General features: G+C 40.5%; 2 protein-coding genes across 8 annotated transcripts in view; both read right to left on the bottom strand.

The window, feature by feature from the left end:
* LOC140196039 (dicarboxylate carrier UCP2-like) overlaps window positions 1-9,283 on the bottom strand; it is an 11,419-nt gene extending 2,136 nt beyond the window's left edge. Inside the window, exons 1-6 of one of the 4 annotated variants that reach the window (XM_072254745.1) lie at window positions 8,982-9,283; window positions 5,978-6,132; window positions 5,548-5,755; window positions 2,741-2,938; window positions 2,550-2,651; window positions 1,386-1,566 (exon numbers count right to left, since the gene is read on the bottom strand). In XM_072254745.1, coding sequence (XP_072110846.1) covers window positions 1,386-1,566; window positions 2,550-2,651; window positions 2,741-2,938; window positions 5,548-5,755; window positions 5,978-6,103 — 815 coding nt within the window. In that variant the 5' untranslated portion in view covers window positions 6,104-6,132; window positions 8,982-9,283. Of the gene's footprint in view, window positions 1-1,385; window positions 1,567-2,549; window positions 2,652-2,740; window positions 2,939-5,547; window positions 5,756-5,977; window positions 6,133-6,264; window positions 6,409-7,754; window positions 7,782-8,981 lie in introns of those variants that run through there. The other 3 variants (XM_072254746.1, XM_072254748.1, XM_072254747.1) reach the window with 3 other exon arrangements.
* Window positions 9,284-82,932: 73,649 nt separating this feature from the next.
* On the bottom strand, window positions 82,933-143,715 carry tbc1d9 (TBC1 domain family, member 9 (with GRAM domain)). Of its 4 annotated transcripts, none has more exons than XM_072256191.1 (21): window positions 143,125-143,715; window positions 128,604-128,714; window positions 125,615-125,733; window positions 125,078-125,306; window positions 123,382-123,643; window positions 123,016-123,223; window positions 121,095-121,298; window positions 119,258-119,434; window positions 117,141-117,291; window positions 115,885-116,099; window positions 112,531-112,648; window positions 110,240-110,525; window positions 109,416-109,545; window positions 105,241-105,339; window positions 105,067-105,135; window positions 96,507-96,747; window positions 94,960-95,025; window positions 88,781-88,870; window positions 84,525-84,599; window positions 84,238-84,344; window positions 82,933-84,147 (listed from the first exon to the last, which is right to left on the bottom strand). In XM_072256191.1, exons 1-21 carry the CDS (start codon window positions 143,243-143,245, stop codon window positions 83,458-83,460), a joined length of 3,768 nt encoding a protein of 1,255 aa, XP_072112292.1. In that variant the 5' UTR covers window positions 143,246-143,715; the 3' UTR covers window positions 82,933-83,457. The 4 variants fall into 4 exon arrangements, with proteins under 4 accessions (XP_072112292.1, XP_072112293.1, XP_072112294.1 ...); XM_072256192.1 differs by lacking the exon at window positions 143,125-143,715 and adding an exon at window positions 143,027-143,105; XM_072256193.1 differs by having other exon boundaries at window positions 82,934-84,147; window positions 143,505-143,714.
* Window positions 143,716-144,179: the final 464 nt, after the last annotated feature.

Raw genomic sequence — 144,179 nt, 5'->3', positions numbered from 1 at the left:
TGCACATCAGTACATTATTATTGTGTTTATTATTATTCTATATTTTATTATTAAGTCTGTACATTGCTAAGTGTGTTTTTAAATGTGTGTTTTTGCTGCTGTAGTGTAAGAATTTCCCACTTGGGATCAATAAATGCTTATTATTTTTGTTATTATTATTATTATGATCCACTTAAGACTCTTCCCATGTTAGTTCATTTCCTGTCAACAAATCTTTCTATTCCTTTCTCCTTCAAACTTATCTAATGTTGCCTTAAATGCAGTGTGCACTTTGCATTAAGTGCTCCAAGTAACAGCAAGTGTCATATCTAATTTCAAAATTCTCCAACTCCTATTAAGTTGACCCGAAACTATCATATACTTATTGCCCCAAGTACTTAGTCTTATATTTTCTACAGAAAAATAGCCCAATTTGTTCAGATGTTTTATTTCTTGACGGTTACAGCTATTGTTTCTTGCATCATCGCAATTTTACCTTTGCATGGGCAAGGACATTGGGGTGTGGAATTAAGCTGAATAATGGAACTGGCCCAAGGAACTCTTAATGGAGAAGGTCACTTAAAGAAAAAAGTGGCAGTTAAGATATGAGTAATAAACACAAAATTTTGGAGGATCTCAGCAGGCCAGTCAGCATGTATGGGAGTAAATGATTGACGTTTCAAGCTGAGACCCTTCAAGACGAAGGGTCCTGATGCTGCCTGGCCTGCCGAGTTCTTCCAGCATTTTGTGTGTATTACTTTGATTTACAGCATCTGCAGATTTTCTTTAGTTAAAATATGAGTTGACATAGGTCAATGGGACCACTGGAATAAAGTTTTGGCACAGACTAGAAGGGCCGAATGGCCTGTTTTCTGTGCTGTAATGTTCTATGGTTCTGTGGCTCTGTATAAATTAATAACAAAATATTGGATGGATAGTTTGTTTTACCAAGATGTTATCTATTATTGTACGACAAACTTGAATAGCAGAGTGTTTCAAGTCAAGCAAATCCTCCTTGCCAAATAGTACATGTCTGAAGGTACTGAAGGTAAGAAATAGATCTTGGTCATGTGGGAGAACTGCAGATCACTTGAAAGAATCTGCAGCATTAGAAGCAGACAATGCACTGCTGTTTTAAGAGTTCAACAGATATGGAAAAACACATAATCAACAAAAATTGCAATTGTTCACTAATTTGTAAGATCTAACTGCTGGAAACCTAGATGGATTCTGGTATGAGAAAGTTAAAGTTCAGTTGTATACACCCTGCATTTAAATTGCCTATAAGGCTTCTGGGTCCCTATACAAATATTATCAGGAAAAGAAAGGAAAATAAAGAAAGAAAAAATAAAACAAAAGTAGGAAGATATGCCCTACTGCTAATTAAGTGAATCAAATGTATTTACCCTTTGTAAAAGGCTGTTGGTCCTTCTTTAAACAGCATAGTCTGGGCACAATGGAGCGCACTTCTGTATTGTCCAGGAACAGAGTTCATGTATCTTGTCTTTACTACATCAACAGGAGAAGCCACCACTGTCGTACAAAATCCTGCACCAAAGGCCGAGATGAAGTGGCATGGAAAGTTATCTATAAATTGAGAAAAATATTTTTCAATTTCAGAATCAGATGAAGACATTAAATTAGTTCCAGCTTATACTTTCCAATGTAAAGAATCTGAAGGGTTGTAGTAATGTCTGTGGTACAGTATATCAAGGTTTCTTGATTTTGAAATGTAGAAAATTAGTAGCTCCGTAAAATCATATCAAAAAAATAAAGTGGAATTATAATCATAATTTTTTATGCAAGAGTTCCTGAAGTTAAGATTTGAATCATTTGATAGGTGGATAATTTTACTTACTGATAATAAGGTCTATCAACATATTAATGCTGTAAGAGACTTTATATTCATATTCATATTTTGCGGTCTTATCATTAAAGATTTGTATTGATCCAAATCATACAAATAGTTTATCTTCGAAATAGTTACAACCTATAGACATTTAAACACAGACTCTCTGAAATAACTAAGTAACACAGGAAGCATTAAAATTGGAAAGGATGATTGTTCCTGTTAATACTTATGATAACCTTCTCATTCATTATTACATTAAATCAATGTGGGATTGATTGATTATTCATTTAATATTCATTTATTTAATATTAAATACACTACAATTCCAATGATGCTTACAGATTTTTCCCTTCTTTAAATACAATCCAAAACATAAAGTACTTGTTTTTGCTCTAACTGGTATTGAGAGAAGAGTTAATGCAGATTTTTCTCCCCTCATGGATTTCTTCTGGAATGGCTATATTTCTATAAAAGTAGCAGAAAGGACATGCTACCCACTACAAACATGGCGTTTACATGTTTTCTAAAATTAGTCAACATCCCAAAATGTAATCCACACACTCACCTTGACCAGTTTGTTTATGAAGCATGCAAGTACACTTTGTACAATGTGATGCACTGTATGCACCTCTTTGCACTGGTTTGAGAAATGCACAAGCACAGGCGAAAGGGAAAAAAAACATTAATTTTGCCAAAAAGATCAAGGCTGTAAGCCCACCTGTCAACAGTTTGTTCCTCAGAATTGTCTGTTTAATGATGTCATAGGTTACAAGCTCTGAACAGTTGACAATAGCATTTCGAGCAATGTTAGGGAAAGTTCCTAAGGGAAGGCAAACAAGATATGAGTATAACTGAAATACCATCAAATCCATGATAAGGCAGCTAGATGAATTTTGCTGTCATGCTCACCTTTCCAAAGTCCTTGAACTCCCTCCTCTTTGACTATTGATTTATATGCCTGAAGGGTTCCATTGTAACGTCTCTGAACACCCTGAATGTTCCCCTGTGCCTGAAAACGAACTTTAACCACATCCATTGGTTGAGCCAATGCCACAGCAAGCCCTCCTGTAGTGCAAGCTGCCAGTGTGGAGGTACCTATACTGGTATCTGTAGAGAAAGAGGGGATTAATCAGTATTTCACACATCACGCTAGGACCAAGCTATACATACACATGTTTTCTTTTTAACAAACTGTTTCACAGTAAAAAATCTTCGTGTTTATTCTGTACCAGATATAATTATAATTGCTTATATTTCATGCATACATTTTATGTTAATCTTTACAAAGGCCAACATCTGTTACATACAAGATGATATAGAGCACCGCCTATTTCAATCATTAAGTATTTTGTACCCTCTAGATATCTGCACATTCACTACTTATGGTTAAATTTTACTGATATTTATGTTCAAATAAATATTATTTAATAAATATTATATATTATACTTATGTACAAATAAATAAGTAAGATCTTTAATGTTTAGCAGGCTTCACTGGAAGATATTTGTGTCAACTATCTTCCAGCACAGCTATGTCTATATATACATATGTTCAGTTAACTCTCTTCCACCTGACGTGTTTTTTTTTACTTTAAATGAGTAAAAGAGAGGCAAGCATGGACATCAAACCACTGGAAATTGATGCTGCTGAGATAGTAATGGGTGACAAAGAAATGACAGACGAGCTGAATAAGTATTTTTTGTCAATCTTCACTGTGGAAGACACCAGCAGCAGGCTGGATATTTGAGTGAGGGCCAAAAGTGAATATATTCATGATTACCTGGACTAGATGGACAACATCCCAGGCTTCTGAAAGAAGTAGCTGAAGAGATGGTGGAGGCATTAGTAGTGAAGTTTTACAAGTATCACTAGATTTTGGAATGGTTTGAGAGTACTGAAAACTGCAAATGGCACTCTACTCATTAAGAAAGGAGGGAAGCAAAAGACAGGAAATTATAAGCAAATTAGCCTGATGAAATTATAGTTGTTAGGAAGATATTGGCAAAGATGTTGTATCCACTCAACATACAAGTTAACCTTTACCGAATCTGACTTCAGCCTATTTTATCGTGTGCTCCCATGCACCCATAATTGGAAGCACATGATAAAATAGACTGAAGTCAGATTCGTAAAGGTTAACTTGCATGTTGAGTCAGTAGTCAGGAAGGCAAAGGCAGTGTTAGCATTTATTTTAAGAGGACTAGAATATAAAAGCAAGAATGTAATTCTGAAGCTTTATAAGGTATGGGTCAGACCACATTTGGAGTATTGTGAGCGGTTTTGGGCTCCATATCTAAAAAGGATATGCTGGCATTGGAGAAGGTCCAGAGAAGGTTTACGAGAATGATCTCAAATGAAAGGGTTAACATATGAAGAGCAGTTGATAGTTATGGGCCTGTACTCACTAGAGTTTAAAAGAATGAGAAGAGATCACATTGAAAACTGCCAAATATTGAAAAGCTTAGATAGAGTAGATTTAGACGCCATGTTTTCAATAGTGAGAGTCTAGATCCAGAGGACACAGCCTCAGAATAGAAGGATGTCCCTTTAGAACAAAGCTGTGGAGAAATTCCTTTAACCTGGGCCCGGTGAATGTGGATGTCATTGTCACAGTCAGTTGTGTGAAGGCCAACTCATTGGGAAGTTAATGAGTTCTTGATTAATAAGGGTGTCAAATGTTACAGGAAAATTAATAAATTATGATCGAATGGTGGAGCAGACTCGATGGGCTTGAGGCCTAATTTGCTCCTATGTCTTGTGGTCTAATTTGGACGGCTGCAAGCAAGGAGTAAGAGAATATGATATTATTCTGCAGAGAGCTGCTATAGATTTGATGTAATGACCTCCTCGAGTGTCATGGTAATTCTGTGATTATGTGTGCTGTCAGTCGTTTTACTGAGATATTTGTACATGGGTTGTTAATTTTATATTAAAACGTTTAAATATTCAGCATTAACCATATTAGTATTAACCATACTACAGTAGTTATCTTCTATCAGTTATGTGATATATTCACTAGGGTTTAAGTAGCTTTTGCCGCTGACATTTTTTTTGCGCTCATTAAAGAGAAAGATTAGCTTAATTTGCCACACGTACATCGAAACCTGCTGTGAAATGCGTCGTTGCGCATATGGACGATCGTGCTGGGCAGCCCGCAATTGTCACCACGCATCTGTCGCCAACACGGCTTGTCCTCAATTTATTAACCCCAACCGTGGGAGGAAGCCAGATTAAAGCCCACTCAGTCACGGGGAAACGTTCAAACTCCCTACAGACGGTAATAGGAATTGAACCCAATTCTCCAAGCTGCGGCAGTAAACGCGTTAAGCTCGCTGCTGCGCTAACATGCCGACCCATGCCTTTATGCCACAAGATATTGATACTCAATTATTGTTTCAACCATAATAGAAAAGGTAATTTGTTTTCACCCCTTCACTCTTACCTAGCTTCTGCCTTTGATATTCGTGCGGGTACTCGCTGATTTATTTTCGACTCGCCATGCTATTGATGTAGAGTTCTGAACACGCATTCAGTGCTGACCTCACCCTCGTGATTTGTGCCCATTCAGTCATTGCGTTAACTACTTTGTACCATAATGCTTATTTAATATAACAATAATATCTTATATGCGCATAGTTTCTACATAGTACATCTAGAGTTATTTTTCAATACTGTATAAATATTTATTTAATAGTTCCTCCTCCCTACTGCTTACGTTCATTCCCTCTGCTGTAAACCTGTTTGACAGAATCATACAGTCCGATCCTTATTGAAGCGAAACTCATCTGTCTTTGAAGTCCAGCGACCAATCCACTGTATAAACTCCTCGGTCCTTCTGTTTTGATCATTGTAAGCACTGTCCCAAAAACCCCGCGGTATCTGATACTTCTCCGTCCTTGGCACTTTCTAGCTTCTCCTTGAATCTAAACCAGATACGTGAGTTACTCATGGATAAGAAGAACAAGTTTCAGGCGGATACAACTCTAAAGCTCTATTTTTTGACAAAATCTTTAATTTTAGTTTCCCTCTAAAACCAAGAATTTCATTTCTTTATCCAGACATACACAATTCGTTGAAAAATTAGTTTCCAAATGCATTTCAGAGGGAACGTAAATTAGCATTGTTTCGTTTCCTCTACTCGTTACCTGTAATCTAACTTTCGCCGTGTCTAGGGGGAACGTGATGAGATCGGCGATGCAGGCTGCCGTACCAGCACTCACGAACTGCACACCAGGAGTTGGAGGAACGACGGACGGTTTAAGCCCCACCATCCTGACTGCAAAACTTTGCAAAGTCCGACCTAGAGAGAAATAATGAAGTCACGCTGTTAACTACTCAGGTTACAATCTTCCTGATGTGGGTGATGCATTGTCTTGTTTTCTTTTGTTTTTGCATTCATTATAGTTAAAACCGAACAAAAAACTGTTCTGACCTACATATTATACATGTCACTTTATCAACAGAATTTGATCAACACAAACAACAGGAATTCTGCAGATGCTGGAAATTCAAGCAACACACATCAAAGTTGCTGGTGAACGCAGCAGGCCAGGCAGCATCTGTAGGAAGAGGCACAGTCGACGTTACAGGCCGAGACCCTTTGTCAGACCCTGTTCACCAGCAACTTTGATGTGTGTTGCTTGATCAACACAAGTTGTAATCAATTTTCCATAAGTCCGTGGAAATTTCCTGCAGCATATTCTCTCTTAAATCCACCCACCCCATAACTCCACCAATCCATCTCCATACACTTCCTGAAGACCAGAGCTTAAGACAGTAGTCTCTGGGAGGCCTTTAGACGTTGATACATTTCCTAATGGAAATGCCAAATCCCAACAATTAGTCAAGTGACATTTCTTATATTTCAAAATTAAACTTCATGCATAAAATATTTGCAAGAATTAAAACAGAACATGGTTTTCCTTACACTCACAGTATTGTCAAAACTACACAATTCATTGTGTCATCAAGTTAATATATCCTATGAGCAAATTACCAACACCACACATACAGCGTCTTTGAACAATAAACCTTCAGGTATTTGCAAGGTGTATCATAGGACACAGCCCCTCAGTACCCAGTGACAACAGGACCTAAGAGTATGGTGCTTCTGTACAAAGCCTTTGTATTAGAGGCATAGAGTGGATACAAGCCCTTCAACCCAACAAGTCAATGCTGACCGTGGTTCCCACCCATCCGATCCAATTTCCCAATTTTGTCCCATATCCCTCTATGCCTCACCCTCCAAGTGCATCTTAAATTATACTATATTACCTGCCTCAACCACTTCCTATTGCAGCTCATTCCATACACTCACCACCCTCTATGTAAAGAAGCTGCCCTTCTAAATCTTTCCCTTCTTGCCCTAAATCTATGCCCCCTTGGGTTTGGACTCCCCTACTCTGGGGTTAGGAATGCTACCATCCATCCCTATCTATGCCCTTCATGATTTTATAAACCTCGATAAGGTCACCTTTCATTCTCCTACCTCCAAAGAATAAACGTTATTATTTTTAATCTAATGAAAATACTATTTTTCAAAGCACATTCTATCAGTAGCAAGGGAAACTGCAGTTTTGTAGTAATAAGTTGCTGTCAACTACAAAGTGTATTATTTTATTTGTTCTAATAGGTCATCAAAATGATGTGAATAAACCTTTACATACAGGGAGCATTTGTCAAGAGTTTAAGTCACAATGTTTGCTGTTTACGGAGTCATTTGGCATCCTAGACTGATTTGATGGACGATTGTGATTGTGTTTGTTCTTTTATTAACCTTCCAGTGATGGTGAGAGTTGCAGCAGAGATTCTCTTTCATTAAAGTCAAAATTTTATGATAAAAAAGCGTTTATAGGCAGCACACAAGTAAACCTCCATCATGATGCTAAAAACTTCTTAAAAACAATTGCTTTTAAAATTTACCCTCTATTCATGTAATTGCCCATTTGTAAACCAACTAACAAGAAAAGTAGAGCAAGGTTTTAAAATGAAATAGATAATCTTTTCACTTAAGTTCTGACTTAATTGTTAAAATGTAAAACATGCTCAGGACTTCATCAGTTTAGCTGTTTGGAGCTTTACTGTCCCTGAGCTTCAGTTTTGATCGTCCTATGGTGATACCAGCCCCATCTTCAGAGCACCAGGGAGATGCCAGAATCCTGGTGAGGTGACTAAATATTCTCCCAATCTGGGGGGGGGGGGTGTCAGTTAAAGATCTGAGCTAGGGGTTTGGAACTAAGGGCAGAAAGAAGAGTGTTCAGCACTTTGATGTAGCCCAGAGTGGTGAGCAGTGGTCTTCATCTAGGAGAGAGACAGCAGGTGAGCATGGGGGGAGGCTGGAATGGGAAGAGAGATGGTAGCAGGAGAATAGGGAAATGGAGAGGGAAATGATAAGAGGAGGAACTAAGAAGAAAGGGAGTCACAGAAGGAATAGGGAGCTGGGGGATGCTAGAGCAGGGGCGAAACTGAAGGTGGAAATTGGGGTGATGAGGTGGGGAGAATGAGAGGGGTTACTGAACAGTAAGGAGCAGATGAACATGGGTTGAGGCAAGAAAGAATTTTGGGCTCTAAGGTGATAGTTTGTCTTTCAGCAGAGCCAATAGTATTGGACCTCAATGCCACTGGACCAAGATCTTGCTCTGTCAAGTCCCCCTAGTAGCTGGAGTATACTGCCACCCCACATTGAATGTATCAGTGGAAATACAAGCTTCCAGTCCTTGGAGCTGGAATAATCGCAGGTCCTCCTTCACGCAGAGGGAAGGGCTTGATAAGAAGAAGAAAATGGCAAGGTACCTAAAGAAAGCCCATTTCAGTCCTTGCTAATATTCTTACCAAATCCTGCCTCATTGACGTTGTTGGTCTGAAAGTGTTCAAGAAGCACGACTCTCTACAATGCCCGAAATATAGTATGGTCTGCGATCCGTGCAGAACCCAGCCTTGCGGAATCCATCCACCTCATCTGCTCACTAACCAATATCGACGTTATCATAGAGTATTTTAAAGCAGAGCATCTTGCATACCATCTTTAAAAAAACTGGCATCAGCATAGTCAACAGTAAAGTAAAATACTAAAAATAATTGCAATGAAGAAATGTTACTCTTGCATTCCAATATAAAATAATAATGTTTTAAATACAGTATATGACATACCTTTAAGTATTTCAGAATTACCTTGAGAGGGGATTACTGTTCTGAAAGTAGCAAATCTCGGAAGAGTTCCTCCCTCTGCTGTCTGCAGGTACTGCCGCTGACCTGGGTTTTGTGCAGTTGCTTAACCCTTAGTAGCTCAGATGCTGGGCCAAAGTACAACCACAATTGGCCGCTCCTACAGGGGTCGAGTGCTTAGATAACATGATTGCCGTTGCCATTTCTGCTTACTTTAGCCTTGGAGTTTCGTCACGATTACACCAGAGGCCGAGAAGAAGCATGGCTTACGGCTTGCAATGTTAACCTTCACCGTGCAGCCAAGTTACCAGAATGTCCCAGGACATTCGTCCTAGACCGAACAAACATCTCTCGGGAAAAGCAGGCGGGGCAGACAACAGAAGTTATTTCAAAGTTCTTTCCTGAGGTGTAGAGGTCATCATTTTGCGTAGTAAAAATAAAGCTGCATCTGAAGACCTCATAAGCATTTTAATTGTTTATTCATCAAAAAAGTGATATGTTATCTCAGAACAAGTTTATAGTCTGCTTGTTACAAATTATATCGCCTGCGTGGGAGTTCGTCAAAGTCCATAGATTTCTCCAACTAAAATAGTTTCCTCGACACAATTAAGCTACAAAAAGATATACGTATGAAGACCCAGGCACAAAGAAACTGACATTTCATTGAATGGCACATAAGCAAACAAAAAGCAATGCAGGTAATCTGCACTAAGATCAGAAAATGTTGGAAAAGTTCAGCAGGTCAGGCAACATCTGGTTGAGGAAAGGTTGTCAAAACCGAAACATTAACATCGTTTTCCTTTTCGCTGGCTCCTGGCTTTCAGAATCAGAATCAGGTTTATTAACACCGGCATGAGTCGTGAAATTTGTTAACTTAGCAGCTGCAGTACAATGCAATACATGATAATATAGAAAGAAACACAATTCCCACATGTTCTGGGTAAATTCCATCATATTAAATTTTGTGCACTTGGGAATAGTTGTTAAATTAACACAAAGACCACTTTTGAGTGGCGTGTGCACCAGCATGGTGGCAATGACCGAGGGAAACCCCTCCGATGAGTTCTGCTTACTCGCAGCGCCTGCTCATGGGCGTGTGATTTGTGGGTGCGACCTGACGGACCAATGCCTCGGAGAGTTCCGACGGGCCTGGTCCAGAGCAGCCAACGGACAGTGGAAGCTCTTGACGTTCAGAATAGACGAGAGCCTTGCCCCTGCTGCGTCATCGCATGTTGCGGTCGCTTGGCTTGAAGTTTGGATGCATGCGCGCAATACACTAGAAGCCCTTGACCGCAGCTTCGTTGAACATTGTCTGCGTTTACAATAGAATAACACTACAACAAACTGTTCCTGTCCTGTCTCCGAGTACCCCAGCTTAAAACTGTGGGCAGCATGCTTCAATTTTTTTTTAAACTGGCAGCTAAGGGAGCTAGGTCTTAACTCTTCGGAGAGGAGGATGAGAGGAGACAGGATAGAGGTGTACAAGATATTAAGAGGAATAGATAGAGTGGATAGCCAGCGCCTCTTCCCCAGGGCACCACTGCTCAATACAAGGGGATATGGCTTTAAGGTAAGGGGTGGGAAGTTCAAGGCGGATATTAAAGGAAGATTTTTCACTCAGAGAGTGGTTGGCGCGTGGAATGCACTGCCTGAGTCAGTGGTGGAGGCAGATACGCTAGTGAAGTTTAGGAGACTACTAGACAGGTGTATGGAGGAATTTAAGGTGGGGGGTTATATGGGAGGCAGGGTTTGAGGGTCGGCACAACAATGTGGGCCGAAGGGCCGCTACTATGCTGTACTATTCAATGTTCTACGTTTTATGTTCAAATTCTGCTACAGAATGCCGATGACATTTTTTAATTTGCAATGTCAAAGTCGCAAGTAAACGTGGAATTGCAGAATGTACGAGCCTTAACAATTTTCAGAGATCTTTTCTACAGCCATCTGCAGCATAATTACAGACAAAAGGTTTAATTTCATTAGGGAGAGTGAACACGAGACCTCTCATTATTCATGAACTGAGATCATCACAAAGAATCTTGTTTCTGTGTTACACAACGAGGAGTAGAGATAGGTTTGATTGAAAACAAAATACATCAGGCGGCATCGCCACAGGAAAAAAGTTCAAACTAAGCATTGTAAATTAAAAGCACATAGGTCATTCATTTTTATAAGAGTTGCCTAAAGTATTAGAAATACTCGGAGTTTGGCTAAAACGTTAAACCTTCATTAGAATTTTATCCAAATATGTCCACATGTTCTTGACGATTATATCAAGTTCTCTGTGGCCATATTACCATAATTGGGATCGATTTAAATGACACTTTTTCTGATTTCAAATAAATATTATTAGTCCTCCCGATTGAGCGGAAGGGATGGGAGACTGGGTTGAAAAGGTCGGGAATTCTGGGGTTGTCATGCACATAAGGGATTTATTGAACATTGGATTTCATTTACAAATTCTGCCTTGATTCTAGTAAGATGGCAGCGCGTTCAGTTGCAGCGGCTTCTACGGGGACGACAAAAGGTGCTACTGTCATATTTAAATGTATTTTAATGATAGCAAGATCCTGCTATATGTTAAGAACTTAAAGTACTACAGTTTTACCCCATTCTTGGCGGGGAAAATGAAGGAGCTGCGCAAAGTGCATCGACGCACACAAAGTGCTGGTGGAACGCCAGCCTGAAACGTCGACTGTACCTCTTCCTACAGATGCTGCCTGGCCTGCTGCATTCACCAGCAACTGTAATGTGTGTTGCTTGAATTTCCAGCATCTGCAGAATTCCTGTTGTTTGCTGCCTTAATCATTCAGTTTAATTGCGAGTGACTGTCGCTTTCCTTATGGTCCTAAGACCCTTTTGGACATTGTTAACGTGGAATGCTGGAATAAACTACTTATTTATTAGCGGCGAGCAGGGATGGGTGATGGGAGGTGTGTAGTGAGGAGTAGGCCTCAAGTCATGAGAGAGGGGTCGGAGCTGGTACGCTCCACCGGGGACGGTGTGGTGAGCCGTCCAGGCTGGAGTTGGTGCTGTCCTCTCCCCAGTGTTCGCTTAGCAGTGGACTCAGAGTCTGGACTATATGTATGTATGTTGCGCAGTTGTGTTTTACTGATATCTTGTATGTGCGAGGACTAGGCCTTGAGCCACAGTGTCGCCTATTTACAGCTACCAGGTGGGGGGAATTGGAGCCAGTGCTCTCTACCGGGGGTGGTGTGGCACACTGTTCAGGCTGGAGTCGGTGCTGTGCCCCAGAGTTTGCTCAGCAGAAGACAAGCGCTGTTGTGGTTGCCTGCAGATTTCTGCGGCGTTGGATGACTTGAGTTTGGACTTTTATATTGAATGGCTGTATCTTTCTATCATATAGTGCTACCTGTGACTGTTGGTACTGTGTTTTGTACCTTGGCCCCAGAATAACACTATCTCGTTTGACTGTATTCATGAGTTTTCATGTATGTTAGAATGACAATTAAACTTGAATTAAATTGATGTTTCAAACACCCAAAGCCACTTCACAGAAATGCAAATTGTTATAGTAATTGCCATCTTGAAATACGGCTTTTTTTGGCCATTCTTTCTCAGTTGACCAAGAGGTACCTAGTATCAGGGTCATTTGTTTCCTCGTACTTACCTCTGAGCTTATCCCTGCTCTTGTGTTCTGACGTAAGTTTATAAAATTATGAGAAATATAAGTGGACAGTTGGTATCTTTTTCTCAGGGTCAAAATGTCTGATACTGGAGGGTATGTAACTTGGGTGTGAGAGAAAGGATGTCTAAAGAAAATGTGTGAGACAAGTTTCTTACACAGAGATTGATATGTTACTGGACTGGTACTGGTAGGGGCAAATTTGAAAGAGGCATTTAAGATGTTCCTAGGCACATGAATATGCAGAAAATGGAGGTACTGTATATAGATCATGTGAAGGTAGATGTATTATTGGGTGTGATTAATTTTATTTATTTTGGCACAGTGCTATGTAGGGCCTGTTTCTATGCTCTACTATGTTCTCCTTCTTTGCAAAGTGAGAGATGTATGAGGCTTCCTGGCACATATTGTAAAACAAGGCAAATCTACTGGTATTTTTTTTTCAAGAATGAGATCTTATTAAGGCATATAAGATTTAAGAGGTAAACTTTAGGAGCATATTTCTCCTGGTGGTGAAAGTCTGATCTTGAGGGTAGAGGGGTGGCCATTTTGAGATGAGGAGGACTCTCTTCACCCTTAATAATTAAGAATCCACAGGATTCTACTAAGATGTATGGATTAAGAATGATGATATGTATTGAAATCTGGGACGTTTATAGAACATAGAACAACACAGCATAGGAAGAGGCTTTTGGCTTACAATTTAAATTATTAACATAGAATCAAGTGAATGGAGTTTAGGCAGGGATGTAAAGTTGAGGCTAATAATAAAATCATGATTGGGTGGTAGTCCAGGTTTAAAGGGCCGTAGAGCTTCCTCCTGCTCTTGTGTGTTATGCCCTTATAATCTTTTAAAGTCTTGATACACAACTACTGTATATTGGGAGTGGAAATATCCTGTAAGATGTTTTTGTTGTGAAAACAAATTAAAACTTCAGACTTCAAAGCAGGTGCTATTATCATATGCAGTTATCTAGCTGGTCTGTATTTTTAATCAATCAATCTGCATAACACAAAACAAAGCTTCGGAATCCATATTTTCCATTTGCCAAGAGCAGTTTAATACTAATGATGGTTTCATATTCATTTGTTACCTTATAAATTAAGGATAAATTTGTATAAAAATGCTCTTTACTGGAGATATAACATCAGTCCACAGAGTAGTCCACAGTCTATAACAAAACAAATGTAATAACATCACTTAGAAAATAGTAATAGAACTGAACAGAGGAGCAGGGATTCATGAAAGGAAAATTATGTTTGATCAGTTGACTGAAGTTCTTTGAGGTGTGTACTCTGAAGATGTTGACTAATAGTGAAGATTAGGAGGAACTAATTGATGATGCATTTGGATTTTAAAGAAGCATTCATGAAGGTCACACATAGGAGATTGATAAAGAATAATTGGAGTCGGAAGTAATGCATTGACATGGATTAAGAATTAGTTATTGTGCAGAAAACAAAGGGTGAGAATAAATGCATCTTTCTCGGGTCGGTGGACCTTACTTTGTGGGGATGAGTGACTGCCCTGCTTTCATGCCTGACATCAACAGTTTGACTGGGGGAGGCGAACTAAATTTTCAATTTTGTTGATTATACAAAAGCATTATGGTTTTGGATGAGAATGTGAAGAGGATTCAAAGAGAAATAAATGAATGGACAAGAGTAAGGCAGAGGAAATATATATTCAATATCCTAGTGCCTAGAGGCAATTCATACCCTCAGTTCATCTGCCTTACCTGTTTAACTACAGGCATTGAAATAGATACAGTTTAAAGCAGGGTTCCTATCTGCTCTTTTACTGAAAACATCCCAATCCTGGTTGCTAGGTTTAAACACTCTGGGTGCTGCACTGTTCTTCTCACTGACTTCACTCTCTCTAGTGTTTAATGGCTGCAAATGACTCAGCTCCCTGCCAATCTACTTTAAACCCTGCCTGGTGGCAAAAGCAGCTTTCCCCGCTCTGATATTGGTTGCCCCTGGTTCAAATGCAGCCCATCCCTCTTGTACGGGTCACCTCTACACCAGAAATCCCAGTGCTCCATGAACCTGAATCCCTGTCTCCTGCACCAGCCCTTCAGCCACTCATTCATCTGGCCTATCTTTCTGTTCCTGGACTCACCAGATCGCTGCTGCTGAGGTCCTGCATTTTAAATTTTTTACCTGACTCCCTATAATCATTCTGCAGTATCTCATCCCTCATTTTGCCTGTGTCATTTGTTACCAATGGGAACAACAACCTCTAGCTGTTAGCCCTCTGTTCTCATGTTTTCCCAACTTAATGCATTCTAAAACAATTTCAAATGTATAGCTCAGTCATATGAGTGAGCTAAGTAGTAAGAGCTAGATCTTAATGCAATTAAATATAAAGTGGTGTACTTGAATGCAGCAAACACGAGCAAAAGGTGAGTTTCAAAAGCTACAAAATATGGATTGTGTTGTCATAATAATATAAATTAATTTGCAGCCCATAGACACGAAGATGTTTTAGTCAGTTGTTGGAAGGTCAGTGCATATTCCAATGCACTGCCTTTTGTTGGTTCTCAGATATGTTTCAAAAATTGTGAAGAGGCAAAGTTCAAAATAAATTTATTATCGGAGTATATACAACCCTGAGAGATTCATTGTCTTGTAGGCATTCACAATAGAATAAATAAAAAACTACATACAAAGACTGAGAAACAATTGATATGCAATAATATAAAGATTCAAAGCACACTATCAAAGTATGTATATAGAATACAACTCTGAGATTTGTCCTTCCACAGGCAGCACGAAACACCATGGGAACTATTGAAGAAAACATCAAATACCCATTACATGAAAAAAGAACAAATTATTCAGACGGCGGAAAGCAAGCGAACAACACATAGATTATCATACATCAAACCAGACCAGTAGAATTCAGTTTAGTTTAGTTCAGTTCAGGGCCATGCTGCTAGCTGACTGCAAGCTGCAGAGTCATTCTTCGCCACGGTGCCTCAGTCCACTTCGAATGCCCCGAACAAACTGCTGCGAAAAAAGAGTAACCAAAATCCAGAAGCATATGCAACATGAACCTCAAAGTCCCCCAAAATGAGTCCCCAGCCTCACCAATCAATCCTTGCAACGTGGATCCCAAGACTCTTGCAATTTCCTCCAACAGTAGTTAGTGAGAAGGAGAGGAAGACTGGTCAAAAACAGATAGACAGTATCCTCTGCTCTCATCCTTGTCAACTTCAGCCTTCTTCAACACCTCAATCAGAGAGAAGCAATGAAGTCAATCAAGGGCTTGTACCTTGCCTCTAAATCTCCAGGCTGCAAACTCCACTCCCTACCTCACCGAACTTCCTTGCTAGATCACTCAATCAGCCCAAAAACAAACTACCAAAATGCATGTCAAAGGTTCCAATCACACTCAGTATTAGAATCTTATTTGAAAGAAGAAAAAAATAAAAGAAATGGTTTCATGAACTGACTGCTAGACATCACCATTGGTCACTGTTGGTCACATTGTTCGCTGGAATCATCTTGAATAATAATAAATAAATAAATAATACAAGAACATGAGTTGTAAAGTCCTTGAAAGTGATCCACAGGTTATAGAATCAGTTCAGTATCGATGTGAATGAAGTTATCCATGCTGGTTCAAGAGCCTGATGGTTGAATTGTTCCTGAACCTGATGATTTGGGACTTGAGGCTCCTGTTCCTGCTTCCTGATGGCATCAATGAAAAGAGACCATGGTCCAGATGGTGGGGGTCCTTGATGATGGATGCTGCTTTCTTGTGGTAGTGCCTGTTGTAGATGTGCTCAATGGTTGGGAGGGCTTTTCTTGTGTTGGGCTGCGTTCACCACTTTTTGCACAATATCTCAAACATTAACTTCAGAGAGTAATGACTATGAACACAGATGCTTTCACCATAATTATGACAACAAATTGCAAACTAATGTATTTGTTCACCTTATCTATTTAATGCCTTATTCTTACCTTATCTGTCCAAATACAAATTATTATTATTAGGAAATTATTAGGGATTATACAGCTTTGTGGAGATGGGCTTGTGATGAAGTGAGTAGGAAGCTGAGGTTTTTAGTGATAAGATTGGAAGTGAGACCCAGAATTCAGTTCTTCCAAATGGAGTCAATATGATAAGGAGATTCATGATAGGGTGTGCTGGGAATGCAGATGGTTGTGGGGTCCAGGGGTTGATTTTTGGGAGAATAAAATGGATTGTGTTCAGCTGGTAGTAAGAAGATGCCCAGTGTAATAGCCATAAGGCCAGATGGTGCCAAGAAGGAAAATTCCACAGTTTTGTCAGTCTGTCTGTCTGTTTGTCTCTCTTGACATTGGACACAACTCATGATCTCACACTGGGGAAGTAAGAACAGAATCTTATTAAATGCAACCAGGAAATGTTCACTTTATTTTTCTTGGACAGTGAGGGAGTTATAAGTGGATCCTGAACTCCACTGTGACAAGTTCAAGGGAGAATCATGGGGCATTCTGGGACAGTCTGAGAACTTGCAGCAATTTCCATCCACAGTTAGCTTGGTCAATAAACATTCTTGCTCGGAAAGGGTGATGGTGATGCAGACACTGAAAGGTGGACATCTTCCGAGTGCAGGGACAATTCTGGGTGAGAAAAGCTCAGGCGCAGAAAGCTGAACAGAGAACTGGGGAGATACTGGAAATGGAGGGAAGGATGCAGATAGGATATAAAGGAGGCAAAAGAACATGAAAGGGATGGGGAGGCTAGCAGAATAAAGAAATTTAATGCAATAGCCCATGCAAATTTGGAACATATAGGATGCTGGCAAAGTTGCAATTAATTAGGAAAAATAACTAAGTGGACTTAAATGTGATTAATTGATCCTGCGTTTATGTTTGAAAAACAAAGTCTGTAGACTGTTGTGGAAAGTATATGCACAGGAAGGTAAAAGTCCTCACACTTTTGAGGAGCTTGGAGAGTACGAGTCATAGTGGATAGTGGAGAGAGCTAAGTTCAATAGCCTTTAATACAGTTGAGGCATCAGGAGGTGTGTTTAACCTGAACTGATTGCAATGCAGATAGCATTAAGCTATCTGCACAATAAACTGGTGTCAGCACCTAGTCAGCAATAACCAGGCTGGATAAAAATTTCTATGTCACTTTGATTGTTGGATTTGGCAAGGAGCCCAGTACTACATTGCTACATTACTGAATCCCACAGGTGTCCTGGTATTATTTAACTTTTACTTTTCTGTCAGGGCTCCAGAACACAAAGTACAAAAAAATGGGCAAGGGAGTCAAGTACAAAAAGCAGACTGCTGAAGCGCCTCAGTGGGTTAAGTAGCCTCTGTGACGGCCAAGGAATGTCTGATGTTTGAGTTTTCTTTGAATCAGGTAGATGATCCTGTGACTCAGTTACAGGCTGGCAGGTATGAGGTTGTGGGCATCACTGAGACATGGCAGAAAGAAGATCACGGCTGGGGGCATAACATGCAAAGTACACCTTGTAGTGGAAGGACAGGCAGATAGGCAGAGGGGATGGGGTGGCTTTGTTGGTTGAAAAATTAAATCAAATCCTTTGAAAGAGGTGACATAGGATCAGAAAATGTAGAACCCTTGTGGGAAAAATTAAGAAACTGCAAGGATAAAAGGACCCTAATGGGACTTACAGTTGAAGTCAGAAGTTTACGTACACCTTAGCCAAATACATTTAAACTCAGTTTTTCACAATTCCTGACATTTAATCCTAGAAAACATTCCCTATCTTGGGTCAATTAGGATCACTACTTTATTTTAAGAATGTGAAATGTCAGAATAATAGTAGAGAGAATAATTTATTTCAGCTTTTATTTCTTTCATCACTTTTCCAGTGGGTCAGAAGTTTACATACACTCTGTTAGCATTGCCTTTAAATTGTTTAACTTGGGTCAAGCGTTTTGGGTCGCCTTCCACAAGCTTCTCATAGTAAGTTGCTGGAATTTTGTTCCATTCCTCCAGACAGAACTGGTGTAACTGAGTCAGGTTTGTAGGCCTCCTTGCTCGCACATGCTTTTTCAGCTCTGCCCACAAATTTTCTATCAGATTGAGGTCAGGGCTTTGTGATGGCCACTCCAATACCTTGACTTTGTTGTCCTTAAGCAATTTTGCCATACCTTTGGAGCAATGCTTAGGGTCATTGTCTATTTGGAAGACCCATTTGCGACCGAGCTTTAACTTCCTGGCTGATGTCTTGAGATGTTGCTTCAATATATCCACATAATTTTCCTTCCTCATGATGCATCTATTTTGTGAAGTGCACCAGTCCCTCCTGCAACAAAGCACCCTCACAGCATGATGCTGCCACCCCCATGCTTCACGGTTGGGATGGTGTTCTTCAGCTTGCAAGCCTCACCCTTTTTCCTCCAAACATAACGATGGTCATTACGGCCAAACAGTTCAATTTTTGTTTCATCAGACCAGAGGACATTTCTCCAAAAAGTAAGATCTTTGTCCCGATGTGCACTTGCAAACTGTAGTCTGGCTTTTTCATGGCAATTTTGCAGCAGTGGCTTCTTCCTTGCTGAGGAGCCTTTCAGGTTATGTCGATATAGGACTCGTTTTACTGTGGATATAGATACTTGTCTACCTGTTTCCTCCAGCATCTTCACAAGGTCCTTTACTGTTGTTCTGGGATTGATTTGCACTTTTTGCGCCAAAGTACATTCATCTCGAGGAGACAGAATGCATCTCCTTCCTGAGCGGTATGACGGCTGCATGGTCCCATAGTGTTTATACTTGCGTACTGTTGTTTGTACAGATGAACGTGGTACCTTCAGGTGTTTGGAAATTGCTCTCAAGGATGAACCAGACTTGTGGAGGTCCACAATTTTTTTTTCTGAGGTCTTGGTGGATTTCTTTTGCTTTGTTGCTCCCCTGGTAGCAGCAGAGACACAGAGGAGCAGATTGGGAGGCAGATTTTGGAAAGGTGCTAAAATAACAGGGTTGTTATCATGGGTGACTTTAACTTCCCTAATATTGATTGGCACCAGATTAGTTCCAAGGGTTTAGATGGGGCAGAGTTTGTTAAGTGTGTCCAGGACGGATTCCTGTCACAGAATGTGGACAGGCCGACCAGGGAGAATGCCATACTAGATCTAGTACTAGGTAATGAACCGGGTCAGGTCACAGATCTCTCAGTGGATGAGCATCTGAGGGACAGTGATCACCGCTCCCTGGCCTTTAGCATTATCATGGAAAAGGATAGAATCAGAGAGGACAGGAAAATTTTTAATTGGGGAAGGACAAATTATGAGGCTATAAGGCTAGAACTTGCGGGTGTGAATTGGGATGATATTTTTGCAGGGAAATGCACTATGGACATGTGGTCGATGTTTAGAGATCTCTTGCGGGATGTTAGGGATAAATTTATCCCGGTGAGGAAGATAAAGAATGGTAGGGTGAAGGAACCATGGGTGACAAGTGAGGTGGAAAATCTAGTCAGGTGGAAGAAGGCAGCATACATGAGGTTTAGGAAGCAAGGATCAGATGGGTCTATTGAGAAATATAGGGAAGCAAAAAAGGACTTAAGAAGGGGCTGAGAAGAGCAAGAAGGGGGCATGAGAAGGCCTTGGCGAGTAGGGTAAAGGAAAACTCCAAGGCATTCTTCAATTATGTGAAGAAAAAAAGGATGACAGGAGTGAAGGCAGGGCCAATTAGAGATAAAGATGGGAAGATCTGCCTGGAGGCTGTGGAAGTGAATGAGGTCCTCAATGAATACTTCTCTTCGGTATTCACCAATGAGAGGGAACTTGACGATGGTGAGGACAATATGAGTGAAGTTGATGTTCTGGAGCATGTTGATATTAAGGGAGAGGAGGTGTTGGAGTTGTTAAAATACATTAGGACAGATAAGTCCCCAGGGCCTGATGGAATATTCCCCAGGCTGCTTCACGAGGCGAGGGAAGAGATTGCTGAGCCTCTGGCTAGGATCTTTATGTCCTCGTTGTCCACGGGAATGGTACTGGAGGATTGGAGGGAGGCGAATGTTGTCCCCTTGTTCAGAAAAGGTAGTAGGGATAGTCTGGGTAATTATAGACCAGCGAGCCTTACGTCTGTGGTGGGACAGCTGTTGGAAAAGATTCTTAGAGATAGGATCTCTGGGCATTTAGAGAATCATGGTCTGATCAGGGACAGTCAGCATGGCTTTGTGAAGGGCAGATCGTGTCTAACAAGCCTGTTAGAGTTCTCTGAGGAGGTGACCAGGCATATAGATGAGGATAGTGCGGTGGATGTGATCTTTCTGGATTTTAGTAAGACATTTGACAAGGTTCCACATGGTAGACTTATTCAGAAAGTCAGAAGGCATGGGATCGAGGGAAGTTTGGCCAGGTGGATTCAGAATTGGCTTGCCTGCAGAAGGCAGAGGGTCGTGGTGGAGGGAGTACATTCAGATTGGAGGATTGTGACTAGTGGTGTCCCACAAGGATCTGTTCTGGGACCTCTACTTTTCATGATTTTTATTAACGACCTGGATGTGGGGGTAGGAGGGTGGGTTGGCAAGTTTGCAGACGACACAAAGGTTGCTGGTGTAGAGGATTGTCAAAGATTGCAGGGAGACATTGCTAGGATGCAGAAGTGGGCTGAGAAGTGGCAGATGGAGTTCAACCCAGAGAAGTGAGGTGGTACACTTTGGAAGGACAAACTCCAAGGCAGAGTACAAAGTAAATGGCAGGATACTTGGTAGTGTGGAGGAGCAGAGGGATCTGGGGGTACATGTCCACAGATCCCTGAAAGTTGCCTCACAGGTGGATAGGGTAGTTAAGAAAGCTTATGGGGTGTTGGCTTTCATAAGTCAAGGGATAGAGTTTAAGAGTCGCGATGTAATGATGCAGCTCTATAAAACTCTGGTTAGGCCACACTTGGTGTACTGTGTCCAGTTGTGGTCGCCTCACTATAGGAAGGATGTGGAAGCATTGGAAAGGGTACAGAGGAGATTTACCAGGATGCTGCCTGGTTTAGAGAGTATGGATTATGATCAGGGATTAAGGGAGCTAGGGCTTTACTCTTTGGAGAGAAGGAGGATGAGAGGAGACATGATAGAGGTGTACAAGATAAGAGGAATAGATAGAGTGGATAGCCAGTGCCTCTTCCCCAGGGCACCACTGCTCAGTACAAGAGGACATGGCTTTAAGGTAAAGGGTGGGAAGTTCAAGGGGGATATTAGAGGATGGTTTTTTACTCAGAGAGTGGTTGGTGCGTGGAATGCGCTGTCTGAGTCAGTGGTGGAGGCAGATACACTAGTGAGATTTAAGAGACTACTGGACAGGTGTATGGAGGAATTTAAGGTGGGGGCTTATATGGGAGGCAGGGTTTGACGGTTGGCACAACATTGTGGGCCAAAGGGCCTGTACTGTGCTGCACTATTCTATGTTCTATTATTTGTAAACTTCTAACCCATTAGAATTGTGATATAGTCAATTAAAAGTGAAATAATCTGTAAACAATTGTTGGAAAAATTACTCATGCCATGCACAAAGTAGATGCCCTTAATGTCTTGCCAAGGCTATAGTTTGCTAATATGAAATCTGTGGAGTGGTTAAACAATGAGTTTTAATGACTTCAACCTAAGTGTATGTAAACTTCTGACTTCAACTGTATATACATGGCCAAACAGTAGCCAGGATGTGGGATATATATTTCAATGGGAAATAGGAAAAATATGTAATACAGGCAAGATTACAATAATCAAGGGGGATTTCAATAAGCAGGTAGATGTGGAAAATTAGATTGGTGATGGATCCTAAGAGTGAGAATTTGTTTACAAGATGGTTTTTTTAGAGCAGCTTGTGCTTGAGCCCACTAGAGGAAGGGCAATTTTGGATTGGGTGTTGTGTAATGAAACAAATTTGATCAGAGAGTTTAAGGTAAAGGAACCCTTAGGAGGCAGTGACCATAATATGATAGAATTCACCCAGCAGTTTGAGAGGGAGAAGATAACATCAGGTGTATCAGTATTACAGAGGAGTAAAGGGAATTAGAGAAGCATGAGAGAGGAGCTGCCCAAAGTTGATTGGATGGGGACATTAGCAAGGATGATGGCAGAATTGCAATGGCTGAAGTATCTGGGGTCAATTTGAAAGGGGAAAGACAGATATAATACATCCCAAAGATGAAGTAGTATTCAGAAGGGAAGATGAGGCAACCATAGGTTACAAGGGAAGTCAAAGACAGCATAAAAGCAAATGAGAGGGCATATAATATAGCAAAAAATAGTGGGAAGATAGAAGATTTGGAAGTTTTTAAAAACCAACAGAAGGCAACCAAAAAACATGAGAGAAAAGATGAAATTTGCAGAAGAGCTAGCCAAATGTATCAAAGAGGGTATTAATAGTTTTTCAGATATATAAGGAGTCAAAAGAGAGATGAGTATGGATAGTGGAAAAAGAGAGGTGAGTATGGATAGTGGACTACTGGAAAATGATGCTGGAGAGGTAGTAATGGGGAAAGGAATGACAGACAAAGTTAATAAGCGTTTTGTGTCAGTCTTCACTGTGGAAGACCCTAGAAGTATGCCTGAAATTTGAGAGTGACAAAGTGGAAGTGAGTGTAGTTGCTATTACTAGGGAAAAGGTGCTTGGGAAGCTGAAAGGTCTGAAAGTGAATAAGTCACCTGGATCAGATGAGCTACATCCCAGGGTTCTGAAAGAGGTAGCTGAAGAGACTGTGGAGGCATTAGTAATTTTTTAAAAAAAATCACTAGATTCTGGAGGCTGGAAGAAGGGACGGAGGCAGAAGGAAGGAAATTATAGGTCAGTTAGCCTGACTGAAGTGTTTGGGAAGGTGTTGGAGTCCATTATTAAGGATGACATTTGGAGGTACTTGGAGGTGAATGATAAAGTAGACCAAAGTCAGCATTGTTTCCTTAAGGGCAAGTCTTCCTTGACAAATCTGTTGGAATTCTTTGACCAAATAACAGGAAGGATGGACAAAGGAAAGTCAGTGGAAGTTGTTTACTGGGATTTTCAGAAGGCCTTTGACAAGGTGCTGCAAACGAGACTGATTAACAAGGTAAGAGCCCATGATACTACAGGAAAGACTCCAGCATGGATAGAAGATTGGCTGACTGGCAGGAGGCAAAGAGTCAGAGTAAAGCAGGCTTTTTCTGGTTGGCTGGCAATGATGAGTGGTGTTTTGCAGGGGTCGGTGTTGAGACCACTTCTTTACATATTGTATGTCAACGATTTGGATGACAGAATTGATGGTTTTGTGGCCAGTTTGCAGATGACACAAAGACAGATGGATGAGCAGGTAGTGTTGAGGAAGCAGGGAGTCTACAGAAGGACTTGGACAGATTGGGTGAATGGGAAAAGAGTTGTCAGATGGAATATAATGTAGGGAAGTTTATGGTCATGCACTTTGGTAGAAGGGTTAAGGGAGTAGAATATTTCCTAAATAGGGAGAAAATTCAAAAATCAGAGGTGCAGAGGGTCTTGGAAATCTTTGTACTGGATTTCTTGAGTGTTAACTTGCAGGTTGAATCAGTGGTAAGGAAGGCAAATACAATGTTCATATTCATTTCAAAAACACTAGAATATAAGAGCAAGGATGTGATGCTGTTGCTTTATAAGGCGTTGGTCAGACTGTACTTGGAGAATTGTGAGCAATTTTAGGCTCCTTGTCTAAGAAAGCATGTTCTGACATTGGAGTGTGTCCAGAGGAAGTTCACGAGAATGATTCCTGAAACGAAAGGGCTCATATATGAGGAGCCTTTGATGGTTCTGAGTTTAGAACTGTGTTGGGGTGGGTGGGGGCATCTCATTGAAACCTATAGAGTATTGAAAGGGCCAGACAGAGTGGATGTGGAGAGGATATTTTCTATAGTGGGTAGGTTTAATATCAGGGGGCACAGCCTCAGAATAGAGAGACATTCATTTAGAATAAAGATGAAGTGGAATTTCTTTAGCCAGAAGGTGGTGAATCTGTGGAATTTATTGCCACAGACAGCTGTGGAGGCCAAGTCATTGACTATATTTAAAGCAAATTTTGTCAGGTTCTTGGTTAGTCAGTGAGTCAAAGTTTTCAAGGGGATGGCGGGGAATGATGTTGTGTGGGATAATAAATCTGCCATGATGGAACAGTGGAGCAGACTTAGTGGGCTGAGTGGCCAAATTCTTCTTCTATGTCTTAAGGTCTTATAGTTTTATGGAGACCCTGCATCCGACTCCAGCATATATACTCTCTGTATATCTAAGGAAGACAAGTACGTTCATGAGAATGAATCCTGAAATGAAAGAGTTCACATATGTGGAGTGTTTGATGGGTCTGAGCCTGTACTTGCTGGAGTTTAGAAGTTTGGGGAAGCGGGGGGCAGAGAGGAACTCATTGCCCTATAGTCTTATGGAGACCCTTTGTCAAGATTTCAGCATCTACACTCTGTTGTGTTTCTAAGGAAGGGAATGGGGTTGAGAGGGATAATAAATCTGTCATGGTGAAATGGTGGAGCAGACTCAATGGGCTGAGTAGCAAAATTCTGCTTCTATATCGTATGGTCTCATAGTCTTATGGAGACCATGGGTCTAGATTCTGGCATTTATACTCTCTTGTGTATCTAAGGAAATCAAGTAGCAGTAGGCAACCAAGATATTGGGTGAATGGCTAAGTTTGATGTGAAGAGTTATCACTCTGCTGAAGTGTAGGAGAAAGAGGGGAGATTTGATAGGGGTATTGTAGGAGGTAAATGCAAACGGGCTTTTCCCACTTAGGTTGCGTGAGACTACAACTAGAGGTCAGTTCAGGGTAAAGGGTGAAGTATTTAAAGCGAACCTCAAGGGGAACTTCACTCTGGTGAGAATGTGGAACGAGCTTCCAGCGGAAGTGTTGGATGTGGGTTCAGTTTCATCATTTAAGAGAAATTTGGTTAAGTACATGGATGGGAGTTTCAAATTGAAGGGACTTGGTGAATAATTTTTTGGCACAGACTAGATGGGCCAAAGGGCCTGTTTCTATACTGCAGTGCTCTATGACTCTCTATGACATTATCAAGTGGAATATTCCATATGGATGCTTTATCCTTCCTTTATCCTTTCACAAACCTTACAAGAAATCCTGAGTTGAATTATTGTACTCTTATCAACAGTACGACAATTCAGGAGTATTTGCAAAGTTAATTTCATTTATGGTACTTTATTAATTGACCTTTTTGTTACTCTGCTGTTGCTGCTTGTTACCTTAGAAGAATGTGTTCTGAATGGAAAGGAGTAGGTCACTGAAGCAGCATTGATTAAGCAGGCAAATTTTAGACTCTTTTGTCATCGGAAGACATCAAGTGTAATTACTGAATTTGTAATAATGTTTGATGTATTCTATCAGCAATGATCTAATCCCCAAGGAGCTCATATGCCAGAGTTGTATCAATGTGGAGCAACATTAGGTCACGAAACTAAAATTATTCCAAATTACTTCATGCACACACCAGTTACCTGGTTCTTTCTGTTTCATGCAGCACAGAAATTGTGCATGAAGGATAGATAACAAACAACATGAGAAAATCTGCAGATACTGGAAATCCAAAGCACCACACACAAAATGCTGGAGCAACTCAGCAGACAGGCAGCATCTATGGAAAATAGTAAACAGTCAATGTTTCAGACAGTTTTTCCTTACAGATTTTCTCTGAAGCAAGTTAATCGTTCTGCTACTGAACAGAATATTTCTAGGGCTACAGATTGTTTGTTGCATTTGTGGTCAGCACAAAATCATCTATATTCAGTGTGGGGCAAATTATCCAGTGCTGTTTCAGATAAACTCTGATAAATGAGTAGGGAATTACATGGTAATCTGGTGAAAGGTCACTGTAGGGGTAGCTTTGACATCAGTGAATTCTGACCATGTTTCTTTAAAACCATGAGCCTTACTGTAGTTTCACAAATGGAAGTGAAATTATACCAAAAAATTTCACTATAACATTGAATTGAATCAGTGTTCAGTAAACAGCTCAGAAAACCCCAGTATTTCTGTAGGCTTAAACATAGTATGAAATACTATGAGAAAAAATGTTTCACTGGAAATGTATTTGCTTCTTGTGATAAGTTTACTTAAGTTGTCTAAGAAAATTAAAGACAATGTTTAATTCATAGATCATTGCACATTAGAATCTGCAATTTCTAAGCCAGGTGCTGAGGTCAGAAAGAGAAGGTGAATGCTTTGCAGTTATAGAAAGAACTTGCACTGAGGGATTCTCCTCCCACCATTTTTGTGCATCTTATATAATCAGAAAGTTGTATCAGGTTGTAACAGGATATTGATCAAGTGGCTAAGTGGGCAAAGGAATAGAAGGTGGAATTTAACTCAGAAAAATGGCAAGTCATATTTTTTTTGGGAAGTTAGCCCATCCCAGAACATACACAGTGAATGACAAGGCCATAGGGAGTGTTGCTGAAGAGAGACACCTAAGGGTGCAAGTACATCGTTCCCTGAAAGTGGCAACACATGGAGGCAGGATGATGAAGAAAGTGTACGTTTGATCATGGAATTGAGGAGGAGATTTGGGACATCTTGTTACAGTTGTACAAATTGTTGGACAGACTGCGCCTGTATATTGTGCGCAGTTCTGGAATCTATGCTAATGGAAGGATGTGATTTAGGTAGAGAGGGTGCAGAAAAAATCCAAAGGAATATTGCCTGGATTAGAGGGTTTGAAAGACTGATGGGTTCAGACGGTTTTCCCTACAATGAAGAAGGATGAAGGGTAACCTTTTCCTGGTTTATAATTTTTTTTAAAAGGCTGTCACATAATTTAGATCTGTATTCTTTGAGTTTACTGTAAGCCTATGAATTCTGATCTAGCAACATGACAATTACACTGTACTTTGAATCTCTTAAGCCAGCTACAATTAGTTGAAAATATTTCTGGTCTGTGAATTAACATATCAAGTCATTAGGGATTCCTAGCAGGGACTAAATAGAATGGAGAGTTAAATAATAGAACTGTTTCTATTCTAAGGCAACATGCCTTTTGTAATGGGGAATAAAATCAAATGGCAATCATAAAAAAAAGACTGTACAACAATCACAGATTGGAAGGTGCATCTTCATTCAATATATTGAATTGAACCAGCACATGCACAAATCATGAGACTTATTTAATAAACAGGTGAGGGGCAAATTTTACTCAATGTAGAACACACTGGCAGGGGTGGTGGTAGAGGAAGGTACATTCGAGCATTTAAGAAACTCCTAGGTAGGCACATGAATGATAAAAAATTGAGGGCTATGTAGGAGGGAAGGGTTAGATTGATCTTAGAGTAGGTTAAAAGGGCGGTACATTTTCTTGTCCAAAGGACCTGTACTGTTCAATGTTTTATGTGCAATATTCTATTTTGTGTCTCCAGCAATGCCTGTGGCATATATCCAATAGTAGGAGAGTTGAGGATCAGAGGACACAGCCTCAGAATACAGGAACGTTATGTTAGAACAGAGATGAGGAGGATTAGGCAGAGAGTGGTGAATCTGTGGAATTTGTTACTTCTGACAGCTGTGGAGGCCAAATCATTGAGTATATTTAAAATGGAGGATGATAGGTTCATGATTAGGAACAGCGTCAAAGGTTATGAGAAGAAGGCAGGAGAATGGGGTTGAGGGAGGGATAATAAATTAGTCATGAGTGGATGCTGGAGGAAATCACAGCCTCATTCTACTCCTGTGGTCTTACACGGCACAATAGAATGTTGAAAGAGAAGTTTGTCCTGGCTGCATGAGGTAAATGTGTAGCATACATTATACTTCCTTTCTGAAGTTTAATTTCCTTGACATGAGAAGGACTGAATTTTGGAAATTTGATAGCAGAGTACATGTGAAAATGCTGTTTTATCACACGCCTGGTGGACTTTGGCTGAGACTTTTATTTCTAACCTAACAAACCAAGTTGAGTTATCTTAAACACATCCCAAGTGATGCTGAATGATGTATCAGCAAACCAAAAAATGGTGCGAATATTAAGTTCAGAAAGGTCAAGCAGTATCTGAGGAGCCAGAAATAGAGCAGACATTTCACAACTATTCCAGTTCTTGGGAGGAGCATCTCCATCTTTTTTTTCTGTCTTTATTTCAGATCACCAGCATCTGCAGTAGTTTGCTTTTCAATGACTTGCATCGGACATCTTCTTCAGAGTCACGTAATGCCCTTTCTATTAAGACAATGAAAAACAGGAATATCTGTAGTTGGATATCACATAATAGTTTTACTGATATAAAACATTGAATTTTGATCACTAATAACTCAACATTCCAAATATTTATCAATGGATAACATGGAATTACATAATAAATTATATAAAACAAATGGAGACTGTTAATCCCCATGTTGGATAGCTTATTTATAATTGCCTTTAGAAACACTACATGCATGATTTATTACATTTTGAGTAGACACTTAATTGGAAGAGAAATCATTAGGGGAATATCCCACTGTGATGTGCAGTGGACACAACTTTTGCCAGTAGGATTTGAGTTGGTTTTGTGCCAGCACTTAAAAGATGAGCATGAAAATCTTTAGTTCAAAACCACAAATCTGTTCTCTCAGGAGACAAGATTTTGCTACTGATACAGATAATGCAAAACAGAAACATTCATGTAAAGGATGTCAGGTCTGCACAGATGGGCACCTCTCAGTTTCCACCCAGCCAACAGGGATCACCTGTCACTTGTTCCCAACACATCTCCTGCAGCCTATTTAAATCCATCTCTCATCCACTGTCTTCATTTACCCATTCAACCTTCAGTCACTTTGTTCCCTGTGCAGTTTAGTATCTGTTCTCTTTTGTTTTGTGGCTACCAGAATCTCATACCCACATTAGGCTCACTGGGCCCTCCTCTTCGAGCAATTCAACTACCGACCCACCTCCAGGAACACTGAAGCAGAGGCTCTGTCACGACACTTCAACCCAGCTGAAACAAGGATCAACTCTCATTCCATCATTTTGTCCTCTCAGATCCTTGCTCCAGTCGTCTGGGATCTTGAGAACCAGATCTGCCAGGCTGTACAGCAAGAGCCTACTCTGGCAACCACAACTGACGACTGCTTGTATTATGCGTTCTGGTGGTACGGCTCTGAGGTTCTCCAGTGGGCCCTCTCCTCACCACTCTCCAGCCATCCAGGCGCTCAGTGGATTTTCTACTACACTGGTTCTGATGGCGTACCATGATCCCAGATGTATGTCAGTTTGTCACTGCTGCTTTCAATGTGTCCAGTGCAATTCCTCCAACCATTGGGCCTCTGGGCATTTGCAGCCCCTGCCGGTCCCTTGAAGCCCATGGTTCCATGTCACCATGAATTTCATCACGGGTTTGTCACCTTCTGATGGGGCTATGGTGATCAAGACAGTAGTGGACCAGTTCTCCCAAGGTGGCCCACTTCATTGCCCTCCCCAAACTTTCAGCAGGCATGGTTTCCCTCAGGACATTGTGTCGGACCAGGGCCCACAAATCATCTCCCACTTCTGGCAAGCCTTCTGGAGTATTGTGAGCAGTTTTCGGCCCCCATCCAAGAAAGGATGTGCTGGCATTGAGGAGGCTCCTGAGGAGGTTCAAGGGTTAATGTGTGTGGAGTGGTTGATTGGTCTAAGCCTGTATTCACTGGAGGTCAGAAGAATGAGGGGGATCTCATTGAAACCTATCAAATATTGAACAACCTAGATAGAGTGGATATGGAGAGGATGTTTTCTATAATAATAATAAGTACTTAATTGATCCTGAGTGGGAAATTCTTTTGTTACAGCAGCAACATTTAAAAACACACTTAGCAGTGTGCAAACTTGACTAATGATAAAGTACAGAATAATAATATACATAATAATAATGTACCAGCATGCAATAATGTACAAAATAATAAAGCAGACACCATTGTACTATGATGTGTGTTCTCCTGTCGCACAGAGATGAACTGTTTTATATGCTTATTGCATTTGGTAGGAACAATTGTCTGTAATGATCCTTGTGACAGCGGAGCCGAATGAGTCTGTTCAAAAAGGTGCTCCACTGCTTATTCAGTAGATCATGGAGAGGATGTGCCCCATTGTCCATGATGGATAACAGTTTGTTTAGTGACCTCCTCTCCACCACTAACTCAAAAGAGTCCGGGTTGGAGCCAAGGACGGATCCACTCTTTCTGATGAGTTTATTTAGTCTTTTTACATCACCAGCACTGACGCTGCTCCCCTGACATAAAGCAGCAAAGGAGACTGCTCTCACTACATATATATAGTGGGCACAAAATACTCTGCAGGTACTGGGGTCAAAGCAACACGCACAACACGCTGGAGGAACTCAGCAGGTCAGGCAGCATCCGTGGAAACGAACGATCAACATTTCCATGGATGCTGCCCGACCTGCTGAGTTCCTCCAGCGTGTTGCGCATGATACATATAGTGAGGGTGTCTAGGACCAGAGAGCACAGCCTCAGAATAAAAGGACTTCCCTTTGAAACAGATGCGGAGAAATTTTTTTCAGCCAGAGCATGGTAGATCTGTGGAATTCATTGCTACATGCAGCTGTGCAGGCCAAGTCAGTGGGTATATTTAAAGCCAGGTTTCTTAATTAGTAAGGGCATCAAAGGTTATGGGGAAAAAGCAGGAGAATGGGGCTGAGAGGGTTAATAAATCAGCCATGATGGAATGGTGGAGCAAGCTCAATGGGCCGAGTGGCCTAATTCTGCTCCTATGTCTTATGTTCCTGCTGATCTCTTTGATTGTTTCACAGAACTGCCATTTGTCGTTAAACACCAGCAATAAAATCTTCCCTGCCCGAGACTGCGTCCGAAGTGCAGCTATGGGATGTCTCAGCAGAATTTACACAGTGTAAAGGTTTCAAGTTTACAAGAATAGTTACTTGTACTGCTTAAACTGGAAAGTTACCGTACCAAGCTCAGCAGAATTTTTGTGGTATCATGGCATAGAATGCTGTGCCAGTGCTCAGTTTATTGCTCAATATCTGTTTAACACACCTGAATGACATTATACTAAAATAAACTCAAAGTAAGTTCCTCTGAAAGTTTAACCCCCTGGGTTAAGCAGTGACTTCATTACACTCCTGAACAAATAAACAACCGGGAAGTTGCACTTTAGTGAGGATTTAAACAGCAACTTCCATTTATATAGCACTTTTAAAAATAGAAAAATGTACACGTAACTTCATAGAAGTATAACTGGAAAAAAAAGCAAAGCGTGGATGCTGGCCGGTGTGAAGCGTGGTCAATGTTGATGGGTGGCCACAAGGCTAATATGCAAGATGTAGTTTGTCTAAAATAGAGTGCATATGCGTTACTGAAGCCTATCAATCATAGACCCTAACCAACACACTTAGTTATCTGCTTGAAATATTCAAATTAGGTGGACAGGATCTCCTTCAACCAAGTCACGCTGACATTTCTTCCCTCACCTCCTGTAGCAGGAATGCTACTCATCAGGCCCTGGATGTTTATACTCTCTTCAGCCTGCTAAGACATCTAACAGCTACTCCTTTTCTATGGTAATTTCTTCTGGAATTCCACCATCCATCTGCCTGTTAGAATGATTCTGTTTTCCTTCTATATCTGTCTGCTCTTTACCACTTGCTGCAGTCCTATTCTTTGTCCTGTTCCTTTACCAAATTAGCCTAAATGTTCCTCAAGAGGACTAGCAAACTGATACCTCCACCCTCACGCTGAGAACGTTGAACCTGTTCTGAAATGTGAAACTTCTTCAGCCACAGTGATCCAGAAATCAAAAACCCTTCCTCCTGCTCTTAGGTTTCTAATCCTGTCAATAACTACCTTTTCCTGAATCCGAATCAGAATCAAGTTTAATATCAGAATCAGGTTTAATAACACTGGATTGAGTGTGTGTGTGTACAGTGCCTATAAAAAGTATTTACCTCAATCCCACCCACCCCCCCACAGTAGTTTTCATGTTTTCTTGCTTTACCTTTGGTTCCAAAGGTAGTCATAGCCGAAGGGTGGTAGTGGGGACGAGCTCCCACTGCTAAACAAATGCTGTTCATGGCATGCGTCTCAAACAGCCTCTGACAACCAAGTCCAACTCCTGGCCTTCATGTGTGGCATAGTTCTTATGCCCGGCGGAGCTGTTCTCACTGACAGGACAAGGGGCAAAGGCGGGCCACTGGTGCCTTAAAACCAGTTGCTCTGGGTGGATGGGGCTTGTTAACCATGGATGGTAGCTCATCTAGGAGAGGAGAAACTCTGATTTCAAACCTCCGTTGCCTTGCGGCTGTACCCGCTCATGGGAAAGGCTTTAGGAGTAAACCCCAAGGAAAAATCCGGAGTTGGTGTCCTGAAGGCGGCTGACTGCAGTTCCCAGCACCGGTACAGCAACTCCTGCGATGTTGCTGGCACCAAACTGTATCGACTTTTCGTCGTTCCTTTGGACCTGTCATCAGCATGGAGAGCGGGGGTCCCACTGCATGGACAACAGATGGATCTCCATATAAACTCTGCCCTGGCTTGGGCCTTGGATAGGCCACTCCGCACTGACTACCGGAGGCACAGTACCCATGGTCGACCATGACTGATGGAGGCCACATGCTTTACAACATTGAATCACAATGAATTTAATTTGGCTTTTTTGGCACAGGTCAACAGAAAAAGACTCTTTAGAATCAAGATAAAACAGATCTCTACAAAGTAATCTAAATTAATTACAAATATAAAATACAAAATAATTGATTGCATGGTATTCATCCCCTTTAATATGACACACCAAATTATCACTGGTGCAGCCAATTTGTTTTAGAAGTCACATAATTAGTTACCGAGTCCTAGCTAAATATAAACGTGTGTGCAGTTAGAGAGTTGCAACTGATTGTAGTAAAAACATACCTCTGGCTGGAAGGCCCAACTGCTGGTGAGTCAGTATCCTGGCAAAAACTACACCATGAAGACAAAAGAACACTTCAAGCAACACTGTGAAAATTTATTGAAAAGCACAAGTCAGGACAAGGATACAAAAAAATTTCCAAGTCACTGAATATCCCTTGGAGTACAGTTAAGTCAATCATCAAGAAATGGAAGAATATGGCGCAGCTGTAAATTTGCCTAGACCAGGCTGTCCTCAAAACCTGAGTGGCCGTGTAAGAATGGGACAAGTCAGGGAGGCATCAAGAGACCTATGACAACTCTGGAGGCGTTACAAACGTCAGTGACTGAGATGGGAGAGACTACGCGTACAACAACTGTTGCCTGGGTGTGTCACCAGTCGCAGCTTTATGGGAGAGTGGCAAAGAGAAAGCCATTGTTGGGGGGAGAAAAACTCACATGAAATCTTGGCTAGAGTTTGCCAGAAAACGTGGGAGACTCTGAAGTCAGCTGGAAGAAAGTTCTATGGTTTGATGAAATCAAAATTGAGCTTTTCGGTCAGCAGACCAAACACCGCACATCATCAAAAACACACCATCCCTACCATGAAGCATGGTGGTGGCTGCATCATGCTGTGGGGATGCTTCACTGCAGCAGGCCCTGGGAAGTTTGTGAAGGTAGAGGGTAAAGTGAATGCAGCAAAATACTAGGAAAACCTGATGCAGTCTGCAAGAGAACCGTGATCTGGGAGAAGATTTGTTTTCCTGCAAGATAATGACCCCAAGCATAAAGCCAAAGCTACACAGGAATAGTTTAAAAACAACAAAGATAATGTCCTCAATCCAATTGAGAATTTGTGGATGGACTTGAAAAGGGCTGTTCACTCACAATCCCTATGTCCTTGGTGCTGGGGTCCTTAGTGATGGATGCTGCCTTTTAGAGGCATTACCTTTTCAAGATGCCCTCAATACAGGAGAGGCTAGTGACCACGATGGAGCTGGCAACCTTCTGCAGATTTTTCTGATCTTGTGCAGTGGCCGCTCCATACAAAATGTGAAGCAACTGGCTAGAATACCCTCCGCAGCACATCTGTAGAAATTTGATAGAGTCCTTGGTGAAAGACCAAACCACCTCAAACTCCATATGAAATATAGCTGCTGATGTGCCTTCTATGGAATTGCACCAATATATTCCTCAGAGATGTTGACACCAAGGAACTTGAAACTGTTTACCACTTCCACTGCCGATCCCTCGATGAGGACTAGTGTGTGTTTGCTCGATGACTCCTTCCTGAAGTTCACAATTGATTCCTTGGTCTTACTGACGTTGGGTGCAAGGTTATTGTTATGACACCACTCAACAGGCTGATCTATCTCACTTCAGTATGCCTTCTCATGACTTCTGAGATTCTGCAAACAACACTGGCAAATTTATAGATGGCATTTGAGCAGCGTCTAGGCACACAGTCATGGATGTAGAGGGAGTAGGGCAGCGGGCTAAGCACGTATCCTTGAGGTGTGCTGGTTGTCAATGAGGAAGAAATGTTATTTCCAATCCACACTGATGGTGGTCTCCCAATGAGGATCCAGTTGCAGAGGGGGGTGCAGAGCCCCAAGTTTTGAAGCTTGGTTGATTGGTACAGAGGTGATGATGGTGTTGAACATTGAGCTGATGTAAGCGGACTGGTGAAGACATTTCTGTTGTCCAGGTGGGCCAAGGCCGAGTGGAGAGCCAGTGAGAATACATCTACTGTAGACCTATTGTGGTGGTAGGCAAGTTGCCTTGGGTCCAGGTCCTTGCCTAGGCATATAGATGTACCTGCAAATAGCTGCACCGAGTCTATTTTTGCCAGGTCATACCTTATCATATTGAAATCAGCTTTCAGCCGAGCATTCACCTGATATATTGCACTATTCCTATACTTGCTACAACAAACTGGAAGCAATTCAGCAACTATAACCTTACAGACTGTATTCTAACATACTCTCCAATTTTACTGATCAGGGAAGATATAATGTACAAGGAAGTGCATACATTTTTAAAAAATTACTTCTAAAAGAGAGTGATCTTACAGGAGCACCAAAACTAAAACTGCAAGGCTACTAAACAACTTCCTCCCACAGGCAGTCAGACTGCTAAATAGCTGCTCTACCTGACGCTGCTTTGAACACTTTTAACTGGCACTGGACACTTATAACTTGGTTTTAAATGACATGTGGCTGTTGTGTTTTACTATTTATTGTTATGTTTATTATTTAGTGTTGTGTTTGTTATGTTATGGTTGCACTGCTCCTGGGAAACGCTGTCTCATTCTGCCCTGCAGAGCTGATGTACGATTAGAATGACAATAAAGTTTTTTGAATCTTGAATCCTGAATCTTGATTTAATATAATTTAACTTCGATCATTCATACAAAAGTGAAAAGTCTTATTCTTGAAATTGTTCAGCATTCTACATGTATATCAGTCAATCATTGGGTTATTTGTGGACCCAATGCTGGTACCTTGGTGAGCCAAGGTATTTTTTGCTTCTAAACTCATGTAGGCCTTTCCTTTGGATGTATCAAATCACTTGGGTGCAGTAAAATAAAATTAAATCGTTAGAAAGAGCTGACACAGGGTCAGAAGGTGCTGAATCTTTGTGGATAGAGCTAAGGAACCATAAGGGTAAAAAGACCCTAATGGGAGCAGCATACAGACCCCCAAACAGTAGTAAGGATGTGGTCTACAAATTACAATGGGAGATAGAAAATGCATATCAAAAGGGCATTATTACAATAGTGATGGGGAATTTCAATATGCAAGTAGACTGGAAAAATCAGGTTGGTGCTGGATTACAGGAGGGGGAATTTCTAGAATGCCTATGAGATAGCTTTTTAGAGCAGCTCATCGTTGAACCCACTTGGGGATCAGCTATTCTGGAGTGCGTGTTATTCAATGAACTGGAATTGATTAGGGACTTTAAGATAAAAGAATCCTGAGAGGCAAGTGATCATAATATGATCAAATTCATCCAGAAATTTGAGAAGGGGAGGCTAAAGTCAGATGTATCAGTATTACAGTAGAGTAAAAGGAATTACAGAGGCACGAGAGGGTAGTTGGCTAGAATTGATTGGAAAAGAACACTGGCAGGTATGATGGCAGAGCAGCAATGACTGGAATTTCTGGAAGCAATACAGAAGACACAGGATATATACATCCCAAAGAGGAAGAAGTATTCTAAAGGAAAGATGACAGAACTGCAGCTAATAAGTTAAGTCAAAGCCAAAGAGAGGGCATATAATAGAGCAAAAATTAGTCAAAGTTACAGGATTGGGAAACTTTTAAAAACCTACAGAAAGCAACTAAAAAAGTTATTAAGAAGGCAAAGATGGAATACAAAAGCTAGTCAATAATATTAAAGAGGATACCAAAAGTTTCTTCAGATACATAAAGTGAAAAAGAGAGGCGAGATTGGATATCAAACCACTGGAAAACAATGCTGGAGAGGTAAGAATGGGGAACAAGGACATGGCTGACAAACTGACTAAGTCTTCACTGTAGAAGACACTAGCAGTATGGTGGAAATTCCAGGTGTCAGGGGTCATGAAGTGTGTAAAGTTCCCATAACTAGAGATAAGGTTCTTGGGAAACTGAAAGGTCTGAAAGTAGATAAGATGGACCAGATGGTGTACACCCCAGGGTTCTGAAAGAAGAGGCTGAAGAGATTGTGGAGGCATTAGTAATGATCTTTCAAGAATCACTAGATTCTGGAATGGTTCTGAAAGACTGGAAAATTCCAACTGTCACTCCAAGAAGGGAAAGAAGCAGAAGAAAAGAAAGTAAGGTCCAGTTAGTCTGACCTCAGTGGCTGAAAAGAAGTTGGAGTTGATTATCAAGGATGAGGTCTCAGTACTAGGAGGCACATGATAAAATAGGCCGTAGTCAGCATGGTTTCCTCAAGGGTAAATTTTACCTCACCAATCTGTTGGAATTCTTTAAAGAAACTGTGGTAAACCATATATGTAACTGGGTTACCTGTCTGGACATGCCCCTCTGCTGACTGCCCCTGTGGCTCCTCCCACAGAGTCCTGTATAAAGGTGTTCGCCTTGCCCCTCCCCCTCAGTCCGGGGCAGACACTCACCGTGGAGGTCGTATTGTACAGTGAATAAAAGCCTTTCAGTATTTTACCAAACCTCAGTCTTTTGGAGTTATTGAAGGTGCTTCAGAAACAACAAACAGGATAGACAAATAGAGTTCCACAGGGATCTGTGTTGATACCAATTCTTTTTATGTTATATGTCAATGATTTGTGTGATGGAATTGATGAGTTTGTGGCCAAGTTCGCAGACGATATGAAGACAGATGGAGGGGCAGGTAGTATTGAAGAAGTAGAGAGGTTACAGAAGTATTCAGACAGTTTAGGAGAATGGGAAAAAATTGGCAGATGGAATATAGTGTCAGGAAGTGTATGGTCATGAAATTTGGTTGAAGAAATGAAAAGGGTGACTATTTTCTAAATGTAGATAAAATACAAAAAATTGAGGCACAAAGGGACTTGGGAGATCTTGTACAGGATTCCCTAAAGGTTAATTTGCAGGTTGAGTCTGTGGTTAGGAAGGCAAATGCGATGTTAGCATTCATTTCAAGAGATCTAGACTACAAAAGCAAGGATGTAATGTTGAGACTTTATAAAGCACCGTTGAGGTCTCACTTGGAGTATTGTGAGCAGGATTCCAGGATTGAATGGCTTGTCATCTGAAGAGCAGCTGATGGGTTTGGACCTATATCACTAAAATTCAGGAGAATGAGGGATGACTTCATTGAAACCTATTGAATGGTGAAAGCTCTTGATAGAGTGGATGTGGAGAGGATGTTTCCTATGGTGGGAGAGTCTAAGACTAGAGGACACAGTCTCAAAATAGAAGGGTGATATTTTAGAACAGAGATCAGGAGAAATTTCTTAATCCAGTGAGTGGTGAATTCTTTACCACAGGCAGCTGTAGAAGCCAAGTCTTTATGGATATTTAAGGCAGAGGTTGATAGATTCTTGATTGGTCACGGCATAAAGGGATACAGGGAGAAGGCAAGAGACTGGGGCTGAGAGAAAAATCAGATCAGCCATGCTGAATGTTGGAACAAACTTGATGGCCCAAATGGCCTAATTCTGCTCCCTTATGGTATCACCATTGCTGAGCAGACTCAGACTAGGCTGGGGCAGGGACTGTAGGGAGTTCAAAGAGGACGGAGCTCTAGGAGCTGGGATGGAAGCCAGGTCAGGGGCACTGACATCCCTAATGATGATCAAAAAATACAAAACATGATATTACATACACACACACGCACACAAACGTGTGCGCACACACACATTTACCCATGACTGAAGTATGTGTAACCCTCCCACTCCGAAAGAGGAAAATTGATAAGAAGAGGGGTCAGAATGATCTGCTATCAGGACTTAAAGAGCCTTTTTAGTGGTTGAGGATATGATCGTTTAAAAGTACAAGTGACATTCAAGGGATACATATGTTGGTCAGTGAGGATTTGATGGTCAGGGGTCAGTGGTCACTGTTGACCAGGAGTGGTGAAAGTCTGCTGTTCTCTGAGAGGCCTCTATACTATTGCAAGCTATTTAATACCTTGAATCACGCCAGCGGCCCCCTGTATTTTAGGACTTGGATGCACAGAAGATCTGGACTTGTGGTTTGTTTAGATATATGTAAATTACGTAGCTGATACGTTTTACCTAAAGTACATGAAAGAGTTTGCGTAAGTTTTTATTGATCGGTTCTTTCTGCTTTGTCACTATACTTGTTAGGGAACTGGAGCTGACCAGTTTTTGCAAGTTATTTGTTGTTTCAGAAAACCAACTTCTGATTTATTGTGTTTTTTTTAATCAATGTATTTCCTTATCGCTATGTGTGTAGTTTTCATCTTCATACATGGGGAAGGATTTAATTGCTTCTGTGTGAATGTGTAGATTTACTACTTTACTTCCTAGGATTAATGAAATAATGGTGACCAGTATTAAATATAATGTAAACAACAGGAATTCTGCAGATGCTGGAAATTCAAGCAACACACATCAAAGTTGCTGGTGAACGCAGCAGGCCAGGCAGCATCTCTAGGAAGAGGTACAGTCGACGTTTCAGGCCGAGACCCTTCTTCAGGACTAACTGAAGGAAGAGTGAGTAAGGGATTTGAAAGTTGGAGGGGGAGGGGGAGATCCAAAATGATAGGAGAAGACAGGAGGCGGAGGGAATGTACTTGTTAAAAGCAGTATTTGAAAAAGCCTTTGATAAAGTATAACAAAACTAATGCCTTAAGTTTATAAGAGTAATATGAATGCTGATATAAAATTAACAGAGAGAAATAAAGAAGAATTTAATGTTGAATGTGTGATTTTCTAACCAGTGTAACATTTCTTACATACGACACACTATCTCGTATATTTTACTGACTTCTCTCCCAGTATCTGATGACCTCTGGTTTAATTTCTTCAGTTGGAAGTTCAGGGCGTAATGAGAGTATTTGCAGTTGACACAAAGCTTAGCAATGTAGTAAACAATGATAAGGACAGAGACAATGTCAGGAAGGTAGAATCAAGCTGGTGGAGTGAGGCCTGTGTCGGTCAGGGTTGACCACGGATGTTGTATCCTAGATGCCTAGATGCACAAGCCAGGCAGTGCAATTTGGAAAACAAGACCCCCCCCCCCCACCCTCCTCCACTCTCTGCGCATCTGAGGAACCTAAAGGAACGGCAGACACCAGCAGCGTTGTAGGAGATAAACTCACCATAGTGTGGCCTTAGGGACTCCAGCTCTGGATTTTTCCCATGGGGTTTTTCTCCCGAAGCCTTCCTCATGAGTGGGTATAGCACAAGGCAGCAGAGGTTTGAGATCTGAATTTTCTTTCTCTCAGAAGAGCTGCCAGCCATGGCTGAAGAGCCCCACCTGCCCAAAGCGACTGGTGTTGAGGCACCAGTAGCCTGCCTTTGACCCTTCTCCTGTCAGTAGAAACAGTTCTGCTGGGCTTAGTAGCAAAGCCACACATAAAGGCCAGGAGCTGGACTTGGTTGTCAGAGGCTATTTGAGTCACATGCCATTGGGAGCATTTAATGGGTATTGGGGCTTGTTCCCGTTACCACCCCCGGCTATAACAACCTTAGTGTAAAGAAGTCCATGGTCATGCAGTTTGGTAGAAGTAATAAATACTGTAGATTATTTTCTAAATGGGGAGAAATTCAAAAATCAGAGGTACAAGGGGACTTGGGAGACCTTGTGGAGGATTCCCTAAAGGTTAACTTGCATACTGCATCAGTGGTCAGTGGTTGAGTCAGAGAGCACAGCTCCAGAATAGAGTAGAACAGAGATGAGGAGGAGGTTCTTTAGACAGAGGGTGGTAAATCTGTGGAATTCATGGTCACATATGACTGTGGAGGCCAAGTCATTGGGTATACTTAAAGCAGAAGTTGATAGTTTCTTGATTAGTAATTGTCAAAGACTATGAGGAAAAGCAGGACAATGGGATTGAAAGGGATAACATATTTAGGATAATAGATGAGATGACAGAGCAGAGTTGATGGGCCGAATGGCCTAATTCTGCTTCTATGCCCTATGGTCTTGTATGCCAGATATAGTTGAATTGATGAAGTATTGCAAGAAAGATTTCAATATTTATTTACCAATATCACTGGACAATAAAGATTTTGTTTCCTGAATACTTTTGGAATTTGGGCTGCTGATTATGAAAATCATCATGAAATTTCCTTATCATGCACCATTTTTTTCAGAATCACCTATATTTTTTATTTCAATTCATAATTTAAGTCAATTAAAATGTTGCCCACAATGTAAGCTGAAAGGTTTTCTATCTTGTCTAGGCATGCCTATGTATGCTTAGGCAGAGTGGATGCTGCCTGGCAGGACAGGTTTTAGAAAGTCTATAAAAGCATCACACACACACACACACACACACACACACACCATTCTATGCATTGTGTTTACATGTATATCAGTTTGCAATCATGTTGATGTGCATGTGCTATACATATAGCATATTGTGTGTATTGATTAAAATAATTGCATTTTCAGGAGTATTTGTGATAGCAAAATGTTTCACCAATGTTGCAACAGACACGATACTTCTTGTTATATTTGTGGTGAGTATACACTTAAATCTCGAAGACGGAGCATGACTCCTCTTATTAAGAAAGCTTATGTGCTCTACTTTGGGTGTAAAATTGGCGACCAAGACAAGGCCTGGGCTCCTCATATTTGTTGCGCAACATTCACTGTCGATCTTAGAGCTTGATATGGTTTGAGCAGAAGGATCATGTGACAGACTGCTACTTCTGTCTGACCAGTGTGTCTGGTTTCTCTGCTAAAAACAAGAAATCAGTTGAATACCCCAATCACTCTGCACCATGAGTCCTGATCCAATTGACAATAGACTTCCAGTTCCAAATCCACCAGAGACATGGAGTCTAGAGGAGGCAGGTGAGGAGGCCATGATGCCCGAGCCAGGGATGGAAAACGACACTGATACTGGTACAGATTTTGAACCCTTTTATGTCGAGTGAGCCTCATCTGAGTTAAATGATCTGATCAGAAAGGTTTTTCAAAGGCAAATGCAGAATTACTGGGTTCAAGACTGCAAGGATGGAATCTGCTATCACCAGGCACAAAAATTTCTATGAAAGATTTTGATATTTGAGACAGTTGTTTCCCAGAATAACCGATGCCAAGGTTAAGGAAGGCATTTCTGTTCATCCACAAGTCAAACAGGTCATCAATGACAAGCAATTCGAAGAACTTTTAGTGGGACAGGAGAAGATCACATGGGAGGCATTCAAGGGTGTTGTTGAAAACAAGCTAAACTACATGAAGCTGATTGACAACATGCTTCAAACATAAAAAACTATGAAGTGCAGCATATCACTGAAGATTTATTTTCTGTATTCCCATTTAGACTTCTTCCTTGCATATCTTGCCGCTGTCAGTGATGAGCATGGTGGGAGATTTCACCAGGACATTGTGGTCATGGAGAAATGGTTATTAGGGCAACTGGAATCTATCAGTGCTGCTCTATCATAGGCAAAAAAATGCAGAGAAAAAAAATGCTGAACAGTGTATTGACTGAATAGTGCAAGTTTAAACAGAATTCATGAAATTACACCAAAGTTTCATCACACAACTTTGATGCCAATAAGACACAGAAATGTTTTAGTATTAGGTGCAAGCACACGAGGTTTTTTTGTTTTATAATGAGTGATATATAAAATTGAGGAAATTATGGTAAGCATTTATTGGTTAGGATCATGCAGGTGTGTTGTGTTCAGCCCCCTGACTTTAGGAGGGTCTGTTCTCTGCGAGCGGTCCAGAGGTTTTCATGTTTAAGATTAGAATGTCCATGGCCTATTAATATTAATAAGGTTTTAAAGGTTTACAAAAAATTTAAATTACAACTGAGAATTATAATCAGTTAGCCATCTAGTGCTCATTTATCACCATGCAGGCATAATTTATGTATCAAGATTTTATGAGCAATAAATTGAAGATTATATCACACGGAAATGGTCAAGCATCTAGACCATAATGGCTGTTCAATAAGCCCTCCAGTTAGCAATGCAATTATCATCTTCTGCACCATTGACCTGAACAGAACATAGAGAGAACATAGAAAACCTACAGCACAATTCAGGCACTTTGGCCCACAAAGCTGTGCCAAACATGTCCTTACCTTAGAAATTACCTTGGGTTATCCATAGCTCTCTATTTTTCTGAGCTCCATGTATCTGTCCAGGAGTCTCTTAAAAGACCCTACTGTATCCATCTCCACCACTGTCGCCGGCAGCTCATTCCACACACACACACCACTCTTTGTAAGAGAAAAAAAAACTTACCCCTGACATCTCCTCTGTACCTACTTCCAAGCACCTTAAAACTTTGCCCCCGTGCTAGCCATTCCAGCCCTGGGAAAACCCTCTGACTATCCACACGATCAATGCCTCTCATCATCTTATACACCTCTATCTGGTCACCTCTCATCCTCCGTCGCTCCAGGGAAAAAAGCCGAGTTCACTCAACCTATTCTCATAAGACGTACTCCCCAATCCAGGCAATGTCCTTGTAAATCTCCTCTGCACCCTTTCTATGGTTTCCACATCCTTCCTGTAGTGAGGCAACTAGAACTGAGCACAGTACTCCAAGTGGGGTCTGACCAGGGTCCTATATAGCTGCAACATTATCTGTCGGCTCCAACACACCATATGCTTTCTTAACCACAGAATCAACCTGCGCAGCAGCTTTGACTGTCCTATGGACTCGGACCCCAAGATCCCTCTGATCCTCCACACTGCCAAGAGTCTTACCATTAATACTATAATAGACATATATATAAACAGTCTTTTGTTTCTTTCTTACTAGGGTGATCCCAAAGGAAACAAACAGATTGATTTAATGTATTCGTTTTAATCTTAAGTTTCATGTCATTCTGTTCCCCTCCAGCGTCTGGATGATGGGTAGAGAATGGCACTGGAGCAGAGAGGCTCATCGTGAACCAAAAAGGAACATGTAATCTTAGAGCTGTTACTTCTGCTGTGCTAAATAGTTCTTTGTTGTTATTCTGTTACCTGCACAACTCATGGTTTGTATGAACACTTTAACAAAGTTTCACATACAAATTTATTGGGATTTTGTTTCACAGAAACAATGAAGTTTATGAGCTTATTAAGTCCTGTTGTATTTTGATCTTTTGCTTGCCAACTTGCTAAGAGGTCTTGTGTTAAAGGTTCAGAATTTGATATTGTAAATAAATGATCAGTACACAAGTGGTCTGAAATTCCTTCCTGTCTGACTTTCCATTCTCTGCTACCTTTCTAACAGCATTAGTCAATTCAGCTATGCTGTCTGTAATCAATCAGTTGAGAGGAATTGCCGATTAACCTGATAGGTATCATCTTATCGCATTAATCAAGGTTAATTTTTATTAAAACCCTCAATCATGTCCCTTGGTTTTGAAGTATTACAGTGTTGTCCTCAATGAAACAAAGATCCTCACCTAATAAATATCCACTTGTAATTAAATATGAACAAAGGAGACTCTGTTTGCTAGGGCCAGAAGAGTTCAAAGGATCACCGGAGTGTTTAATAAACAGAATGTTGAGAACAAGAAGTGTTTCATCAACCCTCCTCACCTCAGTGTATCTCATTACCAGACTCTCACACAAAATCTTTAAATTAGCTGAGAAACTAGAAAGAGCAGATCATCTGGGGAAAGGGGAAGCACGCCCACTAGTCTGTGCCCTTGGTGGCATTATCGATTCTGAAGAAGTACAGCAATGACTCTTCTGAGTGTTCCTCACTCCCGGGGTATACCGTGCCTTCAAGACCATTGACATCCTTTCAAGATTCACATCTGGCCCCCTCCATACAATCAGTAGTATCTCAATCCCAGAGTCTTTGCTAACTGATGTAAATTGTCTGGATTGATGTTATTTAGGCTGCAAGACCCATAAGACCGAGAAGGAGAATTAGGCCATTTGGCCCCTTGAGTCTGTTCAGCCATTCCACCATGGCTTATTTATTATCCCTCTCAAACCCATTCCCTGCCTTTTCCCCATAACCTTTGACACACTGCCTAATCAAGAACCTGTCAAGCTCTGCCTTAAATATACCCAATAACGTGACCTGCACAACCATCTTAGGCAAGGAATTCCACAGGTCACTACCCTCTGGCTAAAGAAATTTTTCCTTATCTCTATCCTAAATGGACATCCCTCAATTCTGAAACTGTGCTGTCTGGTCCTAAACTCCCCCACTATAGGAAACACCCTCTCCATATCCACTCTATCCAGACCTATCAATATTCGATAGTTTTCAATCAGATCCCCCCCCCCATTCTTCTAAACTCCAACGAGTACAGGCCCAGAGCCATCAAACGCTCCTCATATGTTAACCCTTTTATTCCTTGGATCATTCTCGTGAACCTTCTCTGGAGTCTTCCTAATGCCAATACATCCTTTTCCAGATAAGGGACCCAACACTGCTCCGAATACTCCAGATATGGTCTGATCAATACCTTATAAGGCCTCAGCATCACATCTTTGCTTTTCTATTGTAATCCTCTCAAAATGAATGCTGACGTTGCATTTGCCCTCCTTCCCATTGACTCAACCTACAAGTTAAACTTCAGGAAACCCTGCGTGAGGACGCTGAAGTTCATCTGCACCTCTGATATTTGAATTTTCTCCCCATTTAAAAAATAGTCCACGCCTTTATTCTTCCTGCCAAGGTGCATAACCGTGCACTTCCCTACATGAAAATCCGTCTGACACTTCTTTGCCCATTCCCCCAGACACTTTACTTCCTCAACTCTACCTGCTCTTCCACCTATCTCCATATTGTCCACAATCTTAGCCACAACGCCATCAATTCCTTCATCCAAATCATTGACATATAACGTGAAAAGAAGCAGTCCCAGTATTCCTCTTTGTCTATTCTGCCTGCTATTTTCTAAAAGAATTCCAGTAGATTTTTCAGGCAAGATTCTCTGTTCAGAAAACCACTCTGACTTCGACCTGTTTTTTCACATGGCTTGAAGTACCCTGAAACCTCATCCTTAGTAATGGACCCCAACATTTTTCCAACCACTGAAGACAGGCTAGCTGGGTTATAATTTCCTTTCTTTTGCCTCCCTCCCTTGTTTGGTTGAGAATCCAGGCCTGTATGTACATATCCTAACTTAGGCCCTTATCTGCATCAAAGTCGGTCAGTGGTGGTACTGGTGAGAGCTAACGCTGATTAAACAGTGAAGATAGAGCTTAGGAGGGGACAATGGCACCTAATGGCAATTCCTTTGCTTGCAGCTTCGGAAACAGCTCTATTTCCATCTTTAATATCTCTATTTTTCCCTTTCAGGGTTCTTTTGAAGACCCTGACCTGGAGTTAGACACTGACTTTGGTTCTTTGCGGGAATGGGACCCGCCCTCGGGGTTTCACGACTGGCCGTTATTTGATATGCCAAGGATGTGGTCTAAGAGATTAGCTCACCCTTGGAGTTCCGGGATCTTGTGGCTCTGGAAACAGATGAACCGAAGGTCAGTGTCCTGGCAGGAAATTGGTGTGTCATGGGAGATGGAGGATCTCTGGCTCTGTGCCCCGGGACCCAAGATCTTTGGGGACAGAGCTCAGAAAAAGCAATGCAACAGACTTTTAACATTGTAGAGCAGCAATTTGTTTGTTATCTCTCCCCCTCACTAAAAAATGGAGACACCTCTTCCTCCCTTATTAGGGAGAGAGAGAGCCTGTGGTATGTCGAATACTGGGTGAATGAGTAGTCTTTAGGGTACTGCAAGTCTGTGTCTTTGCTGTTGCTTTGCTGCATGCTTGAGTGCTCGGTGGTGGGCGCCAATGCTTTTGTTTTTGCTTTTGGGGGAGGGGGATCGTTGCTTTGCTGCTGCTTACGTGTGGGTGGGGGGAGCTGGGGTTCTAACATTTAACTGTCATTCATTCTTTGGGGCACTCCTCTGTTTTCGTGGATGGTTGTGAAGAAAAAGCATTTCAGGATGTACGTTGTATATATTTCTCTGACATTAAATGTACCTTTGAAACCTTTGAAAATTAATATCTGGGGTTGTCCTTGTGCCAACTGGAGCCTGCATTAGCTGATTTCAGAGTTAACACTCTTCAAAAATGCCTTGTTGTAACTCATGATAAACAGGCATTATGGCTGATTCTCTCAGCTTAGGTGCCAGTTTGTTCAAACAGGAAAAACCTTATCTCCATTTGCCAGTATTAGATTAGGGTTCCTGCACTCTTCAATGCAAGTCGTTCTGCTTGTTTTTTTTTGTAAGATAATAAATTCAAACCTAAAAGTCTAAATGCAGCTGCAATTTTATCCACACGTTTTAATTTTCAACTCAAGTTATTATGCAAGACCAACACTAACCTAAGACAGATGTAGAATGTATTATAAAGCTAAGGAATAATTACATATTCTGTATTACTCCCAACCTTCATTTGCTGCATCTCTTTGTAAGATTGTGTGATTAAATTATGCAATTTACTGATGTCTAATCTCTCCTGTATATTATTTCAAATTTGTATGAACTACCCAATCATCAGGAGCTGTGACAATGAGAAGCTGTCTCTGTGGACAGACAAGTGTATCTTCAGCATCTCTCCTCATGAGACTTTAAGTATTTTAGTATTGTAAAAGATAAAAAGATTAATAGGCACATACAAATCACAAAGCTGCTTTAATTCCTAGTCAAGAAACAATATGTGTACAAGCAATTATAGCATATTTCACCTTACCTCAAATTAATTTCTTATGATAAAGAATATATTTAAAATGTCTACTTTTAGATACCTACTGATTCATGAGACTATCTTCCCACCCTGTCTCCTGTAAAAGTGCTACACTCTTTTCTCAGTTCCTTTGTCTCCTCTGCATCTTTGCCCAGGATGAGTCTTTCCTTTCAGGACACCTGAGATGTCCTCCTTCAGAGAATGAGGCTTACCCTCCTCCATTGTTGATGCGGCCCTCACCTACATCTCCTCTATTTCACGGACAGCTGTGCTTACTCCATTTTCCCGCTGACGAAACAGGGATAGAGTTTCTCTTGTTCTCACCTACAAATCCATCAGCCTCTGCATCCAACGCATCATTCTCCACAACTTCCGCCATCTTCAATGGGATCCTACCGCAAAGCAACCCCCCACCCCTGCTTTCCGCAGGGATCACTCCCTCCATGATCCCCTTCTCCATTTGTCCCTCCCCAGTAATTTCCCTCCTGCAAATGAGAGAAGTGCCAATTCTGCCCTTTCACCTCTCCCCTCATCTCCATTCAGGGCCTCAAACAATCCTTCTAGGCGAATTAACACTTCACCTTCAAATCTGTTGGGGTCATCAAGTGTATCAGGTGCTCCCGATGTGACCTCCTCTACATTGGTGAGACCCAATGTAAATTGGGAGACACAAGAAAATCTGCAGATGCTGGAAATTCAAGCAACACACACAAAATGCTGGTGGAACGCAGCAGGCCGGGCAGCATCTATAGGAAGAGATACAGTCGACGTTTTGGGTCGAGACCCTTCGTCAGGACTAATGGAAAAAAGAGATAGTAAGAGATTTGAAAGTGGGAGGGGGAGGGGGAGACCCAAAATGATAGGAGAAGACAGGAGGGGGAGGGATGGAGCCAAGAGCTGGGAAATTGATTGGCAATAGGGATACAAGGCTGGAGAAGGAGGAGTATCATGGAACGGAAGGCCTTGGAAGAAAGAAAAGGGCAGGGGAGCACCAGAGGAAGATGGAGAACAGGCAAAGAGGTATAGTGAGAGGAAAAGAGAGAAAAAAAATTTTAAAAAATAATAAATTAGGGATGGGGTAAGAAGGGGAGGAGGGGCATTAACAGAAGTTAGAGAAATCAATGTTCATGCCATCAGGTTGGAGGCTACCCACACGGAATATAAGGTGTTGTTCCTCCAATCTGAGTGTGGCTTCATCTCGACAGTAGAGGAGGCCATGGATTGACATATTGGAATGGGAATGAGATGTGGAATTAAAACTACAGTAGAGGAGGCAATGGGAGACTGCTTTGTCGAGCACCTCCAATACATCCGCCAAAAATAGAATTTCCCAGTGGTCAAGCATTTTAATTACTATCCCATTCCTGTTCTAACATGTTGGTCAATGGCCTCCTCTCATGCCATGATGAGGCCACTCTCAGGGTGGAGGAGCAATACCTCATATTCTATGTCAATAGCGGCCAAAATCAACTCCTCCTTCTGGTAATACTACTTTCTCTATTTTTCTTTTCCCCTTTCCCTCTTCTTCTATTCCCACTCTAGCCTCTTTCCTCACCTCCTCCTGGTATCCCTCCTTCTTCCTTTTCTTGCATGGTTCACTCTTCAGATTTCCTCTTCCCCAGGCTTTTATACTTCCCACCCAACTGACTCATCTATCTGCAGATGGCTTATCAAAGGCCCATGTACCTTTCATGTAGCATTTGACTAAGATGAAATAGAAGAGTTTTAAAAAAAGACAATATCGTAGCTAATCATAAGCACAAGAAATTCCGCAGGTGCTGAAAATCCAGAGCAACACACACAAAATGCTGGAGGAACTCAGCAGGTCAGGCAGCATCTATGGAGATGAATAAATGTTTTGGGCTGAGAGCTTTCTTCAGGGCTGATAAGGAAGGGGGAAGATGCCAGAATGAAAAGGTAGGGGGAGGGGATAGGTGAAGCTCGGTGGGTAGGAAAGGCAAAGGGCTGGGGAGGAAGGAATCTGGTAGGAGAGGAGAGTGGACCATTGGAGAAAGAGAAGGAGGTGAGAAGAGGGAAGCAGCCAGAGTGGGGAATACAATATCCTAGCCAATATATTTTCCACTCAGATATGTACATAAGGATTGTGAACTTGGTCCAACTTGCATTTATTAATATTTGATTTTGAATGACAAGGGTAAAATTAAATACTCCATAAATTGAATTATCCTTAGGAAAATTAGGTACAGCCTCAGTCCTCAGTGGTGAATCCAAGCTACTGTACTTGTATTGATCAGTTATTGTAAATGGTTCATTGTGAAACTTTACCTTAACACATAGCAAAAAGTGAAATAATATTTTGCCTTGATTTCACTTTGTGTGCTAATTTTCTTTTGGTGTACTATGATCACTGTTTTGTAGCATGATCGTTGAACTTTTTAGCTTTGGGCATTAATTCTGAAGGTTAAATTGCTGCAGCCATGTATTCTGATTGTTTTTAACCCGGCCACTAGGCGGTGCATCATTGCAATTTAATCAGCTCAATGGAGACTACGGCTCAAGTTCAGGGTCAAATTTAAGTTCAAGTTCAGTTTCTTGTCATTTAGCCATTCCCATGTATACCGCCAAAGGAAATAACGTTCCTCTTGTCCAAGTTACACAACACAGTACATATGACTCACACACATAACACATAAGGTAATATGCGTCATTAGGTCGCATCTGAAATTTCCAGTTGGTGGACGATTTACCTCCACGCCGCTCTGTCCCGACACTTGTCGTTAACGTTGTCGTTTTGATCTTTTATTGAGACTGACATATTGGGAAATCATGTACTTGGCAGGTCACAGCAGTGGTTGGCCTTTGCCTTCTGCCGGGTGAGTTTAAAGCGATCACCACCTCTCTTCTTGGTAGGTCATCTCCTTGAAAAGCAAACAATGTCTTCCAAGGTTGTAGCTCTTCTGCTTTGCCCACCAGTCTCCTGCTGGGTCTGCCGTTGGCCATTGCTCGTAACCCCGAGCAAGGGACCCTTACCAGGTGCTACCAGCCGGGTCAGCTGGTCCTGGGGCGAATGGCAAGGGAAAGGTTGACCACACCCTTAGGCCAACTTATGGCCCTGCTACCCACAAGGAAATATTACCACAAATAAATTAACAAATAATAAGGTGCATATATGATGCAAGTTAAAAAGGTAAATAGTATAACACTTCTGTCGCTTTATACATGATGAGACCTGGGTGGTGGCAGGGAGTTCAGTGGTGGGAGAAGAAGCTAAATTTCTGAAGCTGGCAAGCTACTCAGAATCTTAGCTTCAACATTATTCTCATGACTGGAGCAGTTGATTAATCATTAAAGATTATCTGTAAAGGTTGATTGGTTACCTTTTAAATTGTGCAGTATCTCACATTAAGATAGCTCGCTGTCTAGCCACTGTTTTCAAGTTATGAAATGGTAGGGGAGCCAGCTGTTTCCCTGTGGAGTGTAGATGTCCCACTGGACCAACAGACAGGCATGTAAGAAGAGCAAGTGGCAATTTCTGAACCAGTCCACACATTTAAATAGCCGAGACAGATAACACAACAAAAAAAATGAATCTGCATTGTTCTATTCTGTGACTCCTTATATTGATGCTTCAAAACATGATTCCACTCCCCTCCTGTTTATTTATTTATGTTTCGTTCATGCAGTCAACTAAAGCTTCAGCCAATACAAACTGAGGACCTAGCAGGAAATCGCCCAATGGGGCTCCTGCTGCCTAATAATTTCATGGAAGCAGCTGAACACAGGAAAATATCCTTGTGTTGGTAATAGCATTTTTACAGGAGACGGGGTTGGAAGAGATAGCATCAAGGTAGCCTTGGGAATCGATAAGTTTATAAAAATATTATTTGGCCGGTTGACCGTGGCTGTACTAAACATTTTAACTATATTCTTTATATTCCTCTAGGCCTAAATATGTGGCAGGAATTTTGGGGCAAAGTAGATGAAGTTCACAGAGAAACAGAGAAGATCACTAAGTTGTCTTCCTTCCACCCTTGTGATCCTTCTCCAGCCCAACCTGCGGAGACAAAACTCAGCGATTTGGAATCTTGGCTTTTGCCAGCATTGGCCAACACCACATAGTGGAATGGGCTTGGGGTGACTCAGACCAATCCTGGAACTCCAAGAGTAGAAGGTATTCACTTGATTCAGGACTCTCTCCTACATTTACCCCCATCACTGGGTCATTCTTCAGTGTGGTTAGGGTGAAATAAAAATTAGCATCTCCCTCACCTTCTCCTTGAGGGAATCAGAGCTCAGAGATTTGAGAACTGATCTCTCCCCAAAGTCCCTAAGTGCTTTGCATTTGTGCCCTATAGATGGGGAAGAAATGACTAATTATGTTTGGAATGATAATGAAAAACTGAAACAATTTAGCAATCTTTTGGCCTCATCACAAAAGGAACTAGAGAAACTCAGCAGGTCGGGCAGCATCTATGGAAGTAAATAGAAAGTTGACATCTCAAGTCAGGATCTTCATCCAGACTGAAAAGAATGGGCAACATAGCCAGTGTTAAAAGGTGGAGGGAAGGGGTGGTGCAAGAGCTGGCAGGTGATAGGTGGATGTGACAGGCAGGTGAAGGCAGGAATGTTGATTAAAGCTGGGAGGTGATGCTTGAAGAAACTTTTAGTCTGTCCCTTTCTGGAGGTTTTTACACATGGTCACTTTTCAATATGTTTAGATTATGAGGACACTCAGTCCTTGTTTATTGTCATTTAGAAATGCATGCATTAAAAAATGATACAATGTTCCTCCAGTATGATATCACAGAAACACAAAACAGACCAAGTCTAAAACTGACAAAAACCACATAATTATAACATATAGTTACAACAGTGCAAAGCAATTCTGTAATTTGATAAGAGCAGACCATGGGCACGGTAACAAAAAAGTCTGAAAGTCTCTCGAAAGTCCCATCATCTCACGCAGAAAGTAGAAGGAAGAAACTCTCCCTGCTATGAGCTTCCAGCGCTGCAAACTTGCCGATGCAGCATCCTGGAAGCACTCAACCACAGTCTGACTCTAGGTCCGTCCGAAAACTTTGAGCCTCCGACCAGCCCTCTGACACCGAGTACCGAGCACCATCTCTGCCGAGTGCTTCGACCCCGGCCCCGGCCGCCGAGCAACAAGCAAAGCCGAGGATTCGGGGCCTTCCCCTCTGGAGATTTCGGATCACACAGTAGCAGCAGCAGCAAAGCAGGAATTTCAGAAGTTTCACCAGATGTTCCTCCGTGCTCTCACGTCTGCCTCCATCAAATCAGAATTGTGCACGGCCTCCTACTTGACAGATTACAGATACTCATCATCGGAGAGGCCGCGCGCGCTGCGTCGCGCTGCCATCTTCTCCTCCTTCTCCTTACATTTCATCTTAAACCTGTGAATCGTGCCATGATGAGAATTGTCAGAATGATTTATTTTGCACACATCATTCAATCTTGTTCTCAAATGGTTCTTGGTGTGCTTCATTTTTAAAATAATTGCTCACACAGGTAAGTGCTGCCAAACGATGATGCCATCTTTTTTTCATGGTCCACTAAGTTAGGATACTTCCCACTTGGATGAATATATTTTCTATAGAAGACAAGCACTGACACATCTTCAGAATGAAATTTCGATCTCAATATGTCATCACACTGTATCTCAATCAATTTCATTTGAAAAATTTCTGATGCAGTGTCCACTTCCACATCAAATGGAGTAGCAAACAGCTTGAACTCATTTGCATGCAAGTGAAAATCAGCAAAACGAGATGAAAACTCTTTTCTCAATTCTTGGACCATATTCACAAAAATGCCTGGATCTTGTGCTTTACTTTTTTGAAAAGTGAGAAAATGTGCACTATTTCGTTTTTGAAGCTGGTACTCCCACAATTGCAGCTTTCTTTCAAAGGCCACAATATGACCATACATCTCATGTACCAGCTGATTTTTTCCTTGAAGCTGTAAATTCAAGTTATTTAAATGAGATGTAATGTCAACAAGAAATGCCAAGGTTGCAAGCCAATCAGGATCACGAAAATGTGAAGCATCCTCATTTTTGCTTTCAAGGAATATTGCCACCTCTTCATGCAATGCAAATACTTTTTCCAGCATTGACCCTCAGCTAAGCCAGGGTATATTGCAGAAATAAGCCAGGTCCCATATTCTGCCTCCATGTCCAACAAAAACTGCTCATTCGCTCAACTTCATCTTTCCTTGCTTGCACAGTAAACTTGTTAAAATTTCCACTACAGCGGGTCTCGTAATGTTGCCTGATATTTGCCACCTTCTTCACAGCAACATTTTCTAGGCAAATGAGACAAACTGGTTTCCCAGCTTTCTCGATGAAGAAGTAATCTAGTGTCCAAGTATCTTGGAAATTTCGGCACAAAGTGTTTACCTTCCTGCGTTTTGCATTCCTTGCCATTGGAATTTTTTCTTTGATTTTATTTCAAAACACGAGTTATTCAACAAGTTTCGTAGCACATGTAAATATCTGGATATTTAGCGTGGATTTCTTGTTAAAACACAGTGACACTGTTTCTGTTTACAAATTTGAATGATCCCATCTGAAAACCTGCGCATGCACGGAGAGTATCTAATACATATTAATAGGGTATCTGCCTTCCCGTCATTCATATATACCAGTTTGGAACAAAACGGAACCTGGGGCCAGTGTAACAAGACGCCACGCATGCCCATCAGTGTGGTCGTGTGAAACACTCCGAATAAGGAAAAATCGCTCGCGGGTTGGATAAGAGTGGTATCCCAATATTTGCTCGCGGGCCAGATCTGGCTGGCTGTAGGTTTCCTATCCCTGCTTTATAGTATTCCGATGATGTTGGCGAGGTGTGTTCTTAGAGGGAGGTGATGAACTAACATGAGACTCATTTAATGCTGATAATATCTTCCTCACTCAATCAGGTTAAAGGCTGAAGTTTCAGGCAATGTAACCTTTCTGTTTTTATGTTATTACTGATGGCATGAACATCGACTTCTCTAACTTCCGCTAATGCCCCACCTCCCCCTCGTACCCCATCCGTTATTTAGTTTTATACACACATTCTTTCTCTCTCTCTCCTTTTTCTCCCTCTGTCCCTCTGACTATACCCCTTGCCCATCCTCTGGGTCCGCACCCCCCCCGTCTTTCTCCCCGGACCTCCTGTCCCATGATCCTCTCGTATCCCCTTTTGCCAATCATCTGACCAGCTCTTGGCTCCATCCCTCCCCCTCCTGTCTTCTCCTATCATTTTGGATCTCCCCCTCCCCCTCCCACTTTCAAATCTCTTACTCATTCTTCCTTCAGTTAGTCCTGACGAAGGGTCTCGGCCTGAAACGTCGACTGTACCTCTTCCTATAGATGCTGCCTGGCCTGCTGCGTTCACCAGCAACCTTGATGTGTGTTGCTTGAATTTCCAGCATCTGCAGAATTCCTGTTGTTTGCGTTTCTGTTTTTCCACTTCTTTCTTTCTTCACTTTCATATTGTATCTATATTTTCTTAGAACTTATTTTTTCCATTTCTTCAAAAATTGTACCAGTTGGAAGGCTTTTAAAACATGATGAATTTTAAAAGGGAGATAACATATGTTAATACGTACTCCTTTTTTAATGCAGGCTTCGGCTGAATTACCGTGTGCTTTGCTCAAATTGTGGAATTAATAAATTGTTTCACCATTGACAATTTCTCAAATGAATCACTGGCACCAACAGCAAGCTAGTAAATATTACACAGTACTGTACAAGAATTAGCACCATAACAGAGCATTTCTCAGTGACTAGCAAAGCCCAATCTTCCTTGCTGCAATTTCTCAATGGTACTGTTTAACTTTCATACAGGTACAACTGATTCACAAGTATCGACTTCAGGGATCACCAGAACGCCGTATTGCCCCATCCCAGTTTACTTTCACTTCCGGCTGCTGCACACTCCAACAGGCTTCTCGCAGGAGTGAAACCAATCTGCAGGATTAATGGCATCCCATTGATTCTATTGTATCAATCCCTGGGGCAGGATTCGAATGAGTGAGGGGTTGTATTGCTTGCACAAGCCACATTTTTATTTTGTCTGAACACTTTGTGTTTTTCTACTCACTAGCAGGCAGCCTGAAGAATTGTTTTATTTAAAAAATGGAAAAGCACTAACGATCTGATTAGTCCCTCCTCCAGAATGTAACAATCTGCCTAACACATTGACTGATTACACAAAAGGCTGCAGATACTGAGTTCCTCCAGGAGTTTGATTTTTTTTTACAATGACTGTTTAAGTTCCGGTCTGATCCATCAGTAGATGCATGAAATGCCCACTAAATCTACTTCTTGGGTAATACCTTGTAATCAAAGATAACTTGTTTCCAGTTTGGTTTTGTGGGATTGAAGAGGCTGATGAGGCCAGTGTGAAATATTAGAGCACAAATGTTACACTCACACCACTGGTTTAATAATAAATAATAGAAATTACTTTATTTATATAGCTCCTTTCATACATTAAAATGTAGGCTCAAAGTGCCTTACATAGATTGTAAAGATAAATCAATAGAGTCATAAAAATATGAGACAAAATTAAAAATCATAGGTAAAGACAAACATTATGCAGAATAACATGTAATTAAATATACCAAATTATATAAATGTAATCAACATCAACAGGCATTAAGTAATCCTATAGGTAAGCCAAATTAATAAAAGTAGGCTTTTAGATGTGTTTTGAAGCAGTCCATGGTAGGAGCCTGATGTATCTCAGTCAGTAAAATATTCCAGATTTTTGATGCAAAAGAGTAAAAGGCTCCTAGGAACACTAAGCAAACCTACTTTCACAGATCTAAGATTACGATTAGGGATGTAAGGAGATAAACACTTCAAAATATAGCTAGATTATTCAGATACACAATTATGTGCATTCTAAAATTGTTCTCAAAGGACACAGGTAGCCTTACGCCCATGTCTGTGTGGCTAGTCACAGCTCATATGCCAGCTATAAATTTGCTGATGACACAACTATTGTTGGCAGAATTTCAGATGGTGATGAGATGAGATACAGGAATGAGATATTATCAGCTATTTGAATGGTGTTTTAGTCAACATCAGAAAGACCAAAAAATTGATTGTGGACTTCAGAAAGAGTAAGACAAGGGAACACGCATCAGTCCTTATGGAGGGATGAGAAGTGGAAAGGGTGAGCAATTTCAAGTTCCTGGGTGTCAACATCTCTGAGGATCTATCCTGGGCCCAACATACCCATGCAGTTACAAAGAGGGCAGAAAAGCGTCTATATTTCATTAGGAGTTTGAGTATGTCACCATAGACTCCCGTAAATTTCTATAGATGTACCGTGAAGAGCGATCTAACTGGCTGCAACACCGTCTGGTAGGGGTGGGGGGAAGGCACTGCACAGGATCGAGAAAAGGTGCAGAAAGCTGTGTATCCGGTCAGCTCCATCATGAGTACTAGTCTCCGTAGCATCTAGCAGGAGCAACGCCTCAACAAGGCAGCATCCATCATTAAGGGCCTCTGTCACCCAGGACCTGCCCTCTTCTTGTTGCTACCATCAGGGAGGAAGTACAAGAGCCTGAAGACACACACTCAGCTATTCAGGAACGGCTTCCTCCCCTCAGCCATCAGGTTTCTGAAAGGACATTGAAACCATGAGCACTACCTCACTACTTTTTGCAACCCTTATTTAACTATTTACACACACACACACACACACACACACACACACACACACTCACACACACACTCTCTCTCACACACACACACTCACACACACACACTCACACACACACACACACACTCACACACACTCACATACACACCCACACACACACATTCACACACACACACTCTCACACTCACACGCGCACACACACACGCACACACACCCACACTCACATACACACTACACTCACACGCGCACACTCACACTCACACACACACCCACACACACACGCTCACACACTCATACTCACACTCTCACACCCACACACCCACCCACACTCACACACACTCACACTCACACACGCGCGCACACACACTCACACACTCACATACACACATATGTGTATATACTTACTGTAATTCAGTGTTTATTATTATGTATTGCTGCCGCCTAACAACAAATTTCACAATATGCTGCTGATATTAAACCTGATTCTCATTCTGCTGCATTTTGAACAAATTGCAGCTGATTTATACTGTATCATTCTTAGGCAGTCCAGAAAATATACAGTTCTATTAGAATGTTGGGACAACAATGCTTTGAGTGCATCTTAGCTGTAACAATGCAGATATTTCAATTGAATTCTAGCTGTTTAGATTTTTTTGCTCCCTTTTAGAACTGGAACACATTCTATTGCCATATCAGGGTTATGAACATAAATTCATTATCTCTTTGAGCCTAACATGGACATATCAAGGATAATGAATACAATGCCACACTGAGCTAAACATAGGTAGAACATGCTCCATTAACAGGGATGTAACATCACATTTTGTGATTAACATGTTGATATTGCTCTGTCATTAACGTAGAAACATAGAAAACATACAGTACAATACAGGCCCTTCGGCCCACAAAGCTGTGCCGAACATGTCCCTACCTTAGAACTACCTAGGCTTTACCCATAGCCTTCTATTTTTCAGAGCTCCATGTAGCCATCCAGGAGTCTCTTAAAAGACCCTATCGTTTCCGCCTCCACCACCGCTGCCGGCAGCCCATTCCATGCACTCACCACTCTCTGCGTAAAAAAAACTTACCCCTGACATCTTCTCTGTACCTGCTTCGAAGCACCTTAAAACTATGCCCTCTCGTGCTAGCCATTTCATCCCTGGGGAGAAGCCTCTGACTATCCACATGATCAATGCCTCTCATCATCTTATACACCTCTATCAGGTCGCCTCTCATCCTCCGTTGCTCCAAGGAGAAAAGGCCAAATTCACTCAGCCTATTCTCATAAGGCATGCTCCCCAATCCAGGCAACATCCTTGAAAATCCCCTCTGCACCTTTTCTATGCTTTCCACATCCTTCCTGTAGTGAGGCGACCAGAACTGAGCACAGTACTCCAAGTGGGGTCTGACCAGGGTCCTATATAGCTGCAACATTACCTCTCGGCTCTTGAACTCAATCCCACGATTGATGAAGGCCAATCCACCATATGCCTTCTGAACCACAGAGTCAACCTGTGTAGCAGCTTCGGACCCTAAGATCGCTCTGATCCTCCACACTGCCAAGAGACAAAAATACGTAATACTAGAGACAAAAATTACCCAAAAAATATTGTCCTAAATAGTAACAAACTTTCTTCAACTTACCTGAATCCCGTGACCACCAAGGATCTTCTTTTATGTGGCTAGTTCATGCATTGGCTTTATCTTTCCATATTCCCCAAAATTTGGGTAGGGGTAAAATTGAAACCAAGTCTTTAATTTAATGAGGAAGGGAGACAGAAGGCATGAAACTGCAGGGCAAATACCTTTATACCTGTCACAGTGATAAAGTTGGAGGCTACTTTTGTAGATATATAGCAGGACAGTTAGAACAACAGAAGACCAATAGGCAAAGTCAAATTGAAAATGATGTTTGACTGATCTATTGGAGTTAATTGAAGAAGTAACAAGCTTGGATAAAAGGTGGATGAATTCTACTTCGATTTCCAGAATGTAATTGATAAGGAACCATATCAAAGATTATTGCAGAAAATCAATTATACATCAATGACTGACATGAGGACTTTAAATAAATGAGATGAAGAGAAAGTATGTTTGTTAAATTTCCTAATGACACAAATTTAGAGAGTAAAGTAGGTTGTGAAGAGTATATTAGGAGATGCAGATGGGTTAATCAGGTGGCACTGGTGTAGTGACATCAGCACTGGACTTCGAGGCAATGGTATTGGGTTTGAATCTGGCTAGCTCCTTGCACGCTTTCCATCCTTGCTGGGTTGAGCATAGAGCTAGCTACTCAGCCTCGTAAAACAGACAAATGCTAAAGAAATGGCAAAAACGCCTCCCGATGTGCCACAAGGTGTGAAAAGGTTAACTAAGTGGCAAAGATCTGGAAAATGGAGTACAATGTGGGAAAATATGGAAAGATTCATTTCAACTGGAAAGCTAACAGAAAGCTTGGAAATGTCCAGTAGGGCTTGGAAGAATGAGACTATCTTTTGGGCAGTGGTAAATAACTTGTTGATAAGCAAGAGGATGCAGTGTTATTGGTGGAATATGGCACACAGAGATGTGCTTACAGTCAGCTCAGCCACGATGTTAATGAGCGGTGTAGCAGCTTCCAGGGGTCAAAGAGCTGACTTCTGCTCAGAATTCAGATATTCATAAGCTATGTAAAAAATCTGTCACCTTCTGAAAACAAGAAGGCAACCAAACTGATACAGAATGAAGTCCAAACCATTGGTTCACCACTGTTTTCTCACTGTGGTTCACATGTGCTGTGGGTAATGAAACTGTTTCTTATACTTAACACCTGCCTCCACTGTGTATTTGAAATACAAAAAGTGCTATAGTTTCCAATCATGTGGTTGAACAGTGAGAGTCCATATGCTTTAGCATCTTTACTCTCCCCCCTCCCCCTCCCACTTTCAAATCTCTTACCATCTCTTCTTTCAGTTAGTCCTGACGAAGGGTCCCGGCCCGAAATGTCGACTGTACTTCTTCCTGTAGATGCTGCCTGGCCAGCTGCGTTCACCAGCATTTTTTGTGTGTGTTGCTTGAATTGCCAGCATCTGCAGATTTCCTCGTGTTTGAGTTTTTAAATTCACTACTGCGAAGCCTCTTCCAGTGATGCCTACACTGAAGAAGTTTAAAACTTCTCTTTGACGGGAGTTTAGTGTGTTACGTACCCCGTAACTGGGTTGCCAAACCAGCATAAATGGACCACTTAGTTGGAGTCTTGTTTAACAGAAACTAATAAAGTTTTATTAAAGAAATAAGTAACACAGTACTCTAATCGTAAGGATATAAATGCAACAGGTTAGCAATGATAAAACACACATGTACACAGCACTAGGGTAATAGGAATCAACCAAGTTCTATTGCAGTCTAGGGGTAAAATGATCAGTCTCAAGTGACGCAGAGTTCTGTTCAGCTGAGTACAGTTCGCAGTAATCGCTGTTGTGCCGTTGGAGGGAGAGAGAGAGAGATATGCAAATCTGATTCAGCAGACCTTTGATGTTTTTCGCAGTTGGCTTTCGGGTGGACCCTTTTTATGTCTTCTGTGGTCACCGACTGTGACCCCTCCGTTCCGGATACGACCGTTCTTCCGCGGTGAACCCGGCACCCAGGCAAGGGCGGACACACACACCAGGTTCCCGCCGATCGTACCTTTTCACCCTGTGAGCCTATGGTCGGTTCCCTCGAACCCGACCTCCAGACTCCCACCAACTTGTGGGGGCACACCGTTCTTCCAGGGTCTCGTTATCTCATGTTCTCGTGGTGTGTGTCGTGCCTTAGCGAACCTGTTCTTTTTATCCCCCTGCTGAGGTATTGCCTGTCCATCAAACTTCAAACAGTTCAGGTTCAAAGCAATCGGTCTGTCAATATCTGAAATGTGTTTCCTTCTCGTTAATCTCTCTCTTCTCTCTTATTAGCATTTTGAATGTTTCTCCATTGTCTCCCTTATCTCTCTCTCATTAGCATCAATCTTCTGATAACTTGGTTTTTCGTCACAAGTGAAATCCTCTCTCACTGCTCCCCATCTATAATTTCTTCAGCCCTTCAACTTTTCGACTACATTTTGACTCAGACTCGCTACTACAGCCATATATCCTTCCTTGGAACCTGTCTCCAGCTCTTAGCTCCATCCCTCCCCCTCCTGTCTTCTCCTATCATTTGGGATCTCCCCCTCCCCCTCCCACTTTCAAATCTCTTACTATCTCTTGTATCAGTCCTGATGAAGGGTCTCAGCCTGTACTTCTTCCTATAGATGCTGCCTGGCTTGCTGCATTCACCAGCATTTTTTGTGTGTCTTACTTGAATTTCCAGCATCTGCAGATTTCCTCGTGTTTGTGAAATAAAGGACATGTTTCATCACTACCTCGTGCCCCCCCATCCCCAATTTAATCTGTAGTTTATCTATTGTTGACAGCTATCAGCAAGGACAAAGACAGCATGCTCATTAGATTGCTACTTTCTGTAAACTTCCTTGCAAACTGCACACCATCTCTGTTGGAAATGTTCCTTCATCCTTATTGGGTCTCACTATCCAACATGCAATGATTCAAAAAGGTACTCCCTCATCACCTTATTACAGAAGTGTAGCATTATACAGAATATACAGAAGCAGGTAGGTAATCTAATAGCGCATTTAGAGATTGGTAGGCATGATGTTGTGGCCATCACTGAGTCATGGCTGTGAGAAGATCATAGTTGGGATCATATTTAATTATTATTTTTTTTCTTCTAGATTATGTATTGCATTGAACTGCTGCTGCTAAGTTAACAAATTTCATGACACATGCCAGTGATGATAAACCTGCTTCTGATTCTGATTCAGAAAGAGTAACAGAATCAGCAGGTGTAGAATCCTTGGGGGTAGATTTAAGAAACTTCAAGGGTAAAAAGACACTAATGCGAGGTACACACAGGTCCCCAAACTATAGCCAGAATGTGGGCTACAAATTACAATGGGAAAATAAAAGGCATGTAAAAAGGGCAATGTTTCGATAATCATGGGGGATTTCAGTATGCATATAGATTGGGAAAATCAGGTTGGTGCTGGATCCCAAGGGAGGGACTTTGTAGAGTGCCTACAAAATGGCTTTCAGAATGGTTTGTCATTGAGCTACCACTAGGGGAATGACTATTCTGGGTTGAGTGTTATATAATGACCAGATTTGTTTAGGGAACTTATAGTAAAGGAACCTTTAGGAGGCAGTGGTCATAATATGATTGAATTCACCCTGCAGCTTGAGAAGCAGAAGCTAAAATCAAAAATATCCCTATTACAGTGGAGTAAAGGAAATTACAGAGCAATGTGAGAGAAGCTGGCCAAAATTGATTGGAAGGGGACACTAGCAGGGATGATGGCAGAACATCAATCACTGGTGTTTTCAGGGGAAATTCGGAAGTGCAGGAAAGATGCATCCCAAAGGTGAAGAAGTATTCTAAAGGAAGGATGATGCAACCATGGCTGACAAGGGAAGTTAAAGACAGCATAGAAGCAAATGAGAGGGCATATAATATTGCAAAAATTAGTGGGAAGATAGAGGATTGGGAAGCTTTTAAAAGCCAACAGAAGGCATCTAAACATTCATAAAGGGAGAGAAAGAATTTCAGAATGTATGTTGCATACATTTCTCTGACATTAAATGTACCTATTGAACCTATTGAAAAGATGAAATATGATGGTAAGCTAGCCAATAATATAAAAGAGGATACAAAAAGATTTTTTTGATATATAAAGAGCAAAAGAGAGATGAGGGTGGATATTAGACCGCTGGAAAATGATATTGGAGGGGAAATAATGGGGGATAAAGATGCTTGGGAAGTTGAAAAGTTTGAAGATAAGTAAGTCATCAGGACCAGATGGACTACATCCCAGGGTTCTGACAGAGGTAGCTGAAGAGATTGTGGAGGCATTAGTGATGATCGTTCAAGATTCCGAAATGGTTCTGGATGACTGGAAAATTGAAAATTTTATAAAGGGGGGAGGCAGAGGAAAGGAACTTACAGCCAGTTAGCCTGAACTTAAGTGGTTGGAAAGATGTTGGATCTATTATTAAGGATGAGGTTTTGGAGTATTTTGATGCACGTGATAAAACAGGTGAAAGTCAGCATGGTTTTCTGAAGGGGAAATCTTGCCTGACAAATCTGTTGGAATTCTTTGAGGAAATAACAGGCAGGATAGACAAAGGGCATCAGTGGATCTTGCCTATTTGGATTTTCAGAAGACTTTTGATAGGGTGCCACACATGAGGCTGCTTAGCAAGATAAGAGCCCATGGAATTACAGGAAAGGTACAAGTATGGGTAGAAATCTTGGCTGATTGGCAGGAGGCAAAGGGGTCCTTTTCCATTTGGCTGCTGGTGACTAGTGGTGTGCCACAGTGGCTGGTTTTAGGACTGCCTCTTTTCACACTATACGTCAATATAGATAAAGAAATTGATGGCTTTGTGGACAAATTTGCGGACGATACGAAGTTAGGTGGAGGGGCAGGTAATGTAGAGGAACCAGGGTGTCTGCAGAAGGATTTGGGCAGATAGGGGGAATGGGCAAAGAAGTGCCAGATGGAACATAGTGTAGTTAAGTGTATGAGTTTGAACTGCGGCCAATCTGCAAATGGGAGTATGAGATGAAGAGGCGACTTCACATAGGTCCGTGATTGAAGATTAAAAAGAAAGTGCTTTCTGGCGGTTTTCAGAGTTTGAACTGTGGCCAATCAGTGAACAGGAATCATTAGCAAGGGCGAATAAAAATAAGGCAGGGGCAAGTGGAACAGCCATTGATGGAGCAGTCATTGTTGGAGTGTGCCAGTGTTAGAGTGAGGAAGCTGTGGCTCATCTGGCTTGGGTGAGGAAAGTATATGGTAAGTTTCTTCTTTATTCTTCATTCCTTGTCTGAATGTGTGAATGAATGAGAATGACTCCAGGGCAGTGTTGTGTTCTTTGTTTAAGATGTGGAAACTCTGGGAGACCTACAGTCTCCCAAATAACAACATCTACACCAGGTGCACTGAGCTGCAGCTCCTCAGAAAAAATGTTAAGGAACTGGAGCTGCAGTTCGATGACCTTTGACTCATACAGGAGACTAAGGAAGTGATAGATAGGAGCTAAAGGGAGGTAGTCATGTCTATGTTGCAGGGGGCAGGTAACAGGGTGACTGCCAGGAGAAGGAAGGGAAGTGGGCAGCCGGTACTGAGTACAACTGTGGCCATTGCCCTCCATAACAAGTGTACTGTTTTGGATTCTTTTAAGGGGGATGGTCTACTGGGCAGCGAATGGGTCTCTGGCACTGATTCTGATGCTGTGGCTCAGAATAGAAGAGAGGTGGCGTGTACTGCAGAAGTGACAGGAGATTTCATAGTTACACGAATAGAGATGAGATTCTGTGGATGCGATAGAGACGCCATGTGACACCTGTTGCCTCCAGGTGTCAGGGTCAGAGATGTCTCAGATTGGGTCCACAGCATTCTAAAGGGGGAGGAGTGCAGACAGATGTCTTGGGGCATATAGGTACCTGTGACATGGGTAGGAATGGTGAGGGAGGTCCTGAAGAGAGATTTGAGGGAACTAGGTAGAAAGTTGAAAAGCAGAACCTCCAGTGTAGTAGTCTCTGGATTGTCTTAGAATCAGAAGATGTAGAATCGATATGGGTCGAGCTAAGAAACCGCAAAGGTAAAAAGACCCTGGTGGGAATTATATACAGACCTCCAAACAGAAGCAAAGATATGGTTTACAAATTATAACTGGAGATAGAAAAGACGTATCAAAAGGGCAATGTTACGGTGGTTATGGGAATTTCAACATGCAGGTAGATTAGGAAAATCAGGTTGGTGCTGGATCCCAGGAGTGGATATTTGTAGGCATTCTTTCTAGAGATAAAAAGATAGCTTTTTAGAGCAGCTGGTGGTTGAGCCCACTAAGGGATCAGCTATTTTGGATTGAATGTTGTGCAATGAACTGAAATTGATTCACGAGCTTAAAGTAAAGGAACCCTTAGGAAGCAGTGATCATAATATGATAGGGTTTACTCTGCAGCTTGAGAAGGAGAAGCTAAAATCAGAAGTAGAGGTACTACAATGAAATACAGGGAATTACAGAGGCATGAGAGAGGAGCTGGCCAAAATTGGTTGGAAGGGGACACTAGCAAGAATGATGGCACAGCAGCAATGGTTGGAGTTTCTGGGAGCAATTCGGAAGGTGCAGCATATATACATCTTTATCAGTAACACTTTAATAATGATCAACATTAATAATGTTAACAATGGAGAGGTGAGCAAAAGGTGGTCAAAGCAAATGGATGCATGTGCTCACAGAGGTGGAGATTCAGGCACAGTCAAGGCATGGTTGTGGCAATGAATCCTGGCATGGTTCTGGAGGACTGGAAAATTTCAAATGTCACTCCAATCTTCAGGAAGGGAGAGAGGCAGAAGAAAGGTAGTTATAAGCCAGTTAGTCTGTCCTCAGTGGTTGGGAAGATGTTAGATTCATTTGTTAAGGATATGGCTTTGGTGTACTTGGAGGCACATGATAAGACAGGCTGAAGTCAGTATAGTTTTTCAAAGGGAATTCTTTGAAGAAATAACAAACGGGATAGAAAAAGGAGAATCGATGGATTTTGTGTGGTTGGATTTTCAGAAGGCCTTTGACAAGGTGCCACACATGAGGCTGCTTAAGAAGTTAAAGCCCATGGTATTAGAGGAAAGATTCTAGCATGGATAGAGTATTGGCTGATTGGCAGGAGGCAGAGTGGGAATAAAAGGAGGCTTTTCTAGTTGGCTGCCGGTGACTAGTGACATTCCACAGGGGTCTGTATTGGGACCGCTTCTTTTTACATTTTTACAATGATTTGGATGAAGGAATTGATAGCTTTGTAGCCAAGATTGCAGATGTATTTCTCTCCAAAGACACTGTGTGTGTGTTGCATAGGAATCAGTGTTTGAGACTAGTGGGATAGATGGCGATGAATCTGCTAGCTGCCGTAGGGCTGGAGGCATCTCCTGCTGGGAAGAAACATTGCATTTTCATGTGCCTTCTGTCTCCTGCACAACAAACCTCCCCCCCTCCCCCGCCCCACCCAATGCCACTTGAAGCAGCAACTATTAGGGGCTGAGTGGAGAAGAGAAGAGATGGGACACCCAAGCAGACTTACTCATTCACTGAGTCAGTGTGGCCCACTGGCAGCAACTTCTCTCGCGCCGTCTCACTATCTGTCACAACTGTTTCTACGATCCTCTCCCACACTCCACTTTTGCTTATTTTGCCTCAGGTTATAGACAGCTCTTAGGAATGGAAACCTTTTGTAACCTGGGGCTGACTGTAATCAGAATTCCTTTTAATTGAGTTGCAGGCAGTGAATGCTCATTATGATAGCCATTTAGACAGCTCCCCTGAAGAGAAACTGGAAATTTCTTATTAAATGAAAAATAATGTGCCACGTTAGCTTCATGCTCAAGCCGGCTGGTGGCGTAGTGGCATCAGCGCTGGACTTTGGAGCGAAGGCTCCCGAGTTCGAATCCAGCCGGCTCCCTTGCATGCTTTCCATCCGTACTGGGTTGAGTGTCGAGTTAGCAACTCGGCCTCATAAAAATAAAGCCTGCTAAAAGAACGCCATCATAACGGCGTCCTGATGACTCCACTCGGAGTTAAGGGCTTTCTTCTTCTTAGCTTCATGCTCAGGTTACAATCTGAAGGAGGTTTATAGCTGTGAGGTTTTGTCATACAAACACATGACAGTTTTATGTTTAAATTATGTGTCATATACCAAACACTGTCTTAATTAGGTTCTTGAGCACAATTTTATACCTTTAAGTCTGTGGAATTAAAATCTTTAAAAACAGATTAAATCAATTATGAGTGTCCTATTCATATGTGATGGGATTCAGCCTTTTGATTAAACTGAGGTGATGTTATAGATTTAAAAATGGAACTCTGATACTGTGCTGCTGCAGTTAAATGATTGACAGAGAAAAGACCTTTACAAATGCACAGACAAATCTGTGCGTGAGTCATTAACATTACCTCATCTGGGCACTTTGCCAAACCCCATCAACCAATGAAACTGGGAAATACGTCATCCTCCCACAGGAGCATCATGTTCAAATAATTCATTTTTTCATGCTTTCAATTAAGTTCCTCCATATTGGTTGATGAATTATTTAAAGCACTGTTTCATCAGCAGAGTGATTTACCATCAATAAGGTCCATTTGAAATAAAACTGAGTGTGCAGCTGTGTTGTCACATCCACTGGAGTGTAACTCAACTAGAAACAGTGGTTTTGTGCCCACAAGGATCTTTTTGTTCATAACTAAGTGAAAAATCTATATGGACAAAATGTCTGATTTTCTGAAAGTATTTTTTCCGATATTGTATCATATCTTTGGTTGCAGAACAATATGTACATCAAGATTAATGACGGTCTCTCAAACTTCCTTTACCTAACCCATGTTTTCAATTTCCATATGTATGACAAGATCCCAGAAAAACACCCTGGAAGTTCCAGGAATAATACCTTTAAGAAACAGAAGAGCAAGTATTGATTTCAATCCCACCCAAATTCGCCTCTCCAAGTCAATGTAATCTGATGTGGAAGTGAGACTTAAGCTGATGTTCTGTCTCTTCGTGCTAGATCAAGATCTTACTTCCCCTCCTGACAGTGACTCATGTTGAGTATGCTTTCCTCTCTACAACATCCAATTACTCACAACTTGGAAGTGCAACTGGGAATTAATTGAGAACCAAAAAAGCGCTCACCAATTATCAGAAGAATTTAGTTATTGATAAAACTGGTTTCAGGTGAATGTGCCAATCCACCTTTTTTTGGTCTTAAATACCACTGAGGTAACAACAGGAGAGAATGCATAAATAGGCTGGTCACATGTACCTAGACCTCTTTGGGAAATTTAATCCCTGATGTCTGTCAGGGCCTTTGTTAGCATGGAAATTCTGTTAAATAATATTAACAATAAAGCAATGTTAGAGCTTAAGAAATTGAAGCCAAGGTTGGTCATTTGGCAGCTCAGCCTTCTCCACCATTCAACAAAATCATGTCTATTTTTCTACTTAATGTTTACCTTCCTTATCCCAAATATCCTCCAATTCATTCAATATCTAAACATTAATCAATCTCAGCTTTGAATGACATCAATGACTGAGTAAAACTCAGTAAGGAGAAGATGGCGACGTGACGCAGCTCGCAGAGGCCGCTCTGGTGGTGATGTCTGTTATCTGTCAAGTAGGATGCTGTGCACAATTCTGATTTGATGGAGATGGACGTGAGAGCACGGAGGAACATCTGGTGAAACTTCTGAAATGCCTGCTTCGCTGCCGCTGCTACTGTGTAGTCCAGAATCTCCGGAGGGGAAGGCCCCGAGTCCTCGGCTTTGCTTGTTGCTCAGCGGCCAGGGCAGGGTCGAAGTGCTCGACAGAGATGGTGCTCGGTGTCGGAGGGCTGGTCAGAGGTGCGAAGTTTTTGGACGGACTCAGAGTCCACTGCGGTCGGGTGCTTCCAATGGTGCTGCATCGGCAAGTTTGCAGCACTTGGAAGTTCATGGCAGGAAGAGTTTCTCCCTTCTACTGTCTGCGTGAGATGATGGAGCTATTGGGACTTGAGACTTTCTTTTACCGTGCCCATGGTCTGCTCTTTATCAAATTATGGTATTGCTTTGCACTGTTGTAACTATATGTTATAATTATTTTTTGTCAGTTTTAGTCTTGGTTTGTCCTGTGTTTCTGTGATATCATTCTGGAGGAACATTGTATCATTTTTTAATGCATGCATTTCTAAATGACAATAAACGAGGACTGAGTGTCCTCATAATCTAAAGAAAAACTGCTAAATGGTTGTAAATGATGTTCCCTTATTTTGACAATATCTGATTGTTGTCTCTGTATAAGTTTCTAGCTCACTAAACAATGGTTCTTGTTTATATACAGAACACCTCAGTTTCTGCTTTATAAATGTACTACTTAAAAGATCACTCTTCAATTTGCCTTTTTTTCTAAGGTCGCCCAATATTCTGCAGTTTAACAACCTTTTCTGTACATGACTCGTACTCAGGAGCTTCACCAGTGGCTGGTGATGTGGATCCTGAGGCTCCTGTACCACCTTCAGCAGTGAGAAGAGAGTGTGGCGTGCGTGTTAGAGCTGATGGATGCTGCTTCTTGTAACAATGCTTCGTGTAGATGTGCTAACAGACTGGGCCATATTCACTACTTTTTGGAGGACTTTCTGTTCTAGGACATTGGTGTTTCCAAACCAGGCTGTGATGCAACCAGCTAACATACTCTCCACTACACATGTATAAAAGTTTATCAAAGTTTTAGATGTCATGCCAAATCTTCACAAACTTCTAAGGAAGTAGAGGCACTGCTGTGCTTTCTTCATAATCGCACTTAAATGCTTGGACCAGGACAATCCTCTGGAATGATAAGACCAAGGAATTTAAAGTTGCTGACCCTCTCCAACGCTGATTCTGCAGTGACGACTGGCTCATGGGCTTCCGGTTTCCTGCTCCTGAAGTCCATAATCAGCTCCTTGGTCTTGCTGATGTTGAGTGAGATGTTGTTGTTGTTGTAGCATCATCAGCCAAATTTTCATTCTGCCTCCTGTTTGCTGATTTGGTCACCATCTTTGATTTGGTGGTATTGTCAGCAAACTGACATACAGCTTTGGAAAAACACTTTGCCTCACATTTGCAATTATAAAGCGAGTAGAGCAGGGGACAAAGCACACAGTCTTGTGGTGCATTTGTGCTGGCGGAGATTGTGGAGGAGATGTGGTTGCCAATCTGAACTGACTGGAGTCTGCAAGTGAGAAAATTGAGGACCCAATTCCATAAAGAGGTATTCAGGCCAAGGTCTTGAAGCTTATTGAATAGTTTTGAGGGGATGATGACACTGAATGCTGTAGTCGATAAAGAGCATCCTGATGTTTGCATCTTTGCTGTCCAGATGCTCCAGGGTTGAGTGAAGAGCCATGCAATGGCATGTGCTGAGCACCTATTGTGCCAGTAGGCAAATTGGAGTGGATCCAAGTTGCTTCTCAGGCAGGAGTTGGTATGTTTCATCATCAACCTCTCAAAGCACTTCATCACTGTGGATGCAAGTGCTACTGGCTGATAGTCATTGAGGCAGGTCACCACATTCTTCTTGGGCACCTGTATGATTGAAACCTGCTTGAAGCAGGTGGGTATCTCAGAATGCTGAGGTGAGAGGTTAAAGATATCAGATTAACTCCAGCCAGTTAATCAGCACGGGTCTTTAGTACTTGACTAGGTACCCCATCTGGGCTGGATGCTTTCCTTGGGTTCAGCCTCCTGAAGTATGCTCTCTTATTGGATGTGGAAGATCGTGAAAATTCCTCCATGTTTTGAGAATCAAAGTGAGCATAGAAGATACTGAGCTCATCCGAGAGCAAAACCCTTGTTGTCACCTATGTCACTTGCTTTCACTTTGTAAGAGGTAATAACATTCAAGCCCTTCCACAGCTGCCAAGCATCCTTCAGTGATTGAAGTTTGGTGCGAAGTTGCCATTTCGCACCTGAGATGGCTTTCTGGAGATTGTACCTGAACCTCTTGTATCTTACTTGGTTGTCAGACCTGGGTGTTGTCAGCTTATCAGATGCTAGTTCAGTAAAGTTACAAGAATTCTTCTTTTAGTTGCACAGACAGAAAATTAAAAACTTAGTCAGAATTTAAGGAAATGCCTGTTCATTTGGGAAATAAAACTTCTGCATTTTTTCCCAACACTACTTTCTTTATGAATGGTGACACATTATCTGAGCTAACATATGTTAAATATTTTTCTTCCTTTAGATTCTGGTTGTATTTAAAAAGGCATGTATCCAAGAAAAGTAACTTATTGGCACTAAATCACATGGAAAAGGCATTCACACCCATTAAAAAAGCTGCCTGAAGAACTTGTCTTGTCCCCTCTGGTTGTCTAAATTTGTAATAGATATTGTTATATCGGAGCACCTCAGCAGATCTGTATTCCTTTGCAAATAGAGAGTAAGATAAAGTGGCTTTCTGGCAATAATTTTGAAGATGTCCTCAAACGTGGCAGGGATCACGGCTACAAATTTTTCACAAATGCTTCTCGAGCTAGTCATTAGAAATAGCTAAGTGTATTTTACAGGGGTTAAATTTTGATATAGACTTCTTTTTCCAAACATTTAGTCAAAAGAGACAATTCAATATGTCTCATCCGAACGGTCCACTGAATAGTACCGAACCAGGATACCAATGATGATGTCATTTGTGATTTCCCTCAGCCTACACGCTTTAGGTGGTCTCGGATGCAAATAGAAGAGTCATCTGATTTTCTGGAGTGAAGTTTTTTTAAAATTTCAAAATAAGCTTGATTCATAATAAAAAAATTATAAGAATTAACTGTGCAATGTCTCTTCATTCTTACATTCATAGACAATGCTTTCAGTACACACATTCCTACACACCAATAGCACTGCTGCCATACATGTGGCCACTGGGGTGGTATACAATTACAATAATGGAGGGGCTTCCTCACTGATCCTGGTCCCTCCCTCTCCAGTAGCAGAAGATCCCTATACTGTGGTCCTTTGCCACCGAATCCATGTGGTAACTGTGCTAAGCTTCAGTGCACCCCTCAGCACATTCTCCGGCAGCCTGAAAGCGCCAGTGGACACATCTCGTTGTGCTGGCAGCTTCAGGAGCAAAGTTATGTTCTCTGGGCGTAGGGAGCATGGCTTATTCACAGGGTGCAGTTTAAGGCCAATATTGTGGCCATGGTGACGGGTGAGGGAGAAGTCATTATTTCTTTTTTGTTCTGGAAGATAATCCATTTTCAATTCCACGTACTGAACATCTTTTCGGCCCCTGCATCGGGTCAACTTCAACCATGGTTGTTACATTTCTGACCAATCCATTCTGATTTGGAAAAGCAGGTTTAATTCAGAGTGAACACGAGAAAATCTGCAGATGCTGGAAATTCAAGCAACACACACAAAATGCTGGTAGAACACAGCAGGCCAGGCAGCATCTATAGGAAGAGGTACAGTCGACATTTCGGGCTGAAACCCAGGGTCTCGGCCAGAAACGTTGACTGTACCTCTTCCTATAGATGTTGCCTGGCCTGCTGTGTTCTACCAGCATTTTGTGTGTGTTAATTCAGAGTGAGATCTTTTGCCTTTTCGTGCACTGAAGGGTTTCAGTGAAGAGCAAAATGTGGAGATTTTTTTCTTCTAAATGACATAAAGTCCATAATTTTCAGACTGGGTCCTCCAAGACAATGCAGAAGGGTGCCCAGACACACACAGTAGCATATATTCTACATGTCTGCAGGCCATTTCTAGAATTTCTAACTTGAGATATCCACCCGATACCTATGACGGGGCAAGCTTACATGTCACTGGAACTAAGGTGGGCCCAGACTGACAGTGGGGAACTGCATCAGGTATATTGTCTTTAACCTGTCTACTTCATCTAGGCCTTTGATGCCTTCTCATCACCATCCCCAGCTATGGCTCCTCAACCCTGCCTGCAATTCCACCTCCCAACTTTCAGTCCCAACGCACCACCATCCCCACCATTGACCTTAGTCCTAATCTTTCCACAAATTGATTCTCATCACCTTTCTCCACCCTCACGGTCAGCTGATGTCTTGGACCTGCTGCACTACCGAGTTTCTCAGTGAACAAGTCTTCTGACAGCGTTCTTCTCACCTCCTCACAAACACCTCCTCATCTATTAACAGGTGCCTTCAGTTTGTCAGCCTGTGACTGAGGTTCTCACAAGGGAAAACCACCATGCTTTTCCATGTTATTCTTTACTGTACAAATAGCTGGAAGCCAAGGACAGGACTTTCTCTCTGGGAACAGATATGGACCATAGATGAATTTTACTCTCTGAGCCCTTAATGTCAGGAGGAAATTGTAGTGACAGTGCTGTAGAATTAACTGCTAAGGTATGATAATATGGAGCTGGCACAGAGGGCAAGGAGCTGTCAGTATGGTGGAATAGAAAATATGAGAGATGATTTATTGAGGATATAATTCATTCTTTGTAATCTTTAACCTCTCTTAAAATCAATTTAACCATTCCCTCCTACATAGCCCTCCATCATTCATGTTCCTTACTTGGTAGTATTTTTACTACTGGACTAGAGTGTGGTAGTTTCAAGCTCTGGCTAGAAATAATCTCACATAATTTGGTTACTGTTATAATAATTATCAAAAGAAATATAACATCTGCACTGCTTGTTAAATATTCTGGTGAGGAGTTGAGAAGGAGCAAACAATTAATTCTTTCCTAAGCTGACAATGGATAAAAAAGGCAAACTGATATTCTGAGACATATGCTAATCTGCAGGTGCTGGAGATTCAGAGTAACACACACAATTGCTGGAGGAACTCAGCAGGGAAATAAATATTTGATGTTTGGAGCCGAGATCTTTCATTAAGTACAGGAAAGGAAGGGGAAGCTTATTAATACATAATTTTAATAATATATATATATCAAATGGCAATGTTTATATTGTATGATTGCAAGTGACTGTATGCAGTAGTACTGGCTGAGTGACACTACAGGTTGCACAATACTAACAAACTTGTTTTTAAGTCTTATTTCACCATTTCCAGTGAATCCATAAATCATCTTCATTGCTGGGAATGTTTGTCATATTGAGACAAACATGTGAAATGGCTGATTACACAACTGCCAAGCATGTCGAGGAGAACAGCAGGTAGCAGAAGTCATCGGTGAATGGGACAGCTGAGCTTCACTAGTTGATTGGCAGAGCCTACAAGGGATTTTCAAGAGGTGAATGACGTAGCTGCTACTGAGAGGCGGGTCACGATTGACTCTTGATCTGTTGATACAGGATCCTACATTGTTACTGATGGAGTGATGCGCCAAGAGAAATCTACACTGGCATATATACTTTAGAATCATGTTAGTTTTATGTCACCATTTGAAAAAAAAACATCTTTGTTTCTGCTCAGGCAGATAGGTAGAGGGGGTGGGGTGGCTCCTTTTGATAAAAATGGAAATCAAATCCTTCGAAAGAGGTAACATAGGATCAGCGGATGTAGAATCCTTGTGAAATTGCAAGGGTCAAAAGACCCTAATGGAGTTATTCACAGGACTGTGAACAGTAGCCAGGATATGGGGTACTAATTAGAAAGGGAGATAGAAAAGGCATGTAAAAAGGGGAATGTTATAATAGCCAGGTAATTTCAATATGCTGGTAGAATGGGAAAATCAGGTTGGTGCTGGATCCCAAGAGGGAGAATTTGTAGAATGCCTATGAGATGGCTTTTCAGAGCAGTTTGTGGTTGAGCCCACCAGGGAAAAGGCAATTCTTGATTGGTTGTTGTGTAATCAACCAGATTTGATTAGGGAACTCAAGATAAAGGAACCTTTAGAAGACAGTGATCACAATATGATAGGATTCACCTTACAATTTGAGAGGGAGAAGCTAAAATTAGGTGCATCAGTGTAACTCTGGAGTAAAGGGAAATACAGTCATGAGAGAGGTGATTGGAAGGAACACTAGTGGAGTTGATGGCAGGAGAGCAGTAGCTGGAGTTTCTGGGAGCAATTCGGAAGGTGCAGGATAGATACATCCCGAAGAAGTAGCATTCTAAAAGGATGCTGACAAGTGAAGTCAAAGGTAGCATAAAAGCAAAAGAGAGAGCACATAATATAGCAAAAACTAGTTGGAAGTACGAGGATAGTGAAACCTTTAAAAACTAACAGAAGGCAACTAAAAAGCTATAAAAAAGAGAAAATATTAAATATAAAGACAAGAAAATCTGCAGATGCTGGAAATCCAAGCAACGCACACAAAATGCTGGAGGAACTCAGCAGGTCAGACAGCATCTATGGAAAAGAGTAAACAGTTGACATTTTGGGCTGAGACCCTTCATCAAGACATCAATAAATATGAAGGATAGCTAGCCGATAATATAAAAAGGGATACCAAAGTTATTTTTTCCAGATAGATAAAATGTAAAAGAGAAGCGTGGACTGCTGGAAAGGTAGTAATAGGTCACAAAGAAATGATGGATAAACTTAACAAGTATTTTGCATCAGTTGTCAATGAGGAAGACACCAGCAGTATACCAGAAATTTGAGTGTTAGGGAGCAGGAGTGAATGAGTTGCTATTACTAAGGAGAAGGTGCTTGGAATGCTGAAGATTTGAAAGTAGATAAATCACCTGGACTACACACCAGGGTTCTAAAAGAGGTAGCTGAAGAGATTGTGGAGGCATTAGTAATGATCTTTTCATAATGACTAGATTCTGGAATGGTTCTAGAGGACTAAAAAAGTGCAAATACCACTCCACTCTTTAGGAGGGAAGGAGGCAGAAGAAATTATGGACCAGTTAGCCTGACTTCAGTGGTTTACAAGAGGTTGGAGTCTATTATTGAGGATGAAGTTTTGGGTATTTGGAGGCATGATTAAAAAAGACCAAAGTCCAGAGGAGGTTCACAAGAATGATTCCAGGAATGAAAGGGTTAACACGAGGAGCATTTGATGGCCCTAGGCCTCACTTACTGGAGTTTATAAGAATGAAGGGGGATTTTATTGAATCCTTTTGGATATTGAAAGGGATAGATACAGTGGATGTGGAGAGGATGTTTTCTAGAGTGTGTAAGTCGAGGACAAGAGGGCACAGCCTCAGAATAGAAGGATGTTCCTCCAGAACAGTGATGAGGAGGAACTTCTTTAGCCGGAGGGTGAATCTATGGTATTTATTGCTGTGGTGGCCAAGTCATTGGATATGTTTAAAACAGAGGTTGAAAGGTTCTTGATTAGTAAGGCAGATTAGTTGTAGAGCCCCAGGCTTTGAAGCTTGTTGACTGGAACTGAGCGTATGGTTGTGTTGAACGCTGAGCTACAATCAGTAAACAACAGCCTGACGAAGGTATTACTACTCACCAGTTGATCCAAGGCAGAGTGGAGAGCCAGTGAAATTGTATCTGCTGTAGACCTATTGTGGCAATAGGCAAATTGCAGCAGATCCAGGTCCTTGCTTAGACTGGAGTTGATTCTAGTCATGATCAACCTCTCAAAGCACTTTGTCACAGTAGATGTGAGTCCTACCAGACAATAGTCATTGAGGCAGCTCACGCTGCTCTTCTTGGGTACTGGTATGATTGTTGCTCTTTTGAAGCAGGTGGGAACCTCCGGTTTCAGCCAGTGAGAGACTGAAGATGACCTTAAGCACTCCCGCCAATTGGTTGGCCCAGATTTTCAGAGCCTCACCAGGTACACCATCATGACCTGTTGCCTTGTGAGGGTTCAGCCTTTTGAAAGATGTTCTGACATCAGCTTCCGAGACAGAGATCGCAGGACTGCGGAGATTTGCACAGGTGTAGTTTTATTCTCACTTTCACATGTAACTGATAATATGCCAAGTTCTTGTTTGCTTTATCAGAGTGAATGTTCTTCAAATGGTTAAGGAGCCTGGATGGTTTGTGTCATTTGAAAAATCTTTTACAAACAGACACATTGGCAGCTGTTGGTTGCTTGACGCTGGTATAAATCCTATTTCAGATACTCCATAATACTGTGTACACTTTCTTTTCCTTTGGTCTGCTTCTGCTATTTTCATTATGGATTAATGAGCATGGTCAATTGCCTATTATTTCCGTACAGCCTCAAGCACTGTGATCAGTAAAGGGGAAAGCTATGATGTGATCATAGCTCAGGCAAAACCCGAGTTTCTGCCTGAAGGCACATAAAGTGGGTCAATCATGTCACGGTTGGGCGGTGGGCTAGAGAAGTGTGGTCAAGACTATTCAAAAGGGCAGATTCTGAATTTTACCCAATTGAATGCCCATACCCTAATTTACAGGTATTGCACTACTACGTGATTAAAGTATGGGAATTGTGCTAGCTAAAAATGTACCCCAGTAGCGAATGGCAATAAGATCTGAATCCTTGACTCCTCACTGGCAGACCACAGTGTGGATAGGAAATAACATCTACTCCTCGCTGATGATCAACTCTGCCCTTAAAGGTACGTGCTTAGCCAACCACTCTAATCTTTCTACACCCATTACTCTATGGCTTGGCACAGTAAATTCACCAATTGCACAACTATTGTTCACAGAATTTCAGATGGTGACAAGGAGGAATACAGAAGTGAGATTAATCAACTGGTTAAATGGGTGCTATAACAGCCTTGCACACAGTGTCAGTAAAACTAAGGGAATGATTATGGATTTCAGTAAGGGGAAGCGGAGGGAACACACACCTGTCCTCAGCGCAGTGGAAAGGGTGAGCAGTTTCAAGTTCCTGGATGTCAACATCTCTGAAGTTTTCTGATGACTCTGCCATAGTTGGATGTATCAGCAAGGGAGATGAGGTTGAGTACAGGGCTACTGTAGGAAACTTTGTCACATGGTGTGAGCAGAATTATCTGCAGTTTAATGTGAAAAAGTATAAGGAGCTGGTGGTAGACCTGAGGAGAGCTAAAGTACCGGTGACCCCTGTTTTCATCCAGGGGGTCAGTGTGGACATGGTGGAGGATTACAAATACCTGGGGATACGTATTGACAATAAACTGGACTGGTCAAAGAACACTGAGGCTGTCTACAAGAAGGGTCAGAGCCGTCTCTATTTCCTGAGGAGACTGAGGTTCTTTAACATCTGCCGGACAATGGTGAGGATGTTCTACGAGTCTGTGGTGGCCAGTGCTATCATGTTTGCTGTTGTGTGCAGGCTGAGGGTGGCAGACACCAACAGAATCAACAAACTCATTCATAAGGCCAGTGATGTTGTGGGGATGGAACTGGACTGACGGTGGTGACTGAAAAGGGGATGCTGTCCAAGTTGCATGCCATCTTGGTCAATGTCTCCCATCCACTACATAATGTACTGGTTGGGCACAGGAGTACATTCAGCCAGAGACTCATTCCACCGAGATGCAGCACAGAGCGTCATAGGAAGTCATTCCTGCCTGTGGCCAACAAACTTTACAACTCCTCCCTTGGAGGGTCAGACACCCTGAGCCGATAGGCTGGTCCTGGACTTATTTCATAATTTACTGGCATAATTTACATATTACTGTTTAACTATTTATGGTTCTATTACTATTTATTATTTATGGTGCAACCGTAATGAAAACCAATTTCCCCCTGGGATCAATAAAGTATGACTATGACTATGAAGGTTTCTCCTGGGCCCAACACATTGATGCAGTTACAAAAAGGCACTGCAGTGGCTGTATTTTATTAGAAGTTTGAGGTGAACTGGTATGTCATCAAAGACAGTCACAAATTTCTACAGATACACCACAGAAAGCTTTCTAATTGTTTGCATCACCACCTGGGGTATGGAGGGGCCACTGCACAGGATTGGAAATAAACTGCAGAAAATGGATACTAGCTTCCCTAGCATCAATAATACCTTCAAAAGGTGATGCCTGAAAAAGGCAGCATCCATCATGAAGGACTCCCCATCATCAGGACATGCCCTGTTCTCATTGCTACCATCAAGGCAGTGGTACAGTAGCCTGAAGACACAGACTCAACATTTCAGGAACAACTTCTTCCCCTCTGTCAAATTTCTGAATGAACAATGAACCCGTGTATACTAACCCACTATTATTTTCTTCTATTTTTCACTATTTAATTATATATTTATAATTAAATACTACAAAACAACTTTTGTGACATATGCCAGAGATAATAAGCCTAATTCTGTAAACACTCTGAAATGGAAAACAATTCAAAATGTATTTGCCAGCACTTCACAACAAAACAGTCATGTTTTGTGCGCTTCATACAATACTTCATTGCTCTTTGCTAAATCTGGAAAGCCACATACAATTGGAGAAGAACTGATTCTGCCAGCACTGAGGGAGGTTCTGAGTAGAATTTTGCATAAGTCACCACACCAATTAATTAAAGTGATTCCACTCAGAAACAATTCTGTTCAAAGATGAATAGATGAAATGTCTGAGAATTTGGAAGACATATTGTGCAACGTACTTAGGACAACAGAATTTGCTCTGCATTTTGGATGAGTCAACTTTGCCAGGCAACAAATCTTTGCTTCTCAGTTATGTTCATTGCATAAAAGGATGCAATGGTTCAAAAGTTGTTATTTGTAAGGGGACTAGAAACAAGCAAGGAGGAGGAGTCAATATTTCAGGTTGTTGGGGAATTTTTCAAAAGAGGATATTCCACACACCAACAGTCTTGCTTGTGTAACAGATGGGATACCGTCTATGACAGAATGCCACAATGGGGTTAACCTTATGGATAGAAACTAACGCGGGATTTATATCAAAAGTAATTCTTCCTTAAACTATTCTCCAAAAATGCAATTGCAGAGTTGGATCCAAGGTACAGTACTGGTTTTAACATAGCCTGATCTGCACTGCCTACCAATGCAGCTGGGAGAGTTCTGTATAGACTAATCACAACTCTTTTGACAAATTGATTAGCAAATAGGCTGGCATTTGAGTAGTTCATTCAACCAAAATGCAGATGGTATGAATAACTGACATTACCCACTCCCCTCCCACAGTGACATTTATATTAGATGATATACATCTGATGAATTTCAAGTTACCATTAATTCATCAATGCAATTATACAAAAGCAGACTTACTTCAGGCTTTTAGGTCTTGATTTTTTTTTTGCTGGAATTACTTTTAGGTATTGTTAGAAAACAGATCAGAGTAATTGCGTAGAGAGGCGATGTGGAACCTCTTCCAGTTCACCACTTAGCATTTATAATCTTCTGCATTGAAATAATCTATCATTGTTCTGTATTGAATTTTGCCTCTTCCTTCCACTCATTCAGATCCATTAGGTAGCATCAATTAAGTGCTAATGTAACCAATCAACAGTGTAATGTTACAATATGTTGCTTGATGTTCACCTCTGTACTTGGAATTCAATGGCAGATTGATTGCATGTAAATCTATTATATGTGCTGCATGTACAATACTATGAATGAAAGATTGTGAGACTTTAAAATTACTTGGCCTTGAAATGTCTTAATGATATATATGCTGGCAGATGCACATATAAAATAATTGATGCATTTCCTTAAAAGTGCCAGAGTTAAATTTTAAATCTGTTTTCCAGAGAAAATGTCAGATTTACTTCAAACCAGCTGTGCAGAAAATAGTATCTCCTCAGTATTGATTTACAGACTTCATCTGCTGGGGGAGAAGCTGACAGCGATGCAGGTGGATGCTTTCCTGGTGTCATGGATTATTGAGTAGACCACAGTACGTGTGCTTGCAACACTGTGTGTCCGACAGGGTGATCAGCAGCACTGGGGTTCCACAAGGGACGGTCTTGTCTCCCTTTCTCTTCACCATTTACACCTCAGACTTCAACTACTGCACAGAGTCTTGCCATGTTCAGAAGTTTTCTGATGACTCTGGCATAGTTGGATGCATCAGCAAGGGAGATGAGGCTGAGTACAGGGCTATGGTAGGAAACTTTGTCACATGGTGTGAGCAGAATTATCTGCAGCTTAATGTGAAAAAGACTAAGGAGCTGGTGGTAGATCTGAGGAGAGCTAAGGCACCGGTGACCCGTTTCCATCCAGGGGGTCAGTGTGGACATGGTGGAGGATTACAAATACCTGGGGATACGAATTGACAATAAACTGGACTGGTCAAAGAACACTGAGGCTGTCTACAAGAGGGGCCAGAGCCGTCTCTATTTCCTGAGGAGACTGAGGTCCTTTAACATCTATTGGACGATGCTGAGGATGTTCTACGCGTCTGTGGTGGCCAGTGCTATCATGTTTGCTGTTGTGTGCTAGGGCAGCAGGCTGAGGGTAGCAGACACCAACAGAATCAACAAACTCATTCATAAGGCCAGTGATGTTGTGGGGATGGAACTGGACTCTCTGACGGTGGTGTCTGAAAAGAGGAAGCTGTCCAAGTTGCATGCCATCTTGGACAATGTCTCCCATCCACTACATAATGTACTGGTTGGGCACAGGAGTACATTCAGCCAGAGACTCATTCCACCGAGATGCAACACTAAGCGTCATTCCTGCCTGTGGCCATCAAACTTTACAACTCCTCCCTTGGAGGGTCAGACACCCTGAGACAATAGGCTGGTCCTGGACTTATTTCCTGGCATAATTTACATATTATTATTTATGGTTTTATATTGCTATATTTATACTCCATTCTTGGTTGGTGCAACTGTAACGAAACCCAACTTCCCTCAGGATCAATAAAGTGTGACTATTACTATGACTATGACTGTCCACAGAAAATAAAATTACTGGTTAAGGGAATCAAATGGAAAGATGCTGTTTGAACTTAAATATCTAACCAGGTTGCTGTAATATTTCTCTATGAAAGGGTATTAGATTTATCTTGAGATGCTCTATCCAGAGCACAGTACATATTACAATGAAACAAGTTATATAAGTTTGTCCTGTACAACTAACGGAATAGTCATTGTAAAATTGTTTGAAGAAGTCTGGCAACTTTTGGGATCCAGGTAGCTAACAGCACCTTAAGTGGCCAGGCCTACAAACATACAGAATCCTATCAGCAGTAAATTTTGGTTCCATAATAATCAAAACCAGGGGCAAACAGGTATCAAAGCCAAATTTAGACTGATCCTTGTGCACCATCATAATTGCCATTGAATAACCCATGAATGTATTTGGCTCAGGTGTGATTTTGATGTGAAGAGAGACCACACATTTACATTTTATAAAAATTTAGTTTCTTTTACAGTTTTTAGGGTTCCCATAGGAGTAACAAATAAGATGCTGAGAGAATTCAGCAAGTCAGGCAGCACTTGGGGAGGGAAATGAAAAGTCTCAACTTCTCATTGAGTCCAAATGAATGGTCTCGACCCAAAACATTGACATTCCATTTCCTTCTACAAATATAACCATATAACAATTACAGCACGGAAACAGGCCATCTCGGCCCTTCTAGTCCGTGCCAAATGCTGCTTGACCCTCTGAGTTCTGCCAGAACCTTGCTAATGCCAGTAACTGCAGTCCTCATTTTCATAAGAATGGGTGGTCGTTTAAAGACTGGAGAAAAAAATAGTAGCTGGAAGTTTGCATTAACAAAGGTTCCAAATATTGTTGCCAGTTTTGAAAACAGAGCTGGAATAGGCACAGGAGCCAGAGTTCAATGAGATAAACTCCAAAGTGGTATCAGACAGCAGTCAGACACCAAAAAATAAACATTGCATGATAACATCCTGATAACACTGATGCTCAACGTAGGTCATCCCAGAACCTCCCTCTTTCTGTCTGCTTACTTCAATGTCTATGTTGCAATAATTCTCTCCACCCTCAAGCTTAAACATATGCTATACTTCACTGTTTCCTCATTGCAAAGGACACCCTCTCCCTCTCTGCATTTGTTTCTTCTTCCCTTCTCCCTGCCTTTTTAAAGTATTGCTCCAGGATACAACTTGATGATGGCAAGGGGCAAGGGTCATTTATAATTTTTATCTCTATTCTGTTTCCACACTGATTTTCATACTTCCAACTTTTCAGTGATTAAACAATAGTTAGTTGCTTTTGCTATATGCCCAGGATCAATTTACCAACAATTAATCAGTCTACCTGAGTGCTTTAAACTGGCGTTTTGATTTTATTCTGTATATTGTTCCTATCATGTTAAAGGTCAAGCCAACATCCAAGAATTGTTTTAAAAACATGGGAAAGAAATCAATTTAAAATAGCCATTTCAGTTTGAAAAAAAACAAGTCATATTAGAACAGGTCTCTAGTATAAAAATGAAAATTTCCAGGAATGGTTTCAGAAACATTAGAAGACACAGGTCAACATACAGTATAAAGTTACAAGGAATCACTGGTCACAAATGATTAATAAACAAAAACAATCCCTCTGGTTTAAAAAGCAGCATGGAGGAAAAGTGCAGGTGCTCCAATTTTTTATACATTATAAATTAAAGTTTTATGCCCAATGGCAACAAAACATGGGTTTAGGAGGGGAAAAATTCATCTTATAATTTACAATACAAGATACAGTACATAAGACAATTTTCTGTAACTACTGTACACATCGGTCTACATGGTTATGGAACATTACTTGATGTAATATGTTGAAACAGCAGAAACCACCTTATCCTGAGATTGGAGCAATCTCAAGGTCATTTACTGATGTGATCTGCTTCCCCATCATTCTGACATTCTTAGCATTTGTAATCCTGGGCATCACCAGCCCAGCCCTCTCAAAGTATCTCACCAAAGCGGTCTCTGTCAGAAGGGAAGCCAGAAACTGCTCAAAGGTGATAGCCCAGTCTTTGTCTATGTTATTACTCCTGGGAAGAGGGTTATCATTGTTATTACGCACAAGTACTGTGTCCTCCGTGATGTCCTCACATTGTAGCTTCTCATCGTCATTAGAGCCAGCACTTAGCACAGAGTACGAGGACATGGAAGTATCGTCTTTAGTTTCATCATCTGAAATTAACATTGCTGAAGAAATACCATTTTCTTTTGGTGAATTATCATCCAGTTTAATTTCTTGCATTTCACTGGAAGACACTTTTTCATCATCCAACCCCTCAAGGACAGCACAGAAAGAATCTCCTTGTCCATAATGTTGGTTTTCCCTCCTCGGGTGTATTCTGCTTTTACTGTCATGACTGCCGCCTGGTTCTTCAAGTGTCTGACTGATGAACTGTTTTCCTACTTCTCCAATCTCTAAAAGTAAACTAGTTACAGCTGCAGTAGAATGGTATAATTCTTGCTCATTTACATCTTCACTGAACATGTTGTACAAAGTTCTACATAGCTCAATAAATTGCTCCTAAAAAGGATTAAAAATAAGTGTGCTTTAAATATCAGTGTGTGACAAAGTTGCTAGTTATAAGTTAGAGTATAGAAGGATATAACTTACCTGATTCAGTTTAGGTAAATCTTTGATATTCTGCAATTTAGGCTCTCTTTCCTGTGCCCACATTCTGATATAATGTCGATAATCACGTGGATTTTGTTGCTTTTCCACTAATAAGACAGCAAAAAAATAAGTTAAGCAAGCATCAGCCTATTAGATTAAGTTTATTATACTAAATGCCATTATAAAAGTTTAAGATAAAATTTTAAAATAGTACAATATTTTTTAAAAAGTTATGGTAATTTAAAAATGTGTCCACGGAGAATTAGCTGGTACACTTCATTCTCTACCTTTCTCATTCTTCAGGTTTACAGTGACAAAGCCGTCTTCTGTTTCATTTTTTGTTCTTGACTGAATTTCTGTAACTGAAAAAAGAAAACATTATTTATTATCAGCTGTAAAATATTCACACAAATATGGGCAAAACTGCCATGTTATTTTTAAAGCAATGCACACAAAATGCTGGAGGAATTCAGCTAGTTAGGCAGCATCAATGGAGGGGGATAAAGGCTGAGACCCTTCATCAGACTGTTAATTCCCCTCCACAGATCCTGATTTGCCAAGTCCCTCCAGCTTTGTGTATGTATTGCTCGTGATTTCCAGCATTTGCAGAATCTCATGTTTATGGTATTTTAAAAAGTTTTGGGTTGAATTTGGCTGAAAAAAATGCTAATGATGTGACAATTAAAGATTATACTTTTATCTTTTTATCTTTTCTATTATTTATCTTTCTATCCCCTATTTTGCAAATTACTAACAAATTCATTTCCTCCTGCCTGTTCCATTTCCTTCTCAATCTTAAAAAGTCATTGGTTAAGCTAACACATTGTTGGCCCTGTTATTAAGATTCTAAATACCTCTCTCTCCCTCCCTCCCTCCCAAAAGCAAGTTATGGCATATTATTTTTGACCACCTGGTAAAAGGATTTTATGGACTGACATTTTTTCACCCATCACATTGTAAAGACTAAAATTTAAGGAGAGATGTACGAAATAAAACAATTGTAATTTTTTTTTTCAAACAAATGTGGAGAAGAGATTGAAATCCTAAACTGAGAACAGCTGAATATATTCAGCTGGGATTGTGCTGAGCAATTGAAGGGTACCTTCTGGCTTGGTGAAGGATAAGCGTGAAGCTGTGCTCCAGGACCTAACGTCCAGTCAGCTCCACCACCTGTCACCGAACTTGCTGCATATCCTTGGAGCTCAACTTCATGAGCAGCTGACACCTGTTCAAACACGCTAGCACTGAATGAGGCCATAGTTACACATCTTATGAAACTAGATACCGTATGGTGACAAATGCCACGGCAGAGCTTGAATAAGAGCAACAACTCCAATTTTCAGATGTAGCTCTGGAAGTTTTGGCTGGTGAAGTAAAGAGAACAAGCAGGAAACCTTACTACAATCCAAATTGTTGCAAATTAACCAAAGAGTTTGCAAATACCAGGCATAAAGCCCCAAGTACTTTGATACCAAAGTCATAAAAATTGCACTTTTGCCATTACAGCCAACATTCATGAGTACATAAGATCCATCCCACAGCTCAGTCACTATCCTTCCCCAATGCTTCATGCAATAGTTTCCAAACAATCTCTAACAACTAACGAATACTCAGAACTTTCATATACTTACCACTGCTCCAAATATTACAGCATCTATATCCTAGAACATTCATGGACAATGCTAGCAAAGGTATCACTCATTCCTATTCTCCTCACATCCCAAAACCTCTGCTGAATTGCATGTTATTTTGCAGGTGATTTAGCCACAATGCACTAAGTTGTTTCCACTCCCATCATAATCCAACACATGCCTTTTCTTTCAGATTGCCAAAATGCCTCTTCTTCTCAGGCAATGGTGAAAGATCATTGGAAACCTCCCCTCCTCCCACATCACTCAGTCCAAACTCAGTTATAAAACCAAACACTTGTACATCATGCATTTCTGCAGCATAGATTACAGGAGGGATCTGCACATAATCAGACTTCAGAGATAAAAGGCGGCAGGGCAAAAGGAAGGCTAGCACAAGCGTGAGCTTCCCAGAAGATCAAGATTGCATGAGTTCTGCTGCAAAAGGTACAAATGAGGACTTTCACTAGGTGATGGTCATGCACGAAAGCTTGGTGCAATAATACAAATGGCTGAAACGAGCACATAAAAATGTTAAGGAACGGAGTCCAATCTTAACCTCATACATGGCTTTGTTCAGGGCCTGAGCCCATCCTTTTTAGCATGGCAATGGTGGCCAGCTCCATTTTAACACTTACAACCTAATTGATATTTAGAATCTGAAGGAGAACATGTTTGAGGGGATTATGACATTCCAATAATTTGATCTCCAACACATTATATGTAATACTTCTTTGAGGGAATGGCAGAACTTCTATGAAGTTTGTGTAAAAGATTATTGTGTTCACAATCTTGTAACCATCACGATGCTAGTGATTTAGCTGTTGACTTTCAGGTGGTTAACATCAAATGATGACTACAATTCATGCCAAACTGATACAGTCAGAACACCTTCCACTTCTACCCATCACTCTTCCACCAGTCATACTGCATTCACCGTGGGAGCAATGCAGAAGAACAATAGACAAGAGTGAGGGGAAGACCTCTCCTAACTTTCCGTACAGGCAAAAAGTGGAAACATGGTTCAGAAAGATTTAACCTAACATTACTTCTATCGATTTTGGTCAAGCTATTTTGATCATTCTAAAGGTTCAGTGGGAACTCTGGTGGGTTATCAGTGCATTCAGAAAACTACTGATTTATTGGACTACAACCTGCAATCACTTAAGGGGATCATCTCTTGGTTTAGGACATTATCAGTGTCAGAAATAAAGACATTTCTTTCAGAACAAATGAGCAGATTTACATGTAAAGCAGTGTTTCAGAGTTTGTTTGTTATTGAAAAAATGTCTGTAGAAATCACTCGTTTCTTATTTACATAATTTTACTCACCATAAATTGGATGCTTTGTGGTTTGTAAAGATGAGAATTACATTATCTGCAAAAAATACTGCTAAAGTACAGCTGTTTCCAAGGTAGCAAATCTTTACAAAAGTTTAGTTGTAGTGAAATTTCACAAAATTGACATGAAAAAGATTCTCCCGAATAAAACAAACTCTGTTTCATTCTTAGCAAAAGTGAGAACTGCCAAGGTGTATCATTTTTTATAGTTCAGTTTATCAAATATAGGATTTAGTTATATTTTCTATGTCTATTAATGCCTCTAACTTTGATTATTAACTGGGTTATAGAGCTGAGGCATCTTCATACTGTACATTCATTAAAACATTTGAAAAATTCCAAAAGCACTTGTGTTCACTTCCTTTTCGCCTTATGATCTCATTGCTCTGTGTGACTCATTTTGCAATTCTAATTGCATTTTGCATGATGTAAAACAGAGCTTTTCTATCCACTTCTAAGAACATAAAAAACTTTAAATTCTTATGGGACATCAATTATGGATACATATGAAGGACAAAATCTGGAACAGGACACTTAAGTTTGTGGAATTAATTCCACAAGTTTTATTTTCCGGCACACTATCCACAATTTGAAGGCAAATAACCACTTCCTTAATGTCAACAAGACAAAGGAGATGATTATCACTCCTGGAAAATTCTCACTACTCACACTCTCAACCGCAATGGAAACTACAAGCAATTTCAAACTCCTGGGAGTGCATATCACACACAGCCTCACATGGTGCCAGAAGACATTCTACACAATCAGGAAAGCTCACCAATGCCTCTACTTTCTGAGGAGGCTGAAAAGAGTCGGACTATGCACATCATCGTTCTACAGATGCGCAGTAGAAAGCATCTCAACTAACTGCATCACTGCAAGGTACGGAAACTGCACTGTGGGCAGGATGGCTTTACAGCAGGTAGTCAAAACGCAGCACTAGCCTACCTGCCGTCAAGGACATGTATACAGAAAGGTACCTTAAAGAGGCCAGTAACATCACGAAGGATCCCACACCCCAGCTCCCATTAGGGAGGAGATGACGTAGCATTCACACCAGGACCACCAGTTTGAAAAACAGTTATATTCCCCAAGCAGCAAGATTGAAAAACATCTCTATCCACTAACTCTACCACTACTTTGTTACTTCCTGTCAGTCACCTATTGTACAGCTTAGTGTCATCTCATGGACATATAATCAATGTATACAAGCTATTTTATATATTTAAATTTATGGTGCTTTTTAATTATCGAGTTCTTCATCTTTTGTGTTTTGTTGAGGGTTGCATCAGATCAGAAGTAACAATTATTTTGTTCTCCTTTACTCTTGTCTACTGGAAATCACATTAAACAATCTTGAAAATTTTCCAAAAGCCCAACAAGATACCGTTTTCATCCAGTAAAAATATTGTTTGTTCCCACATGATCAACTTGTATCTAATCTTTGCCCTTTTTGCAATTTCTTTTAATTGCACTGATGCAGTCAATGAAACCTATAAACAATGCAAAGTCTCATCTTGCATTATAAACACCACTATTAAAAATACAGACACTAACTTGTTCATAAAGCCTACCATGAACAGTGTCAGGCGTTACATCTTCAAAGAAGTACTGTGTAGCTTCAAATGCCGAATCAGGGTCCTCTTGTTCATTGAAAGATGGTTCTAAATACAATGAGAAGAAACAGCTTCATTCAGTTCCTAGAAAACCTTTCTGTTTTCTTTGAAATAATTAAAGAGATGGTCTGATTTATGGGTTAACTCAATTTGAAAGATTTTCCTATTTAATGAAATATTGACATTGGCTCCATACACTGTACTAAAAACCACCAGTTCTGCAGGAAACTGCAGACATGTAGCCTGTAAAGGATCGCAAGTTCCTAACTCATACATGAGCTTGTCCCAAGACAGAAGTTCCAAACATGAGCACTGCATTCTTCTTGGAGTCCAGCAGCAAAGTGTGAATTTCTGCAGTTAGCTAGCCAAGAAATAATGGAAACCTGTCTGCTATTCTTCTCTCATGATAAACTTACAAAAGGAACAGCAAGCTCATGTTAAATGGAGAGATCAGTTATAAGATACATCCGTAAAGACATTTACTTTTAACTCAGTATTTAACTGTGTTAATTATTGTTATGTTTTGTAACTCTGAAACATAAACCCAATTGAAAGCAAAAACACAGAGCCAGGAATGCAGGCCTTAGATTTGCTTCTACTTTAGTGAGATGCACAAGTATGACGTGGTGGCATGATAACGAACGCCATTCATGTACTCGCACATACAACCTGTAATGAATTAATTAAAAGATCAGAAATGCTTAAATTAAACCATTCTGTAAATTTATTACTCAAATATAACTGAAATATGAAATACACAACACTCCTCCCTGCTTAGCTATAAACTCCAACCCAAAATAGAATATAAAATGCACCCGAGCTTACACACACACACACACACGATATATCTTGTGGCTGTGAAGCAATCTCAGATTCAGGGGCCTCCTCCGTGACAGTGGTAGGAGTTGACTCTGAGACTGCAGGAAGTGGTTCTGACAGCTCAGGCCACCTTTCTTCTCAACGATTGACTTGGCTCTCCTCAACTGATCAATGTGTCATCTCCAGGTAATACTAGATGCAATCTCCTCTGTGTAGCAGGAGGGTGGTGGTCCAGTTCTGTCCTTAATCCCTGTAGTCCCTCACCAGGACTGCTTATCCAGGATTGAAACATTGAACCTCCTTGTTTGAAGAGCCTTCAATTTGTCTCAGATGTTTGTCCTGCATACGCCTTCTGAGATTGGGTTTGAGGAGATCCAACTGTAAATGCAAGAGACAACTCAGGAACAGCATAGCTGGAGAGCTGTTGGTTGAGGAGTGTGCTGCAATGTGATATGCAAAGGGGAGATTGGCAAGCTTCTGATTCAGTGTCAGTGTAGTGTGTTCTGCCGACGCTGCTTGCAGCGCGTTTTTAGACTTTGGACAAACCTTTACGCCAAGCCATTTGCAGCTGGCTGGCGCAGATGTTTTTTTTCCTTCAGATGTAATATGCCTTGCTCTATTCATTTTCAGGAATGACTGAAACTGTTCTGCAAGAAACTGTAGCCCATTGTCACTGACTAAGTGTCCTGGAACAGCAGTCCTTGAGAAGAGGCTTCTCAGTACAATTAGCAGTGTGAGAGGCTGTAATGGGGGCTATTGGGAACACTTCTGGCTATTCTGTAGCTGCATCCACTACTACCAAGAAATATGTGCTCAGGAATGGTCTGGTAAAATCCCCATGAATCCTCTGCCAGGGCAATGCAGATCATTCTCAGGGATGGAGAAGCACTGCTCTTGGCATCTTCTGGATGTGTTGGCACCCCAAACAGTGCATGGCAAGCTGCTTGATCAGCTGATCTATCCCAGGCCACCAGACACAGCTTCGAGCCAATGCTTTCATTTTGACCATGCCTGGATGACTAGCATGCACTGTAGCTCCTCCAACACTTTAGCTCCCAGCTTGGATTGGACAACAACTCTCAGTCCCCACATAAGGCAACCTCCATCAAGGGCAAGTTCATCCGGCGCTAGTAAAAATGGGGGAACTGGAGGTTCTGCTGCACATTCCAGCCATTTTGGGTGGCCCTGCAGATCTGAGATAGTGTGGAGTATTTTCTGGTTTCCCTTCAGATAATCTCTGTAGTAATAAGGAGAGCTTCAATTTCCATTAGGGAGAATACGTACATTCTTCAGGCCAAGGGTAAACATGACAATCCATCAGCATTTCCATGACTTTAGTCATCCCCTTGAGTTTCATTTGTTAGACTTGTTTTCTTGTAGGACACAATTACAAGATCAAGATCGAATTCAGGAGGACAACTAATCATGGAAATGATGATGGATTATCCCATTTCCCCTTGGAAAAGGAAACAGCTGAAAACTTTACAAAAGAGGACACCCTTTCTTGATGTATTCTCCCTAATGCAAATTGAAAGTCTCACTATTACGGCAGTGATGATCCAAAGAGAAACCAGAAAAGAGCCTATACTGTCTTATGTCCACTTGGCCACCCAAAATGGCTGAAATGTGCAGTACAAGTTCCATTTCCCCCATTTTTACCACTGCCAGGATGAGCTGTCCCTTGACATGGTTGCTTTCTGTGGGAATTGACAGCTATTGTACCATCCAAGCTAAGAGCTACAATTTTGAAGGACCTACATGCCAATCATCTAGATGTGGTCAAAATGTAAGTGTTGGCTCGAAGATTTGTCTGGTGGCCTGGGACAGATCAGCAGATCGAGTAGCTTGCCAAGCATTGTTCAGAATGCCAACATGTCCAGAAGAACAGTGTCCAGAGCTGTCATAACCATTTCCTGCAATCCCAGAGTCACCTCTTACAACTACCACAGAGGAGACCCCAGAACCTGTGATTGTTTCACGGCCACAAGTCTCATCTGCCAGGCAGAGTGACACCCACACCACACCCCAGACCCTCGTCAGGAAAGATGTTATCTCACAAGAGTAAGAAATCCTCCACAGCAATTAAATCTTTAGGACTGAATGAAACAATATAAAATTTATTATGCTTTGAATAATATATACAGTGGCATGCAAAGGTTTGGGCACCCCTGGTCAAAATTTCTGTTACTGTGAATAGCTAAGCGAGTGAAAGATGACCTGATTTCCAAATGGCATAAAGTTAAAGATGACACATTACTTTAATATTTTAAGCAAGATTACTTTTTTATTTCGATCTTTTACAGTTTCAAGAAAACAAAAAAAGGAAAAGGGCCCAAAGCAAAAGTTTGGGCACCCTACATGGTCAGTACCTAGTAACACCCCCTTTGGCAAGTATCACAGCTTGTAAACGCTTTCTGTAGCCAGCTAAGAGTCTTTCAGTTCTTGTTTGGGGGATTTTCACCCATTCTTCCTTGCAAAAGGTTATATTCGATGATGTTTAGGTCAGGGGACTGTGAGGGCCATGGCAAAACCTTCAGCTTGTGCCTCTTGAGGTAGTCCATTGTGGATTTTGAGGTGTGTTTAGGATCATTATCCTGTTGTAGAATGCCATCCTCTTTTCATCTTCAGCTTTTTTACAGACGGTGTGATGTTTGCTTCCAGAATTTGTTGGTATTTAATTGAATTCATTCTTCCCCCTACCAGTGAAACGTTCCCTATGCCACTGGCTGCAACACAAGCCCAAAGCATGATCCATCCACCCCCGTGCTTAACAGTTGGAGAGGTGTTCTTTTCATGAAATTCTGCACCCTTTTTTCTCCAAACATACCTTTGCTCACTACGGCCAAAAAGTTCCATTTTAACTTCATCAGACCACAGGACTTGTTTCCAAAATGCATAAGGCTTGTTTAGATGTTCCTTTGCAAACTTCTGACACTGAATTTTGTGGTGAGGACACATGAAAGGTTTTCTTTTGATGACTCTTCCATGAAGGTCATATTTTTGCAGGTGTCGCGGCACAGTAGAACAGTGCACCACCACTCCAGAGTCTGCTAAATCTTCCTGAAGGTCTTTTGCAGTCAAATGGGGGTTTTGATTTGCCTTTCTACCAATCCTACGAGCAGTTCTCTCAGAAAGTTTTCTTGGTCTTCCAGATCTCAACTTGACCTCCACCATTCCTGTTAACTGCCATTTCTTAATTACATTATGAACTGAGGTAACGGCTACCTGAAAACTCTTTGCTATCTTCTTATAGCCTTCTCCTGCTTTGTGGGCATCATTTATTATAATTTTCAGAACGCTAGGCAGCTGCTTAGAGGAGCTGCTGATTGTTGGGACAAGGTTAGAGGAGTCAGGGTATTTATAAAGATTTGAAATTTGCATCACCTGTCCTTATCTAATGATGATTGTGAATGAGCCATAGCCCTAACAAGCTAATTAAGGTCATGTTGAAAAGAGTGTTTCAGCTCTTGGCTCCATCCCTCCCCCCTGTCTTCTCCTATCATTTTGGATCTCTCCCTCCCCCTTTCAAATCTCTTACTATCTCTTCTTTCAGTTAGTCCTGACGAAGGGTCTTGGCTCAAAACGTCGACTGTACCTCTTCCTAGAGATGCTGCCTGGCCTGCTGCATTCCACCAGCATTTTATGTGTGTTGCTTCATCTTTAATTTTATGATTTTTGGAGATCAGTTCATTTTCTACTCACTTTAACTATTCACAGTAACAGAAATTTTGACCAGGGTGCCCAAACTTCTGCACGCCACTGTATAGTAGTTGTATTATATAGTATGCCGTATATATAAGATGGCTAGACAGCAATACATTACATATTTGAGTTGAGATGCATTATCTATTAAGTTGCAATTTATAGCAAGGAAGAGTATAGTGTATTTCATATTCCAATAATATTTGAGTAATATTGTAAATAATTTGCTTGATTAAGCATTGTTTGTTTATGTAATTCATTATGAGTTATAGGTAAGAAGTACATGAATGGCAAATGTCATTAACCCAACATGTCACATTTGAATGCCTCACTGAAGTAAAACTAAGTAGACACTTCACTCCCAGCTCCCACGTTTTTCTATTGATTAGTTTCTGGAATTACAAAGCATAACATTGTGGTTCATTGATAATAGCAAAATCTATTTAATCACAATTTGCCATTTCATGGGCTGGAAAATGCCTCACTCTACCACTACAAATGAGCCAGGAAGCAGCCTTGGTTCAGTTAGCAGCCCAGAGTGACAATCTTACCTAAAAATGAGGTGCCAAACCAGCAATGTTACAGTGAGTTGATCTTGTGTTAAAAAGCAAATGTATTGTACATTTTTTAGGGATAAAGGATTTGATCAAAGCTATGTAGTCTTAACACATATAGTCCTTATTGGTAGTGGACACAAAGAAATAACAGAAATAGCAAGAATATTCTCATTCAGTGCACAATTGCCAAGGACACGATAAAAGCACCATTAACCTGAAGTATCTACTGCATGGTCAATCTTAGCCGCCTCCTGTGGTTCCCAGCATTACTCTAGCCAGTTTTCAGCCAATTCAATTCAGTCTTCTTGATATCAAGAAATAGCTTAGAGCAATGCATACTTCAAAGGTTCCTACGCCAGATAATAAGGACCTAGTATTGAAGACATGGTACAGAAGTAGCCATATCTCTAGCCAAATCATCCCAGTACAATTACAACTCTTACGTCAACCAGACACTACGAAAAACTGCCCAAGTATTCACAAATATGAGGACAATTGCCATCTGATCAGTCTGTTCTCTGGTCATCAGCAATATGATGAAAGTTGTTATTTAAAGTAGTATCGTGCAGCACCAATCAATAAACTGCTCAACCAATGCAGAGTTTGGGGTTGCCAAGACTACTCCAAACATTAGAGACTCAATTTGAAAAGGTCATGGAAACTAGGAAATATGGTAAAATCTAGAAAGTGCCAGGAAAAGAGTGCAACATCCACAGAGATGCAGGATCAAACCCAGTTCTTAAAGCTGTGCTGATGTTTTTCAGGGCAAGACTCCAAGCCTAATCATCTTCAACTATTCCATCAATGACCCTCCTTGAACTATGTGGTCAGGAAAGGAAAAGGTCATGAAATTTATTTTAACGCCCAGCACTTTCATTCAAATTCCTCGGTCACAGTCCTTTTGAGTCTCTCCATCCCATTAAAATTGATTTACATACAATTTCTCTTCTCTACCAGTGATGTCATCTCTGCTGAGATGTGAATAATTATATAAAGAGTGCAGGCTCGACAATTAAGTGCCATTTCTACTGCGATAAAGATAAATATCAATATTCTTACCAGGAAGCACATGTACTTTATACAGCAGTTTCAATTTTTCTACAAGATCTGCATGACACATTGTACCTATGAAAACAAATAATGGATATAATTATATTTAAAAACTCAGAAAAGACTATTTGATAGATTATATAATCATAGTTGAGCTTTAATTCAAGTTCCTCTCCCTCTACCCCAGCCGCCATTTTCAAGTGTACCTATTGCTTTAATTCTCAATTAAACAATACTATGAAAAAAATCACACAATAAATTGAACAGTACACAGTGGATTCTGGTTAATTAGGCTACATCAGGGCGGGTATATTTTGGCCCAGTTAAGCGATTGCCCCAAATAGCCCAAGTTTCATTGAAATAGCTAAAAAGGTACGAAAAAGACAAACTATTGTTTAACTATGTAACAAGTTATGTACTTAAATGAAAAGCAGAACAAATAAGAACACTATCAATACTATTACAGTACTATAAAACTGTATATTGATTCCAAATAGTTAGCGATGGAGGAATTAACCCAGTGTATGCCACCATGTTCTTTTGATTGACTGTAAATGAACAAAATCAGACCTGACACCCAGTGTAGATAATGGACTGCCTTCATACAATTTTTGATAATTGCATTTTCTAAATCTTCATTTTCATTGTAACATTCAAGATTACTGTCAATACCTTAAAATTCCTCGTAGTTTCTAATTTGTTGAAGTGAAAACTTTTCATTTTCACTCCCACCCATTTCTGTCATCTCCAAGCCTGAATGCTTGAAACAGCAGTGAGCAAAACAGTTCTGAATTGTCTTATTGCTAATTTCTCACCAACTATCATTGACAAAAATCACTGCTTTTAGAAGACAAATACACACAACTGACAGTACTTTAAGACTGTTTGCTCTAAGCACAATCTAGTGTCTAGTGGCCACATAAGTGCATGTGAGTGACACAAGTTACAAACTGTTCAACAAAAGTCTCCTGTCCCAATTAAGTGGCATAGCGTCCCACTATGAAAGGAATTTCATCTAGTTTCTCAATTAGTTTTTGTTCTTTAAGAATTGGCCCAAATAAACAGCTGCCCCAATTAACCAGTGGGTCAATTAACCAGAATCCACTGTAGTTACGCTACTTTTGATGGATGAAATTACTTTCAAATTAAGCAAGCATAATTGTAGCAGGGGATTTGAGGAGTTCTCTGTTATTTGATCTAATCTGCAACATCAGCTTCATGCCAGAAAGACTACTGGTAACCCCACTCGATGAATATTCAGACTTATTCACCAACACAAGTGAATGACCATCCATCAATATCTGAACACAGACTTCGTTCTCTGTGAAGAGTCCAACATCAAATTGTCATGCCATCTTACTGCACGTGCAACTATTCAACACTGTGCCTTTCTGTTTAAGTTACTGTAGAGATTTTTAAATTTCAAATTCTTATTTCTTCTGGGCATTGCTTAATCTGTTTAAGTATCTTCATGTGAATACTCTATGTAAATTTTTCAGTTTGCTTGTTAATGACTAAGGCATGCACAATGGTGAATGGAAAATATTATTACTTACTTAATCCTGTGACAAATTCTTTGAAGTTTATTAAAGAGTCTCCATTCTCATCTAGTAGTCGAAATAAGCGCCTAGCCAGTATATCTGAATGTGCACCAGATGACCAGGGGAAGAGTAGTACAAACAATCCTTTGAATTGTTCAAAGTCTATACGGTACTGTTCAAGATAAGGCAGACTAGGATCATGGCGATCTGTGGCATTACTGTTTCCACCCCAATAACAACTTGTTAGATGCTCAGCCTAAATGTGAAAATGATTAAAAAAACCTTTATGATAGTCAGAATTTAAGCGTAGAACACAAATAATTCATTTTACTAGATGCTTTTATAGTACACATCACTCAATTTTGAAATTTAATGGATATGTTTAAAAGTTACACTTTGAAGAATTTATACAAGTTATATTCGTCATTAGTTTTCAGGATAATGATCAGCTCTAATATCAGAGTTTGCTCTTTAAGCATATGAAGGGGGAGAAAATGGAAGAAGCTCCTAAAGAAGAAATGGAAAGATGGCTTTAACATTCTATTCTATCACATTCGCTCCATTCACAGACGTACCGAAGATTCTGTGAACAGAACCTTAAAATAACAGCCTTTATCTATCATCATTCAGCATTAGAAAAACAAAATCATAACACACAATCTTTCCTTTACTACTTGGCAAGTCTCTGTCAAATGTTTAGAATGAACCTCAAACTGTTGAGTTCTCCCAAATTGTTAAAAGAATACGTTTCCCAATTTCAATTGAATGCAGAACAATAGTCAATTATCTCTGGAATATTGCAATAAATATTTTAAGTGAGAATGATTTTCAAAAGGTAAATAGGTGGAAACTCCGATTCAAATCCGGCATGTTTCTCTATTATTTTAATGGAGCACAAATTCATTTCAAATAAAGGGTCATGTACAATTGTAAACCAATAGTTTTGCCTCCATTGTTGCTGAAAGTTGCAGCAAATTGTTTTAAAGAAGAAATGATTTTTTTGAACACTTTGTCATATGCAATTTATACAATTGGTCAATCAGTTAAATACGATTTTCAATACCATTATACCTTTCATATCCCAAATGTTACATACTTGAGAACAAATTTGCTTCCATGGAATAGGCAGTGAATAAGCAGTTAGCACTCAATAATAAGTATAGCATTTTGGATGCTGCTGTGGGGGTTTTGGATTCCCAGGGGAGTGCCACAGAGACTGGGTTACTGGCACTGAGCATGGATCCGTGGTGCAGTAGGGAAAGGGGGAGAAGAGGGGAGCGGTACTGACAGGGGGCTCAATAGTCAGGGGAACAGACAGGAGGTTCTATCGACGTGAATGGGACACCTGGATGGTCTGTTGCCTCCCGGGTGCCAGGGTCAGGGGTCAGGGACATTTTGGATCGTGTCCACAGCATTCTGGAGGGGGAGGGAGAGCAGCCAGATGTGTTGGTACATATTGGTACCAATGACATAGGAAGGAAAAGCAAAAGAGGTTGTGAAAAGAGAACTTAGAGAGTTAGGGAGAAAGCTGAGAAGCAGGACCTCTAGGGTAATAATTTCTGGCTGAGCTCAAACAAAACTGCAATGGTAAAAGGACCCTGATGGCAGTTATATGTTGACCTCCCTACAGTAGCTGGGATGTGGACCACAGATTACAACGGGAAATAGAAAAGGTGTGTCAAAGTGCCAATGTTATGACAGTCACGGGAGATTTCAATATGCAGCTCGATTGGGAACATCAGGTTGGTAAATGGATCTCAAGAGTGGTAGTTTGTTGAGTGCCTATGAGAAGGCTTTTTAGAGCAGTTTATCATTGAGCCTACTAGGGGATCACCTGTACTGGACTGGCTGTTATGTAATGAACTGCAGGTGTCCAGAAAACAAGAGCAGGGATGTGATGCTGAGGCTTTATAAGGCACTAGTGAGGCCTCACCTTGAGTATTGTGTACAGTTTTGAGCTGCTCATCTTAAAAATGATGTGCTGGCATTGGAGAACATTCAGAGGAGGTTCACAAGGATGATTCCAGGAATGAAAGGGTTCTCATATAAGGAACATTTGATAGCTCTGGGTCTGGAATTTAGAAGGATGAAGGGGGATCTCAGTGAAACCTTTTGAATGTTGAAAGCCCCAGACAGAGTAGATGTGGAAAGGATGTTTCCCATGGTGGGAGAATCTAGGACAAGAGGGCACAGCCTCAGGATAGAGGGGCATCTATTCAAAACAGAGATGTGGAGAAATTTCTTTAGCCAGAAGGTGGTGAATTGGTGGAATTTGTTGCCACATGCAGCTGTGGAGGCCAGGTTATTGATGTATTTAGGGCAGAGATTGATAGGTTCTTGATTGGACATGGCATCAAAGGTTACAGGGAGAAGGCCGGGAAATGGGGTTGAGGAGGAGAAAAAAAGGATCAGCCATGATTGAATGGTGGAGCAGACTCGATGGGCCAGAGGGCCTAATTCTGCTCTTATGTCTTATGGTCTTATGATCAGGGAGCTTAAGGTAAAAGAACCCTTAGGAGGCAGTCATCACAATATGGTTGAGTTCGACTTGAATTTTGATAGGGAGAAAGTAAAGTGTGGTGTAGCAGTATTTCAGTGGAGTAAAGGAAATTAGAGTGGTATGGCAGAGGAGTTGACCAAAGTAAATTGTAAGGAGATGATCACGGGAATGACAGCAGGGCAGCAATGGTGTGAGTTTCTGGGAACAATGAGGAAGGTGCAGGACAGATGTATTCTAAAAACAAAGGAATACTCAAATGGCAAAATAGTACAACTGTGACTGACAAGGGAAGTCAAAACTAATAGAAAAGAAAAAGAGAAGGCATGTAACAAAGCAGAAGTTAGCTGGAAGATAGAGGATTAGGAAGCTTTTAAAAACCTACAGAGAGCAACTAAAAGAATCATTTGGAAGACAAAGATCATCAACTTATCTTACGAATCACGTTTGTATGATATGACCTCTCCCGCACTGAGCCGTGCTGACTATTCCTAGTAAGCGTACACCTTTCCAGATGGGAGTAGGACCCATTTCTTAGAATGTTCTCCAATAATTTCCCCTACATCTGATGTAAAGCTCTCTAGCCTATAATTTCCTGGCTTATCTCTGTTGTCCTTTTTAAACAGAGGAACACCACTGATATATTCTCCAGGCCCCAACACCTCATCCTCCTTCCTGATAGTAGCACGCCCTAAGGAATCAGCATAGCTCTCTCTGACCTCATTATCCTCCACATTTCTCTCCTTCGTGAATACTGATGACAATCATGCATTTGGTACCTTGCCCACTTCTCTGGCTCCTGGCATAAATTCCCTCCTTTGTTGTTGAATGGGCCTACTGTTTCCCAAGTTACCCTTGTTTTTAACAGATCTATAAAATGCATTGGGATTCTCTTCGATCCTACTCACGAAAGACATTTAACAACACTCTCTGGATGCCCTGTTTAAGTTCTCTTGGGCTTCCTTTATATTCCTGAAAGGACCTACTGATTTCAGCTTCCTATAGTCAGTGTACAGGAGGGAGACAGGAAAGCTCGTTGAGTGGTGCTCAGCAACCTCTTGCTCAACATCAGTAAAACTAAAGAACTGATTGTTGACTCCAGGAAAGGGAAAGAGGGCAAAAATGTGCCAGTCCATATACAGTAGGTGGAATGGCAGGAGAAAGGGTCAGCAGCTTTAATATATCAAATATGTCTTGGGTCCAGTGCATCAATGCAATTATAAAGAAGGCACGCCAGAATCTTTATTCTTGCAGAAAGTGAAGGAAGTCTGGCATGAAACCATTTTTTGTATATGCAATTATTTGCCTTTTGCAGAGTGTTGAATGCCCAAGCTGGTGTGGTCTTTCACTGATTCAGTATGCCCACAAGACAATGAATCTTGGGGTTGTATATGGTGACATATATGTACTCTGATAATAAATTCCCTTTGCATTTTGAAACCGAACACAGTAACATACCTCTGCAGGCGTGCTATTGAAAGTATCCAGACTGCATCACAATCTGGCACAGCAATTTGAATGAAAAGGAACACATTCAGCTGCAGAGACTAGTGGACTCAGCACATCAATGACACATCCCTCCCCAACATCAGAAGGATCTACATGAGATACTGCATCAAGAAGGCAACATACACCAAAGATTCCCAGGCCGTGTATTCGCATGCAGCTAATCATCAGGCTGGAAGCAAGAGGTCTTAAGTCCCACACCAGCAGAAACAACTAATTCCCTTCAAGCATACAGTTCATGAACCCACCTTTTCACTATCTCAGTATGGCAAAACTATTACCACTCTGAATTATTCTAATTTCAGGTATAATTTTGTATAGTTTGTTTTTTTTCTTTGTCAAATGTTGTGTTTCTGATACTGTGTGCCTGTGATGCTTTTCATTTTATTGCACCCATAAGTGTACTTATGCACATGACAACAGACTTCACTTCGACTTTTTTTCTTTTGGACTATATTTGCAATATCCTTCATTATCCAAGGTTCTGGAATCTTGCCATCCTTGTGTTTCTTACTTATAGGAACATGCAGTCATGAATTCTGACCAGACGGCCTTTAAATAACTCCCTTATATCAGACATGGACTTACCCAGCAACAAACACTCCCCAAATTCTGTTCCAGCTCCTGTTTAATGAAGTTATAATTAGCCTCTTTCCAAATCCAAAAGTATGATTGTGTAGTTCCGAGGTCAAGTTGCTTTTGTGCTCCTTATATCAGGACTTCCTTTTGAAAAATCACTTTCTAAAGCACTGTAGAAGACGCTGAACTGCCGTATTTCAGGAACAACTACACTAGTACCCAATTCCATCCCAATAATCTAACAGAATACGCAATGCTTCCAAGCAACTGGTTTGGCCCTAATTACACCTGACCCATTGCCCACATTATAATATCCATTCAGACATCCTACACAATTAGGCTCAGATCCACCCACTGACCCTAGAGCATACAGTAGGCATGGAAGTCTATTAAATCGACCCAGTTCGGATGCTCAGGAAAAGAACACCGAAACTTGCTAGTCTACTGTCTCTTGGCATGGAAACTTATCCCCCATGCAGGGTTCATAAAATTCTCTCCATTAGTTAGTAATACTAGCAAAGATTAGATTAGCTGTTTTGATCATCTGTCACATGTACATGGAAACATACAGTGAAACGTATTGTTTTGAGTCAACAACCATAAGTATAGCATGCTCTCAACTTATTAGCCTGTATGTCTTTGGAAATGGGAGCACCCAGAGGAAATCCATGCAGTCATGGGGAGAACACAGAAACTCCTTACAGACAGCCGTAGGAATTGAACTCTAATCAGTTACTGTGGCACCTAATGTTAATTTTTCTCAAGGTATCACTGCATGGAATTTTTGTTCAAATACAGCACCCAGATAACCCTAAGTTCTAATCAACCACAAAGTCATAGACCTTGCCTCTCAATAAATAGTTGCACTTCAGTCCATGCAAGAATGAACACCATAACATATATAAAAGTTGCTGGTGAACACAGCAGGCCAGGCAGCATCTCTAGGAAGAGGTGCAGTCGACGTTTCAAGCCGAGACCCTTCGTCAGGACTAACCTGAGTTAGTCCTGACGAAGGGTCTCAGCCTGAAACGTCAACTGCAGCTCTTCCTAGAGATGCTGCCTGGCCTGCTGCATTCACCAGCAACTTTTATGTGTGTTGCTTGAATTTCCAGCATCTGCAGAATTCCCGTTGTTTGACCATAACATATATGCCTTTTGCTCTTCAAATCAGAAACAGTACTATTAATGCAACACTGCATCATGGCAATTTGGGTAACAAATATTTGCCCTTACAGGATTCACAAATCACAACCAAAAATTTTGGGAAACAGAGGAAACATTCACTCCTATAGAATTTGTGTGAAATAACTAAACAAACATACATACAAAGACAAAACCCAAACAAAGAACTGAACTAACTTACTAAGCTGTCAATTCACAGGAGGAAGTCACTTGTAAGATTTGTTTAGGAAAGTAAGAAGACAATCTTTCTATTGATACTTGTAAAATAATGCTGTATCAAACAATATAGCACACATTTCTAACTAATTGAAACAGCCTTTTCTCTTTTGCCTAAAATACATTTAGAATTCCCTTACCTATAGATCGTGCATCCATGGAAGCATTACTACAGAGAAATAAACTTCTTGTGGGAATGCACCTCTATTTATTACATTAGAAAAAGTGCATTACAGTAACTTACAATATAAACAGTTTTGAGAAACGCAACACCTCCTTAACTTGGGGGTACAGTTAATATTTTTAGTTTGATTTGCATCTCAGTGTACAAGCAAAAAAAATTAACCAGTTAAAATCTGGTTGACCTGGGTGAATGAAGTCTGCCATCTGGATTTATTGCTTGGTTTCCCTATTTCACATGAACACTGTTTTGTTTTAGAAGGTAAACCATGCTGGCCAAGAATAAAGTGGACTCAACTGGCAGGACACTCAACAGTATCAGAGCCTTACACCTGTCAAAATTTGGGCCGTACTGGTGCTCTGGGAGAAGTCCTGCCCAAATAAAAACTAGTGAGCAACATTCCGACAGTCAGAAAAACTGTCTAAAAGCTGGTAAGTTTATGATTCAATGCCTCTGACCTTAATATTTAAACGTGAAAAATATCGTATAAAATGAAAAACATTATCATATAAAATGTTCAAATACTTGAAAAATTACTGCTTGCACACCTTCAAAAAATGTAGTGAAGGGATGGATAGGGAGACCACTTTGTCAAGCACCAAGCAGGATTTCCCAGGGCCAACCATTTTAATTCTAATCCCCATTCTCAATCCAATATATCGGCTCATGGCCTCCTCTTCTGCTATGATGAGGCCATTCTCGGGTTGTAGGAACAACCCCTCATATTCTATCCTGGTACACTCCAACCTGATCGCACGAACATCAATTTCTCTACTTCTGGTAATTTCCCGCTCCCCCTTGTTCCATTCTCCACTCTGATTCCCCTCTTACCTCTTCTCTTCTTATCTATCAACCCCGCCCCCCCCCGGTGCCCCTCCTGCTTGTCTTTCTCACATGATAACATAATGAAATTAGAGCAAGACCGACAGGAGAACGTAGAAAGTTGAAGTTTTAAAGATTCTTCTTGTAAAATGTTTTTAGATAGCTATCTGAACAGCATGGTGCATTATATCTGAAACACTGAACTATCGTTAGAGCGACTAGTGCACAAGAAAATGGTTTAAAATTTGACTGACAAAATGGACGCAGATTTAGCAGCAAGATGTATTAACGATACAAACGCATCAAATTTTTGCATACTTGACTGCACAAAGTGTTCAGAGAGAGTATTTTTCCATAAAATAAAATAATTGCTGCAAATTTCACCATCAATGTTGGCATAATGCAGCATGATTGGACTAGACACTTAATACTTTCCTTTTAATTTGCAGTGGTTGATTACAATACGTATTCATATTACTACTACTACTATGTCAACTCAGGCCTAGGGGGCCCGCGTCGGGCACAAAGGCAAGGTATTCATATTATACCCTGGCCAAAGTTGACGATTCTACCCAAATACTGGAAATTGCTAACTGATATTAGAAATATTTGCTCTTACTGCTGGTTAAGACTGAAAGGAATCACAAAAAACTACAATAGGTAAATCTTCTGGAAATTTGAAAGGTTATTGAACATGAAATTAAATCAGAAATCGACAATTACCAAAGAAATGCATGCAATTCAATTGTTCTTTCCTTTCTTGTTACTTAGTACAATTCCAATTAAGTTGCAACGTAATAACAATAGTCACAAAATTTTATATTAAAAAGTGGTTTCCATGATGTATTTTAACCTTAACATCAGAAAACAATAGTAATATACTTCCCAAAATTTTAATTTATCAACCACATACTTTTGTGGCTTCTCTACATCTGGCCTATGTTGACTGAACCAACTAACTGGCTTTTGTTTTACTTACTCTCTACAGGTAATGGCTTGACTAGGGTACATTACTCACACACTTCAGCCTCAGTGTTAAACTATGAGGAGAACAATGCTGTGAAATGAAGGATAAGATTAATCAAGCTTGTTAGTGAAGTGTTACTTGTTGTTAGTAAAAGAAACAGATATTTTAAGTCATTACACCAATTTATATAAAGTATGTTAATTAAATCAGTCTAATTGTTGGGCAAGGAATAAAAATTAAACAGCATAATTATATCTGCACAAAATTATTTGTAACACGGGCTTTCTGATATGCACTCAAAAAGTACACACAATGCCAGACAGACAGTAACCTCTAACTGCCCTAAAAGGTAACAGCTTAGTATGTATACATTTTAGTTTTGATGGAACCAAATAGAATCTTCTCAACGAATGGTGTGCAGCATCTCTGTCAGTTTTACACTTCTGTATTTATATCACAGTAGTAGCTTTAACAATGCAATTTTGGAAAGACATTTTGTTTACTTGTAGTACGTTTCCATTTTAATCACAAGTATATAATATTATTGGGAATGATGGACACTTACTACTGAAGTATTTCACATGCCAACCAAGCAAAAAATTACTTTCACAGATAAACTGCTTACCTTAAAAAGAACGTAGAGTTCCTCTAGTTCATCTATAGTAAATGCAGTATCTGTCACAATGGCTCGAACCTGAACATTAAAATAAAATGAAACTACTTTTAGTTTAAAATGTAAATGTAGAGTAGGGTTTGCAAATACAAGCAAAACTAATAAAATATAAATTACTGCACTCACTACATTACGCTTTGTTGTATCTTCAAGTGTCTGAATGACTCGCAGTCTCTGCTTAAACCGCATTTGTTCGATCACATCTGCTCTAATACTGCCAAATTTCTGAAAAGAGTAAACAGGCCTTACATATATTTTTAATATACTGAATCCCATTAATACAATAACCTTATTCAAGCAGTTTAATCAAGCAGTGTCCCATAAATTTTTCAAAACTTGTCTTACCAACTGAATAAAGTCATCAGCAATGTATTTGTTGCCCATCCCCATAAGCTCCAGAGACTGGTGAAAAGCATACTTCCAGAATAATTGTATCCTTTCTGGGGAGTAAGAAGTTCCCAAATTTAGACCCAGAGGGAATGTTTCCAAATATAGGACAGTGCACAAACTCTCTGGTGGTGGCTTTCTCATTCTGCTCTTTCACGATGCAACAGAATAAAGGCTGTGGGCTCCTGTCCAAGTGGCCTTGGAGACCACAGCAGTGCACTGATAAGAGGTGAATATTGTAGATACAGTATGCTAGTGGTTAGGATAGAGAATCTGTACAGTCAAATGTTCTCCTATACTTTGGATAATGTTAAGCTTCAAATGTTTTTGAAGCTGTACTCACCTATAGTGACTAAAAATTTTCATAACATCACACATGACTATGGTGACGGGAAGATTTGACAGGAGTACAAATCTGGATATTGAGCAGAAAATATTTGGTCTCTGAACACAACTGTGGAATTGTCGGTCCAGTTAAATTTCTGTTAGATGGCAATCCCAACGTAAAATGATGGTAATATATCAATGTGCATTGGTTAGACAAGATCTTATAAATAATCAGAGCCTGCTACACAATCTGCCATGGTCAAGTTAATGTTGTACAGATCTTTATGCGAATACAATCTGCAAATCATAAGAACACATGAAAGTAGGAGCAGGAACAGATTATTTGGGCATGTAATCATGCTAATCTGCCTGGTTTTCAATTCCTCTTCATTGCCAATTCATTGTTGCTCTCAATTGCACAATCTTTCAGAACTGTACCTTTATCTTCCCAAGTACTCCATAAGTCTCCACAACCCTCCAGGATTGCTAAGTCCAGGTACTTACCAGCATATACAAAAAGAAATTCTCACGGACTTCGTTTAAGTGAGGACTTCTTATGTTGCAACTGACTCCATCATTTGAAATTCTCCCACTAGAGGGAGCAACATTCCCCTTAAAATCCTATGTTTCATTAATATCACTTGAAAACTCCAAAGAATACAGGCCCAACTTCTTTAGGTGCTTATAATAGAGTCCCAGGAAATTATTTATTGTGTGTACGGACTTCCTTGAATGATACTATATCCTCTAGCCTCACCGTACCCTGAACATTTCTAACAAATTTCCATTTCTTAATTTTAACCCTACTTGCATGACGCAGAGACTTGCTAACTTGTGATTCATGCAGACACCTATTTTCCATTGAGTTTCATTCATTTGCAGTTTCTGTTCATTTAGACAAGTCTGCCTTTAGATTCCTTTTACTGAAATGTACCACCTCACACTTTCCCCATTTTAAACATCATCTGCCAAACGTCTGCCCATTCACTCAACTGTTATTGAATCCAAATATCCTCATGGCAACAAGTATGCTCACCTACTTTGATATCAATTATCTTATATTTTTCTCCCTTCTTCAAATCATAATTAAAAACCAAAAATAATTGAGGGTCGTGAATTGATCCTAGAGGTCTGCATTATATGAATCCACCATGAAAAAGACCCATTTTTTCTGAACAACAGGAACTCTGCAGATGCTGGAAATTCAAGCAACACACATCAAAGTTGCTGGTGAACGCAGCAGGCCAGGCAGCATCTCTAGCTTATGAAGATTCTCTCCAAAGTTGCCCTAGTGTAGAATTAATTTTAGCTCACCAACTCTGATTTTAAGTTCTCTGAAAATAGATTTGCACATACATTCCTACAGTGAGAGAGCAAACATGATATATCACGCATATCAGTGTAAAGGTTTTGACAGCCAGTTTCAGAACTTCTAATCAGATTACAGTGATGGTTTTCCAAAAATAAATCTGCATGGGAAGGATATGTTGGAATTTAAATTCCTTTTAAAAGATGATTATCTCAATGGCGTTTCCTCATTAACAAAATGCAATGGTTCTTAACATGGCCCAGTATGAAAGCGCAGTGGAAAAAGTCCAGGGGGCACAGGGAAGCTGGGTGGATAGGCAACAAACTGATCAGTCAGCCGGGCAAAATTGGGTTAAAAACATAGTTAATAGTTCAGATTAATTATCTTCCATGAGAAAATCCTGATAAACAGGCCTGTTAATCAGCTTAACATTCATCTAGAATACAACTGCTAAAATAAATCCAACTATTTCAGAACATTCTGATGTGGATCATTGATCAGAAATGTAAACTCTTTACTCTCACTACAGTTACTCTGACTGCTGATAAATTCTAGTTTTATCCAGTATCTACAGTATTTTGCTTCAAGGAGCTGCGATGTTTAAACTACAATCTTATAAGCAGCATTCATAGGAAGAGTATCTCTCTTTTTTTTTCAGCATTTACAGGAATACCAATTCTGGCCCTGTTAGTCATTCAGCTTTCCTCCAGGACGCCTCGTGGTTTTTGTGTACTCCTGGTGCATGGATGCACAAAGCCTTTTCTCCACTTCGAGTGGTCATACACTTGAAATTCCCAAGAATTTGGTGGGGGTGGGGGGTGGGTGTTACACTTTTCCCCTCATGGACACGTTGAGTAGATCATTGAATCTCTTTCTCTGACTACCTGGTAACCTATAAAGGAGCTCAGAAGTGGTCATTTCTGAAATTTGTCAGATATGCAAATAACACCGCATGATTGAATGTCACTCCACTCTTCAAGAAGGGAGGGAGGCAGAGGAAAGGAAATTATAGTTAACCTGACCTCAGTAGTTGGGAACATGTTGGAGTCTATTGTTAAGGACAAGGTTTCGGGGTACTTGGAGGCACATGGTAAAATAGGCCAAATTCAGGACAAGTTGCATTTACTTTCTTGTGAACTTGAAGACACTTGCAGAGAGAACAGTAGTGGGAATCTTCCAATACCTAGGGGAGCCTGTTGTATGTCGTTCAGGGCTCAGAAGCACATAAGTAGGTGGGTCAGGCCTGAGATCGTTGTATGTTAAATATTCCTTCTCTTGACTGATCAAAAACCACATTGGGGCATTGAAGGCAACAGTGAATTTTATTATTGATGTCTTCCTTTGTGGAGGCATGGCTTGAGATACGAAAATGGTTCTTCTTTCTAGGGATCCTCATGACCCATTACTGGTAGTGTTACAAATAAGGGGCAGCAGAGCCCTTGCTTTGTGGAGGGTAAATGCAAGCTCCATCTTTGTGTATTTCAAAGCAAAAGTCAAAAATGACTTGAAACTTGACTTCTGAGCATGTGTGCACTGAATATTGCAGCCTGACTATTGAGGTTTGCTGACCTTGGCTCTGGAGTCCAGATCCCTTAAGTTGAAGAGTTTTGCATTAGGGTTAGAGTTATGAGAAATCTGTTTGGAGGTGAGGTGCCATACACAACAAAAACAATGAAAATTGTTCTTGTTTCGATTTTCTGTGAGAGTGAAGATTCAGGCTTCAGGTGTGGGCAATTGAATTTGACTGAGATGAACAAGGGTTTATTGTGAGATGGAGGTGGATGAGATTGCGAAAAGAGACAAAAGAAAAATAGAGAAAAAAGACTTTCTCCAACCGCCTCATGCAGATCAAATGAAAACAAATCGTGGCCACTTGCTAACCTGGATATCGGTGCGGCAGAGAGACCTTCACTTCAGCACCTCAAAGCAGGAGGTTGGGAGCAGTGGATGATTGGTTTGATGACGTAGTTATTGATTGAAGGGTGTGAAGTGATATAGCCTAGAGATGGTACTATGCTATAAAATTTAGTTTTGTATAAAATGCTGATTTAAGTCTGTTCCTGTTGGCCTGCAAGAGTAATGAATTTGCCATTATGCTAGGCATACCTAATTGACTCGTGTTATTTTAAACGTAAGCTTTCCAATTTTTTTCTGACAGATTATTCTTCCCTCTGCTAAACGTGGATTTTTGTGTAGTTATGGATAAAATCATCATTTACAAATATCCTCAACCATAAATTACCCAGGTAGGTATACTGGAATTCACTTGGTCACTCACAGCATATGAACTCCTTATAAGCTTGAAGATATCAACCTCCGGGTAAGGATCCCCATCATCACTGAGAAGAGAATGAAGATGAGGGATGGGTGGTAATGTACTGTCCTTGTTTGTCACACTATCCAAATACCTAGTCAACAAAAAAAAACGGAATTCATTTTATGAAACTTATCTCTTTAAACAAACAGAACTAAAGCTGATAAAATGGTTAGTGTTTAGAGAAAAAGACTTATGTATTCAAGACAATTGATCATCACAGACCATGAGGGAATGAGAGTCCTTGCATTACTTAACATTTAAATTTCTTATATCTTGTTTTTAATTCCATTCTTCTAATGTATAATTTTTTTTACATATAATTTTTTTGCTATTTTGTACTTAAATGTTTTATTACTATAATAAAAGAAGGCATACCCAAAATTCATTAATCCATCAAAGATATATTCTCACTAAAGGGGAAAGGTTATAAATAATGCTTAATGAAGTTTGTCTTTATGACCTTTAAAGATCTTAAATTCTTTTCAGGCTTCCGGCTGGGCATAGCTATTGATTATAACTGATGTTTCGGTGACAAACTCTGCCATCTTTTGGCAGAGCTTGTCATCGAAACGTCTGTTATAATCTATACTGATACCCGGCTGGAAGTCCGCGAGGAGTTTATTCGTCATACATGCCGGGAAAGCACTAGATCCTCTTTCGCTTTAAAGATTTGTTTGGTGCAAGTTATCTCTTGTGCCACCTTGAGCTACTTTCATTCACTCATAATTACAACATAATTTTTAAAAGAAACTAGTATTCAAAAACAGCAACTAAAAATAACTCACTTTCCAAGTATAGTCATGGCTTCTCCATCATCTTTACAATTCAAAAGCTTTTCAATATTAGCATCCAGCACAGCAAGAGCAAGTTGGAAGATTACTTTGATTCCTTCAAAGAAGAAGCAGTCCACAACCACAACAGCACTTTCAAAAGGCATTACACTGAGGAATAGAGTGAGGAACCAGGACAGTGAGATCGTGGAGATAACACCCAAGTACTGCATACAGTCATAAAGCTGTGGTACATAATCCCTAGTAAGCTCCTCAAACACACCTTGGTCCACTAATGCACCTACAGAGAACAGCAGAAGATAATTGTTAAAGCTTCAGAAAACTGTTTTGCATTCATATTACAAAACAGATTCTTTAAAATGCATTACATTCCAAGTTTACTTTCCCCATAAGTAAATCAAATTTGGCCCACTGCCTCTCCCAAGAAATTTCAGGGATGTGGGTGGGATAGCATGGGTAGACACTATGATGGAACATGCTAGGTTACCCTTGCACGTGCATCTTTTTTATATGCAATGCAAAAGCAAACAAGATCCAGAAAACAATTTCTCATTACTCTTGAATATCAAATTTTTGTTAAAATATCCTGGAGGCCCAGCAGCCGTGGGACAGTCAATCATATGGAATTTGCACAATCAGCATATGAAAAAAAAAAGGCACTATTTTTAAATTAACATTTTAAATATTAAATAAAGACAGAAATATGAAGTATCATCTAACAATTAAAAATAATTTTGGAATATTTATGCAAAGACATACAGAATATTTGTAAAACTGGTTTTTATCTGGGTTATATTCTTTGCTCAGCAGTAATTAGAAGTCACTTAGACGAATGATATTTTTAGGATATATTACCATGAGAAGAACTTGCCAGTTGCTAAATTTACATCAATTCTAATGCAGCAGAAAAGCTTCAAATGGCATAGACTTTTGAGGCACACAGAATCATTGAAAACAACTGGGATTTCTACTGTAATGAACAGTTTTTGTGCCCCTATAATTGTAATATATGGGCCATTCTAAACAATGTTGCTAATCTTTGTAAGTGAAATAAACCAGAATAATCATTTGCGTGTTGTATTTACATGGTTTAGAGAAATTAGATGATAACAAAATGAATTGGCACTAGTGATATTGCTACAAATGTTTCTCAACTGTTCCAAAATTTTTATATATAAATAAAACAGCCTTCAGAGACGATTTGTTGTTCTAAGAGGAAAATGTTGCCCACATCCAAGAATAAAGACTTCCAAAATTGCCAGATACATTACATGAAACATCTTTCGAAGAAGACCTGATAAATAATGCCGTTATGCAAAAATGGGATATGTGCTTGGAATTACATATTTGTTTTGCTATATTGGTTAACACAAGGATTTTGTGTTACTGGTGGTGCTTGACTGTTTTTGACTCTCCCTAGCAGGATTACTGCAACTGACTGCAGTAACCTCATCATTATTTTGGGCTGAGATTAATTAATACCAACTTGGGTCATTCTTGTTAGGTCTGGTTTTGTTCTACCACAGAGATTTATGAGTTATGAATAAAGACCTGGTAAATAACTTGACAAAATAACTTATTTCTAATTTTTTAAGAGTCCAGGTTAAGTCAGAGCCATAAGCATCAATTCAAGTAACTGTTGTAGATATGTTCATGTACAACTCCAGCAGCTGAAGAGGTTTTAAACAGTCACCTCCATTGGAGTTTTTCAGACAAATAGAAAAAATCAGAAATGTCAGAAACAAATATACTGGGGGAAATTATTTAACATATATAGAATTTCCTCACTTACAATATAAAATGTACTGATCACATCTTTTGTCGCTTTAACAAGATCAGGGAAAAACTGGATATTCAGAAATGCTCTTGAAATTGTCCTAATATTTCAAGTGGCTACAAATCTGTAATATTGAATAATTAATCTTGACATTTTCACTAGTAGTCATTAAGCTCCTTTCATGTACTTGGGTGAAGATAATGCCATTGAACTTCAAGGACTTTTTCCCATGTTAAATTTAGTTTTATTTTTCAAGTTTATAGTCATTCAACTGTATAGATGTATACTGTAAAACTAAACAATGTTGGGACTACTGACATCTATTTAGTGTTGGGACTACATTTATTCCTGAAATAAAGTATAAAATTATGAGGTTGTAGTGATTAATCAGCCCAAATGTATTCAATGTCTCCTTAGTTCCTCAATTTGAGAAAGTTTAACATGAAAAATTGCATGCTTTACTGTTAAGATTTAACATGGGCCCTTTAGGCAAATGCACAATACTTACCAACCACCCTAGTGTTATAGTAGTCTGGCAACATTCGTTCACAGAGTGCTACCAACAACCAGAAGGCTTCCTCCTCTTTTGCATATAGCAGCAAAACTGAAGTGACAATGTTCATTGCCTGCGCACACACAGACATTGTTTGATAATAAGCACAATCTATTTTACTATAAAACCTATTAAAAACACTAAAGCTTGCTCAGCAATTTTTTGAATTCTTGGAAAATTAAAACAAGTTTACCAATTATCAAAATCAGAATTTTACAAAGCAGCTAATTTTCTATGAAATGTTATTCATTTAGTACTGACTTTTCCTATTCTTAGTTTCTACCCAAATATTTATAGGATATTCTATATCTTTAACTGTATGCATGTAAAACATCTATAAACCTTTGTCTCTTACATGAAAATATTGAGCATTTGACTTCTAGCATGTAATTATTTTCACGACATTACATATATTAAGAGTAGATGTATTCACTCTTAATATTCTTTACTTCATGAAATGAACAATTCCTCACAATCTTCTTCACACTAATTTCTTTCATCTCTGATACTGGGCTAGCTGGCTAGTGTCAGTCAACAATTTTCAAACATGGAAATCAGAGATTTATTAAAGAACAGATGGTGACCCATAGATGGAAACAGTCTTTCTGTAGCCAGTGTATCTTTGAAATGGTTTATTAATAACCTTGTAGCTTGATGAACGTCCAGCTCTATGATGACCTACCGATGCTCACCACTAAAATCGAGGCGAGAAGACTGCAATTAGCGGGGCTCTGTCTCCGCCACCTCGAGCTACCTGCCAGCCTAGTCATCATATGGGAGCCCAAGCACGGGAGGATGAACCCTGGGCACCCTCCCAAAACTATGGTCAACACGCTCCCAGAAGACAGCGGTGCGGCTAATGTAGATGAACTGAACACACTGATGAGGGAGAGGGAGAAATGGAGGGTCCGTCATTGTGCCCGACACCGGTCCCCTAGGTCTGAGTCGACGTAGTAGTAGTAGTGATGCCTTCTAGGGTTAGGGAGTTGCTGAGGTACAACAGAAAGATCAGAGCACCGTGTGATTTGGACAGAAGGGCCAGAAAGCCCTTCCTATTGTTAGATATGGATGGATTGGAATGTGGAAATGGAAAGACTGATTGTTATTCATTGGGGGAGAAGGACGTGTGCCTCCAGACACTGAAAATTCAACAAAATGACAATTATATCTACCTTAGTAGTATTGCCTTGTGAAATCTCCTCAAATACCCACATAACTGAAAATCATTCTTGCTATGTCCAACCATAAGAGTTGCAGCAACATTTTAAGAGTTGCACATGGAGAATCCTGTTTCATGGGTGTAATCATGGATGTACATGCAATTATATATTATGCCTTCCCAGGTTGACTCTCGAAGCTGACACATTGAAAAACCGTAAAGCTAATAAAAAACTGCAGATATTGAAGTTCTGCAAATGCTGGGAAGTGGTCACTGGTCTGGTACTAATGACTGGTCACCAAACCAAAATATTCACTCTTGCTAGATTCAGAATGGGAGTTGAATTAAATGGCCACTGGGAGATCTTGTTAATTCCTGTTCCCATTCCCATTCTGACATGTCTGGCCATGGCCTCCTCTACTGCTATGATTAGGTTAAGCTCCGGTTAGAGGAGCAACACCTCATATTCCATCTGGATTGCCTCTAACCTGATGACGAGAGCATCTAATCCTTTAACTTCTGGTAATTTGTCTGCTCACCGTCCTTCTCCCTTTTCACATAACTCATTCTAGTTATCCTCACCCCCCTTCACTTCTCTCCTGCCCATTACCTCTCTCTGGTTCGCCGCCTCCTCCTCCTCTTTCTTTCATAATCCACTGTCTTCTATTAGATTCCTCCTTCTTCCATCCTTTAGTGCTTCCAGCAATCCTCTCTCAGCTTCTTACTTTAACCCTCTCATCTGTCACCTGCCACTTTACATTACTCCCCCCCCCCCACCTTCTTACTCTGGTACCTGCCCCCTTCATTTCCAGTCCTGATGAAAGGTCTCGGCCCGAAACGCGATGTTTATTCCCCTCCATAGATGTTGCCTGACTTGCTGAGTTCTCCAGCATTTTGTGTGTGCCTTGCTCAACATCTCTAGCATCTGCAGAATCTCTTGTGTTTAAGAAGGTGGCAGGGACTGGGACTTGACAGGTGGAAACAAAAAAAAGGTTGCACATTATGGCATCTGTTATTAAAGAAAAATGAAGAGGAAAGAAATGAGAGAGATACACTGGATCATTCACATATTCCTACTACTGGCTCCCATTCCCCCCTCCCCTGTCCACTGTACCTTCCTTATATGCTTTCTTTTCAGAAGACCTATCCCATAGGTCTTCTTGCCAGTTCTTGCCCACCACTCCCCCTTACATCCTGCTCTCAATACTGCATGTGAGGCTTCGTCACTCCTCACAAAGCCTCAGCATTACATTCTTGTTTTTATATTCTAGTCCTCATAAAATCAATGCTAACATTGCAATCGCCTTCCTCACCACCGACTCAAGCTGCAAGTTAACTTTTAGGAAATCTTACATGAGGACTCCCAAGTCCCTTTGCACCTCAGATTTTTTAATTTTCCCAAGTTTAGAAAATAGTCTATACCTGTACTTTTGTTCCTTCTACCAAAGTGCGTGACCATACATTTCCCAACACTGTATTCTATCTTCTACTTCTTTGCCATTCTCCTAATCTCTCTAAGTCCTTCTGCAGCCTTCCTGTTTCCTTAACACAACCTGCCCCTCTACTATCTTGTATGATCTGCAAACTTGGCCATGAAGCCATCAATTCTGTCATCAAAATCACTGACAATCAATGTGAAAAGAACCCTGCAGAACACCATTAATCACCAGCAGACAATCAGAAAAGGCTCCATTTATTCCCACTCTTTGCCTCCTGCAAATCAGCCAATGCTCTATCCATACCAGTATCTTTCCTGCAATACCACGGGCTCCTAACATGCTAAGCAGCCTGACAATCGGCACCTTGACAAAGGCCTACTGAAAATCCAAATACGCAACCTCCATCAATTCACTTTTGTCTGTCCTGTTTGTTATTTCCTCAAAGAATTCCAACAGATTTGTCAGGCAAGATTTTCCCTTTGGCCTATTTTATTTTGTGCCTCCAAGTACCCTGAAACCTCATTCTTAACAATTGACTCTCAACATCTTTCCAACCACTGAAGTCAGGCGAACTGGCCTATAATTTCCTTTCTTCTGCTTCCCTCCCTTCTTGAAGAGTAGAATGCATTTACGCACCAGCACTTTGAGCAAATTAAACACCATTGATTTTGTTACTAATTTTACAAGTTCAAACTCCACAGTAATATTTACCTGGCAATATCCAATATTGGGATTTCGAAAAGCATAGGCAGTGAGTACTCTCCGCAAAGCACCAATTCCCATTTCATTCTGAAACGCTGGATGCTCAGGAAGTGAGCGGTGCAAGTCCCGCTCTATTTCTTCCGTGGCTAGGTTATATTTCCCGATGGATTTCTCCACCAAATCAGAGTAATACCCAGGATGTGTGGCCATCTCATTAATGGCACCTGCGGCAAGGAGGATATTCTAAGTTATATCAAATAAGCGAAAGTTATTCTTCTCCCAGGATGCTATTAACCAAGCCTCTATGCCTCAAATTATGCCTTTTAAGCTCAACAGAGAACTATAGGAATGGTGGAGAGGCAACAAAAGATAGGCAGAATTCAAAACTCTGCATATTGCCAATTAGGAAATTTAAAATCAAATCATAGTCAGTATAATATTTGCTAGCTGACCTGATAATAAAACTGCAACTAAGTACTTGGGGATGGGATTTTGGTTATTATCCTTAGCAGTATATGGGCATTCCTAGTTACTAAAAACTTAGGCAAGTAACAATAATGATAATAATTACCATGTTTCAAACTATTATGATTCATGGATTAATGCATGGCATTATCCCCAGGCATATATGATTCATGAGTAGTTTACATTGTGTCTGTATTTTGATGGCTGACATTACAAAATATATTTCCATAGAGTTTTATTGGTGTGGTTAACAGAAATAAAAAAGTCTTCTGGAGTGTTTTACCAATTATTGCCAAAAGCTAAAATACAAACCTCATAAAGAGTATTACTTAATCTTAGAATATCAGGCGATTTTCCAGGTTCTATTTTTATAGAAGTCCATAGGTCAACTTTGTTCAAAGTCAGAAGATACACAGAGAAAACACCAGATATGATAACCATACCTCTCTGGTATGTCGTGAATAACACCAAAAACATATGACTGATAAGAAGAAACAATGACGAGAGGAGGTGAAGAACCAGTGAGTTCTGTTGTTTGTATAAACTAACATGTTTGCATATGTCTGACTTTTATTAGTATGGAAGTTTGTTCATGTGTAGGGGTGTCATAGGTCAGACATTTAGAATTCGGGGATGTCTTATTCTCAAAATGAGCAACAGTTCAAAATAATATGCAAAAACTCTATAGCAATAAACTTAACTAGTCCCTAATACATTATGTTTCTGCTTAAATGATGACAATTTTGATAGTTTGCAACACGACAAGTTTCCTGTAGAAGCAAGTTTCTGTCTTTACACACCTGAGAACAATAGCCAAAGTTCTCCTCTCATGCTTTCTGGAATGCCCTTCAGGACAAGTTCCTGTGTCATCTCTGTGCGATACATACACACTCCACGTCCGTATTCAGCAAAATGATTTTTCCAACTCTGCTCTTTCATAAGTTCCTTTGCCTAATTATTGACAAACATAGTATAGTCATCAATATTCAAATTTCTGAGTGCTGCACATATAAAATAATGCATTATTTTTAAATAATATTCTATCAATAGATAAAAGCCACAAATTAGCACTGGTTATTTTTAATAGTACAGTGCACTCCAGTAAACTGGGACACATCAGGACCAGTACATTTTGGCTCAATTAAGTGATGCCCCAATTAACCGAATTTTCATGGAAATAGTTAAAAATATATTAAAAGAAAGAAATACAGAACAAATTAGAACACGACCAATACTACTAGAGGCTGCTCATTGCATCCGACAATTACAGGAAACTGGTAACGGTCAGCTTTTAAAGTGGGGAAAGCCGTTGCACTGGATCACCACCACTCTCTCAACCTCAGAAGTCTGGGTCCAGTGGGACGAGCAGATGTCAGTCACAACCCTGATCTTCCCCAGTTGCAGTGGATGACCATGACTTCTGTGCCTCGTCATGCTCTTCGCTCTCCACGTGGCTTTGCAGAACCACCTTCCTGGCCGTCAGATCTCAGCGCAGATCTCAACCGCTCAGTCTGCTGGAGCCGGTAGGCATGTTCCTATCTCAGTGGGGATGAGATCCGCTAGCTACCCTCACCTGGTTTAACCCGCCTGTTGAACCGGCGTACTGGTGTGTGGCCCCTGTCACACACGGCCACAGGCGTACTGGTGTGCGGCCCCTGTCACACACGGCCACAGGCGTACTGGTGTGCGGCCCCTGTCACACACGGCCACAGGCGTACTGGTGTGCGGCCCCTGTCACACACGGCCACAGGCGTACTGGTGTGCGGCCCCTGTCACACACGGCCACAGGCGTACTGGTGTGCGGCCCCTGTCACACACGGCCACAGGCGTACTGGTGTGCGGCCCCTGTCACACACGGCCACAGGCGTACTGGTGTGCGGCCCCTGTCACACACGGCCACAGGCGTACTGGTGTGCGGCCCGTCACACACGGCCACAGGCGTACTGGTGTGCGGCCCCTGTCACACACGGCCACAGGCGTACTGGTGTGCGGCCCCTGTCACACACGGCCACAGGCGTACTGGTGTGCGGCCCCTGTCACACACGGCCACAGGCGTACTGGTGTGCGGCCCCTGTCACACACAGTCACAGGCGTACTGGTGTGTGGCCCCTGTCACACACAGCCATAGGTGATAGCTGACTCTCCAGTGGGGACCAAAGGTAACATTCAAAATGATTGCTGATACCTTCAAATTCTTCCTTCCAAATAGTTCCTAACTTGAAGTAACGAGATGGTTTCATTTTCACTCCCAGCCATTACTGGCATTCTAAGTCTGAATGCTGGAAGCCACAGTGAGCAAAACATGTCTTCAATTGCTAAATTAATATTAATAATACTGCAGGAAACACAATTATAACAAGATGCTCACTTTTTAAAGTGCTAGCTGATAATAGGTCCAATTTCCCTTAAAATATTGTTATGCACCTCCTAACATACCAAGGGTCAGAAGCCTCAAAACTAGAACATTATTACCACAACATAATTTCTTTTCACTGCTATACAGTAATGATTTCAAGACTACATCACAATACATAGTGAAGGTGAATTATGTCTGCACAGGTGCATGTTTTGGTGGAGAGGAGTGGAGTTATTTTTAATTTATAAGCAAGCTGTTTTTAAATCAGCACAAAAATTGTTTCTGTAACACTTCTGGCCAGAACATGGTTGCTCTAAATGTAATTGCTCAAAGTGCTTTAGTTGGGAAAGCCTTAAAAAATGAATGAGGAAAACTTTTATGCACAAATAAAAACTTCTTCAACCAGATCTTGCCTTGCATTTAACACTATTAAGAGTTTGAATTATTTTTAACCACTTATTTCCATAGATTAAAATAAATAAACTAAACAGATCTACAACTGGAAAATTCGGATTAACTCAAAACACTATTTAATTACAGGGATAAATAAACAGCATGTACCACTTTAGGATTGAATTCTTCAGGCGATTTTCGACGATACATTGTCATTAGTGTCTGTGTCGCTATTGGTATACTATTTCCATTCAGAATGAATTGCCGTTCTTCATTTGTATCTGAGGTGAAACTGAGACTTCTCTGTGGGCTACTGGAAACAATACTGCTTTGTCTTGAAAATATCTGCAAGGCAAACAGACAGATTCTGGTGGTAAATCATGCTGGTCAAATAAACCCTGATTGTTTCCAGAAAGTGTTGCCAATCATTAAAAAACAATTTTTTAAAATCTTTTGAATAAACTAGTGATCTAATGTTTCACTGCAAGCAAAACATCACAGTAAAAATTTATTTTCTGGCCTTTCACCTCTGCCTAAATAAAATATCAACTTCAATTATCAAGATCCAAGTGGCAATCATCTAACATGTCTAGAAGTATGTAGATAACCATGGTATTAGTTGTATGGTTTTGGAAGCCACTTGCAGAAAACTACACATCCAATAAAATTAGTGAGTTTGATTTATGCTTTAATCAAACACAGTGCAGTGGTATAAAATGCAATTTGAATTCCTTTCCAGATGCCCACAAGTATTTACTATTTCCTGGAATGAGAGTTCCAGTCTAGATCAGTTTATGGAACTGTATGCCAGGATTCATTTCATTTAAATCCCTTATTAGTCCTCGAAGAGAAATAAGGAGTGAATTTCTCATCTTAAATTTAAAATGGATCTCAACAAAGGAATTAGACTGAAAGTAAACTATACATATAACATACATCTCAGAATAAGCTGCTTTATAAACATGCCCACTAGATAAGAATGTGCAAAAGGTCACATGATGGCTTGAACATTGATTTCTCTAACCAGGTAATTCCTACCCACTCCCCCTTCTCTCTTTCACCATTTTCCATTCTGGATCCCTTTATACTCCTTCCCTTCCCCTCACCTCCCTCTGGTGCCCCTCTTCCTCTCCTCCTTCCATAGTCCACTTTCCTCTCCTTTCAGATTCCTTCTTCTTCAGCTCTTTACCGCTTCCACTTATCACCTCCCAGCTCTTCACTTCATTTCCCCCTCCCCCATGTCCCCCCTCACCTGGTTTCTACTATAATTTGCCAGCTTGTACTCCTTCCCCCTACCCCCGTCCCACTTTATTCTGGCTTCTTTCCCCTTCCTTTCCAGTCCTGATGAAGAGTCTCAGCTGCCTGCAATCATCTGGTCCAGCTGCAAAGTGCCAAACTCACTGTCACTTCACACATTCCAGATGGGTGGTAAGACCTCAGGGTGACTGGTCCCAGGTAGCATTATGTTGAGTCTAAGTTTGGAATGCACCCCTGACAGACTTTAACAGAAGGAAAGAGCTTGAAATGGAACCCTGGCTTTTGTTAAGCACAATGTGAATTTACTTTTTTGTCCTCAAACTATTACAATTGAAGTCAAATTCAACATTTTTAAGAAGCTAGTCAAAAACACACAAAAATCTTAGAAATAACTAAAATTAAAGCATGCCTTCACCTTTGCCTCCTACTGGAAGCTCTAGTTCCAGCCAACAAGCTTTATCCTATTCAAACAAATTAGAAAATCTTATTTCATACATAGATTGATAGACTATAGTTAATCAAGTTTTACACTACCGTATACATGACTATAATTTTGTTCACAAAATCCTAAAAGAATCTGAATATTTTGAAATGGTGCATCTTCAAGGACTGATTTCAAAATATCTTCCCTTTAAAACAATCTGTAAACACTCCCCTACTTCCCTTTAACCACTTGAGACAGTAAGAAATTCTAGTTTTTCTGAGTTTATCAGTTTCTTAGGCTACCTTCAGATTCCATTCTGCATACCTCTTCATCAGAGTTGAGACTTCCGGTCATTTCTTTGTCAGAATATATTTTTGATGTTGTTTGCTGCAGGAAGTCAGAAATTCTTTGAACCAGGAAATCTCGATCTTTGAGATTGGCAAAAAAGAAAGTCATCCTGTTCTTTGTGCTGATAGATAATGGACTTGGAAGTACGCTTGAGCTGTCTGCTTTTTCCACAATTGTGACCTAAAAGGGGGAAACACATATTCTTTAAGGTGCAGTTACGTTTGCATCACATTCAAATGAATAGCTGAAAACAAACAGTCCATCCCTAACATTTGACACTGATCAAATTAGCTTTTCTTCAGCAAGTTTCTGAACTAAGAATTTTAGTTCTATGGAGGTCTAAGTTCAGATGAATTACCTTTCAGATCTTTTGCTATTTAAATTTGTATTGTGCCAACACACATCCAAGGATGCAACAAAATATTTAATTGTATTGTTTCATTGCAGAGAAGTGCAGTTCATAATTAAGGCAAATTTATTGGAGGATGGATCTTCTTATTTTCTAAACAGGGGTCACAGCAATTATTGCTATTGTTCAGAGATTAATTGTAGAATGCTAGGCATAAGGGTATATTAAACAGATTACGGTGGCACTCATGTTAAATTCTTGCAATGCTGTGAGGGTATTTTGCATCAGACACAAAATTAAGTTCAGAAGTCTAATAAACTATAACTTCAGTGATATCTTTCTTAATACTCTTCTGTACCCCAGTTTATAGCAGAACTGGAAAAGACACCATGCTCCAGAACATTACTCAAGCTCTGCACCACATACCTATTTTTAACAAGCACAGGTCATCTTCATTGATCTGTAAAGGTAACAATTACAGGAATATTGAACAGGAGCTTTGAATTGTCCACATTTCTTTTCATTGTGGAAAAGCTTAGAACTTAGAATATAATTTAATCCCACATGAACAATATAATCAATGGGAATAATAACTCAATGTGATGATTTAAACATGTCAACATTTCTAACTTGGGAGGACATTTCACATATCACAGTCTTCCACCAACATTTTCTGTTTTACAGCTGCAAGATATATTGCGGTAAGGACAACACTCTGTCCCTGCTTTCATTTAAGGCTCTAGTAAACAAAGGAAGCTCATCTGTCCACTGCGGAATCTGTTACTACATGAAACTTATCAAATGAAATGCCTGGCATTTCCTTTAATTTCCCTGTTTACATTGAAGAATTATTGAAATACATATTTACTCAAAATAAAGCACAATTAATGATAATACTTGCACTTAAATGGAAATACAAGAAACTGAAGCTAAAATTGTGAAGAAATTAATGGGAGAAAATTAAATAGCAATGTTGCTTTGCAGGGTGGCATTGTAGCCTAGTGGTTAGCGCAACACTCTTACAATGTCTGCAACCCGGGTTCAATTGGTGCCGCTGTCTGTAAGGAGTTTCTATATTCTCCCCGTGACCATCTGGGATACCCCTGGCGCTCCAGTTTCCTCCTACTTTCCAAAGGCGTATGGGTTAGTTAGAAAGTTAATTGGTCATACGGGGTGTAAATGGACAGAGCAGGCTCTTTGGGCCACAAGGCCCTGTCACCATGCTACATTTCTAAGTAAAATAAAAACAAAAATACCCACCTAACCACTTCCTTACAGAATAGCTCAGCAAATGACTGTTAAACTTAAGGAAAACAATGTCCAGTTCACGGCACCATGTTCTGCTGCAATTTTACATACTGCAAATGTGAATATATCAGTGTGAGGACAGGCCTGAGCCATGTCCAATTAGTTTCCTGATTGGAAAATTCATAAATGATTCTAACATAAATAAGAACAGAATGTTTGTAGGAAAAACAAAATCCAGTTAGAATCTTGCAGAATATTCTATTATAGGCATAAATGTTAGCATCTTTAGTTCATACACACCTCTCTTAGAGGAATAATAAGACTGCAGAGGTTTTCCTCTTTACTGGTGAAGCAGATGTAATTATTAGAAACAAACATCTGACCCACAATGTGCATTTTACTGAATGGTGTCCAAAGGGTGCAGTCTGTGTGTCCATCCAGACGCTCATCTTTAGGAAGCCGGAAAAGAGCCCTGTACCGTTCACTTTTTGCCCTGGCATCAAGATCCCTTTAATTGAAAATTAAAATGGATTCATTAGAGTTCTTAACTTTAAAAATGTAGCATACAATATTACATAAAATAACCAATAGTTAAAAAAAATCATAGATTAATGCTCAATCTTGTATTTAATATGAACCTCCATATTAAATTTCCAAGCTACTAACCGTTTTAAAACAGAAACTTTTTGAGGAGACTTCTTCTTTAGTTTTGGAAGTGATCTATCTTCTTCAAAGCCTTCATTATCCAGAAGCTGCCTCATAGCAATGTTGGCTAGTTGCTCCATTAGTTTAAAGGTTTCACCGATATTGAGGAAGACCGAGAAAATATGCTCACTACATCTTGTGCTCACTTTGATCATTTCAGGAAACAGCAGCGTGGCATTCTTCTCTAGCTGGATAACGTCTGCCCATCGGATCACTAACTTGGCTAGAAGAAGGTGAGACGCTCAGATTGTTTTCATTGTTCCAAACCAGAACTATAAAACAAACTCTATTTCCCAAATACCTTCACATATTATGAACAGGAAGAAATAATCACATTTATAGTTCATTACTTTTCTGTCACAAACTGTGTGGAAATTCATTCTCTGTCACTTGAGTTGACTGCACATAAAAGCAGCATGAAATTCCCAAAATATCAGTTCTTTGGAGTCAAAAGAACAAAACATCATAAGTGAACATTATGTAGAGTTCCACCATTCAGGACACTTGTCACAATACAAATGGTGTAACAATATATTTAATTTTCTAGCTGACCTTCTCGTGCAATAGAAATAGGAAAAATATACAGTTGATTTAACAGCCAAACAAGTACAGTGGATTCTAGTTAGTCTGGACAGCTGCTTATTCATGACAACTCTTAACAAACAAAAGCAAATTGAGAAAATAGCTGGAATTCCCATCATTTGTTTTGGATAATAAGCCACTTACCTGGGGCAGGTAACATTTGCTGAACATTTTCTAATGAACGTCAGTCGTGTGCACGTCATATGGCCATCAGGCACTACACCGTGCTTAGAGCAAACTGTTTTTAAATAGCGTCACTTGCGGTGTGTTTGCGTTCAAAAAGCAGTGATTTTTGTCATTGATAATTGGCAAGGGAAAAAGCCGCAAGACAATTCAGAACTGTTTTTGCTTACTTCAGCTTATTGGGGCAGCCACTTAATTGGGCCAATTAACTGGAATCCATTGTATTTTCTAATTTTCTAGTATAGGTTCCATGAAAAGTTTTCAAATGTAAAATGATTCACTTTATGACTTCTTGCCTTGACATTGATCATATTATCACATTTCATCCAAATACTGTATATCTTTATCTATTCTTGTCCTAAGTTGTCTGTAGTCAGTCATTCTACTTAGGAAACATTTACCTATGGCACATTTAAAAAAATGAAAGCTTTTCCATTAATCCTGCTTTAAAAACTTAAGTAACTGCACCAACTGATTTCATATCATTTTGTAAATTTAAGAGATATGATCAAAGTTTATGAATGGGGAAAACAATTTGAGGGGATCAGCTGAACAGACATTCTGCAAGAAAAGCAATTAATCACATATAGTCCTTAATCCAAATCACAAAACCTAATTTTAATTTTTAAATTCAGATCATGTTTTTATTTACAAGTGCAAATTAAATTGATGTTTCAATCCAAACATTACACAACTTCTTAAATAATCCAAGCCACATAAGATTGACCAGCATTCTATAAGTGGATGGATTGTCAGGAATGAAGCCAAGAAACCAAGATTTATATTTATATTATTGAGAACTGTTAAACGTATGACACCCAATAATATGAATTATAACCTGGGCCCATCCACACTCCCTAAGTTGAAGATAAACTGCCAAAGAATACTATACCTTCTTTGCCCAGCAAGAATGAGTAAAAGCAGAGATGGTTGATGCTCAGATACATCCATCCCTGCCGTGGAACCCGACCTTTCCAATAACTGCAAGAATAGTAGTTAACCAGTTTTTCCTCCTCTGGCATCCCAAAGAGTTTACGAAACTTCAAAATAGCTTCCTTAAACTTATCTGTGTCATCGTCCTCCTTTACATCATTATTTTTATTATATTCTGCAATTATGCCCTAAAATCAAAAGGAAAATAAACAACAAGCTCAGTAAATAGTCATATTATATTAAAAAATATTTTACAAATTAATGAAGTTGTTCATCTTTTCACACTCAATTGATATATACAAGCGATTGTTTTAAGTACTTTCAAAGGGCATTTTATTCCTGGAGCTGGGAATCAATATATTATTAATGTACTTAAAATGCGTATATCTACTCTTATTTAAATATAGCAGCATAAATCCTCAATTTTGTAACTATTCAATTACCTATTATTTATATGCACTCATATTTTGTTTAAATATTGTTTTAAATCACTAACCTGTATTTTACCCTTAACAAATGTAGTGATGTCATTTTCATTCTCAAAGATTGAAAGTGTCTGTAATAGATTATGTTCCATCCATTCCCAATGTTCAGTTATTTCCTTCCTTGAACTACCTATGTATGAAGAAATTGCAGACACCTACATCAAATTTCTGCTCAAATATATCAAAATAAACAAGGTACATAAATTAAATCTCGTTAAATATTACAAGGTAGAAAATATGGACAAAACTTTGATTTTAAACAAAAGGGGTGTACTGCCTGAAGTAAAGTCTCCTTAATTTTATGTGCCTCAATTAAGAGCTTCCTCTTCCAAAGAAAATAATCTGAGTAAACCTAATCTTTGTAACTACAGTATTCCAGTTTTAGTAATATCTTTAAAGTGTGCAGAGGAGATCTACCTGGTACAGTCATACCCTTCCTCTATTTTAGTGACCAGACAGTACTTATACCAAGACATAACCCAGTCAATAACCCCACACAATTCTTCACCAGTTTCCTGTATAGGCTAGCTCCCCACTTTTATGCTGTGCCACATATGGTTAAGACAGTACCCTGTATGCCTTTTCAATTTACCATTAAACCTGTCCTGCTGGCTTTAGAAGTTTTTGGCCATTAACTCACTACAGTTAATTCTACTGATCATCTTTCAGCCCAAATGACTAAACCACCTATATAATTCTGCATTCTTAATCCTTCCTCCACAGTTAAGCACATAGCTAGAAACAATTTCAAATCAATCCACTCTCCTTTGGCTTTTATTTTTTTTGCCCACCCTGCTATATAAGTAAAGCCTTACCCAGTTCATGTACAGTACATAAAACTCCTCTTCTCACTGATTCTCTTCATACCCCCCTCAAATAATTTAATCAAGTTAGTTATGCATGAAGCTCCCAAAAAATCTCCTCCCTCAAAAACGCAATTGTCCAACACTTTCTCATACTTCGCTTTGGGCCACAATCCCACTGAACATCAGAAAATCTTTCTTCTGTAGCTTTCAGTCTTATAAGTTGCCAATTCCACACTGCCTACTTCTTCCTCAAGATCCATAGCAGGGCTATCTTCATAGACTCACTGATTTAGTATGCTCCTGTCACACAAACCTTATTTAATTTAATTTCAGCCCTCTTCTTCTGTCCTTTCCCAGTCACTTCCCACTTACAGATATATGCCTTTGATAGTTTCTGCTGTTTTGACATAGTCCAGCGCATCATTACAAATGACATCCAAACTCTCTGCAACTACATCCTACACCTGCTTGACCTCTTATCCCTTCATTTCCTTCTAAAACAGAGGTCAAACCAGTCCCTTTTCTACCATCACTCTACATTGCCTGGATTAACTCCTTCAACTCCATTCACTTTCTTCAAGACTAAGTGTAGCTAGGGGAACAATCGTGGCCTTAACAATCATGACGATCTCTTGGCCTGATAGATGGAATGATGTTTTTCTAATCGACTCTCACAACAATCTCAATGCCACCTCCTCTCTTACTACATCTTTTAAGGATTCCATTCCAATCTCTTCAGTGTTCCCGTTCTGTTGTACTTCTTCTTTTGAAGAAATTCCACCAGTACTTTCAAAACGTCCACCCTTTTCCTAAACCTTGGCATACTAGTAGACAGGGTTCTTAATAGTCTCTCTATTTCTTAGCATTTCTGTTCTCATCACAGCCTAAGGTTCCCCTTGTCTTCTTCACCTTCCATCCCACCAGCCTCCATATCCAAAGTATCAGTCTCCATAACCTCTGTCTCCTCTTAACATGATTCCACTAACAGACAAAACCTCAAAACAATAATAAGCTAATCAAATATAATTTCTCTACCACAAACTATATACCTGAGTCAAATTATGATTCACTAGGTGCACCATTATCATTTCCTCTACAACATGTCGGACTATTTAATGTATTTTACCAGCTTTTTTTTTTCTCCAAACTTCCAACTTCTTCTTTGTTATTAAGCTAGATGTCCTTGAACCTATTTCATACTTTGTAACAGTGCTATTAAGGCCACTGGCAAACTGTAAAGATCATGATGCTACTTCTGTTCCATCAAGCTACATCTCCACTGCTTTTGGAATAGTTATCCATAATGCTCTCCCCAAATCCCATCAATATTCAATTCCAAAAGATTCATAATTTTTGTGAGAAGGAATTTCTCCTCCTCTCAGTTCTAAACAGAAAAGCCTTTGGTTTGAAATTTTCCAGCAGCAGGAGAAAACAGATCTTGCTATCTACCCAGTCAATCCTTCTCAATTTTTTTCTATGCCTCAGTATTGTTTCTATTCCTCTACCTTCCAGTGAAAATAGACAACTTTATCTGATGTCACTTCAAACGACGAGCCAATATCCCCGATATTAATCTTCTAAATCTATGTATACTGCACCAAATCCAAGACCATTGCACTCTTCAGTTATGGAAACCAAAGCAGCACACTACTTCAAATGAGTACTCATCAAGATATGTTAAATCTCAGGAAAACTTCCTTACTCTAGTAACCTAACCTGGCTTGAATAAATGTTGATAATATATTTGCTCTTCTAAACACTTGTGCTTTCCTGCACCTTTACCATGTATCTGAATAACCTGTCCACCAGGATCCCTCAGCACTTCCTAGATCCTCGCCACATTATACTCTATCGCAACCTTCTTACCCACATGCTCACTTACAGCCACTGTTCAAATCCGTCAGTTCACCTCCTCACAACAGATGTTTGTCATAACATTTTGAATACTTGCTTCTGCTCTCAAAAAGTCTTTATTTCATACTGTACTGAATTTAGGGTCCTGAAGAGGTATGTATTTGGTGTCATTGCAGTACAATGTTCATTACAGATTATCTATAGCAAATGACTAAGCCTTGTAAGAGAAGATTTGATCAAAAATATTTTTCCACTCTGTATTCAGATTTTATTACAAACAATTTATTTCAGTTAGAATTGCTAAATTACACGAGAATGTACTTATTATTCAAAAACTCACCACACGCAATTGTCCAATATACTAGGGATTCAGGAGTCTGATAAAGGATTCTATATGGTGCAACTCGAGCACTAGAGTCCAATACGACATCAAGTGTCCCCACAAGCAAACCTACATTTGAAATTTCAAAGCAAGATTACAATTAGCTGATTTGAAACACAATTCCTGTAACAACGATAATAACATGCATTCATTTTCTCAACATATCACAAGATCTAGATCATGTGAATTTTACAAGTTATGTTCTAAATGCAAAAATAAAGTTCTATCATTTAGAAGTGATCCAAAACTGCAAAATCTCAAAAACAAGTGAGATGTTCTAAGTAAAACTTGATTATTTGTTTTAATGTTTTCATACATGAAATGCAAAAAGGGAATTGCACAAAAGTGAAAAAACATCCTTAATGTTTTCCCATAACGTTGGTAGACAAGGAGCTCACACTGAAATCTGAAAATGGATTTAGTACCATTTAGGTGTATTATGGCTCACATAGCTTTTCTTAAAATTCATAATTCATAAATATTGATTTAAGAATCATAGAAAATAAACTTACAAGCATTTTCCATTTTAAGATTATATGCCCCCAGATAGTACTGTTATGTACCCAAAAGGAAAAAAATCCTGCAGATCTTACTACTTCCTTTTATAAAGTTTACAAAAAATTATATAATAATGCTACTTCACAAAACTAGAGGCCACAGATTCTTTGGCATCGAGGCAATCAAGTTTCTGTTCTCCTGATGCAGTCAGTCCACACTTTAAGAGTGCAAAATATTTGGCTTGAATTCAAAAGCCTAGTCCTAATTAAAAATTGTTTTTGATATTGTTTGGTTTCCTATCTAATTGTAAAGACAACAAATTAGTTTGTAATAATTTGGAATAGAAACCATTTCATTCATTTTCAACCTTTTCTATAAGGACCGCAGATAATCTCCTCAAATTCTAATTTGGTCTAAATTTTGACATAAGACTTTACTATTCACATTCAAATTGGAGTTTTCTCATATTAGTCTGTTAACCAGGACCCCAAATTTGGGCCACTGGTACCATCTGGGGGGAATAATTCTTATAGTGATTTTTGGCAAGGTATACACCTCTAGTGCTAGAAAATATGTGATAGCATTGCAGCGGTGGTAGCTTTCTGTGTAGAACTCTACCAAGAATAGTGAAAGATCTCTACGGGGTGAAGAGACTGGTCATGAGTTGCAAGGTATCACAGGCACACAGATGGTGAGGCAGTGGAGAAGCTTCCTGACCAAAGTCAGTAACAAAAATAGTCTCATTAGCTTCATAGTCCATGTTGAGAGATTGGAACGACTGGGGTTATATACACTGGAATTTAGAAGGATGAGAGGGGATCTGATTGAAACATATAAGATTATTATGGGATTGGACACGCTAGAGGCAGGAAACATGATCACGATGTTGTGGGAGTTGAGAACCAGAGGCCACAGTTTAAGAATAAGGAGTAGGCAATTTAGAACGGAGTTGAGGAAAAACTTTTTCACACAGAGGGTTGTGGTTCTGTAGAATGCTCTGGCTCAGAAGGCAGTGGAGGCCAATTCTCTGGATTCTTTCAAGAAAGAGATAGAGCTCTTAAAGATAGCGGAGTAAAGGGATATGGGGAGAAGGCAGGAACAGGGACGATCAGCCATGATCACAGTGAATGGTGGTGCTGGCTCGAAGGGCTGAATGGCCTACTCCTGCACCTATTGTCTATTGTCTATTGAATGGAGGAAGGCAGAGTACAGAGCAAAGCTACAGGAGAAGATTCTGTATGCAACTGTGTATGACAAATGTTACAGAATCACATCTCAAGACAGTGAGGAGGTGTCAACAGGAAGCAGCAGATGGCCGCCTACTTCTCCATGCTGCCCATGCCACAAGAGAAGGATACCAATCTGTAGTGATCTGCTCAGAAGACACAGATGTCTTTATCATGTCTTTAGCATTTTGTGACAAGGTTGAGGCCCCAGTGTTCCAGAAGTGTGGCACTAGAACCCATACAAAGCTTGTAGACATCAGGAAGGTTGCTGCCACTGTTGGCATAGAGGTCTGTAGGTCTCTCATTGGGTTGCACGCATATACAGGATGTGACACAGTAAGCGCTTTTGCAGGCAAAGGGAAGACAAGTGCCCTGAAACTTCTGACCAGCAACAGGTAAACTCAGGACACATTCTTAGAGTTGGGTCAGGAATAGGACATCTCCCCAGAATTGATGGACAAACTGGAGGCATTTACATGTCTCCTGTATGCCCCAAGAGCATCGACCACCAAGGTCAATGAGCTCAGGTATCACCTTTTCTGTGCCAAAAAAGGTGAAATCGAAAGTCATCAACTCCCACCATGCAAGGACTGTTTAACAAAACATGCACAGCAAGCCAACTACCAGTCTGGTATATGGGAAAGATGTTTGGAGAAGTGCAAAGCCCTGTTGGCAGAGGATGGAAGATGGAGAGAGAAGAGGAAGCTGAACAGTTGGTGGTGCACTGGATGGAAGGCCAGCCAGCACACAATGCCGTCCTGGATCTACCGGTCTGTAACTGTCCAAAAAAATGTTCACTCCCAAGATGTATGTGTGTTGCAAATGGCCTCAGGTGTACTGACATGTGTAGACTGGCAGACTGTGAGAACCAGGCATCCACCTCAGAGAGTGTGGAAAGTTCAGATGAAGATGTGGAAGACGTGGAAGACTTGGAAAATCATTATGATTATTAATAGGTTATGAAAGTATGGAAAGCAGTCTTTGATTAAATATATTCATTTTACAATCAAATGGGGCCTAGGTTATGGCCATGTGGAACCCCACGTTTGAATTATTGTTCTATAATTCTATATGCTATGACAAAAGCTTAAGATTGTTTTGATTTGATACAACAGAATGGAAAATATCATGACATTGATAAAACTCCAGAAATCTCTCCAAATGAGGTTTTTTACCTTTTGGGGGGTGGGGTAACATTTTCTGCTGTACTGATGTTAATATGGAATATATACAGAAAGTGATTACTTATTTGAATTCCTGAATAAATTCTCCACAAATCCATGTGATTATATGTGTCCTAGCGTTTTTATTGACTTTTCCAAAATAAACAACAGACAAATATTTTTCTAAGAATGAAATGATTCACTCTACTGAAATTGGGCACTGTACTGCGAGTGCCACCAATGACATGGTTTTTAATGTAGAATTTTATAGCAACATTTGATGAAAAGTGGTTGAACTCAGCTATCATTGTGACAAATTTCAATGTTGAGGGATCACTTATGACAAAATACCACTAGGTTGAATATATATATTGTACTTTATATTGGTCACTTTTCAGAAATGCTTATTTTAGGGTAGTGTTATAAAATGCATGATAGCACACATAAAGCTACCACTGGTGCAATGTTATCACATATTTTCTAACTCTAGAGATGTATACCTTGCCAAAAATCACTATGAACATTATTCCCCTCAGATGGTACCCACCAACCCCACTGGCTCACAGACTATACGCTCTTGTTTACATCTTTTTCTGCTTACTTGTTTGTACCAACAGCTGCAGATTAAGGTTCTCTGCTTCTTTCATTACTAAAGCTGCAATAATTAACATCATTTTTAAATGATTGACCATACTAGCAGTAGCAGTGCGATCATTCAAGACGAGCATGATGTTCCCTATTGGAGGTTGTCTACTGGCGGTCCTCAAGTGACTCTAGAGGCTGATCCGGGATCCACATATTCTGGTACAGTGTGGACATGGTTAAGTGGTGGCTGTGGTTAGTGTTTGAGTGCTTTTGTTGTTCACTATTTAATATATATCGCATGTCTGGTGGACACACATTCCTTTTCCTTCCTTTAAGTGCTGATTTTTTTCCTACACAGTAGTAAGAGGATAGGAAAATATTTTCAACTTTCAACATACATATATATTTATTGTCATTTAGAAATGCATGCATTAAAAAGTGATACAAAGTTCCTCCAGAATAATATCACAGAAACACAAGACAAACCGAGACTAAAACTGACAAAACCACTTAATTATAACATATAGTTACAACAGTGCAAAGCAATACCGTAATTTGATAAAGGGCAGACCATGGGCACGGTAAAAAAAGTCTCAAAGTCCCGATAGCCCCATCATTTCACGCAGACGGTAGAAGGGAGAAACTCTCCCTGCCATGAACCTCCAGGTGCCACAAACTTGCCGATGCCGCACCAATGGAAGCACCCGACCGCAGCAGACTCTGAATCCATCCGAAAACTTCGAGCCCCCAACCAGCCCTCCGACACTGAGCACCAAGCACCATCCTCTGCCAAGCGCTTCGATCCCACCCCTTCGATCAAACCGAGGACTCGGGGCCATCCCCTCCGGAGATTCTGGATCACACAGAAGCAGCGGCAGCAAAGCAGGCATTTCAGAAGTTTCACCAGATGTTCCTTTGTGCTCTCACATCTGTCTCCATCAAATCAGGATTGCGCACAGCATCCTACTTGACAGATTACAGATATCGCCACTAGAGTGGCCGCTGTGAGCTGTGTCGCACCACCATCTTCTCCTCCCGTGAAGAGCAGTGGATGAGGACAAATTTCCTCACTCAGCTGTTGAACCCATGGCATTCCCTACAACAAAAGATGATGGAGCCCAATAACTGTATTATGATACAGGAAATCATTTTAGCAGAGGTTCAAACATCCATTTCCAAAATATCTGGCTTCAGACTGCACCATCTCAACAGTAATCGAGGGTAGTTAACTAAAAATCAACAGAATGCCACTGGCTGAATGACAATGGGAGGATGACAGTGGATGCTGTCATCCTCAAAGTACAACTAATTCATTCTGCATCAGGCTACTGCCCCACATCAACAGACAACAGACAATAAGTGCAGGAGTAGGCCATTCAGCCCTTTGAGCCAGCACCACCATTCACTGTGATCATGGCTGATCATCTACAATTAGTACCCTTTTCCTGCCTTCTCCCCATATCCCTTCACTCCGCAATCTTTAAGAGCTCTATATAACTCTTTCTTGAAAGAATCCAGAGAATTGGCCTCCACTGCCTTCAGAGGCAGAGCATTCCACAGAACCACAACCCTCAGTGCACTAGAAATCTGAAGAATAGATTTTATAGCTATTGTGAGCCTCTGAAAGCCCCTTTGCACCATAACAGCAGGAAACAGCTTTCACTAAAGCCTCAGTGATGTCTGCTCCTGTTGCAGAAGAGCTGATGCACAAGGTTTGCAAATATGCCACTACATTTGCATTCCATTTCTGTAATCAATGGACAGAATGTGGAAATAAAGATTCTCTACTCAAGGGGGCAATGGAGGCTCAGTAACTCAGAGATAGGTTTTGGCGTGAGCTAGGATGAAAGATCAGTCGGAGTCTTGAGATAAATAATGTTTGGGTAAGTGTTCAACAAGAAATTGAATGAGTTAGGTGCAGAGTACAGACAGGCGATACTAGATGAATCATATGATAAAGCAAATGTGACCAGAATATTCTGGTTTTGCTTTAGATAGTGAGAGATAGGATTTGGCAGAGTTAGGATGAAGTCTGTAGTGACAACACAATCAAGCAGTTTTGGTTTTTACAATTTAGTTGGAGGAAGAAATTTCTACTCATCCATACTCCTTCAGCAATTGGTTCCTTGCCCTTCTCACTTGCAAACATCAGTCATTTTGCATTGACAACAGCATCTCCTGCACTATCTCCATCAGCACAGGTGTACCACAGGCTAAGTGCTTAGTCCCCATCCTACTCGCCTTACGCTAATGACAGTGTGGCCATGTACAGCTCCAATGCTATATTTAAACTTGCTGATGGCTCCACTGACATTAGCCAAATCAAAGTTGGTGAAGAATTAGCATATAGGAAGGAGAATGAAAATCTGGCTGAGTGGTGTCACAACTACAACCTCCCACTCAATGTTAGCAAGACCAAGCAGCTGATTGTTGACTTCAGGAGGAGGAAACTGAAGGTACGTGAGCTAGTCCTCACTGGGGAAATCAGAGGTGGAAAGTGTCAGCAACTTTAAATTCCTCAGGACCTGTCCACACAAGGGCAATTACAAAGAAAGCATGGCAGCACCTCTACTTCCTTAGACATTTACAAAGACTTGGCATGACATCTAAAACCTTAACAAACTTCTATAGATGCGTGGTGGAGAGTTTATTGACTGGTTGCATCACAGCCTGGTATAGAAACACTAATGCCCTTGAGTGCAAAATCCAACAAAATGTAGAGTTACAAGCCTAGTTCATCACGTCAAAAGCCCTCCCCACCATTGAGCACTCTACACAGAACCCTTTTGCAGGAGAGCAGCATCCATCAGTAGTGACCCCCACCACCCAGGTCATACCCTCTTCTTGCTGCTGTCATCAGGAAGAAGGTACAAGAGCCTCAGGACTCACACCACAAGGTTCAGGAAGCTATTACCCCTCAACCATCAGGCTTCGAGCTCTTGAATCAGACAGGATAACTTCATTCAACTTGACTTGCCCCATCACTGAACTGTTCCCACAACCTATGAATTCACTTTCAAAGACTCTTCATTCATGTTCTTGATACTTATTGCTTATTAATTAATTTATCTTTTTTTTTTTGCATTTGCACAGGTTGTTGTCTTTTGCACGAGTTGCATGTCTGTCCTGTTGGGTGTGGTCTTTCATTGATTCTATTATGACTCTTGGATGTACTGAATATGCCCGCAAGAAATCAAATCTCAGGGTTGTATACGGTGACATAGTTCTATTTGACAATAAATTTACTTTGAACTTTGAATAATTGGAAAATAGACAAGCAGCATGGCAAAGCCGAAAACGTGCTACAAAGCAGAATAGGCTACAATTGGTGCACATTTACCACCTTCCTCACACAGGTGCCCAATTGGTGATGTCCAGAGCCGGAAAACAGAATTACTCATGGGCCCCTTCCTCCATGGACCCCAGAACTGAGAGCAGCAACAGGAAGAGAAGCCACTGCAGATCATTCTCTGATTGTGACTGATTTAAAAAATAGACCCAGCTGGTGAATACATGAAAGATGTTCGAATACAATGTAATGATGACCTTGTCAAAGGAAACTCAACAGTCAAAAAGGTTAAGAAATCATTTATCATATAATGTAACTTTGATAATTTGATTACTTTGTGTGGTTAAGTGGTGTCACAGCAGCAATCTTGCACTCAATCAAGGAAATGACTGAGTACATCAGGAAGGGGAAGTCAGGAGAATATGCAGCAACTTTCACTGAGAGGCCAACTGTACAAAGGATGAGTACCTTAAAGTTTACGAATGTCAGCTTCTAGGACGATCTGTTCTGGGTGAAATACACATTGTTGCATTCAGAAGGAAGGCATACCTGTGGCTCTACTTCTTTAGGAGCTTATGGAGATCTGGTATGCCCTATGCATACGTGGTTGCATCACAGCTTGGTGTGAAGGCTCCAACGTGGAGGATCATAAGAGGTTGCAGAGGGTTGTAAGCTGAGTCAGCTCCATGGTGGGCACAATCTTCCCTGTCACCAAGAAGTGGTGCCTCAGGAAGGCAGCATCCATGTTAAAGAACCCTTGCCATCCAGGACATGCCCTCTTATTGTTACTACCATAAAGGAGGGGGTACAGGAACCTAAAGACCCATGTTCAATGATTCAGGAACAGCTTTAATCTCATGGGCATTCACATGAGCCTGAGATATGCCTGCCTTTTGTTTGGGTATATGGAACAATCCATGTACCAAAGCCTACACTGGGAACGCATCCCATCCCTACATCAATGAATGTATTGGTGTTGCTTCCTGCACACAGAGCTCATCAATTTCATCAACTTTACCTGCAACCTCCATCTTGTCCATCCTGCCCCAATTTACACGGTCCATCTCAGACACCACTCTCCCTTCTCAACCTGTCTCCATCTCTGGAGAAAGACTGTCTTCTGATATATTTTATAAACCTACTGACTCTCACAGTTAGCTTGACTATACCTCTTCCCACCCTGTCAATTATAAAATGCTATTCCCTTCTCTCTGTTCCTCCATCTCCATTCTCAGCATGAGACTTTCCATTCCAGAACATATGAGATATCCATCTTCTTCAAAGAATGGTGTTTCCCTTCCTCTATCATCGATGCTGCCCTCACCCACATCTCTCCTAGCTCCCCATCTCCCGACCACAACAGGAATAGAGTTCACCCTGTCCTTACCTACCACCTCACAAGCTTCCACATCCAGCACATCATTCTTTTTAACTTACACGATCTTCAATGGGATCCTACCACTAAGCACATCTCCCCTCCCCCCCCCCATATCCTGCTTTATTCAAAGATCTCTCTCTACATGACTTCTTTGTCTCCTTGTTCCTCCCCCCACTGATCTCACTCTTCGCACTTACCCCTGCAAGCAGGACAAGTGCTTCACCTGAACCTACATCTCCTCCTTCACCACTCTTCAGTGCTCCAAATAGTCCTTGCTGGTAAAGTGACACTTCAGCTGTAAGCCTATTAGGGTCATCTACTGTATCTGGTGCTCCCAGTGCAGTCTTCTCTGCATCAGTGAGACCCAAGGTAGATTGAGAGACCATTTCATTGAACACCTTCACTCCATCTACCACAAAAGGCAGGATTTCCCAGTAGCCAACTATTTTAATTCTACTTCCCACTCCCATTCCAACATCTTAGTCCATGGCCTCTTTACTGCCACTATGAGGGCACTCTAAGGTTGGAGGAGCAACACCTCATACTCTATCTAGTAAGCCTCCAACTTGACAACATGAACATCAATTTCCCTAACTTCCAGTAATTTATCCACCTCCCCTTCTCTCTTTTTCCTTTCCTCTTACCCCTTCCCTTCTCTTCATCTGCCCCTCAACTCCGTCTGGTGTCCCTCCTCCCATAGTCCACTCTCTTCTCCTTATTGGATTCTTCTTCTTCAGCCCTATACCTCCCAGCTTCTCACTTTGTCCCCCACCCTTTCCCACCCACCCAACTTTCCCCTTACCTGTCACTTGCTAGCTTGTACTCCTTCCCCTCCTTCAATCCTCTTATTCTGACTTCTTTCCCCTTCTTTTCTAGTTCTGATGAAGGGTCTTGGCCTGTAACACTTGTTGTTTATTCCTCTGCGTAGATACTGCATGATCTGTTATGTTCTTCCAGCACATCGTTTTTGTTACAGCTCTTCTCCTCTGTTATCAGATTTCTGAATGGTCCATAAACACCTCATTATTCTTTTATCTTGCACTATTTTGTAATTTATGTTAATTATTGCACTATACTGTGTTACTGCAAGACAGTGATAATAAACCTGATTCTGATGCAATTCATCAAACAAAAATTTCAAACTTGTTATTTCCTTCACATTTCCTGCTTGATCTGCTAAGAACTTACAACATTTCAAAATTTTTATATTATCTTGATTAATCTGTAAAACATGGTGTGCAAATAGCAGTCTTAAATTTTTGCGTAATAGTTCTTAACTTAAATTGAATAAATTATTTCACTATAGTGATACATTCAAAAGGTACTTATCAAAAAAAAAGAATATCTCTTCATGGAAAATAAACAGTCAAGTAGGGAAATAGGCAATGAAAAGCTTATTCCAAAGGCTGTGACAGGAACTTATCCCACTCCAACTAAAATGTCTCTTCTCAGAACTCATACTATTCAGTTAATGTCTCCTAATTTCACAGCAAATAAACAGGTAATACAAGGAAAATCAAAAATTTTGACACAAGTGACTGCAGATGCTAAAATATGGAGCAAAAACAAAAACAAACTCCTTACCTTTCAGTCAATCAGCTTCCATGTAAGATATATCATCTTTTGACATTTCTGTGAGGTGTAACATGATCACACCACATCTATCCCTCTCTGCCTTTTTCTGTTTTCTGCAGGGACTTCAATGTGTCTCCCTTGTTCACTCACCCCAACCCACCCATCACTCTTTGTTCTCCAGCAGATTTGCCTGCAACTATGTAAAGGGAATAATTGTCCCTACACTTCCTCCCTCAGCACAATTCAAGGCTTAAACAACTCATCCAGGTCAGGCAGAGATTCACAAGTACCTCCTCAACATCATTGTCTGTACTCAGTGCTCCCAAAGTGGCTGCTATATCAGTGAGACTAAGTACTGACTAGGTGGCGCCTGTGCTCTGTCTACAATGGTCACCATGAGCTTGTGGTTACACATCTTTTCACCTCCCCTTCTCCCATCAAGCTGTCTCATCAGTCTTCTCCACAGCCAGGTAAGGTCAAATACAATCTAGAAAACAGACACCCCAAATTCCAGTTGGGTTGTCTACAATCCAATGGCACGAAAAATGAATTTTCCAATTTCAGGTAACCTGCACTAGGTGTTTCTTTCTCTCTCCTCTTCTGAATCACCAGGTGTTCTTATCTACAACCTACGTTCCATCTGCCTATCATCTATATTCTCTGCTTCCTCCCACAAACGTTCATCGTCCTTCCTTTAACTGGTTCCACTTATTACCGTCCTTCCTTATCACATTACAGCATATTTTGTGTCTCCATTTAACAGCTATTAGGCACTGTCTCCATCTCCATCCTCCCCTACTCCCACCAGCTCCTAGCTCAATCTGCCCTTTTTTTTAATCCAAATCTCTCCCAATCTGTTTGCACCAATCACACACCAAGCACCAGCTCGTAACAATGTACTCCCTGCTCCTCCTCGTGGCTTCATCTGCCAATCACTGCCCTCCTCACCTGGTTCCACCTATCTCCCTTCCTTCTCACCTTCAATACCAGCTTCCTCCCCTCTAAACTCAGCCCTGATGCAGGTCTAAACCCTAAACCTGAAATGTCAACTATCCTTTTAAATCCACATATGTTGACAGACTGACTGAGTTCTTCTAGTAGTTGATATTTTGAAATCAGAATCAGAAACCTCACTCTCAATTGTTTCAAAATTCATTCACATTTCATGCATCTAAGTTCCCTTTAAAATTAACTAGTTATGCATCCTGAACATATCTTAAACATGGTCATTAGAATAAGTTGAACTTGTGGTCACACTTCACAGGTATCTGGATAAAGTATATGAAAATATTTGAGCTAAAGCCCTATTATCCTTGGTAAGGTATGATTTTAATGCATGAGCTATTCATGCTTTTTAAAAAGTTATTGTATGTGTATAAGAAAAATTGCCCCTGCAAGTATCACACTAACTATTGCTTACCACTGGTGATGAAAGTACAGGGCCTCAGTTTTGCTAAGTGACTATAAGTAACAGCAAATTCCAAGTTGTATTTGTGCATGTTTGAGCAGCATCACTTCCAGAATGAATTACAATTCCATGCCCACCTCCAATTAACCTTGCTTCATATGTTTTGTTTACCTGAAACCTACATTTGGGTTTCTTCCAAACTTTATCCAAATGACCTACATTTAAACACATTGTTATAAAAGAAACTACCCAAGAAGTGTGTCCCTCTGTCTTCAGCTGGCACTGAGCTAATTATATAATCAAACTGCAAATTAGAAATATTCATTGCAATTGCGTACCAAATATATTTATAAAAATAATCTGCCATACTCCTAGCTCTGCAAATTGTAAATTTGAATCTGAAAAATTATAAGTCAGCTGACCAACATAATCTGCTATGCCACTTTAAATTCCTGTACCTACATCATCTCTCTCTCTCTCTTCCTTTATTTCAGATAATTACCAGTGGTTTACATTCGAGTACAATGCTCTTGCATCAAAGATAAGCAAATTATTTGGACTAGGAAGTTCTTACTAAAAAGGAAGGGTCACATAGAAAGTGTTAATGGTGTTAATCTTAGTATACTAATTTTAAGATTTATGAACAATGCAGTAAATTAAACACAAACTTCCAACTGGACAATGCAAGCAGGAAACACACATAATTGTCTGAATACCCAGAGGCAAACTTTCAACACAAAAAACTCCAATTCGCCAGAAAATATAAACAGTAGGAATAAATGTTACTGTGCTCCTTGAGTTGGATGTTTTCCCATTGAAATACTTAATGTCAATGAGATAGCCCAGTGAGAGAAAGACACAAGATTTATTTGAAAAAACAAAGATATGTTACAAATTATAACACTGCTAAATAACTGAAATATACTGTACAAGAACATTACATTATATAGTACCATGGTGTAAACAAAACTATTTTATGAAATTGTTCACTTTATAGGCCACTTTCACGTGTGTGTGTGTGTGTGTGTGTGTGTGTGTGTGTGTGTGTGTATTTATTTGTTTCTTTCTTTCTTTCTTTCTTTCTTTCTTTCTTTCCAGGACAAGGTAAATATATTTATAAAAAGTTCAGATACAATTGTAATTGTTTTTCTTATTTAAAACAATTACTGAGGAAAAGTAGAGAGGATTTTGTGTCTGGCTTTACTATGATTGCACTGGCTTTCATTGAAGGAGGTACAAAATATCTGAAATAGAATAGTCCTAATTATCAACAAGCACTTTCCCTTCTCTGAGCAAATCTCCACAGAAACATTTTTGCTTTATGGTTATTTATGTGGCGAGATGGCAGCATTCATTAAGCTGTCATTTTGCATGGAGTTGTCTGGAATACATCAGAATTGATAGTGGGTGGTTTATTTATTTAGTGATCCAGACCTGCTACCCCAGCAACCCCCGACAAACCCAATTAACCTTAACCCAATAACCGAATCACAGAACAGAGTTTCCAGCAGAAACCCACACATCCTACATGGAGAACGTACAGACTCCTTACAGAACGGCACCGGGACTGAACTCTGAACTCAGGAACGCTGTGATAGAGTCGTGCTAACCACTACGCTACTGTGGTACCCGTTAACTAACAGGAAACAAAGTTGGTTAAAAAGGATCATTTCCAATTGATTAGTGCGCTACCACAGAATCATTGAATTGAATTGAATTGACTTTATTACTTACATTGTTGGAGTCTCAAATATTTATAACCTATTTTGGCAACTTGGACGAAGGGGTCATGTGCACTATAGCCATACTTACACGGATTATACCAAATCAGGTGGCTTACCCAGTTATGAGGAGGACCAACAGCATGCAATCAGATATAGAAATATTAGTCAAGCACGTGACAGAATGAATATAACGTGGGACAGAATAAGGTAATCCACTTTTTAAGAAAGAATGAAATTGCGAATTATTTAAATGGAATTAAGGCTACAAAATGGTGTGAATGGAGCTAGGTGTGATACAAGTAATTAGAAAAGCTAATGGAATGTTGGCCTTTATTCCAAGTAGTTTCAAGGAAATCATTCCATGGATAGTAAACTAGGATGTTTTAGTTAAACCTAAGAGTGCTGGAGACACTGGCCCTACGTACCAAATTTAGTTTTGGTCTTTTTTTTGTATTTGCTTTGATTGCGAAACTTTTCATACCAGCAATATATTCCTACCTTCTGAATTCCCCACTACCAATTTTAATGAAGCCCTTAACCTTCACTAGAGAGAAAAATTATTTTAAAAACTGTAGATCCTGTAAATGCTCCAGCACCCAGGACATGCCCTTTTCTCACTGTTACCATCAGGTAGGAAATACAGAAGCCTGAAGGCGCACACTCAGCGATTCAGGAACAGCTTCTTCCCCTCTGCCATCCGATTCCTAAATGGACATTAATCCCTTGGACACTACCTCACTTTTGTAATATATATTATTTCTGATTTCTGCATAATTTTAATCTATTCAATGTATACTGTAATTGATTTACTTATTTATTTTTTGTTTTTCTTCTCTTCTATATTATCTATTGCATTGCACTGCTACTGCTAAATTAACAAATTTCACGACAAATGCCGGTGATAATAAACCTGATTCTGATCAAAATAAAAACATAAAATCCTAATAAGAGTCCACAAAAGGTACATTTGCACAATATAGTAAATGTTAAGTTTATAATTCATTAAAATAACAAATATTCTCGAAGTTACAGTGTAGTGGCACCAAGACACCAGTATCGGTTAGACCTCAGTTCCAATGGATTGAATTCAACTAATGGAATTACTGTACATACTATAGGAGAAAACCACAAATCAATTTTTTTAACTCGACTGAAGCTCGTGTATTTTTCACACCTAAATGTCAGAGTAAAATTCAAAATATAGACGTTACAGTATTTCACAGCGGGAACGACACAAATGGGATACGTTGTGATTAAATAACGTAATTGATACGTTGCATCCCAAGGACCAAACAAATCTTGTGCCACTTAGAGTAAAATGATCTCAAATAAGCGATGCTGATCTGGCAGATTTTGGACAAATCTATTGAACGACATCTATATGTCATGCAAATGATTGAAATACACCTCCGATTACTCTAATTTTTCCACTTAAGTCGGGTTTTTGCATTTACACAGAATTAATACAATTCACAGAAACATGATGCGGAATCTGGAGATTACATACAGAATCCTTACGTTGCGGCCAAACTCACAAAAATGCTTATCAGCACAGCTCTCTAAAGCACAATCACCGGAGGTGCCGCACGTTTGCATTCCTGTTTCGCCAAGGAACATCCACCGGCGCACTTACCGGCCAGCCCTCCTCCCCTTTCTCCGTGCCCTTTCCTCCTCTGCAGCACGAAGTACGGATTAGCTCTCTCCGTCACCCACAGCGCGTTGGCCAGCACGACCTCCTCGGGCTTGACCCACATCGCCGGCAGCCACAGCCGCAGCCGCAGCAACAAAAGGAGACACGCAGAGAGGAGATAGGATGCGCGCAGGGTAAATCTCAGCGACTATCGACGGGCGACCTAGCCGAGCCGAGAGAACCGCAGCATCATCGGGAGCAGTGCGGGGCTTCGCACCGGCAGGCAGGGCGCCACTCCCTCGGCTCCCGGCTCCCGGGCCTCCGCTCACTCAAATCGCCAGATACGCTTTCGAGAATAACGAGGACACTTTTCGATGACAGACCTCAACAGCCAAATAGGAAAAGAATCACCGAGCCCGATTCAAAGTTGATGGCTGCGTCCCCACACGGGGTTGATGAGACGTGATAACGTCAGCTAACGCGTTCGTAAACTGAAAGCAAGCGAATTGCGAATACGGCACGGTATTCCAGCTCGATACTGCGAGGGCGAGGAGCGCCGGGCTGCAGCGCGCTGTCGTTGTCAGCTCAGTGCGAGCGGCGTCACGTCCGACAGTGGGCAGTGCGCCCTCCCTTCCACCTTACATCACCTACCCGTACTGCTGCTCCGAACTTTGTGTTGGAAATACGCGGCGCAGTGTGTGCTTGATGATTCTCCAGTTACCCGCAATTCGTCCAGATTGGAAACGAATTATAAACGCAATGAACAACGAGATGGAGAAAAAAAAAACACCTAGGTTAGAGCACCTGGCTGATAAGTTGCAGGGACCTTTCCTCGTGGCAGATACATTGCTAGAGCCTACTGTGTATGTATGTATGTATGTGTGTGTGTATATATATGCAATATATATAAAATGCAAAGTAAATGTATTTTCAAAGTGCATATATATCACCATATACAACCTTGAAGTTTGTTTTCTTGCTGAGATACTCATCAAATCCAAGAAGCATAATAGAATCAATGAAATACTGCACAAAAGCACGGGCAAACAACCAATTTG

This window comes from Mobula birostris, chromosome 4 (assembly GCF_030028105.1).
Source record: "Mobula birostris isolate sMobBir1 chromosome 4, sMobBir1.hap1, whole genome shotgun sequence".
Classification (NCBI taxonomy): Eukaryota; Metazoa; Chordata; class Chondrichthyes; order Myliobatiformes; family Myliobatidae; genus Mobula; species Mobula birostris.
The sequence above is the reverse complement of the archived record's forward strand: the minus strand, read 5'-3'. Positions and strand labels throughout refer to the sequence as shown.

Bases quoted from the DNA above. Each gene is read 5' to 3' on its own strand.
- tbc1d9 (XM_072256191.1), bottom strand. From the start codon at position 143,245: ATGTGGGTCAAGCCCGAGGAGGTCGTGCTGGCCAACGCGCTGTGGGTG. The intron at 109,546-110,239 runs GTGAGTTATTTT...TTTGTTGACTAG, and splicing joins GCCATGACTATACTTGGAAA to GTATTTGGATAGTGTGACAA. The intron at 88,871-94,959 runs GTAAGAATATTG...CATTGTATTTAG, and splicing joins TAAAGTACATGTGCTTCCTG to AACCATCTTTCAATGAACAA.